Raw genomic sequence first — 125,087 nt, 5'->3', positions numbered from 1 at the left:
TTGTAAATAGATGTTGAAATCAGAGAATTATGTTGGTATTTGCACCAAGACTCGCAAACTCTAAGTTTCTATCTCTTACTGTGCTCACACAGAATGACACTGCTAGAAATGTTAGAAGTAGATTTACTACAACTATTTAAGTAGATTATTAGCTAAAGAAAGAACATACCCTCATTGGGATCCCACCCTTGAGCGGATCTCTTAGTAATCTGGAGTAATCTCTTTAGATGAGATTTTATCCCTTGAGTTCATCTCCTGAAGGAGTGATTTTACCTCTCTTTGTTGATTTGTCAATGTTCAAACCACCTTTGTGTCATCACCCTATGTGATTGCTATATAAACTAAGAATGTAAGCTCGGAAGGGGCAGAGTCAGAAGTGAGAGAGCTTGGGCTCCAGAGATTCAGGGTCAGAGCCAGAAGGAGAAAGGGTTTCAGATTGGGGCCCAGGAGAGGAGGAGGCAGAGGGAGAGACAGGAGTGAAGAGGATTGGAATAAACTACAATTGATATCGACCAGTCTGGCCCTTGTTTCTTCCTTCGTCTGCCCTTGGCCAATAGCCGTCCTGATCCAGGCCACAAACAGCAGCTCAAGAGCACCGAACACAGGCAGCGAGATAGCGCTGTCCAGAGAGCCTGCTAACACACAACCTTCAGCGTGCTGATTTTACACTTGAGCCTGTTTTTGTTTTCTTTTGGTGACACACTGAGCTTACTCCTGGCAGTGTGCAGGAGACAACAGACAGTGCTAGGATCAGTACTGGGGTCGGCTGCATGAGTGGCAAGCTCATCTGCAATACTTCCTCTCTTGCCCTGCTTCAGCCTGCTGGGCTAACTCCCCAGGCACTTATTGTAATTTTTTTTTATAATGTAGGATCTGTGACGTATTTGATATGCAAGAAACAGTACAATGGAGACATTACTGGTGCCCCCTCGAGCAAATTGATGAACAGCAGGAGGACTGTGCTACAGTGCTATAGGATATGTATAACAGAAGATTGTGATACAAATGTCAGTTATTGAAATTACCAGTTTGACATTAAAGTTAATTTTGATTTGAAATTGTAGGTTGAAATCCTAACGGAATACTATTAGATCTTAACCAAAAGCTAATTTCCGAAGCTTAGAAATATGTTAGGGTATTGGAATAGCATTTAAGGGTGATTCTTGGTAGGAAAAATTTATTATTAACACTGAAGAAACTGCAGTTTAACTTCCTAATTGCTAATCAGATTAAATTTAGGTTAAACATGCAGGAAATTCAGCTTTACTTCCTGACAAAACTCAAGGAATTGAGGTAAAATTCATGAAGATAAAATTCATAATTGACACTACTGTTTTAGCAGTAAATAGAAAATAATCATAGATTTTAATAATACCTCTCATTTTTACAATTTGTTTTTGGGCTACACCTCATGGTGCTCAGGGGCTATTCCTTGTTGCTAAGGAATGACCCTTGTAGATACTTGGGAGACCATGTATGGTGCCAGGGATTCTACCCATGGTCATCAAGATGGAAGGCAAGCAAGCACCTCAACCCCTATACTCCCTCTCCAGCCCGTTTTTCCTCCCACAGCTTTTGAAAAGTTTGCTCAATTAAATTTTTTTAAACTTTTTTATTCTTTTTTGCTTTTTGGGTCACACCCGGCAATGCTCAGGGGTTACTTCTGGCTTTGCACTCAAGAATACGCCTGGCAGGGGCTGGAGCAATAGCACAGTGGGTAGGGCATTTGTCTTGCACGCAGCCGACCTAGGTTTGATTCCCAGCATTCCAAATGGTCCCGAGCACCGCCAGGAGTAACCCCTATGCATCGCCAGTGTGACCCAAAAAGAAAAAAAAAATATTTCTGGCAGTGCTTGGGGTACCATATAGGATGCCAGGGATTGAACCCAGGTTGGCTGCGTGCAAGGCAAATTGCCCTACCTGCTGTGCTATAGCTCCATTACCAATTAAATCTTTCTGTAATTCATTTTTTTTTTTTTGCCAACTGTTGTAACACAGTTGATTCTACTTTAGGTTGTACAGAATTAGTGTTTTCTGTTTTTTTTTTTTTTTTGAAAATTTATAACCCAAGTATTCCATGCAGTTAAAAGTTAATTCTCTAAAAATTTAAAACTCAGCATGGTAAAGCCTGGCAAGCTACCTGTGACGTATTCGATAAGCCAAACACAGTAACAACAAGTCTCACAATGTTATTGGGCCCGCTCGAGCAAATCAACGAACAGGAGGACAGTGACAGTGTGACAGTGACTGATGTGTCAAATACGGAAATATTTTCATTTAAATTGGACTTTTTGTTTTGGGTTTTGGGGCTACACTTGATAATACTCAGAGCTTACACCCAGCTCTGCGCTCAGGAATCACTCCTGGCAGTGTGAAGGGGCCCAATAGGATGCTGGGAATTAAAGACCAGGCAGTTGGCCAGTCACATGCAAGACAAGTGCCTTAGCCACTGTACTATCTCCCCAGCCCCTCATTTAAATTGGTTTGACAGTTGGGAATATTGTGTTGAGTGTTTCTTTAAAATTTTTATTATTGTTTAACATGGTTTCAGTATTATTAACCTTATGAATGCTCCTCTTGGTAATGCCAACATATATTGTTTTTATGCTATTATCTAATTCAGTATCTAAATAGCTCACACTTCATTGTGCCTTTAAACCACAACTTCAGAAATCTGCTTTTCTTATTTTGAGAGAATGACTGATATGGTACTTAAAAAGAATTATAACTTGATAATATATAAATGTTATATATTGCTACTCAAAATGCTGTAGATTGTAACTCACTGCTGTGATCAGTGTGAGTTACAGTATAAAAGGATGAGAATCATATCCAGGCTGTGTTGCAACCTGTCAACCCTGCTCTTACACCACGAAAACTGGCACTGAATAAAAAAGGCATGGTGTATTCTATCTTCTAAAGTTTTATTGATGGATACTGAGATTGAAATTTTATGTAATTTTCATGTCACAAAAGACTGCTCTTTTCCAATTATTTAAAAAGTCTAAGAAACTTCTCAGATTACTTCCTATAATACAAAAACAGATAATGGAATAGATTTGGCTGCTGGGGATACTTTGCCTATCAATAACCTAAATAATGTAATTTAAAGATTACTTTCAGAGAGCCAGGGAGATGACTACAGTATGTGCTTTACATTAGGGAAAGCCTGGGTTCAATCGCTAGCAGAGCACAGTCCCTCCCAGTGTGGCCCATAAACAAACAAAAGAAGTAATTTACTTATATAAAAGTGTTGTAGTGGCTATATAGATCATAGCTACAATCTTCAACTAAGGAAAACTGCAGAGTGATATTAGTGCTTTCCTAGGTAGCATGCACTTATCTACCCTCAAAAAAAATTTTCCCTAGAAAGAGACAATAAATATCTATTAAAATATTTATAAAATTATAATTAAAAATTTGGGGTAAAATATATTTAACACTTATTTTGCTTAAATTTTAATCTAACATTGTGTATAAGATAGTAGGGACTAAATATAAAGATTTAATAATAAAATAACTGCTACGATTTTGTTAAATCATACAAATTATATTTATATACTATTATTATAGTGGGGATAGAGAGTACATTTTCAATTAGTGACTGAAGTAGCTTGTGTTTTTTCTTCTGAAAATAATTTCTCTGTCTTCTGGCGCTTAAGAGGTGGGTCTTCATGATTCTCTGTAACAAATCCAGAAAATCTATTAGTTAAAATCTGTAACATTTTAAAATATTAGGTATTTTTTAAAAATAATAAAGGTAATTTAAAGATTTAATCTTTTCAATTTAGACATAAAACAGTAACATTTCTGTAGATTTCTTTAATGAAACAGTCTCAAGAATAAAGCTTATTGCATTAAAATTTGTAAAATTGGGAGAAACTTGTCAAAAGTGAATGGCAAGAGGATCTTAAACTGAAATATCTAAGTAGAATTAATTTAGTTAACCTAATCCAAATGTAGTAAAATATATATGTAGCCATGATACATATGTATGTTTGTACGACATGAAAGGGAAAGGTAGTATAGTTTAATTTCTCACCTTGATTTAAGGTCTGGTTCTTGTACAGTATAGCAGCAGGAATCTGAAAGGTAATGCATAGCATTTCTTTGTTAGGCGCCACATTTCTTACTATATGAACTGAACTGCATGCCTCCAAGGAAATACCCAATACAGTTTCAGCTCGTTGTCGGACATCCTTAGCAGGATCAGCATCTTTAGAAAAGCTGTAACAGTGCACGATGGGAAGGAATTCATTGCTGCACGGCTGCCCATCCAAAAGGGATTTGAAAGCACTGAGAAACTCTATAGCCTTTGCTGGCAAGTTCATGACAATGTGCACAGAGTGTCTGCTTTCTTTCAGTGGTCCCAGCTGCTGCATTAACTCTTCTCTGACTGGTCCTTGAAGGAAGTCTTGTCCATCCAAGTTAAACACCTTTACTTTCTGGTCAACTTTATTTAATTTACAGTTGTGCAATAGCCATTTATGGGACTCAGGATTGAGATCATTGGCAAATACAGTACAGTTTTTCTTTGCTACTGGAATGGCAAAGGGTCCAACCCCAGCGAATACGTCAAATAGGATATCCCCAGGTTTGAGAAGTTCTGTGATACGGCTGTGTTCTGTAGAGAGACGAGGATTCCAATAGACCTTTGAAAAATCAAATTCATAGGTGTAGTTGTTTTCTCGAACCTGAAAAAGGGTATTAAATTTTAGTTAATCTGCTTAGTCTTACATATTGGATGGGTGTACCAATCTACAAACACATATTTATTTACTACTATTAAGAGAAGTAACTGCATTCAAAAGCATTTTAATGAGAATTCTAATTATTTATGCTTGAGGGCTGGCACTGTCATGCCTCATCGAAGCCAAGTGGCTCTTTGATATATTGTAGACCAGAGGTCTAAGCGTAGTGCAGAATGCACTGAATGGCTGTACAATGATTCACAAATCACAGGAGGAACTTTTCAGATCAATGAGCAATCTTAATTACACTTCTATAACCTGATTGGGTGGGCAGTGTAATTTGAAACAAGATAGTACATATTATCTTGACAGTAGAGAGCTGTCAATAATAGCACTTAATATAACAATCTTCCACCTTAATAGTTTTCAGTTTATAGGAGGAAGAAAGCATGAGATGTGTGTTGTGTGTTAAGTTCTGGATATTTGCTATTTGGGGGACAAGGTGGTTGGGTTGTGCCTGGCTGTCCTAAGGCATCACCCCTGGCTCTGCTCAGAGATCACTTCCTGTGATGTTCAGGGACCACATGTAGTGCAAGGGATCAAACCAGAGTCAGTCAGCCATGTGTGAGGCAAGCACCTTTGCCTCTGTACTATCTTTCTGGATGAATTTTCCTGTTTTCAGAGAGATAGACTTTGCAAATTTCATATCTGTAAGTTGTAACCAGTGTACAGAACAAAGTATTCCTTTGACTTTGCTCTTCAAGCTGTTCTTTGAACTGTATCTCACCTGCTTCTCTTATCTCTTTGCTTACTTTTTCTACTGTGCAGAAGTTCATGTTCTCTCTTGAACATGTACTTCTCTCTCCTTCCTTCCTTCCTTCCTTCCTTCCTTCCTTCCTTCCTTCCTTCCTTCCTTCCCTTTCCTTCCTTTTTTTGGCTTTTTGGGTCATACCTGGCGATGCACAGTGGTTATTCCTGGCTCTGCACTCAGGAATTACCCCTGGCGGTGCTCAGGGGATCATATGGGATGCTGGGAATCGAACCCGGGTTGGCCACGTGCAAGGCAAATACCTACCCACTATGCTATTGCTCCAGCCCCCTCATATCTTTCTAAGTAAGTTTAAATATAGCTACCTTATTCACTTAAAAAACAAACAGGGGGCTGGAGCAATAGTACAGTGGGTAGGGAGTTTGCCTTGCACGCAGCCGACCCAGGTTCGATTCCCAGCATTCCTTGTGGTCCCCTGAGCACCGCCAGGAGTAATTTCTGAGTACAGAGCCAGGAGTAAACCCTGTACATCACCAGGTGTGACCCAAAAAGCAAAACAAAACAAAACAAAAAAAAACATGAAAACCAAGTCATTTCCTGTTTTTTTCTTTCCCAAATCTGAGTTTTCATAGATAAGCCAAAAAATTATACAGATAATCCTGAACAAAATCAAAACTTTGTAGCACTTATTTCGGCAGTATCACAAATTAAAAAAAAAACAAAACTAAAAATGGTTATGAACTATGACTTCAGCTACCATCTTAAGCCCCTTATTTCACAGAATCGAAGTTTCCAAGTTCTAGAAGTCTGAGAAGATACATCCATATGCTTCCTTCATGAACTTTAATTCAAAATTTGTACATGCTGTTTCCCTATCAAGCATGTATCAGATACTCTGGTCATATTGGTAAGGTTTCAGAGTTGAAAATGTGTCTTCAAAATTCTGCCAACTAAAATCTCTTTAAGTTTTATAATCAGGTGTTTTTGGATGCTTTTCTTGAAATCTCCTTTACTCCTTTTTTAAAGTTTCTTAATGTGAAATACTAAGATCAAGTTAAACTTGATCTAACTAGATCAAGTTTTTTTTTTTTTTTTAAAGAAATGTTAAGATTCTTGGGCAGGAGCAATAGCACAGCAGGTAGGGCATTTGCCTTGCATGTAGCCAACCCGGGTTAAATTCCCAGCATCCCATATAGTCCCCTGAGCACCGCCAGGGCTGGTTTCTGAGTGCAGAGCCAGGAGCAAACCCTGAGCATCTCTGGGTGTGACCCAAAAAGCTTAAAAAAAAAAAAGTCAAGATTCTTAATGCTTTGATTTTAAGCTCTCTTTGAATCTCACTCCCTTACTCAGCATTGCTTTAACCAGATTCACTTTCAAGAACTTTATGACTCAGGGAAAAAGGAAAAAAAAATATACAGAGTACTTAAAAGATATTTGAGCTCCTAAAGTTAAATGTGATTTTATTTGGAGCGAAGAAATTGGAGGGACCAGAGAGATAGTACAGCAGGCAAGGCGTGCAGCCAATCAGGACCCAGTCCCAAGCATCACCTATGCCCAGAGCCACACCAAGAGTGATCCCTGAGTACTCAACCAGGATCACGCGCTGAACACAGCCAGTGTGGCCCAAATGCAAAACAAAAGCAAGAACACAGACACACTGAAGTTTTACAAGTATAGTATAAATACTGTTTTAAGAACAGACTGTGAATGACTTAGGAAATCCATTACAAGAGTCAGTATCAAGGGATCAAGTGTAGAACATCGACAGTGTTCAGTTGGGGTGTGCCTAAAGAGTCAGCTGAAGTAAACTGAATTTTATTACTAACGAATTTATCTTCAAATCTTACTCTGCCTTAAAAGACCTCGTACATTCTATACAAGCAGTAGGCAGTGAAGGCTTGGTATTACAGGGACAACCAAGCAGCTCTGGAGTCAAAAGTTTCCCTCCAAACACCTGATCATTCCTTGTTACTCATATTAATAAGAAGTATATTAATAACTGGGCTGGAGTGACAGCACAGCGGGTAGGGCATTTGCCTTGCAAGCGGCCAACATGGCCAACCCGAGTTCGATTCCTCTGCCCCTCTCGGAGAGCCCGGCAAGCTACTGAGAGTATCTCGCCTGCACATCAATGCCTGGCAAGCTCCCCGTGACGTATTCAATATGCCAAACACAGTAACAATTGTCACAATGGAGACATTACTGGGCCTGCTTGAGCAAAATCGATGAACAACGGGAGGACAGTGATAGTGATATTAATAACTACCACTGTAGGATGACATTGCTTTGTCCTTTCTCCCTTGCCACAAGGAGCTTAGGTTTATCAGGTTACACCCATCATAGTGCTCCAGAGTCACTCCCATTCCTTCGTTTAGCTGTAACCATTTCTCTATGCTCTCTTCCCCAATCAGTTAATCAGCTTTTCCCCCTAATCAGCATCTGTTAATTTGTAAGGTCAGATCCTTCTAGGACACTGAAATTGTAAGTTAATATTGCCTTTCTCCTCTCCTTATGTCTTTTGAATAGTTTAATGCAATGTCCTTTTTGTATAGATACAGGAAGATAGTTAATATTATGCTTTGTAACTTAGGATTTAATTGACTTTGAATATTATTTATTCCCAGACATCTGCTTTCTCAACTTAAGCCTCAGTTGCCCTCAATTCCTAGCACTCCCAAAAAACAGGGTCCTGACGAGGAACTGGATGGAACCAGGGCAAGCGGTAAGCTATGTGCTACCCTGGCATCGAGATGGGCCAGGCCTAAGTTTCACAGTTCTTAACTATAAGTTAAGAGTTTCATGATCACGATTACAACCATCATGTTGTTTGTCGATTGTCTCGAGCAGGCCCCAGTAAGGTCTCCTTTGTCCTAGCCATGAGATTTTTAAAAAAGTGCCATATTCAAGGCTCTTTCAGGGTTAGGAGAATGAGACCCATCATTATCACTGGTATTTGGCATATTGGGTACGCCACGGGGAGTTTGCCAGACTCTGCTGTGTGGGCAGGTTACATTCAGTAGACTGCCAATTTGTCCAAAGTAAGAATGAGATAAGAAGATGTCGTGCGGCCGCGTGTTTCTGGGAGCTGGGTTTTATAGTCTCTGGGTCTTGGTCGTTGATGGGATTACATGGTGCCAGGAGGCCGGTTGGTGGGTGTGACCTCTGCCTACTGGAATATGGAGGAGCTGGGTGGAGGATGCTTAGCCCTGATCTGAGCAGGCTTGGAGATCTCAGCCCCGGAATCCCGTCAACAGCCAAGACCCAGAGACTATAAAACTCAGCTCCCAGAAGACAATAGCGCAGAGTCTCCTGCCCTCGCGCCTGGCTGTCCTCAATGGGGGCCCCTTGGAGGGGAGCGGGTTGAGTTTCCCTCCCTGCCCCGGCCAGGGCTCCGGCAGCTGAAGACCTCCAGAACCAGCCACCACCATGCTGAGACCACTCTCCACACGCATGAAGGTACCGGCTGAGGAACGAAGGCATGTGGGTCCCGGGGCTGAGATCTCCAAGAGTTTGATCATAGACAAATTCTGTCATGATCCAAAAGTAACGACGAGACTAGGACCCTGCTAGGGATAAGAAAGACTATCTGGCCTGAGCACTGCAGTCTGAGATCGAGATGGTTTTAGGAGAGCAATTCTATAAGCTTAAGGTATTTCTTACTGTATACATACAAAATGATTTATATTATGTATGCTTATATGTTTTTTGGACAAGAAAAGGAGAAACACACCAGGGGATTTCGTTCTAGGGTGGGTCATCCTGCTGAGAGAGTGTCTGTCCTAGAAGTGGCTTTCCCTGAGGGAAAGAACTTTACCCCTTTTGATTATGATCATACCTATGTGTAATTGTTACCCCAACCCCTCATGCTTTGGGATTTAACTAGACTGGAAGAGCGGGCTAGGGGATCAGGATCCAGATTCCAGAGCGAGAAGGAGGATGAAGGGGGATTGAGAAGGAGAATGAAGTAGTATGGGGGAGGAAGAAGGAGGAGAATCAGAGGAGAATGGAGATGGGAATGGAATAAACTGCAACTGACATCAACCGGCCTGACCCTCGTTCCTTCCCTTGCCTGCCCATCACCATCGACCTCCCTGGGGTGGGGGAAACGTCCTGAGACTACCAAACACGGGCGGTGGGAGAGAGAGACCGCTGCAGCTTTTTTGAGTTTGCACATACCACCACCATTACATTATGGTTCTTATGCACAAGGGGGTCAGACTCATTTGGCTGTTGTGCTCACACACTCTGGATGTAATGCTTACTGGAGCTGCACACTTTTTAACTGCAGTCCACTCATCTGGCTGTGCAGTGGAGATCACATTCATAAAAAAAAAAAATCAACTATTTCAAACACCCATTGTATCTTAACACAATTTAATGAAATCTCTATCAATGAATACTTAGGTTAATTTTTGTTCTTTTACTTATTGTTAAAACATTGTCAAAAGAACCAATACATAATTACGATTCTCTTCATCTATATCCTTGGAATAACCTCCTGTAAATGGAATACTGGCTCAAAGCATATATGTAATTAAAGCTGAAAAATAGTACCACACACTTCTTAATGTTGGTATCAAATCTGCACACCTATTAATACATGTAAGTTCTCACAGCCCACATACTCATCAATAGTTTTAATTTATAACACAGCGGGTAGGGCGTTCGCCTTACAAGCGGCCAACATGGCCGACCCGAGTTCGATTCCTCCACCCCTCTCGGAGAGCCCAGCAAGCTACCGAGAGTATTCGATATGCCAGACACAGTAACAACAAAGTCTCCAATGGAGACGTTACTGGGCCCGCTCGAGCAAATCGACAATCAACGGGAGGGCCTTTTATCAGATGGTTAACTAATCTTAATATACAAGTACAAGATAATAAAATACTCCATACCTTGGTCATCATGTTCTCCTCTCCAGATAGGACTTCCATTTGGAAATTTCGGTATGTATTGTCAATATTATTGATTTTATTTACTGCTGAAGTGATTCCTGGATTTTTATCAATCACGACTTGGCCTAAAAGATGAGAACATATAATAAGCATTGTCTGTTGATTGTAAAATAAAAGCTAAAACTGAAACCTGAAGCAGAAATAATCTATTCTCTCTTCACTTACAGAAAACCTTATCTATCATGTGTTAAACAGAATGCAGTTCTAAAACTTCAACATATTAGTAAAGTTATGTCCAATCCCAATGTCCAATACAAGCACAAAATAAGCACAATTTCATTAATATTTTGGTTTGGGGCTACACCCACAGTGCTCAGGGCTTATCTTCTGGCTCAACACTCAAGGATCACTCTTTGTGGGCTTAGAGGAGGATACAGAGTGACAGGGATCAAACCCAAGTTGGCCACATGCAAGGCAAGTGCCCTATCCACAGTACTATTGCTCTGACCCAAAATTGGAACAATTTTAAAGAAAAATTTATAAGAAAGGATTTGAAGCTAAGCTAATTTTTTTTGCAGGTGTTTACAAAATTTCTCAAGTGTGCCAATACAATAAGGAAAATAGTCAAGAGTGGAAAGAAATTAAAATGACTGTGGCAATAAATGGTCTTAGTAAACAGAGCCTGTCAGTCTCCACGTGTTTCAGTGTTTGCTTTACTGCATATATGAACATACACCTCACCTTTTGGAAAAATTTCAGTAAAATAGTATTTTCAAATAAAAGAAACTGAATTTTTAGATTCTTCCCTAAATAAAATATTCATTTACTTGAACTGCTGTCAAATACTTGCCCGAGCAGAAAAAGCTACAAATAAAATATGCCAGACGTGGTATATTGATGCTGTTTAATCACAGTCTACTTTTTTGGTCAGCACTTAAAAGATTTATAAGAATCTATATGCTATCTCATTGCATAAGGGAAGATAATTTGGTGTATAAATTAATAAAAAGCACTTATACTACAAATATACTTAAACAGAACTAAAATTTGTCTTAGTTCTTTTGTTGATTAGGTACTGATTTGAATATAGTAATACCAATGAACTCTAATCAATCGTTGCTTTGATCCAGTTGTCTGCTTCAGGTATTAGTTCATTTCTTATAGGTATACAAATTTAGTTTGGTACCAAAAAGATAATACAGAGGTTAAGGCACTTGAATTACGTGTAGCCATTCCTGTTTATTTATTTATTTATTTTTTGGGTCACACCGGCTATGCACAGGGGTTATTCCCGGCTCTGCACTCAGGAGTTACTCCTGGAGGTGCTCAGGGGACCATATGGGATGCTGGGAATCGAACCCAAGTTGGCTGTGTGCAAGGCAAACACCCTACCTGCTGTGCTATCTCTCCAGCCCCCAGCCATTCCTGTTTAAAATCTGCCACCACATGATCTGAGTAGATCTGGAAACTGCCTTCAAGTTCCTCTGGGTATTGAATTAAAACACCTCCCACCCAAAAAGTTTGAAATAATAAAATGGAAAAAAAAAAAACCACCTATTTTGAAAGTACTCTAGTAAAGGCTAAAAAATAGGCCAGAGTGGTATCACAGCATGTAGGGTGCCTTGTCTTGTGCACAATCGACCTGGGTTCAATCCCCAGCATCCCATATCATATGGTCCCCTGAGGACTGCCTAGAGTAATTCTAGAGTACAGAGCCAGGAGTAACCCCTGAGCACAGCTGAGTGTGACCCAAAACAAAACAAAAAAATTAAATTACCATTCTATTAAATGTTTTAATTTTATGTGTATACCTTAATGAAAGAGGTTTAAAATGCAAAGCCAAGAGAAATCTGAATTAGGACAAGCAACAGAACTGATAGGGCAGTATAGATGTGACATCTGTACCCAGTCATAATTATAATGATCTGCTTAAGTATTATCTATCATATAATTATCAACTGTTCATCAATAAAAACAAAGGAAATGCAGAATAGTGTATTTCTGAAATCCTAACCACACAAAATACTGAGTACTGTATTTTAAATTCCCAGAGGTCCTGAGACTTACAGTTGAAATTAATCTGGAGTGCCTGGTCATCAAACATTTACGTAAGAACATTCTGATGAGTTTATATTCTTTCTTTATCCCAAAGATGAAAGGGTCCAGACTCAAACTTGGGGCTATGGCAGTACCACACACACCAGCATTGTTTCTAAAAGGCTAAGGAGCACTAAAATACTAAAATGCCTAATACGTAGAAGAGGTTCCCTTAGTTGCATCAACTAAAGCATGATAAGTACCAGGCACTTCTGACTGAAAACATTCAAGCGTAGGAAACCTAGATTCAACAAAATCCTGAAAGCCTAATAAACTTTGTGCCCAAGTGACAAGTTACCAGATTTCTGACAAAATGAGTGATTCAAGTTTTATCTATGCTCATGGATTGTGTACACAAAAGCTTGAATTGCTATTTAGAGCTTGCTATGACTTGAAAGGATATTCAAAAATAGCCCTTAAAGGGGAGTATATTGCTCAAAGTTTAGCATAAACTTTGACATAAGCTTTTCTAACTTGGCATTTAAAAAACCCCTACAAATTAGAAATTATTGATTGCTTTCTAGTGTATGAGTATTATTATGGCAAACCTACCAATTAAATGCTTGAAAGGTAGTTGATGATCTCGAAGATTCAGATGGGCAATATGTCCAACTCTGCTAAATCCTGAAGTCACATCTTGACCTTCAGGAAGCACAGCTCTTAAGATTTCTTCTGACTTAAAGTTTTCATAAGATAATTCTAAATCATAGTTCGATATTTGTGGGTTGACATTAAGCTGCTTTAAAATACTGAGTTCAGCTTTCTCAAAGCAATTATCATTTAGCATCTTAAAAGGATCCAACATAATTAGTCTAATTTCTTCATCTTCAGGGTCTTCAATCACACGTTTTATGCCTGGGCGCTGCAGTGCTGCCCTTTTAAGGGATCTCATCAATTTATTGACTACTTCTTTTCTCACTTTAAGCACTGGGATGGTGATGGTCTTTTTAAAAGCTGTTCTATCAAGTTTGGTCATCCCTCGAACATTGGAGGGTGGTGAAAACAATTCAGTGTCTCTCTGATTTGTTTCTACTTCAGGCATGGTTGAGAGTTTTTTCCTTTGATTCAACAAGAAAATACCGGATGCTTTGCTAAGCTTCTGTATCAGTGATGTCCAACCTACTGGGATCAACAGTTCTGATTCAGTTATCCTACAGCTTTGCACTTTAAGTAGTCTTCTTGAGAATCCAAATGACTTCCAGAAGATCCTAAAAAATCATTAATAAAACAGTGTTTAACTTACATGTTCATAATAGATTGAGAATGGGGATCTAAATTGTTTTAAACTGCTAAATGATCAAATGTTGGGTGAGAAGTGTATTTATTATTTTTTTTAGGATAGGACAACTTTTATTAGTGGCAAATCTGCACGGCACCTACCAGCTGTTGGGAGTGTTGAGCAACCCACCAGCTTTTGCATCCTACATGAACTTCTTCACCCTCGGTTTTCCAAACTACAACCGGGAGAAAGGCTGAGAGGCTTGCTCTTCAAGCCCATGTTCTCCCTTGAAGATGTTTCTCGCTTGCAAGTCTGTTTTTTTTTTTGCTTGCTTATTTCCACTCAGGAGAAGCTTGTGTTCTAACAGATACTTCTTTCTTTCTGTTCTCTAAGTTTCAATGAAAGCTATCTTTTTCATCAAAAAAGAAAAAGAAAATAAAGGCAGAGTTCTGTGAAAGAATCATCTCTTAAAAGGTCATTATATTTATTTTATCGGTGGTCATATTACTAGAATATTCTGATGTTTCTTGTGTCGGACGTGTTAAATCATTTAAACACATAACTAGTATTATGTGTTAAATCCTTTAAATACATTACTAGTATTGGGAGATGTGTGCCCTCGTTTTGAAAAAAGTGGACTACAGTTTCGAGGTAGATTAATTCATCCGGAGGATCACCGCGAGTTAGCGGGAGCGAAGAAGGCGGCTCCCAGGTCTGGAGCCTTCCCTTTGGTCCCGTGTTCTTGGCATGCTGCTAAGGGGTTTTGCTTTCGATGGTTTGCTTTCTGCTGCAAATCCTCCCCCCTTGGTACAGATACCGGTTTTTCTGTTTTAAATCAAAACCCAGCTTGAGTGTTCCATGCACGTATCATTAACAGCCATCAGTTATTCAGTCTGCAATCTAATGATTTGTCAAGGGGGTTAAAAAAAAAAAAGGCTCGGCTGTCCCTGCACCCCGTAAATCAACGATCGGCGTTCACAGAATTCCAAATGCATGTAGCGGTTAAGTAGCTGCGAGCTCTTAGGTAAATTAAATCAGAGCGTCAGTCCACAACTGTGAAACGTGTGCTCCGAGGCTAACCGCTTTTAAAAACAGTAACCCGATTCCTCCCTCTGGAGGATTCGAGACCCGAGCCCAGCACCCCGGCTGGAGGGTACCTCCGCGTGCTTTCGCTCCCAGCAGCGCGCGGCGTCGGCGGACTGCCACCGCGGCCTCGGGTCCCTTTGGAAGGCTACCGCGGTCGCCACCCCCAGCAGGGTCCCAGTCTCAATTCCCGCTTCGCCCCGCGGCAGGTTCCAAAACTAGACCCCTCACCTCATGCTTTGGTGCAGCTCAGCAGAGGAGCTGGGGGAATAGGCTGGCGCCTCGACGACGTCATCCCGAGGCGCCGCCGATGTGTCTGCATCATCAGTCAGCGTCGGTTTCTTCCTCTCTTCCCTCCCTGGTGAACTACGGGAACCCGGAGGGGCCGGGTGTTAGCTCCGCCTCTGGCGCGACAGCGGTCGGGAGGGCAGGGATCGGAGCGCGCAGATGGACCTGGTAGTCGGCCAGCAGGCAGCATGGAAGCACCCTGGGGGACCATCAACGCCGAGCCAGCCTGGTTTGTCTCCGATCCACAGCCCGGAGAGGCGGAGGCGGAAGAGTCGAGCCCGTTGCTAGGCAACGTAAGTGGGCTCAGTTCGTTTCCCGGAGCTGCAGGCTTCCCGGCTTCCCTGAAGCTCTGGCCAAGTGAAGGCCCGGAAAAGAAGGGGGATGGCTCCCATTAAGGGGAGAGGCTGGAGCCTGACCTTGCGGGGGCTTGAGACCCAAAGACAGCCGCCGACATCAGATAAGATCAGGCGGTGTTTAGAGAGGTGATGGCAACCTAACCTGCCTAGACAGAAACCCTGAAGATGCAGGCTCAGGTAGAAGTGTGTGACGGCGCTGGGGGGCCCTGTTGCATGAGCCTTCCCCCCCAGGGTATTTCCCCCCCCCACCCCCGACCAGACTTGTGAGATCTTGCAAGTCACAGACTTTCCTTTCTTCCGTTTAGCCTTTGGAAACCGGAGGGAGTGAAGGTGGTCCTGAAGTAAGGCACTTAGCACTGCCCCAACACTTGGCTTCTTTCTTAACCCAAGCCACTGAACTGTCAGTTTCCAGGACCTAAAGCCTCATGGCATTTAAGGGCAGGGCTTTTCATGAAATGGTCCTGGCCAAAACAAAGTGGATCGATTCTTTTAACTGCATCATCATTGCGAAGTATTCCTGACCATCCTCTAAGTTTTTAAATAGAGATTCGTTTTTTTTTTGCTGGTGTAGTTACTTGGGGAGCCAGTGCCTCCAGCAACCCTTGGCTGACTCAGGACTTTGGCAGTCACATGCCCCAGGCCATCTCCCATCTCTCTTTTCCCCACCACGTGGTGGTTCCTGACTATCTTCCTCTTTGCAGTCACTGGGTAGTCCTGGCTTTTACTGAGTCAGCGAGTCTGGCCTCTGTATGAACATATTTTTCTTCGGAAGTTCGATTTTTAGAGCTGCGCTTGCAGGAGATGAAAGAGGAAAAAGAAGATCATTGCTCACTGAGCAATAAGTGTGTCACAGTGCTTGGAGGTGTGCAGGACCTCTCCATAACCTGTCATTCTTGAAGTCAGCTTCACTGTCCCGACATTTAAATGTGTGTTTACAGGACTGTTACCTTTGTTTTCTTACAGGAACCCCGCAGACAGGGATCCCCAGGAGTTTCATTTGGTTTCTCAGTGTTTAATTTGATGAATGCCATCATGGGAAGTGGCATCCTTGCCTTAGCTTATGTTATGGCTAATACTGGTGTCCTTGGTTTTGGGTGAGTTTTTCTTTGTTTTGCTATTATTTTTTATTTTGTTTTTCATTTTGGTAGTATACTGAGAAGCAAGGACTTAGTATTTTCCTATTGTTCTTTTGTTAACTAGTCTGTATCTTGGAGACTATGTAATTGCATTTTTTCAGTCCAAAGGATGTGATGAAATTTTTTTAAAATGGAGGTCTGAGCCACATGCACGTATAACCTTAGGAAAAAGCTGAATTGTTTTTTTCAGGTTGACCAAAGTGTATCAGAGCTTATAAGTCATGTAGATTATTTATAAGTAGAAATCTGTGAGTGTAAATGAAGCACACAGAATACTTTCATTACCCTTCATCTCCTGTTGTTAGGTTGGTTTTATTTTTCCTTTTCTAAGACCAGACCTTCCTGACTTTTCTGTGTTTCTGTAGAACTTTTATTGAGCTGTTACATGATACTTTGTATGCAAGTTAATTTTCCCACTAAATTGTGTTCTGTTTTTGAGTTTTTCGAGCCACCCCTGGACTGTGCTTGGAGAACACTTGGTGCTGAGGATCAAACCTAAGGCTCCCTTATACTCTAGCTTTTTGAGCCATCTCACTGACTCTGCTCAACTTTGAAATCCTTCAGAATTAGACCTTACCCTTAGTGGCTAGGTTAATAGAATAAGTGACCATGGTTAATAGAACAGATGAACAAGTTTGTTATGTCAGTAGAAGCAGACCTGTTTTATTAGGAAATTTAAAACATGTATTCTCCTTAATTTATTACTGCTTCTATTTTCAATTTCTTGATAGGCTAACTAGTTTTTAAGTAACCCAACTTGCTTTTAATTTTACGTAGGTTTATAAGCTTTCACAATTTGAAATTTCAAAGCTGTATATGATACTTTGGACAATATATAAATATGGGATTGTGTTTTGCTTCCTTTTGAAAAATTAGATTTCTACTCAAGGTTATCACCTGACAGATATATAATATGTGCTTAGTGAATAATATCACATTTTGCCATTTGGTGACATCAAACTGTCATTTTGGGAAGACTCTAATGTTAGTTTATCGACGAGTGGATCATCTCTCAGTTTTACTACTACTTATTAAGTGAACTAGAAAGAGAGAAGCTCTTCAACTAATGGGGCACTAGACTGGGGACAGCTTTCTTGAAGCTTAGTGCACTAGCATCTTGAAAATAAGTAGGAGATTATACATATTTCCTTTTGTACTTCTGGTAAGAGGTTCTAGTTAGATTGTTTGCACATCCTTCAAATTGTGCCATTAGAAATGTATTAGCTTCATTTGGCATGTGGGTGGACATTGGTGTGTGTTTAATGTTGCTAGGAAATGCAGTCTAATTGAGTATTATAGACGAATGTGTATTCAGTGGAAGGTACATTTAACTAGAAGAGAAGGTATGGAGAAGACAATAAATTTCACAGCCAAAATCTTGTTCAGGCACGTGAATAGGAAATACTGTTAGATTACTGAATAACTGAATCACCACTCAACCGATAATGGGTGTTAGAGAAGAAGGAAATTTTGGTTTTGTTTTAAAGTTTCTTATTTCCTTTTTGTGTTTTATTTGCTCATTTTGGGGTCATATTCAGTGGTACTCAGTCTTATTCCTGACTACATTCAGAGATCACTCCTGGTGTACTTGAGGGAACTATGTATGGTGCTGGGAATAGAAGTAGGACTGGCTGTGTGTAAGACAAGTGGAAGTGGTGACCCTCTCCTATCCTCCACCACCCCCCATTCCCCCCTCCCTTCCCATCCCCCCGACTCCCACCATCCATCCATCCGCCCCCCCCCCCCCCACACACACACACACACACTCCAGCCCCACTGCATTCCGAAGTCAACCAGTTTAGTCACCCGGACTTTTTAATATAAGAGCAGTATATTTTTATTGAAATATAATTGATAAATATTAAAGAGTATCCTCTTTATTATGTGGCCATAATCCGGTTACTCAAAGACATTCATATGAACAGTTGATGTGAGAAAAAAAATGCTTTGTGATGAGATACCATTAAAGTAAACTTTTGCTATGTTGACCATGTACTCTGTTATATTTTAGTTTCTTGCTGCTGATAGTTGCTCTCCTGGCTTCTTACTCAGTTCATCTCCTTCTTAATATGTGTATTCAAACAGGTGAGTAAAATTTTATTCTGATTCATCTGATGGAGTGGCCCCTAAATTTATATCCATTTATAGATCTGGATGTGTCAAGTTTAATTTCCAGTGACTATACATTATTATTCATAGAATTATTAATATGGAGAATTTCAAAAGGCTGGGGTAGTAGACCCAGGCCTATAAGGGAAGATCCAAAGAGAGTTAGGGAGGAAACTAGCTTTCTTACTGTTGCCTCTCTCTACAGTGTACAGCATCATTTTCTGAGTTCGAATAGACAATGAGAAGCATCTGAAAGGTGTTACAAGGGTTCAAACTTTGTGTTATGGGGTATACATTCTGATTGTATTTCTGCTCTGGTACTTTCTCAAGAAAACACCTTAAAGAAAATACCTTTCCTGGGGCTGGAGTGATAGCACAGCGGGTAGGGCATTTGCCTTGCATGCGGCCAACCCGGGTTTGATTCCCAGCATCCCATATGGTCCCCCAAGCACGACCAGGAGTAATTCCTTAGTGCATGAACCAGGAGTAACCCCTGTGCATCGCTAGGTGTGACCCAAAAAAGCAAAAAAAAAAAAGAAAGATAGAAAATACCTTCCCCAGCCTGTTACTGCTTTCTCTTTCCACTGTTTCCCTGGTCTGTCAGACAGAGAAAAGGTTAGAATCAGGAATGTAAGAGGTTAAGTTACTAAATTTCAGAGTTAGTTGGGTAGTAATTTTGTGCTTTTACTTCAGGTGTGGAATAAGGTGATTTTTCATAAGTGACAAAGATAATTGCAATTATAAATATGAATATATATACATATATGTATGTTTTTCTATATGGAACTTTGTTATATAATTTAACTGTAGTGAATAAATCCTTTTTATGTTAGTAAATAACAACTTGTGAATTGTACAACTGCCTTTAAGGTTTTCTTTTTGGTGTTAACAAATATTCTATGATATTCTATTCTATGATCACCCCTTTTTAAAACTCTGTTAATATCTTCTGGTTTTGGATTAAGGCAGTTGTGATATCAGAATCATGAGTCTAATTCTTTCATTTGTGGGGTACGTGAAGGGGTGCCTCCAAAGTAGTGCTTAGGGGGCCATGGGGTCTTCTGGCACTTCTCAGCCAAGTGACTGGTGGTTCCTGTTGAGCCACTCCAGCCCTATAGGCCTCCAGGACCTCGCCTGGCAGTGAGGGGAGCCGCAGGACTATACCCTTAGATGTCCAGGGCGCCATGAAGTGCCTGGGATAAAATTGGTTTCAGCTGTATGCAAGGCATGTACTTTACCTGCTCCTCCTCCCCATCTTGTACTATCTTTGGTCCTACCTGTTTAATTCATTCCTTTTCATTTTTTTAATTTGTTTTTCTTTGTTTTGGAAGCCCACACTTGGCAGTACTCAGGCCTTACTTCTGCTTCTGCTTGCAAAATAATTCCCGGCAGGGCTTGGGGTACCATACGGAGTGCTGGGGATTGAATCTGGGTCTGCCACATGAAGGCATGACCTACCAGTTGTACTATCACTCCAGCCCTGTACTAGTCTAATCTTTATATGGGTGAATTCATAGTATTCTCTCTGGTCTTATAATTTTCATGCTTTGAAGCAGAATTAATATATGATGGTAAAAATAGGTTTATTTTGGCCGAAATGGCTCAAAGATATCTCTTGAGTATGTTAAAACTGTGCAGAACATAGTTCTAAATTCTAACTCTTCTCTCTATAGTTCCTTAGTTTTATAGGGGTCACATCCAGGCGGCAAGTGCTTGGGAGGCCATGCAGGCTCAGATAGAACTCAGGACCTTGTGTATATATGCTCAGGGTCTAGACACACGCTTCACGCTTCAGACCACCACTTAAAACTATCTTCTCAATTACCTAGGGGTCAGGAATGTGACAGTGATGAAGTACATGCCTTGCATATATACATACATACACACACACACACACACACACACATACACACACACACTCACACATGCGCGCGTGTGTGAGCCCTTCAGTCAATCTGTGGCACAACATGGACATCAGAGAACCACCAGCTATTGCCCTAGTGAGGCAGCTCCTAAATGCCACCAGGATGAAGCAGGCTGGAAGTGGTTTCCCCCTAATTATTTTTATTTTGTTGTGATAGTTTAATACCTTAGTTTAGTAGGTTATTTTTAATAGGTCTTTACTAACCAGGTGCCTGCTCGAACAAATCGATAAAGAACAGGAGGACAGTGCAACAGTGCTACTAACCAGAATTATTTCTTTGTCAACTAAAACATTTTGCTTTATTTCAATTTGGGAGTAATACTTTTGTGAAAATTTACAAGTAATGCTAGTATTTTTCTCTATAATGCATCTGTTTAATTTTAAAATTCTGGTACTGTCTATTACTTCATTCTATAAGCTTGGGATGTTAAAAGTGAAAACTTCTGTTTCTTTCATTTTCTTTGCCTTCGATTTTTGTAGCTTACTTGGTTCATGAGCTAACTTCTTGATGATTCTCCATATACACTGCTGCACCTGTCTTCCATTGATTGCATTCCTTCAATCTATACAATTCTCTGTGGAGGTAGGCTTTTTTATTTACATATCAAATATAAGTATGTATGTATAGAGAATAACATTTTCTCTTCAGTGTACTGATCTGTCATAAAAAGTTTTGCTTTATTGAATTCATTTGGCTGGAGAAGGGGCTATCAAGTCTTTACAGAGTAACATTTGTTTTTCTTGGAGGTAAAGGAAAAGAGAAATTTTACCTTTATGAAAGTAAATAAATTTTACATGAAATTCTGCTATTTTAGATTTTACTTAAGGTTTGGGGTCTATCAAAACTTTCTTAGCAGCTTATTTAACCTGTGAGATATTATAATCTCTATAATCTTAGTTTTTCATCTAAAAATGGTATAGATAATGCCATAAATGTTAATTATTTAATTGATAATTAAATAACATTATTTAAATAATAACTTAATATTAATTGATTGATGGCACTAATTATATAATAATGATCACCTAATCCAGAAATGCTCTTGGGGTTGTTGTGAAGAATAAAATACAACTGTGTATAAAATAACAGTTCCTAATAAGTAGCTTTTATTATTATGAATTCTTACTGGGGAAACTCTTGAAGATTGCAAGATATTTTACACATGATTGTATCAGAAACCATTGGCTCATATCAGTCTTTGGAAGAATTTCTCTGTTCTGAGAATAAATAATCTACACTCCCCTTTGGTCCTGCACATTACTCTCACCCAGAAAAAAAAAGGGAAGGGAGTTCTAGGTCTTTGATTTCTGGTCAGATTTACTCCCTGGTCCTTCATCCCATTACTCACTGCGTTGTCAACATTTTTTGCCTTGAGATCATTTGGATTAATGTTCATATCTACCGAGTTCAATTTTTCTACTACTTCAACAAACCTACTCCAAGAATTATACGGGGTAAATTGTCAGTTCTCAGGCTTATTTTCCATATAATTCTGTCATCTGTTTTTTTACCCTCTCTGTCTGCTCCTAAAACACTTCCCCTTTCTTTACCTTCTAGAAACTTACAGTCAGTCATCAGGAAAGGCACCCCTTGTGTCCACAACTCTCTTTTGGGCACTGGGCATTTATTGCTGTTTTTTTTTTCTTTTTACTTCTCCTAGGACACTGCTTTCCCTATAGTTCTCTCAAGTGGTTAGTGTCTTCTCACCCATGGTACTTATCCTAATCTGGAGATAAGGACATGCCCTATTCACAACTAATTCTACTTCTCAACTATTTCCCTCTTATTTAACCCCTAATTTTGATTCTCATTTTTACATATCATTTACTCCTCTCATTTATGATTATCATTTATTGACTCCTCAGCCATTTCCTGTCATTTTGTGAAAATTTTAGTTATTAACTAAATTTTAGCTCCTACTTTTATTTCTTATGAAATGCCCAGATTATAATTCTAGGTGATTTCAATATCCATGTGTATAAAATCCATTTAATGCTCACATTCTCTACTAAATGATTATATTCCATACCTCCTCAGCTACTTATTTCAGTTTTTCATTACCAAAATTTTGTCTCTGAAGTTTCATTTTCAAGGATTCTGCCTCCAATTTCACCCCCCTTTTTTCTGTCTTACTCTCTTAAGAACTTGTAATTTGGCAATCTTTACCAAGATACCACTGTTGTGCTGCATGTCCGTCACTGTTTTTTTTTTGTTTGTTTTTGTTTTTTGTTTTGGTCTATATTTCCCCTATTCATCCAGTTGAAGTTTTATTGTATGTTTTTATTGTCATTCCTTCACCATTCTTTGTATCATCACACTTCCCTGGCAAGAGTCTTAACCAGTAAATTAAATTGACTTCTTCACACATGCACCAGTGCAGTTGAATATTCCTAAAGAGAAACAGCTGTTAAGACTGATGTCACTATAACTGTTTATACCAGGGGTGGGGTAAAGGGCACAGGGCGGGTGGTTAGGGGAGGTATGGGTCACACCCAGTGGTGCTCAGGATTTACTCCTGGATCTACACTCAGGAGTCACTCCTAGTGGGCCCCAGAGTACATATGGAATGCCAGGAATCAAACCCTGATCTCATACATGCCTAGTGCCCTACCTGCTATACCTACTCCAGCCCCTGAGGTCACTAAAACTTAATGTCTAGGAAATATATGATAATACCCAACAATCTTTCTATGTGTATTCACTTTTAAAATTTTTTTTTTTTTGCTTTTTGGGTCACACCCGGTGATGCACAGGGGCTACTCCTGGCTCTGCGCCCAGGAATTACCCCGGCAGTGCTCAGGGGACCATATGGGATGCTGGGAATTGAACCCCGGTCGGCTGCGTGCAAGGCAAACACCCTACCCGCTGTGCTATTGCTCCAGCCCCCTAAAAATTTTTTTTTTAATTATTTTTGGGTCATACCTGGCGATAATCAGTACTTACTCCTATCTCTGTACTCAGCAATCACTGCTGGTGGTGTTTGGGGAACCATGTAAGGTACCAAGGATCAATCCCAGGTCAGACACATGCAATGCAAGCACCCTAGCTGCTTGTACTGTTGTTCCGACCTCCCTCTCTCAGAACTTTTAATATGTTCTCCCTGATTCTGTTCTTCATAGATATCCTTACTGTTAGTTCACTGAGAATAAAAGAAGCAGTCATAAAACAGCTATAAATTCTTCCTGCCACCTCTACCTAACCATCTTCATCTGTACTCATATAATCTGTTGCTTTTTGATGTTTTTGTTTTGTTTTTATTTTTGGGCCATACTGGACAGTGCTCAGGGCTTACTCCTGAATGATCACTCCTGGCAGTCTTGGGTTCTTATGGGGTGCTGGGAATCAACACCCTGGTAAGTTGAGTGCAAGACAAGTGCTTTACCCTCTGTACTATTGGTCTGCCCCCTTTGTTATTGTTTGTTATCCCTTGAGCTGGACCCAGGGCCTGACTTAGGTGTAACTTCTGTTCTGCCACTGAACCACACATTTCTGACCCAGTAATCTGTTTCTTTGAATGAACTGGTTGTGTTTCTGTGTAAGGTCAGACTCTACTTCTGCAATATTCCTATCCGCTCTCTCCTAAATCACTCCCTCCCCTTCCTTTCTCCACCTACTCTTGCCTCATTCTTGCTCTCTTTTTTAATTTTTTGACATTTTTTGGTCATACCCAGCTATGCTCAGGAATTACTCCTGGCTTTACATGCAGAAATTACTTCTGGTGGTGTTCGGTATGCCAGGGACCAAACCTGGGTCGACTGCATGCAAGGTAAACGCCATACCCGCTGTACTATTGCTCCAGCCCTTCTCTTCTTTTTATATTCATCTATATTCTATTATCTTGCTGTCAATTTACAAGTAGTTTGTGATTTTCATTTTTTAAATAGCTTTTGAGTCAAAGTTCCTCTGCCTCCATAGCAAAACTCAAAAGAGCATCTTTCCTCACCCTCCTCTTTGTGAAATAACTCCAGTCAGGACTTCCACCAAAATGATTTTGCCAGTGACTCCCTGTTGCTAACCTAGTGGTCAATTTTCACTCTGTCTTACATGAGTACTGAGCAGCATTTCACACACTTGATTAAGCCTTAATTAAACACTTTATTTGAATTTTCCTGGTTTTCTTCCTATTTTTTCAATACTCCTCCTTTTTCTTTCTTATTTTCCTGTTGAATTCTTTTTCTCTCTTCTTCCTCTAAACATTGGGATAGCTTGGAAAATTCCTATATCTCTTTTACACTCAATTATGACTCATGGTGCTCGTAAAATTTATGTCCCTAGTTTCAAATTCCCATGAATTTTCAAGTCTCATATTCAACTGCCCTTACGGTATTTCTGTTTGCATATACATAACATTTATCTGAAATTTGGAGGGTGGCCAATGAGGAGATTATCTGGTGACTTCAGGGGCTGGCTTATGGATGTGACCCCTGGGTCACTGGAGACCAGGGGAAACAGGCAGAGGGTCTCTGCTCCTGGGCCCGGACCTGTTGAGCCCAGGGTCTAAGGTCACAAAGTTCCGTATTACCTTCCCCTGGAAGGGAGCATAAAATGAGGCCCTCATAACCATGCCACCAGACTCCGTGCCAGGCTGTTTTCATTCGGGGCGCCTCAGAGGGGGAGCCAGGTGAGAGCCTTCCCTGCCCCAAGGAACCCAGCCCCAGCAGCTGACCTCCACTACTCAACTGACGCCACGCTCCAGGCCTCTTTCCATACACTCGGCCAAGCCTCACGTATGAGTGAACATACTCCTAGACACATCATAAGACACTCCCTACCCATTTTCCATAATTACCACACCATATTTGATGGGGTTCAGACAGTAGGCAACGAATCATAGAGGGAAATATATATATGTACATATATAATAGATACATAATATATATTTTGTATATGATATATACAATATATATATATTGGAGAGTCCAGCAAACTACCAAGAGTATCCTGCCTGCACGGCAGAGCCTGGGAAGCTACCCATGGCATATTCGATATGCCAAAAACAGTAACAATAATGGGTCTCATTCCCCTGACCCTGAAAGAGCCTCCAATATGGCAGCATTGGGAAAGACAAGTAAGGAGTGGCTGCTAAAATCTCAGGGCTGGGACGAATGGAGACATTACTGGTGCCTACTCGAGTAAATTGATGAACAACGGGATGACAGTGATACAGTGATCTGAAATTTGCCAAACTCTTCATATTTATATTCCCAGTCTATAGCGTCACATTTTGATTATATAAGTAGATGATAACTTTATCTTATTAGTTGCTTAAACCAAAGATTTTGAAGTTATTCTGAATTTTTCTACCCTTTTATTTTTCATTTTTACATTCTGTATGTAAGCTCCAAATGTGAGAAAGTATTCTGTAATTTTGAAGACAAACTATGATGAAGAGGTAGAGAGGATACCACTTGATCCAGTAGTTGTGCTACTAGATATATACTTAGTTGAATTGGAGAAAAAAGACAGTCTTGCATGTGGATGTTTATATTAGCTTTATTCATAATTTCCAGAATCTGGAAACAACCAAGATGAACTTTATTAGGAACAGGAATAGTGGCACATCAAGACTGAAATGAAGTGAACTCTCAAGCCAATTTAAAGGTCTGGAGAAATCATAAACATGCATATTCCTAAGAGAAAGGAATAATCCAAAAATGCTATAACCTGTATGGTTCTAACTAGGTGACATAGAAAATGCAAAACTTGGGAGAAAATTGAAAAGGTAGTGTTGCAAGGGGTCAGGCAAATAAAGAACTGACTGGACACAGGACTTTTTGGGTAGTAAAAGTATTGTATAGAATCCTGCTATAATGGAGGATGCATGTAGTTGTACATTTTTCAAAATGCGCAGAGTGTGCAGCACTACTAATGAAGAACTTTATTGTCAACTGTGAACTTTGGAAGGTAATGATGTGTTATTGCAGATTCACTTAATTTTAACAATGAACCTTTCTGGTGAATGGGGGTGTTAGTAGAAATAGTTTTCTAAGTGTTGGGTCAGATGAAATATTAGGAGGACTGTATCTTCTGCTCCATTTTGCTGTGAGCCTACAGCTGTTCTAAATATAAAGTCTATTTAAAAAATAATGGAAAAAAGAGGCCAAACTAAAACGCAGGAAAAGAAGAATCAAAGGTAATTGTAAGTTCCAGATGAAAACTTCAGAAAGAATTCTTTATTTAATAGTTACAAAGAATTAAAGAGGCTATTGATCCTTGACATAAGAACAAGAAATTATAAACGGTAGATTTAGAGAACACAAAACTCTTAGAAGCTAAAAGAGAAAATAGTACCAGGGATATGCTCAGTGGTAGAGCACCTGCCTTTCATGCAAGAAACGATGTGTTCAATTTCCAGCACTGCCCCTCATCACTTGAATGTGACCCCCTCAGCACACCACAATTAACTGTGGCCCCTGGTGCAACACAACCACATGTTCAAGCACCAAAACCAAGTGTGCAATCCTTGGGACATCACAAGGAAAGCAGAGGGAAGGGAAGGAGAAAGGTAAAAAGGTAAAGGCCCTCCCGTTGATCGTCGATTTGCTCGAGCGGGCCCAGTAACGTCTCCATTGGAGACTTTGTTGTTACTGTATTTGGCATATCGAATACTCTCGGTAGCTTGCCGGGCTCTCCGAGGAGGGAAGGAGAAAATTAAAATATAATAATGAATAAAGTATTAAAATGAAATAAAATTTTAGTAGGTTTTAAAGACTAAAGGAAAATTTCTACCAAAATAGACACTTTCTAACTAGACACTTGTGATTTGGGAGAGAAAAGAATAGTAGGGACTCAATGCACATGGTCTTTTGTGCAATTCTTAGAAATTTCAACTAGAAGACAAACTGGTGGTAGAAAATTATCAACAGAACAATACAAGTTTGTAATTTAACGAAATTAGTTGTGAGTTGCAATGTAGTTTTCCTAGTCTCCAGTAATAAAAGAATTTATTCCAACACACTTTATTGTGAAGAATCAGAAAAAATTTTAAAGAGGATATCTTAAAATTTTTCAGAAAAGAAAAACAAAAATATCATGAAGACTCAATAATGCTTCAAAAGAATTCCTATGAGCAGTCTTGTAAACTAGTCTAAAAATAATATTTTTTAAAGTCTTGGAGAAAATTACTTCAGTATTAAATTCTGTGCTTAGTCAAATTGTTGTTGAAGTACAAGGGTAGAATAATGACATCTTTCTGCTTAAAAAGACTCAAAAGATTATCTCCCATGTACCCATAAATAGTTAGTAATGGAAAATACATTTACCAAAGCAGGTAGTAATGAAGAAATAGGGAATCCAGCACCAGTGGAAAACAGAATTCTTAGGAAAACTGAACTGCAGGTCTGTGAGTCACCTTCACTTTGGAGAAGTTCTTACCATAAAGGTACAGTTGGCTTTGCAGGCTCGTCTTTCCACAACACTATTTTCAAGATAGAAATCCTTTTCTGATAGTATAGCAGGTAAAGAACTTGTCTTGCATGCTGCTAACCTGGGTTGATTTCCAGTACACCACATGGACCCTAGTCCCCACCAGGAGTGATCCCGAAGCACAGAGTCAGGAATAAGCCCTGAACACAGCTGGGTGTGGCTTTAAATGCAATAATAATAATAATAATAACAACAACATGGCAGATTGTTCTTCAAGCCTGTGTTCTTGAAGAGCATATATCTCGCTTATATCTTTGCTTGCTTGCTCTTTCAAACTCATCTTCTCTCTTGAACACCATATTCCTTTTCTTTTCCCTCTGTCACATCTTTCAAAGTAAGTTTCATTCAATACAAACTACCTTGCTTTAAAAAAATAACATTGAAGATGTGATTAAGGATGTTGAGGTAGGGTGAAGTCTAGTTTCAGTCACGTGTCACAGAGGGAGATTGGAATCATGAGAGATGGCAGTGTGACCATAGAGGCAGAGGTATGAGGGATATGAAAACAAGTCAGAACATGCTCGCAGCCAACAGGACAGGGAATGAGTTCTAGAGCCCGGGGAAGTGTGGCCCTGCTGACACTTTGAGATGGACTCAGTGGAAGGATTGTGGACTCTTGTTCACCAGAACTGCTGAGAGAGAATTAATTCCTGTTACATTAAACCACTAAGTTTATGATAATTTTTTACAGCAGCCACTGGGGAAAAAAAACACTATGTATAATAAAATGCTGTACAGTACAATAAAGGAAAAAGAAAAAACAGTGACTGTTATTGGTATGTGATCTAGATCAACAATGTTAGCAAAGATCCAAACAAACACATTCCAAGCAAAATGAAAACAAAACATGTGTCTGTATGGCAGATAGTTCTGGAAAATTTTGTGTGTATTTAAACTTTGAATCATTGTTTTCCTGCATCTCTCAAACTATGCTCGTCAAACATAGGCTTTTAAATAAAAGTTCAACACATGGGTGATGGGTGGATGAATTATCAGTACAGAGGATTTTTATTTTAAAGTTCCAAAATCCAGTCTGCAAGGTAAAATTTATATTAATCAAACTTACTATTTAAAATGTCCTAGTTTATAAAATATAATTTTCACTAGTTACATGACGTGCTTATCACTAACTTACCGTGTCTCCAAAGTGATTTTTTTGCCCAGCGCTGGTGTGGGAGGGTACCATATAAGGTTATGGAACTGCTTTAGAAACTATCTCCCATTCATCTTTAGATTTTGTCTCACTGAGTGCATACCAGAACTGAGCATGACTGAGAGACAATAGACTCCTGTATCCTATCTCAAAACTCACTGTGCACATTTCATTATGGTTAGGAATACTAGTAGCCCAAGCTATTTATAGTTTCATCTTTTCCTTCTGGTTAGTGAACATAGTTCAGCAGATCCACAACAATTAATTAGACTGGTTATGTGACTCCGTATTCAGTGGATTGGTATACTTGTCTCATCCTTTTTCTAGTGAATGATTCTCATAGCGCTTGCTTCTCCCGTGGGGGCATTTAGCACTGTCTAGAGACATTTCTGATGATCACAGCCAGGAGAGAGAGGAGATACTCCTGGCATAGAAAGGGTAAGAGGCCAGGGCTACTGCTGGTAAACATCCTGCAGTGTATAAGACAGCCCCTCACTATGATGAATTAGCTAGGCCAGAAATGTAGTGCTGGAAGTAATGACAAGGTTGGGAAACCCTGGATTTGGTTTTTATTTGCTCTGTATTCCTTCAAATTATATCATTTGTCTTTATAGTTAAATGCTTTCAATAGCAGAAGCTTTTTATTATTTGCTAAGTTAAGAGATGATATCTATACAGGATTAAACATTTTAAAATCATTTCTTATATTATTTTTGTTTGGGGGTCACACTTCCAGTGCCCCCTCCCCGCCCCATTGCTCAGGAATTACTCTGTGAGTTGTTGGGGGTTATTCGTGGAAGTGCTCGGGATCAAATCTAGCGTCCAATTCGTGAAGCATATGCACTAACCCTTTGAACTCAGCCGACTTGACCCTAGCTCTACTAATTTCTTTATAGTAAAAGTAATATTTTTAAAAAGTCAAATAGTGATCAGGTTTTTAAAACAAAGTAATATTTCATCACATGCAAATGCATGTGTATATAGTTGTGTGTGTGTGTGTGTGCATCCTCGCACACACACTTATACACAAGGCCTCGGGGCGAGTAGTTTCTCACTCCTTATTATTTCTTATTTCTAGTTCCCAACATTCCGAGCTTTATATTTCATTGTTTTTTTCCCCACCCTTTCCCGTTATTATTATTATTGCTTCTGTGGTGTGCCAGGATCACAGTTGGTTGTGATATTTGTCACTTGATTGTGGTGCACTGGGAATCATACAGCTACAGAAAGGGGGATCATACTTGGGAATCATGTGAGGCAGTTCTAGGGATTAAACTCTCAACGTTATTTATGCAACTGTGCACTCTCCTGAGCCTTAAAATTTTAAAAATTCTTTGGGTGATACCCTTCCTGAGTCTGTATGGCCTTCTACATTATTTATTGGTCTATATTATTTATTAATACTACATCATTAAAGATGGGGATTTGGCTTGCATGTACTAATCCTTTCTTACACCTTCTAAATTTTTATTGCTTTGTATCCAATAGTTCCTTCATGGAAAATTTTGTAATTTTAAAGAAACTTATAGATCTTTGTTTTTCTTCTATGGACTTTAGACAGTCCATCTCCTGACTCTTCTGTGTAATAATATATTAGTGACCTTATCTTTTCTTTCACTTTTCTTTGTATTCTCTTTCTGCTATACCTTTACATTGTCACAGTTGATAATATTTGATATCTGTTTTATAATCATATCTAAGCTATTCATGTTTTATTGAAAAACAGAATCCAAAAGTTAAAAATCTGTGAAGTATTTATGTGATGTAGCTGTCAGTATTCACTGTAGAGTTTATCTGTATATTTGGATTCCAGAACTTTTTCTGTGTAAGCACTGTTATAGTCTGTACAATTTGAGCTGTGAGAAAAAACCCAAAGTATAACCTTCTCTATGCGTTTGAAAGGGGATATAATACTGTTATAGTATTATAGCATTCTATACATAATCCTGTGTTTCTAGTATTATAACATATAAGAGAATATAATACTGTATTTCTTGTATTCTACTTTTTACTACATGGAGTAAAAGAAATTTTGTGACATTTAGTTAATAGAATTCCATTTAGAAACATATTAAGAAAAATCAGGAGCATGGTATAGTTGCATAGTAGACATTCAATACATGAGTGACCAATATAGCCTATTGGGGAAAAACTAAACAAAACAAAAAATGGCAAGAGGAAAATGATAGAAATCATAAGAAAGGAATTTAAAAATAATAATGGTAAATTCCAATGGCTAACTTTCTGAGAGTTGAACTATATTTGAATAACACATGTCCCTCATTCCAGATCCAAACATAATATTGCTGCTGCTGAAACTTGGTCTTTGTACTGTAACTAGAGTTTATTAATTATCCTGTTTCATTGAGGGAAAAAATGCGAAGCAGACAGAACACTGCAGTAACTAACTGGAAATATTCCACCGCTTCATGGGAAGCAGCTTTCCAAATGATTCCTGTGGTGGCTAAACTTCTAGCCAGAATAGCACTAGAGTGTGCCTTGAAGGTACATTAAAGAGTAAATTATACTTGATTTACTTGATTAAGATTTACAGTCTCTCAACCCTCTCAAAGCATACCATTGATTTCTTTAATATCAAAACATAATTTCCTAAAATAGATTACTAATGACTGCATCCAGTTATTTATTTTAAGGAGGTTTATGCTGAATACAGCTTGCATGAATTCCTGTAAAAGACTACATTGATTTAATAGCTTTTGCAATTAATGTTATTGGTATTCTTTAGGAATATGTTTATAACATCATTGGTCATCATGTCTTATTTTTATATCATTCATATTGTTTTACTTTATAAAAAGATTTTAAAACATTGATTATATGAAAGAATTGAAAAGTAGTAACCCTTATTAGTAGACGAAATAATGCTTAAATTACTGAACACCATAGGAATTGAAAAACACAGCTTCAATAAAAACTGCCAGAAGTTTAGTGGAAGAAAGAGAAATATTGAAGTGATTTCTGTTTTTAAATGTAAAGTTCTAGCCCTCCTTATAATTCTTAAAGAGTATTTGAACACCCCAAAATAAAGAGAACTAAAAAGAAAAGCTACAGTTAATGCTATTTGTTTATGATTCATTCTGTTCTTTTATGTTTAACTTTATAGATCATCTTTGAGTACTATTTTTTTCCCCACTGATAGAATTTTTCACATTATCTGTCATAAATATAGTATCCTACCAGGTCAGGTATAAGTATTGTAATTTATATAACCACTTTCTCATTGTTAAGTATTTAAGTAGTTTTTCTTCTTTCAATTAAATAATATTTGAGTAATATCATCACAAAAAGGAACCTACTTCATTTTGTTGTATTTTAGAGTATTATACTTTTTACAAATTGAAGATTATGGAAGTGGCCACAGACTAGCTATGTCGAGCTAGTATTTCCTAGCAGTACGTGGTTAACAGTTTTTAGTAGTTAAGTATTTTAAAATTAATGCACATACACTGCCTTTTTAAACATACTACAACTGTATACTTAATAGAACGTAGTATAGTGCATACACAACTTTTAGATGCATTGGGAAGCCAGAATATCCATGGGGCTTGCTTTATTGTAGTATGTGCTTTATTACAGTAGCCCGAAGTTAACCTGCAATATCCTCAAAGTGTGCCCATAATGATATCTCTGATTTTAGTCTTGATTCTGAAAATGCAGGCTTGTAGAGTTCAGTGATAGAAATACTTTAGAGGTTCATAGTTCAGATTGCATTCAAAAGTCAGTACCAATTTACTGACATTAGCTAGCATTCTTAGCTACCAAAGTGATAATTATGTGTGTGTGTGATAGAAATTTTTTTTTAAAGAATTCACTAGCTTTCAAATTTATATATCAAGATAATCCAGAAAACCATTAAAAATGGACACGTGGAGTTAAAACGTTTGGCTGACCGTGTATATATTTTATTTTAGTAAAATCTAAATGGTAAGCAGAGGTCATTGTTTATATTCATAGTGTCTTAGACATGGAAAAATGCTTCTAATTTTTCCAACATAAAAGTATTTTTTTCAGGGGCTGGAGATAGCAGAGTGGGTAGGGCGTTGTTTGCCTTGCACACGGCCAACCCGAGTTCGGTTCCCAGCATCCCATATGGTCCCCTGAGCCCGCCTTGAGTAACTCCTGAGTGTAGAGCCAGGAGTAACCCCTATGCATCGCCAGGTGTGACCCAAAAAGCAAAAAAAAAAAAAAATTTTTTTTTTTTCGGAGGGCTGGACAATAGCACAGCAGTTAGAGTGTTTGCTTGCACAGCCGACCCAGGTTTGATTCCCAGCATCCCATTTGGTTCCCTGAGCACCGCCAGGAGTAATTCCTGAGTGAATAGCCAGGAGTAACCCTTGTGTATCGCTGGGTGTGACCCCCCAAAAAATGCTTTTTTTTATGAGAAGAGTGACAGAACTGAATGACTGAAAATTCTTCTAATTTTTCCAACATAAAGAATACTTTTTTTATGAAAAGAATGACAGGCTGACTTGAAAGATGGCGTTTGTATTTGAACATTGTATGGGGTGTCCAGTTAATAAGATTTGTTCATTCTGAGTTTGGGAGTTTAATATAGTAAGAGATATTCTTATAAAATTAGAAAATAGTAGAGATCAGTTATTTAGGTTGCTGAAATGTATGCCATTTTGTTTTCTAGTCAGTGAACAAGTCATTAAGATAATATAAAAAAGTTCAACTAGAGTTTATTCCTAAATAACAAAGAAGAAATAAAAATTACATATTTAAGAATTACAAAAATTGGGGCTAGGTGATAGTACAGTAAGTAGGGCCTTTGCCTTGCATACTGTGACTGACCTGGATTCGATCCCCAGAAGTGATACCTGAATACAGAGGTTGGAGTAACCCTGTGCACTGCAGGGGGTGGCCTGTCCACAGATTCCACCCCCAAAATCATGAAAACTGAATTACTTTATACAGGTAGTAGTATCTGAAATGGGCTGGAGCAATAGCACAGCGGTAGGGTGTTTGACTTGCACGTGGCTGACCCAACCGACCTGGGTTCAATTCCTCCACCCCTCTCGGAAAGCCCAGCAAGCTACCAAGAGTATCTCGCCCACAGGGCAAAGCCTGGCAAGCTACCTATGACGTATTTGATATGCCAAACGCAGTAACCGCTCAAGCAAATCAATGAACAACGGGAGGACAGTGACAGTGACAGTAACAGTATCTGAAATAGGCAAAGTAGTAATTTTGAAATATTTTTAAATGGTATTTCAGTGATTTAAATTTAAATAAAAATGTTATTCATAATTTAGTATTATTTCACAATTTAATTAAAAACCAAAATACAAACTTTATTATTTCATCATATTATAGAAAGTGTCTATCATATTAATGTGTTAATGAAGAATTGCTGAAAAGGCATTGTGAAATATTTTGTTTCCTATAGCTGGTTATGAGAATCATATAATGTCACGCGGCCACGATTTTCGATTTCTGCAAAGAGCCAGATAATTACGAGATTGGTTTCTGTGTGTCTGGTGTTATGGCTGTGCTGGAGAGCTGCTCGTGGTGGGTAACTCGTGACCTCAGTAGGATGTGAGGGACGTGCCAGTACTGCCCCCCTTCCCATGAGACTGCAGTTGCCCCATCAACACCGGCTTGTACCTGGCTTTCCAATAAGCTCTGAGGCGGCAGCCACCTTGCTGCCAGGCGGGGAAAAGGTGGAAGGGAGCAACACTCTTTCCCTCCTGGGGAGGCATGGCGCCATAGTTTAATGCATGGTCCATTCACTTTTCTTCTGAAAGCTGTTGGGCTCTGGACTAAGCCCTTATGCCTCTGGAGCCATGGCTGTGCCAGAGAGCCGCTTGTCGGGGGCAACTTGTGACCTCGGTAGGGCATAAAGGACGAGCTGGTACCACCCTTCTTCCCATGAGACTGCAGTTGCCCCGTCACTGCTGGCTCATACCTGGCTTTCTAATAAACTCTGAGGTGGCGGCCACCTTGCAGCCGGGCAGGAAAAAGGCGGAAGGGAGCAACACCCTTCCCCCCTCAGGAGGCATGGCACCATAGTTTAACGCATGGTCCATTCACTTTTCTGCCGCAAGCTGCTGGGCTCTGGATTAAGTCCTTTTGCCTCTGGAGCCATGGCCGTGCCGGAGAGCCACTTGTTGGGGGCAACTCGTGACCTTGGTAGGGCGTGAAGGACGAGCCGGTACAGCCCCCCTTCCCATGAGACTGCAGTTGCCCCGTCACCGCTGGCTCATATCTGGCTTTCCAATAAGCTCTGAGGCGGCGGCCACCTTGTATGCAGTCCAGATGCATTTCTGCCAAAAGCTGCTAGGTTTCGAGATTTGTTTCTGAGTCTCTGGGATCATGACTATTAATTAGCTTGATCAGGAGCCAGAGATGCCATTTGTAGGCAGCAACGCAGGGTCTCGCTGGGATGGGGAGGAAAGGGCTGGTTCCACCCCAGTCTGGTGAGGCCCCACGTGTCTGGTCAAACCTGACTGTCCTGTGTCCTCTGGAGGATGGTGGTCACTGGGCCGCCAAGGAGAACAGGCCAAGGCACGAAACCTCTTTTCACCTCAAGTGGCCCAGCACCAGAAACCTACTGTAGGAACAGGATGCATTTCTGCCAAAAGCTTTTGGGTTCCGAGATTCATTTCTGAGTCTCTGGGATCATGGCCATTAAGCAGTTCGATCAGGAACCAGAGAGGCCATGTCTCCAATTGTATAGCTGTGCCAGAGGTGGTTTGTGGGTGTGTCTCCCACATACATAACTTTTGGCCATTTACTTTCTTGGTAAACTTTGCCCCAAGTTTTTGGGGTCTAGCCAAAGGCACAGCATCAATTTTGAGGTATCTGAAAGTCTGACAGTGCCATCAGGCTGCTGATACACTCTCCTCATAGGTACAGATTGACCTGCTGGCATCACCATACCCCCGACAACTTAGGGTTTTGCTAAGCTCTGCTTAGTCTAAGAAAGAGAACATTGACCTTACGAACTTTTTAAGTCTTCAAAAATTTCCTTCCCAAAATGGACATTTCTACTTTAAATTTACTGAGTAGTCAGCAGCTATTTCTCTTAAATATAATACTTTGCAAAATTAATATTGGGAACATTTGAACTATTTTCAGTATATTAGAATACCTAAGAAAAACCACAAATTTATGCGTGATTCACATGCAGAGATTAACTTAAAAGTGGATAATGATGTCATCTGTGAGAAGCATCAGGCATGTGGATGGGTGATAGTCATCACCTGGTACTGAAAGAGAATTTTACTTAATAAAAATGAAAAACAATTATGAATATGTGCAGTTTGAGGGAGAAAATATTACAGAACATATTTATTAGGGAAATTTGAGACCAGGTATTGCTGGTGCAGAAGAAAAGTTGAAAATTGTCACTACTGAGTAAAAAAGTACTCAAGTTCTACAAAGATATTAGAAGCCTTAGGAGTTAAAATTAGAAGATTTGGTGAAGGCAATTATCAGACCTTCATATGAATAATTTTTTGCGATTGTTTTTATTAAAGACCTTAAAGGAAAAAAAATTGTGTGTCAGTGGGCAGGGGTTGGGGGACACATCTAGCAGTGCTCAGGGATTACTCCTGGCAGGCTCAGGGGACCATTCCGGGTGCCAGGGATCAAACCTGGGTTGGCTATATACAAGATAAGTACCCTACCTGCTCTACTATCTCTCTGAAGAGAAAAACTTTTACATACTTATGCCTAGTTTTGACTGGTCTGCCTGGTAAGAGTTATACTGTACTTTGTGGTAGAAGAATACTTTCCCTTTACTACTTGGCCACAAATAGTTTTGTGTAAAAATGAACATTGTAATTTTTCTTAACAGCTGTAACGACTTATGAAGATCTTGGACTATTTGCATTTGGATTTCCTGGAAAGGTATTCTTTTTCTTTTCTGCTGTATTTAACACGTAAAAAAATTTTTTTCCTTCTGTTTTCAGTTAAAAGAGCAGTATATATAAGGGAAACAAATTAGGGGGATACAAGAAAACTAAAGTGAAGAAAGACAAAATGTTGGAAGCAGAGAGAAAGAAATCTCTCTGTATGCCCTTCCTAAAAGAAAGCAATAAATTTATTTGAACACCTAAATATTTAGTATGTTTAACCCTTTTAAAAAAGAACAATGCTTTGGATAGTTTTAAAAACAGCAACAATTGTCTGGATTTTTTGGGGGAGTCTGGGGTGGGGGTGGGTGGGGTCGTAAATTTTCCTTATTAATTTTGCTTATACCCTGAATAAATCTTCATAGAAACAGGAAAAGAAAAAAGCATAGAATTAAAAAGCATGACTATTAAACTGATAATTAGAAAACCATAATTTAATTAATTTAAATGAACAGTGCTACCAGGTTATCTGTCAATCCTTGTATTTGTGAGGAAATGGAAGTCCATATAAAGGGGCCTAGTTATCCACAGTTAAATTAAAGCCAGTATTACAGTTTAGGACTCCAGAGTCTAAACTTTTCTTCTCAGAATAAGAGAAATAATAGTGTTTATTGGACACTCATTTGTAATGAAAAAAAAAATCAGAATATCTACCTTCAGTGGATCCACATTCCAGCAGTTGGTCATGGTTGAAGCTGGAGCGATAGCACAGCGGGTAGGGCGTTCGCCTTACAAGCGGCCAACATGGCCGACTCGAGTTCGATTCCTCCGCCCCTCTCGGAGAGCCCGGCAAGCTACCGAGAGTATTCGATATGCCAGACACAGTAACAACAAAGTCTCCAATGGAGACGTTACTGGGCCCGCTCGAGCAAATCGACGATCAACGGGAGGGCCTTTACCTTTACCTTTTACTTACACTTAGGTATTTTCATATTAATGAACCTGAAAACTTTTGCTTAAGTTTTTGTTTCTGCCAATGATTGGGCTCTAAAGTATGGAACACTTCACAGATTTGCATGTCATTTTTGCACTGTGGCCATTTAATCTCTGTGTTATTCCCACTTTAGTATATGGGCTGTCAAAGGAGCGCAGCTCTAGACATTTTCAGTCCCTGTGACAAAGATTATATAAAGGCTTGGTATATGACAAACTAATTCAGATAACTATATGATTTTTCTCTTATGCAATTCTGTATTGCATGGCATGCTTCAAGCTCTCTTCAGGAGTATGTACATGCTCTAGTGTGTGTAGCAAAATGGTAAAACTAGCCAAAAAGATAAAGAGTGGGGAAGGGGGCGGAAAGAGAGAGAGATAGGAGAGAGGAGAGAGAGAGGGGTGCGAGAGAGAGAAGAAAGAGAAAGAGAGAGAAAGAAAATGAACTCTTAGGCTGATGCTATGCTTCTAGGGTGTTGTGAGATACCATCTTTTGGATATTGGGTATCAAGACACCCTAAGACAATAGGGGCCACAACCCACATGCCCTTTCAGGCAGGTAAGCTAGCCAATGTCAGATTGACACAGGCAGCTTTAGACAGCCAGACAACAGAGAGAGACACTACTTCACACAGCAGGTGAAGGATGGACGCAGAGCAAAGGCACTCATTGTAAGATTTCTTGTCTTTGTTACAATCAAATGCATTAAATGAAGTTGAAATTTTAAAGAAGAAGGTAGAGAATGAACTCAGATATATTGACTTAATTTTAATTTTTGAGACTTTGATAATCACTGATTACTACTTAAAACTTCTCACTGCTTAGAATGACTACCAAGAAAAATCTCAAAAGTATGTTTTATCATAACAATGAAGCTATTAAAGAATTGTTTTTTTATGTGGTGATAAGTTTTATGTATCATAAATGTCTGACACGTGTCAGTTTCTCTTTAGCATCTGCTTTTAAGTAGTAGTTACTGTATTATAATAAAATATTGATCCTTGTATATTTCCTTTTCATCTTCTGGTTGCCTTTGTTCTTTTATAGATGATAGTAGCAGGCACCATAATAATTCAGAACATTGGAGGTAAGCATTGAAAATGCAATTTATACATAGATATGATAAAAAGCAGTTTCTTTAGTTTCTTGCCATACTACAGGTATAGCTAGGAAAAAAATGAACATTTGTAGATATAGACTTAAGTAACTTCAAAAGTTGTGTGCACTCTCATTTACTTTAATAAGAAAAAAATTTTAATTTTGGATGCTAGGTTTTGAATACAGAGCCTCATAAATGTGAAGCGTGTATTGCACGCTGAGCTACAGCTCTGATCCCTGGTCCCTTTTTCTCTCTAATTTTCAATTTGAAGTATTTATGTCTGTATATGTTGTAGGGGTACAATTTCATGCCTCTTCAAAACATATGTTACCATACCAGAGCTCCCACTAAAATACCGTGTTTCATATTCCATCACAGAGTCTGGGCACGCTTTGTTTTTGTTTTATTTTTTTCTGTTTCCTTTCTCTGTTTCTGTTTCCTGCAGATGAGTGAGGTTACCTGATAATTGTCTTTCTGCTTTTGACGTACTTTGTTTAACATATCTCCTTCCACTTCCATCTGTGTTTCCGTGTATGTCTTTGGTTGCTTTCTTTTCTTGGACCACACCTGGCTGTGCTCGGGGCTTAGTCCTGACTCTATGCTCAGGGATCACTCCTGGTGGGGTTCAGGGGACCATATGAAATGCTGGGGATTGAACCCAAGTCGGCCAGATGCAAGGCAAGTGCCCTACCACTGTACTATCATTCTAGCCATAAACTACATCTTTTTTTTATCAACTCATCTTCATTTTTCTTAGAACAAAGCAAATGATTTAACTGTTTTTATTACAATATTTATTATCACGATCATGATCACGATCTTCCCGTTGTTCATCGATTTGCTCGAGCCGGCCCAGTAACATCTTCATCATGAGACTTGTTGTTACTGTGTTTGGCATATCGAGTACATCACGGGTAGCTTGCCAGGCTCTGCCGTGCGGGCAAGATACTCTCGGTAGCTTGCCGGGCTCTCCAAGAGGGGAGGAGGAATCGAACTCAAGTCGGCCATGTTGACTGCGTGCAAGGCAAATGCCCTACCGCTGTGCTATCGCTCCAGCCCTAATATTTATCATATAGTTAGATATTTTGCAATAATTATAATTATCTTACATTCCTTGAATGTTCATGATTTTTTAAAATTTAAGTCTTTTTAGTTTATAGTGCTATTAAAAAATGGATTCTCAAGGATGTAATTACAGCATCACACCCGTCACCACTGTGCCCATCTTCTTCCCCCAAGGATCTCAGCTCCCACCCTCTCATTCCCCCACCCCAACTCAACTATATGGATCAGTTCTTCCATTATGTTGCCTTTGGACCTTTGTGCTACTTTGCTATGTATCTTTAAGTCCCATATGTGAGAGATATTATTATGAATCTGTTCCTTTTAATTCAGTTGACTTTATTCATTTTCAGTCTTCAACAATTTTCTTTTTTAATCGTTAAGGGAACTTGGTTACAATAGTGTTAGTGCTCACCAAATTTTTGGTTAGGTACAGTTTTCCTATGTTCAGAGTGAAATTTTTTTCATTTGATTCTAAAATATTTCCTTCCCCTCTGTTTTTGCTCTCATCACCCACATCGATGGATTATACTCCTTTAGTAGGAGTAGGTAGTGTTCCTTCAACTTTGGTTTGGTTGGGAACAGGCAGTGTACCATTGTAGCAAATTAAAAGTAATCAATTAATTTTAAAAAGATAAGGTAGCGGCTGGTAAGAACTTTCTCAAATCCTTGACTTTAAGCTGGCCTAGGTAGAAGACTCTAAATTTACCTCCTCCCACAATCACAGTAAATATGCATCAAAATAAGAGTTAATCTATATTGAAGCAACCCCCAAACCTTGGTGAATAGAGATTCTTTAGCAAGGTGAATAGAAGAGATTCCATTTACTGTCTGGAAGGAAGAAGCACTGCTCTGCCACCCACACCTCCTTGTCACTAAGGAGCAGAATTTTTCCTAGGGGCGTGGTTGTGTTTTATACCACACACCCTATTCTACAATCCATCATAGCAGAAACTAGTCCTTGGAACTTTATACACTGAGAGAGTCCAAAGGAAAAGGATGCAGAATGCCAAGGATAAAGAGACTGAGAAATAGTCTTGATGAAATCATGAGCACATAGATCCCCCTGCCCTGGGAACAAAAAACAGTAATGCTGTCTCACCGCAGATACCACACCTACAGCATTTGCTGGAGAGGCAGGCAATTTAAATGTCAGAGACTCCAGGGGAATCATCTTGGTTTGCTGTAAATAGCCCTGATCGGCGCCATATTGGAACACAGCCTCTAGACTAATGCCATTCCTTTATGAGAGCTCCACCTGCCCCTGGGATGCAACCTCTTTAGCTGGTGGTAGAGCTGCAACAGAAACCTTGGTTCTTTGACTCTCAAAAACATAGAAGCTCTTCAGAAGCCAGAAGTAATTTTCCCAGAGTTGAATAGGAAAACAGGCTTCTGAAAGAACGAAGAAGGGGAGGCAGTACAGGGCAGTGTTACAGTTGAATCCACAGAGAGCCTGATCAGGAGTTTAAAGCCCTTCTTGGCAGCATTTGAAAGCATCTTTCCAATCCTGCAACTCCCTTGTTTGTATCTTCCCCTGTCCGTTGCCAGGAGACATTATATTTGATGACAGGAACTGCTCATGGCCTGCTGGTCTGCGTGTGCCTGATTAGGATTTACTGCACAGGCAAGCAAAGATTGGCACCTGGACTTCAGGCAGCACTAGCCCAGTGGAGATCAGTGAATGTCACATTGCCTTACAAGTGGCGGACCTGCTCATTACTGTCACCCCAGGAAGGGTAGGCTACTTACTATGATACTGCAGGGTCAGGGCTAGGAATTTTCCCCCTGCCTTGCTGGAGGGGAAATTTTATAGTTAAACATCCTGATTGGGGAACAGTGATAGTACAGGGGTAAGTCGCTTGCCTTGCATTGCAGCTCCGTCCATTTCACTAGCACTACATGTGGTTACCCAAGCACCTCCAGGAGTGATCCCTGAGCGCAGGAGTAAGCCCCAAGTATGCCCTGGTGCATCCACAAAACAAAACAAAACTCCTGATTAACTTGTCTTGAAGACTGAGTGGTGTGTTGGGGAGGGGAATACATGGGGACTACCCACATAGCTTTAGTAGTTTAAAGGAAAAAATAGAGATGATTGACCATACACTTTGGATTTTACATAATATTATATTGTTAGAGGGAAATTTGATCATATTTCTTACATCAATTATTTTTTTTGCATCAATTCAAAATAATTTAAAGATGACAGCTTTAGTAAAACTCAACTCTGACATTCAAGCAGTTTGGGTAACTTCTCTTTTAAGTATTCATCACCCAAATTCCATCTGTAATTGCTTTATTGGTCAAGAAAAGAATTAACATTCCAACAATAAATTGTACTTCCCACTGTTCTAGAAATACTGAACATTTATGTTTTAATTATTTTCATTTTCATTAAAATGTTGGTGAATGAGCAAAAGTCTTTCTTGGATGCATTCCCAAAATTTCCTTCTTACATACCTTACTCTTCACACTAGATGTCAGGAAAAAGTCTCTTCCTTTTTTTTTTTTTTGTTTCTGTTTTTGGGACATGCCTGATGATGCTCAGGGGTTACTTCTGGCTCTGCATTCAGGAATCACTCCTGGCAATGCTTAGGGAACCAACTGGGATGCCAGGGATTGAATCCCGGTCGGTCACGTGCAAGGCAAGCACTATACTATCACTCCAGCCTCTCTTCCTTTTGGCTCTATACAATACCATTGATTTTGGGCTCTACTTTGGAATAATTTATTTATAATTTTAGCTAGTACTAGTAATGTCTCTGCATTAGTAATGTCTTCGATATCAGTATATGTTCTGATATTTAGCACAGCGGGTACGGCGTTTGCCTTGCACGTAGCCAACGTGGCCAACCCGAGTTCGATTTCTCCACCCCTCTCCGAGGGCCCGGCAAGCTACCGAGAGTATCTCGCCCACACGGCAAAGCTTGGCAAGCTCCCCGTGACGTATTCGATATGCCAAACACAGTAATAACAAAGTCTCACAATGGAAACGTTACTGGGCCCGCTCGAGAAAATCGATGAACAACGGGAGAACAGTGACAGTGACATTAATTCCTTTCTACGTGAGTACTAAGGGTTGTGACATTTTGTTTGGATCAGGTTAAGTATTTAATATTTTTGCTTAGTAATTTGTGTAGTATTTTCTATCTAGGCATTTGGAGCCAAATATGTGAACCTGGCATAAATGCCGGTTATGTATCTTCTATATCCTTCTCCCTAATTCTTTATTCAATCTTGTATGTACCTATTTCAGCATTTATTGATATTAGGCTGAAGATTTATTTTTTAGTACAGCATTTTCTTTATTTTTTTAAAACTTTATATTGAATCCAGGGCTGGAGCGATAGCACAGCGGCAGGGCGTTCGCCTTACAAGCGGCCAACATGGCCGACCCGAGTTCGATTCCTCCGCCCCTCTCGGAGAGCCCGGCAAGCTACCGAGAGTATTCCATATGCCAGACACAGTAACAACAAAGTCTCCAATGGAGACGTTACTGGGCCTGCTCGAGCAAATCGACGATCAACGGGAGGGCCTTTACCTTTTACCTTTACCTTTATATTGAATCACTGTGAGATATATCCTTACAAAGCTGTTCATGATTGGATTTCAGTCATACAGTATTCCAACACCCATCCTTCCACCAGTTTAATTTCCCAGAACTAGTGTCCTCAAGTTTCCCTCCCATCACTCCCTGCCCCCTATCTATCTCTTCATGGCAGGCACACTCTTGCACTCTCTTTCGCTCGCTCTCTCTCTCTCTCTCTCTCTCTCTCTCTCTCTCTCTCTCTCTCTCTCTCTCTCTCTTTCTCTTTCCCTCTCCCTCTCCTTCTCCTTCTCCCTCTCCCTCTCTCTCTGACTCTCCCTCCCTCCCTCCCCCTCCTTTGGGCATTGTGGTTTGCAATATTGATACTGAAAGGTTTTCAAGAATATCCTGTTACCTACTTTTAACCCTCAGATCTTGTTCAGTGTGACCATTCCCACCTATTATTGTCATACTGGTCTTTTTTCTATCTTACCTACAGTCTACAGTCATACTACCCTGAACACACCCAATCTCTTCTGAAGATATTTTTAAATATACCTTTCTCTTCTGTTTTGTAAGCCTTTCCAGAGCAAGGATTGTGTCTGCATTTATCTTGTTACTCAGAATTTACCATAAATACCTGGGAATTGAATGATGGTGAACATGATTTAACTGAGTGATTTCCAAGTGGTCTGGAGCAAAAGCACAGCGGGTAGGGCGTTTGCCTTGCACGAGACCAACCTGGGTTTGATTCCTCTGTCTCTCTCAGAGAGCCCAACAAGCTACCAAGAGTATCCCGCCCACACAGCAGAGCCATATGTTCCCTGTGGCATGTTTTATATGCCAAAACAAGTCTCACAATGGAGACTTTACTGGTGCCCGCTCGAGCAAATCGATGAACAATGGGAGGATAGTGCTACAGTGCTGTTTCCAAGTACTATTTCATGTTCATTTATATGTTTATCAAAAAATAGAGATATCTATGGCAAAAGAGATAGTATAGGGGTTAAAGTTGTTTCCTTGCTTGCAGCTAACCCTAGCACTGCATATGAGTGATCCCTGAGCCCAGAGCCAGGAGTAAGCCATTGACACAGCCAGATGTGGGCTCCCTTTCCTCCAGAAAAAAGTGAACTGCTACACTATTCACTATCTTTAAGTATTTGAATTGTTCAATACGAAATACAAATAAGATACTAGATTAATTCACTATTGTTCCAGAGAGCAGAACTGGTTAAAGTCTGTCGTGAAGCTGTTTTGAATTCATGTGGAATACCTTTGTAACCAAGTGGTACATTTATTTATTTATTTATTTATTTTATTTCGAATGCCCATCCCTCCACCAGTGCCCATTTCCCACCACCATGGATCCCAGTATCCCTCCCTCCCCCCATCCCACCCTACCTCTGTGGCAGGGCATTCCCCTCTGTTCTCTCTCTTTTTGAGTGTTGTGGTTTGCAAAAGAGTTAAGCCTGATTTTCAGGGAGAAACATTGAATGATTTACTTTCCATTGATCACTCTGTATATATAAGGAGATGTTGCGAGGCCACATAAGCAGCCGCGCGATTTGGAAAAAATGTCCTGGTTCCCGCATGCCCGAGCTATGCTTGTAGAGACTCATGGTCACCAGGGTTCCATCTGGAGAAGGCGGGATGCGGCACCTACCCCACCTGGGAACTCCCGGTGAGATTGGCTCTGTTTGGGACCTGGAGCATTCTCTGGGAGCTGTGGTGCCCTCCAACGGTGTTCTTTTTTACTGTGTGCTGTAAAGATGGTGCGGGTGGGGCGGGTTGTGGGCGTGACTTCCGGAATCAGAGGTTGCCTGGGAGCCAGGCAGGCCCCATTGCAGTTTGGAGGAAATGTCCTGGTTCCTGCGTGCCCGAGCTATGCTTGTAGAGACTCATGGTCACTGGTGTTCCATCTGGAGAAGGCGGACAGTGGTACATTCTTTTTAATGTAATTCAAAATGTATTTATCTGAAAACATTCAGAGAGGGATTGGTCAGTTGGAAGAATATTGTAGAAATAATTGCTACATGTTGCAGTATTATGAGTTATCCTGACTTTAAAGTTTGTTGATTTATTTACTTGATTGGTTTAGAAAGTAAGTTAGGGCCTGAGCACATGCTTTACATGTGGGAGGCCTGAGTTTGATCATGGGTTCCACATGGTCTCCCAAACAGTAGGCCAGGAGTAACCCCTGAGCACCACCATGTGTGACCCGAAAATAAAATAAAAAGGTAATTTAGGAGCTAGAGAGATAACCCAGCAATTACGGTGCATGCCTTGTGTGCAGCCAACCCACTTTGACCTCTGACATAACATAGTCCCCTGAGTATTGCTGGTTGTAGCCCCAGAAACCCCCAAATAATGGCAAGGTTATCTGGGTAATCTCTGGTACCACAGGGCCCAAACAGCACCACACCTTTAGGCCCTTACACAGAACTGCTAGGTGTGTGTTGCTCCTAAGCACTTGGGAGATCCAAAAGCAAGACAGTAGAGGTAACTTAGAAGCTGTCATGGCAATTTGTAATATTCCTCAAATTCTGAGGAGTAATGCATGTTAAGTGTCTAGTTTAATCTCCTGATTAAATGTTTTTAAATGTCAACAGTTTATATAGAATCCAGTAATAGGTAACGCATGGCTTCAGAAACTTTTTCTTTTTGTATCAATGCAATAAGCATAAATCATCACTGTCACGGTCCTCCCATTGTTCATCGATTTGCTTGAGCGGGCCCAGTAACGTCTCCTTCGTGAAACTTGTTACTGTCTTTGGCATATTGAATAGGTCACGGGGAGCTTGCCAGACTCTGTTGTGCAGGCGAGATACTCTCGGTAGCTTGCCGGGCTCTCCGAGAGGGGCGGAGGAATCGAACTTGGGTCAGCTATGTTGGCTGCATGCAAGGCAAACGCCCTACCCGCTGTGCTATTGCTCCAGCCCAATCATCACTGTATTATAATAAATATTGGAAGTTCAATCTTAGGAGCAGAGCACTGGGTTGAATGTCCTTCAGGCCTTGCTGTTGAGTAGCAGTGTGTCTTGTGGGGAATTCCTTCCTCACTCTCTTGCCTCCATTTTCCTCTGAAGTTGCTGGGGATAGGATAAGAACCAGGGAACTTAAGGTTCTCTTCTTACTACTAAAATCAAATTTTAACATAGCACATTAGGAGGCATGTTAATTAAGAATATTACTTTAAGAAAGTTCTAAGGGAAAGCTAACAATATGACTTACTTTGTTCAAAAGATGATTTAGGTCTTTTCATAGGTGTCTTTAACAAATCAGAGACTATTACCCTAAAAACTGCCATGTATGCTCTTCTGCCTTTTTTAAAAAAAAACATCTTTTTAAAAAAATTTTTATTATTGAGGGCCTTCAACTTACAATAATGTTACTGATGGTTCCCTGTACACATAACTCCAGCATCACATGCAGGTCCAGTATACCCACCTCCTTCTTCCAAGGATCCCAGCACTCCTTCCTTTCAAACCATCATCCCCCTCCCCAGCCCATCCCTCATATGGTCCTTGTATATTGCCAAGCATGAGCCCACCCAAATAATTTGTGTGGATCAGGTCTCCCATTCTGTTGCCTTTGGCCCTTTGTTGCTCCCTTGCTGTGTATCTTTAAGTCTGACATATGAGAGAGATCATTCTGTATCTATCCCTTTCCTCCTGACTGACTTCACTCAGCTTGATATTCTCTGATTCCATCCATGTTGTGACAAATTGCATGACTTTGCCCTTTATTAGAGCTGTATAGTATTCCTGTGTGTGTGTTTGTGTGTGGGTGTATATATATACACCACAACTTCTTGATCCATTTATCCGTAGTTGGGCATTTATATCTTGGCCATTGTACTAAGTGAGGCAGAGAATATGGTGTGCATATATCTTGGCTATTGTACTATGTGAGTCAGAGAATATGGTGTGCATATATCTTTTCAAATTATTGTTTTTGTGTTTGGGAATAGATCAAGAAGTATTATTACTGGGTTGTGTGGTAGTTCTTTTCTTTCTTCTTTTTCTGGAGAGAACTGCATATCGCTTTTCATAAAGGACAAACTGGACAACATTCCACAAATAGTGGATCAGGGTTCCTTTCTCACCATAATTTTGCCAACACTGGCTATTTACAGACTTCTTGTTATGTGCTATTCTCACTGATGTGAAATGATGTCTCATTGTTTTCATTTGCATTTCTTTAATCATGGTGAGCACTTATTCATATACCTAGTGGTCATCTGTATGTCCTCTTCAGGAAAGTGTTTCTCTTGCCATTTGTGGGCAGGGTTCATTAGATTTTTTGTGTTGAGTTTGGTGAAGCTCTATGGATATTGAATATCAGCCTCTTTATATGTGTTTGGCATATCGAATACGTCACAGGTAGCTTGCCAGGCTTTGCCCTGTGGGCAAGATACTCTCGGTAGCTTGCCCGGCTCTCTGAGAGGGGCAGAGGAATCAACTCTGGTCCACCGGGTCGGCCACGTGCAAGGCAAATGCTCTACCTGCTGTGCTTAAATTCATGTCTTCAAACTGAGGAAAGAAGAGACTCCTTAGAGTATGTGAAATTCTTTTTTCTTTTGTTTTTTGGATCACACTTGGTGAATGCTCCTGGCTGTGCACTCAGGAATTGTTCTTGGCGGTGTTCTGGAAACCATAAGGGATGCCGGGAGTAGAACCCGGGTCAGCCATGTGTAAGGCACACACCCTACCCTCTGTACTGTCTTGTCCCAGAATACTGAAATTTTTACTTCGCTCTTGTAATGCGTGAAGTACCACTAAGATAACATTCCTCGTCCCTGGTTTATTAAAGCCACAATTCTTTTAAGGAGATTAGAGATCAAATTACTGCCACATGCTAGCTAGGAAAGATGAAACCCAAATATTAATAGTCTTATTGAAACCCCCTGAAATTGTTAGAATGGCCCAGATAGTCCAGTATGTCACAGGAAGCACACTCATTACTGTAATTTTGATTAATAGGTCAGTTTTGAGTCGAAGTTTTAGTAGAACTCAACAATCCTCAAAAAATAGCTTCTGAACCTCATAAATAGAAAGGTATAAATTAGATCTTCTCCAGTTGTGAACTATAAGAATTTTTAATTCTTAGTATTTTTTCACTTTTAATATTAAGTAAGTTAGAATTTTTGTTTCTATATAGTTCTTTATATATTTCTCTGGGTGTGGTGTGGTGAAGTTTTGAAATCTTTGTTTCCACTTTCCTGGGAAACGGGGATTGGGCGTGCTGTTACAGCGCCATCTGCTGGTCATGCTAACTGTAGTAAAACAGCAGCTTTTTTTTTTTTTTTTTTTTTTTTTTTTTTTTTTTTTAGTGAGACATATGAGGTACGGTTGTAGACTTACAAATTTTTGTGCTTGGGTTTCAATTACACAATAATCAAACGCCCATCCCTCCACCAGGGCCCACTTCCCACCACCACAGATCCCAGCATCCCTCCCCCCCCACCCCCCCACCCCCCATCCCACCCTGCCTCTGTGGCAGGGCATTCCCTTTTGTTCTCTCTCTCTTATTGGGTGTTGTGGTTTGCAAAAGAGGCAATGGGTGACAATAATGTTTGGTCTATAGTCTACTTTCAGCATGCTTCTCCCATCCTGGGAGATCCTCCCAACACCTTTATTTGGTGTTCCCTTCTCTATCTGGGCTCCCTTTTCCCCTAGCATGTGTGGTTGGCCTCCAAGCCATGGAGTAAGATTCCTGGTACTCTCTCTGGAAAGAAAGATGGCGGCCGCACGGGAGCCTTGTGGAAAGCGGGTTTGAGCCGGTCTCGGGGGAGCGGCGGGGACCTCATGGGAAGGGGGGCTTTGTGGGCCGTCCCCCACGCCCCACCAAGGTCGCCAGCTGCCCCCCACGAGCGGCTCTCCGGCACGGCCACGGCCCCGGAGGCACAAGGACTTAGCACAGAGAACCAGCCGCTTGGAGCAGAAAAGCAAATGGACTTGTGTTGATCCGCGCCACCAAGCCTGCCCGGAGGGGGAAGGGCGTTGACCAGCCCGCCTGCTCCTCTCTGGAAAGAAAGATGGCGGCCGCACGGGAGCCTTGTGGAAAGCGGGTTTGAGCCGGTCTCGGGGGAGCGGCGGGGACCTCATGGGAAGGGGGGCTTTGTGGGCCGTCCCCCACGCCCCACCAAGGTCGCCAGCTGCCCCCCACGAGCGGCTCTCCGGCACGGCCACGGCCCCGGAGGCACAAGGACTTAGCACAGAGAACCAGCCGCTTGGAGCAGAAAAGCAAATGGACTTGTGTTGATCCGCGCCACCAAGCCTGCCCGGAGGGGGAAGGGCGTTGACCAGCCCGCCTGCTCCTCTCTGGAAAGAAAGATGGCGGCCGCACGGGAGCCTTGTGGAAAGCGGGTTTGAGCCGGTCTCGGGGGAGCGGCGGGGACCTCATGGGAAGGGGGGCTTTGTGGGCCGTCCCCCACGCCCCACCAAGGTCGCCAGCTGCCCCCCACGAGCGGCTCTCCGGCACGGCCACGACTCCAGGGCACAGAAACCAATCTCTTAACTAGCTAACTTTTAATAGAAATTCTTCCAGGGTCAATAAGTAAAATAGCAGAAATTCAAAACCGCGCGGCCGCGATAGCGGCCGCGCGACCTCATTTTATTCTTAAACCAAGTTGTAGAAAGCAAATCATTTTACAACGCTGTTTCAGCATGTCTGATTGGGGGTGGGGGGTGGGTCGTAAGCTCTAAACAATAGTTGTGCATCTTCTATCGAAATAATCTATCTAGTCAAAGTAGATAGAGTATTAACTAGAACTCATCTGCCTCACAAGAATTGGGAGGGTTGGGAGGTGGGGGTCTATTGGGGTTCAGGGTTAAAAATGAGTATTGGTAAAGGGAAATGTGTTCGGTATCTACATGACTGAGACCTAAACCCGAAAGCTCTGTAACTTTTCCCACAGTGATTCAATAAATAAATAAATTATATAAAAAAAAAAAAAAAAAAAAAAAAGATTCCTGGTACTAATCTCGGCCATTCTTGAGGACAGCAGCTTTTTTGAGCCTGAACAGTGTTTGCCACAGCACTGCAGCACTGTAGCACTGTCCTCCCGTTGTTCATCAGTTTGCTCTAGCGGGCACCAGTAACGTCTCACAACAAATCGTGAGACTTGTTGTTATTGTTTTGGGCATATTGAATACGTCACGGTAGCTTGCCAGGCTTTTCCAGGCAAGATACTCTCAGTAGCTTGCTTGTCTCTCCGAGAGGGGCAGAGGAATCGAACCCGGGACGGCCATGTTGGCCGCAAGGCAAATGCTTTACCTGCTGTGCTATTAGCCCCAGCCCAGTGTTTGCCATAAATTTTAGAAAGCACTATCTTAGAATAAAAGAGGTAATGAACATTTGCTTTATTTTTTCCTCCCCCCCCCCTTTTTTTATTGAATCGCTGTGAGATACACAGTTAGAAGGTTGTTTATGATTGGGTTTGTTTCCAGTCATACAAGTGTTCCAAATACCCATCCCCTAACTAGTGTACATTTCCCACATCCAGTGGACATTTATTTTAAAGCAGTTTCTTCTTACAGTGAAGACAACTCTTTTTAAATGTCCTAGAGAAATATAGTAGATCTCTGTGTACCCTTTACAAGTAAAAAAGGGTGCATCGTTCCACTACTGACATTTGAAAAAAAGAATAGGAAAGGCATAGGAAATTTAGAGCAAAAGTCTCTTCCACGAACACTTCACCGACAAAATTTACTGGTAATATGTCATTTTTAAATGGTTTTGAAAATAAAATTATTTTTTAAAATTGAAGTTGAATTATGAGATTTCAGAATAGCATATATTCTGGTCACAAATATCACTTTAGTCAAATGTAATATCTTGGTAAATGATTTAAAAAAATACAGCTTCTTAGTGGGGGAACTTCCCCACAAATTTTATTTCTATTTTTGCACATACTAGGGAAAAGACTTTTTTTTTAGGACGTTGGGAGAAAATCCTATTAAAAGAGAGTTCATGGGGCTGGAGTGATAGCACAGCGGGTAGGGTGTTTGCCTTGCACGCGGCCGACCCGGGTTCAATTCCCAGCACAGGCCAGGTGTGACCCAAAAAGCAAAAATAAATAAATAAATAAAATTAAAAAAATAAAAATAAAAGAGAGTTCATGTTATGTGCTTTAGAGGGAATAGACTATGTGGCATTAGGATATTTAGTAGGAACAGCAAGTTAATCAGTCCATTGAATAGAATAAATAAATTGCTATCCATGACTAAAACATGTTTGAAATTAAAGGCGAATCTTTGGGCCAGAAAGATAGTGATCCCTGAGCACAGAGCAAGGAGTGAGCCCCAACCACTTCCAGGTATGGCCCCAAAACAAAAAAGGTGATTCTTTCTCAGTGGAGAGGCAGATTTATTGTTCCTGCTCTAGGGCTATCTAATTAACCCTTTGCAAGTTGCAGAAAATCCCTCATGTGTTGAATACTTAGCTGTTGTTATAATAGCTGCATGTAATCTTACCTGAAATTTTGTAGTTTTGATGTTCATAAAAAGGGTATTGTTTTTTGTGAACTAAAGATTTTTTTAGGCTCAAGCTCTAGCTGAGGTGATTTTTCTTTTTTAAAAGATATTTTAACTAAATAGTCCATTAAAGGTATTTTAACTAGTAAAGTAAAGTAAAGGCCCTCCCGTTGATCATCGATTTGCTCGAGCGGGCCCAGTAACGTCTCCATTGGAGACTTTGTTGTTACTGTGTCTGGCATATCGAATACTCTCAGTAGCTTGCCGGGCTCTCTGAGAGGGGCGGAGGAATCGAACTCGGGTCGGCCATGTTGGCTGCGTGCAAGGCAGACGCCCTACGGTAAGGCGCTTGCCTTGCACGCAGCCAACATGGCCAACCCGAGTTCGATTCCTCCGCCCCTCTCGGAGAGCCTGGCAAGCTGCCAAGAGTATCTCGCCCGCTCGGCAGAGCCTGGCAAGCTCCCCGTGACGTATTCAATATGCCAAACACAGTAACAACAAAGTCTCCAATGGAGACGTTACTGGGCCCGCTCGAGCAAATGCTCGAGCATTTTAACTAAAGTAAAGTAAAGGCCCTCCCGTTCATCGTCGATTTGCTCGAGCGGGCCCAGTAATGTCTCCATTGGAGACTTTGTTGTTACTGTGTCTGGCATATCGAATACTCTCGGTAGCTTGCCGGGCTCTCCGAGAGGGGCGGAGGAATCGAACTCGGGTCGGCCATGTTGGCCGCTTGTAAGGCGAACGCCCTACCCGCTGTGCTATCACTCCAGGGCATCTGCCTTGCACGCAGCCAACATTTTAACTAAATAGTCCATTAAAAATATTAGAGGAATAGGAAGGACTATTGGCTTTTGCTTGGGGACCACACCCAGCAGTACTCCTGGCTCTGCTCAGTGATCACCACTGATATATTGAAACCGAGGCCAGCAAAATATGTAAGGCCTTACTTACCCACTATACTATCATTCTACCCCTCTTTTTATTTATGAATTTTAGTGTAGTGTTAATATCTCAACTATTTGAGAATAGGAAACTCCTTTAAAATGCAGTAATAGATGTTTGTCATTTTTTTGGAGGGGTGGGGATGGACCATGGGGATACACCCAGAAGTGCTCAGGGATTTCTTCTGGCTCTATACTCTGGGATCACTCCTGTTGATGCTCAAAGGACCATATTTAGTGCCTAGGATTAAACCCAGATTGAGTGCATGGAAGGCAAATTCTTTAATAAACTCTGTACTATCTCTTTGTTCCTGATATGCAAAGGTATAAGTGTAGTAGAGTCATAGATAATAGATGAAATAGAGTTTGATCATTAATTGCCTTAGCTTGTCCGAGAAATCTTGGACTAATCAGTATTACTTCACTATACCAGCTACAATCCTGTAGGGAAACATCTTAATGTAAAAATGAATATCAAAAGGGTTTTGAGGACATTTAACTAGTATTCTGTGTTGTAGAGATTCTTAGTTGTCTTTGAACTCAGCCCTTGAACTCAGCATTCGGATTCAGCTTGCTTAAATGCTAATAAAGAGCTGGAGAGACAGTCCAGGGGATTAGGGGCTTTCCATGCATTTAACCTTCCCCAATTTGATCCCCAGCATCCCTGAAAACCACCAACTATGCTCCTTCCCCACCTTTAAAAATGCTGACTAAGAAGCGGGGGAGTTCTGAAAAATGGTATCCTTGCTTGATTTTTCTTATTTTTCTTTGCTGTGAGGATTTCTTCTTTACTTTGCTCTTTCTCTTTTCCATAGCATTAATACTCAGTAGTACAACTTACTTAAGCCAGTCTGGCTGTTTCTGGAGTCTATAGCTTGGGTAAGTTGTTTCTTTGTGCCCATTTCTTCATTTGTGAAATAAGTATCTACTTCCCTGGTTTGTAATGAAGGTTAAATGAGAGGTTAATAGCCTCCATTGCAATTGGGGTGGGTGCTGCTTATCCTTTGTTCTCTTAAAGAAGATAGATTTCCAGGTAAGTTAAATTTTTTTCTGACGAGGCCCTGAGAGGCCAGATCAGGTTGGGAACCTCTGGCAGGTAAGTGGGCATCCGGAAGCCAACAATGCCACCCCATCTCGTGGTGCTTCCTTTAGCCCTTTCTCCTTTTCTCCGATTCTTACTTTTCATTCAGCTCATGTGTTTCTTTATATGATTCGATCAACCAATATCAGTACCTTACTGCTTGCTCTTGCTTAATCAGATTTTACCCTAGTTTAGTTATATCTTAATATAACAGTAGTGACTTCTCCACTTACAAACAGTGGTTTTTAAGGAATACTTTTTAACTTCTGTGTTTTGATTAGGTTGACAGATTTTTACATTTCTTTCTCAGGGCAGTTTCTATTAAATGAGTTCTGTTAATTGTGTTTAAAATAAAAGAGAAAAGAATATGTATTTAGTTAATGCGGTGAAACGAAATGATTTGCAATGGCCAAATACTTGTCATCAAGGTAGGTCTTCTAGCACTGGTTCTAGCTTTAGAGCCTAGAGCCACCTAACTACAATCTTGGCTCTTAAGATTATACATTTTGAGTCAGCATGATATGTCTTTTATTGGGAAATCTATCCTATGTATAGATGTCAGCAAAAATCACTTACAAATTCTTGCTATGATCTGTCTCTAAGATAAGTATTTAAACACTTCCATATGCCATTTGCAGAAGACATGAGACAAAAGGTGTGGGAGGCAGCTCTTTGAGCTAGTGAATATGAGGGTTAGAAGCAATGGCTGTATGAGCTTTCCTGTTGATGACACAGTTTTAAAATGTTTCATTTATTTTATTGAGTTGATTGGGTTTTTTTTTAACGTGAATCCAATTAAGATATGTTTCCTAATTTAAAGTACGTTTGTTCACTTTTTTTTTGCTTCAGCTCTATCATATATACCACAGTATGTTAAGGTACTTTCCTCACAACAGAATTTGTTTGTGGTTAAGGAAAAATGTAGACAGTGAGTTAGGATAATGTCTTTGTTTTACTTGCTTAATCAGTGGGGTTTTTCCATATCATGAACACTGTGGTTTTGTAGATCTTTAAAACAAATACCAGCATTCTCCCAAGAAAGAAACAGTATTGTGTATGTTTTATTATATTTATATCTGTGTGCTGAAATCTTTTTTTGAGACAGAAACATATGTTTGGTGAGTTCTTATTTCTTAAAATATACACGACTCTTCAGACTGGAGTCTAATGAAATAGGACTCCCATTTAAAAAGCAAAGAGTTAAGGCTACAACAGAGGATAAAAGTGATCAAATGATTAGCCAGAGGCTAATAGAAATTCTGGGAAGAATGACAGATTGTATATTAGAAAGAAATATGATCTTATATTCATTGAAGCTTTTTACAACTAAAGATCTAAAAGTAATAATAGAAAATTACTGAAAGAGATGAATGTCTGAAATTTAAGAAATGCATGTGGTGTTGGGTTAATTCAAGCAAGAAAGACTGATGGGCAGATAATAAGTTTCATTGTGTAGGAATTCTGCATTCCTTGTTTTCAAGGTACTTTTGTCTTATTTTCCCCTGCAGGATATATTTAAGAAGTTTGAGACTAGTTGCAGAAAATTCAGTTAATGATTTTCATCGTCATACCATATGTGTATGATTCTTTGGAAAAGATAAAGTAGTATAAACAGAGGCCTCAGATCCTTGAATAGAGGAGGTTAATCTAAACCTTCTTTCTGCTCTGTGCCAGAGTGATAGCGTTTTTCTTTATGAGAATGTGAACAATATACAACATCTTTTCATATAATATCAATTGCAATGCCGCATTACAAAAGAGACTTTGCAGAAATGCACTGTTACTTATGCTAAGGGAAAAGCTGAATTCAACAACTATACTCTGCTGAGAAATCATGAAGTTAGAAATGTACATATGTATATTCTAATTAAAGAGAAGTAACTAAAATGTAATAGTAAAATAACTTAAACAGTAAAATAACTTTAAATTTTCACTTTGCTATAGATACATGTTATTTTACTTTAAAAATGCATGTGAATTGTATATGTTCATTTTTACATAAACTAGTATGTGTCCTTTTCTCTTTGTTTTTTTCTTTTTATATAGGACTATTGCTATTTATTCAGCCATTGATTAAGCTGATTGAATTTGTGTCCTTTTCTCTTTTGCTAGTCACACTATGCAATATAATAATTTGGAAGAATTTGACTACTTTTAAGTATGTTAACTGAGAAATACATGTTTTTCTTCTTAAGTCATTTAAGCCTTCTAATAAATTTCCCCGGTGTTTGCTATTCAGACTTGGCATTCATTTGTGTTCTTAGTTTTTGTAGGTCCAATGAGAAAGTGAAATGTTTCCTGAAATATAAATAATAAAATTAACATGCACATAGAGCACACTCTGTATTCTTTAGGGACATATTCTTATTGACTCTTTTTTATATACATGCCTACTCTCTGGGGTAAAGAGAGATTATTACTTCATTAAATCGAAGTTCTGATTCCAAACCATCTGAGTTTTTATATACTTAAGTATTTGAGTGTAAACTTCAGTACTTATGTATATATAGGCAATTTCTTTTTTTTTATGTTTGTAACCATATTAAAACACTTTTCAGTATATGATGATAGGCTTATAATGTTTTTTAATGGCTTATTAGAAATAGAATCATTATGAAAATGCCATAAAATAGTTATTTTGGGGTCTTATTAGATACAGTGTGACAGTAATTAGCTTTAGGTTTTGATTGCATAATACTCTGTTAATAGAATAAGGGTTACAAGTTTGCCCCTTTAATACATTGAATGGCTTCTATGAAATCTTTTCTAGTCTACTTAAGAAAGCAATTTTAAATACAATTTATTCTGCATTCAGGGTTTTTGTTTTGTTTTGTTTTTTCGATAACATGGCTGTAATGTTGGGAAAGGGAAGCACATGGAAAGATTGAGAGAAGAGAGACTTTTGTGGGGACTTTTCTTTCTAGTTACAAAGAAAAAATATCAGCTGTTTTTATTAAACTGTTTATATCTGTTGTTGCTGAATTAACCTCTGATGCCTTGAGCAAAGTTGAATGATAACAGAAGGGATTCTGCATACCTTCAAACAAAATCTTTCTGAATGACCTATAATCAAAATCACTTTGCTTAACGTAGCAGTTTGCCTTGGACTTAAAATGTAAATGAAGACAACTTAATGAACTTATAGAGTTATTTTTCTTCAATCCTGGTGTATAAACATCTTTAAGGACAGTGCAGCATGAGTTAATTTTCCACATGTTATCATAGCCCTAATGGACATCTGGGTTCCTGGGTAGATTATTCTTTAAATGTTAAAAGTTGGGGAATTCTGATATGAGCTCTTCTTTCCCTTTTGCAGCTATGTCATCTTATCTTTTCATTATTAAAACGGAACTTCCAGCTGCTATTTCAGAATTTTTGTCTGGGGACCATAGTGGGTAAGAAAAAATATTTTACTGTGTCAATTTTGAACTTAATATTTATGAAGCTGTAATGGGAACTAAAACAAATGTAGTCCTTGACCTCAAGAGACTTAGAAATTTGATATAGCGCATAGTAGTCTTGGGGAAGAAAACAGTCTTCAGATATTTATTGGTGGTCCATTACGTACAAAGAACTTTGTTGTGAATCATCTCATGGACCAAGTGTAATTTTCGCTTTCTGTGGGAGGATGATAGAGTAGGGCAGGTGAATATAAGCTACCACTTGGAAAAGAGGGAAGGTGACATTTTGGGGGTATGAAAGATTGAAAAGGGAGACAGGGTAAAACTGAGTAGCACTGATAAGAAATAGAAGAGAATGGATGATTCTGCCATCCCTTCTCAGTAAACCAGAATGATAAAGATAAACCAGAGTGATAAAGTTACAACTGTACTTGTGTGACAATTCCTATTTACCAAGCATGATTTTTAAAAATAAGTCATTTGGGGGCCAGAGAGATAGTATAACAGTAGGGCACTTGCCTTGCATGCGGCCAGCATGGGTTTGTTCACCAGCACCCTATATGGTCTCCTGAGCACTGCCAGATATGATCCCTAAGTACAGAGCCAGGAGTAGCACTGTAGCACTGTATCACTGTCTTCCCATTGTTCATCGATTTGCTCGAGCAGACACCTGTAACATCTCCATTGTGAGACTTGTTTTTATTATTTTTGGCATATCGAATACGCCATGGGGAGCCGGTAGCTTGCTGGACCCTCCGGGGGGGGACAGAGAAATCAAACCCAGGTCGGCCACGTGCAAGGCAAACGCCCTACCTGCTCCAGTCCAGAGCCAGGAGTAAACCCTGAATATTGCTGGATGTGGCCCAACACCCTTCTTCCAAAAGAAAAATAATAATAATTTGTAGGGACTTCATAGTTTTATTCCTTTCTTTTTTTAATTTTTATTACTGAAACACCATGAGGTACAGTTGTAGACTTACAAATTTTTGTGCTTGGGTTTCAGTTATGCAATGATCCAGTACCCATCCTTCCACCTATTCCTATTTTTAGACCATGTTGTTAATAGTACTTAATTATAAAATTCCTTCTTTTTCCTCTCTTATTCAAAAAATACTAAATTATCATATTATCTCATTTTTTAAAAAGGTAAAGAAATACTTCTCAAAAATTCTACTCTCTAAAAGCTGTTAATATCTGTTTTTAAGGGGGAAATTGTACTTTTCCTTTCAGCATGTATAACAAGAAATTTTGATTTTAAAAAAAGTAGGGGTGTGTTGTGGAGGGGGGTTGGCTATACCCAGTGTTGCTCAGAGGTTACTCCTGGCTCTACACTCAGAAATCACTCCTGATGGTGCTTGTGGGACCATATGGGAAGCTGGGATGGAACCCTGGCCACTTGCATGTAAGGCAAGCATGTACAATAAAGGCTATACTATTGCTCCAGCCCAAAATTTTGGGAAAAACTTGAATAGGATAGAAGAAATCATTTTATCTTTGTCTTCAAGTATTTCACATAATTTCCTAACCAGAGCACCTAAGAACTGTCAAACTTCAGACTTAATTTTTTTGTGCTCAAGTATCTGAACTTGTTTGAGATTACAGGGCAAGTTTTATGCTTTTAATTTGATGAATGCTATGTGAAACTTGTTTTAGTATTTGTATAAATACCTTGAGAACAAGTTCTTTTACTCAAAAAATCTTACAAGTTTCTTTCATAATTTACAACTGCGAGCTCAAGGCAATGAAAGTGTTAGACTAGTGCTAGAGAGACAGTAGAGGGGTTAAGTTACTTGTCTTACATTCTTCTTACCCCTGTTCAATCCCGAGCACCACTGAGTATAGCCTTCAAGTCCCCGAGAACATTGGGTGGTCTTGGTGGGTCACCAGCAACTTAGCACTGTAGCAGCACCTATGCCCTTAAGCCCTAGCAATGAGTTATTGGCCTAGTTGGCCAAGAATCATGGAATGGATGGACATCAGGCCCCCTGGGAACTGCTCGGTAGATCCCATCATTTATTATATATAAATTATGTGGTCTGTGTGTGTGTGTGTGTGTTTATATGTGTATATATGTATATTCTATACACATATATAGTGTTAACTAAGAAAATATAGATTAGAATTATGGTCTATACGTTTATGGTCTATAGTCAGCTAAGAAAACTATCTTCTTTTGGCTTTAAAATCTTGTTAGTTTTTTGGTTTTTGTTTATCGTGTACACCTAGAGACGGTACTCAGGAGCTACTTGGGGTCAGTCTCAGTAGCTGACTATTCAGAGTGTTCCATGTGGTGCTAGATATCCAACCTGGGCCTCCTAAATGAAAGCATGAGCTCCAGTCCTTTAAACGAACTCCCTGACCTATAAAACTTAATTTTGAGCTTCACCTGAATGATATAATGGAGATACCAGTAATGCTTTCTTAACCAGTAGTTATTATCACTGTAGCACTGTCCTCCTGTTGTTCGTATAATTAAATAAAATATATAAGCTTTTATAAACATAGAGCTTAGTATTAAGTTTGCAAATTTGTGAAATTCCAATTACTATGACTGGCAAGTTCCCTGTGATGTATTTGATATGCCAAAAACAGTAACAACAAGTCTCTCAATGGAGATGTTACTGGACTCACTTGACCAAATTGATGAACAACAGGAGAACAGTGCTACAGTACAATGACTGTTAACGTTGTTTTTTTTCCTTTTGCTCTGACTCCCTACCAAATTTGAGTCAAATTTGAATGCTTTGAATAAATTTTATTTATTTTAATAATTGTCATACATGTTTTTCTTTTAATTGTCCTAAATTTGGTGACTTTTTATTTTACAATTTTTAATTGTGATATAAATTTGTGTAAAGAGAAATAAATTATTTCTAAGATCATGAGATCTTAGAAAGAATTAAGGTACTCTCTGGTGAAATTCAATTAAACTTAGGTCTTTTTCCCTAAAAGTATTATTTTATCATAGCTTTTTAAAAAATAGTTGCCATTTACATCGTTTTTCCTTTTTTAAAATGAAAACAAAATTAACTCCCATCTCACTCAGTTCATTGAAAATTAATAAAAATCTTACTTTCACATGTCAGAAATGGATTTTCAAAATGGAATATTTCAAAATACTCCAGCCAGCTTGCATCTCTGTTAAGATATTTTTTAATTATACATTTTAATAAACTCATCTTGATATAAATGTTATGTGTATTTGCTTCAGCTGGATTTCAAAGTTTTGAAAAACATTAATAAGTCACTAAATTACTTAGAATACAGATAAATCATTAGGTTTTAAAGATTAATGCTATAAAATAATTAGGAAATAAATGTCATGGTTATTGACTATCTAGGCATTTTGGTTCTAGGGTTACACAGCAATATTTCTTCTGTGAAATCAGTGATATTGAAATGCTTTTATTTTGGAGTTGATTTACAGTATTTTATAGTTAAGGTCTTTTAGGTGTACTTATTTTCTGGGTTACCTGAAAACTTTAGTACATCTTTGTAAAATATAAGCCTTTGTAAAATGTTATAAAGAGGATTTTTGCTCAAACTATTCTAACTTTTAAAGTATTATTGGAAGTCAGCTATAATACTTATAATGGACTTTTGTGAGATATTGATATTTTTTATAGAATAGCTTATATTTAAAAAATCTATGACTGTTAAAAGTTGGAAGCTCTCTGTTAACATTTAATGATCTTGTCAGGGGAATATGATTGACACAATTAAGTTGTCTTGCATTTGAGTTACATAATTGATATGGGATGTGAGTAAGATCCTAATTCAGAACATATGATACTCTTGTTCCATTCCATTCGAGAATGAAATTAAAGCAACTTATAAATAAATCTGGTTTTCATTAGAATATGGAAAAAAACATCTGCATGCCAAAGCATTTGCAATACAGCTAAGGATTTATGCTCCATATTTCATACTGGGAACATTTTTATCATATAGGATTAAATTCACAGATCAAACAAGTTTTCTAGGAAGTATAAAACTTTTTACTCTAATTATTTGGCTTAAAAACAATGTATACTTAGATCACAGTAGGAAAACAGGGATTCTATTAGATAATTCTTTTTTAGCCCCCCACCCCTGCTTAGGAAAAAATTAAGCTTAGTATATATTCTAATGTCTTGATTTTTGTTATTATTTATATTTAGTGGTGCTTGACCCCCTCTTTTTTTCCCTCTTACTGGTTTTATTTTGTAAGTATAGTCCTTTCTATTCTTTGTGAAATGTCTGTTTCCAAACACAATTCAGTTAACTGTGATGTGTACATGAAGTTCAACTAACTTTATTTTCATAGAGTCTTTAGCTTTATTGTTATTACTTCATTGCCTTTAATGCTGATGACTAATAAAGGAAAGCATTTTAATTATAATTGGTTTTATTACCATAGCTTAATAATGATATTAGCCAGTACCACTGCTAGGGATGGAGAAGATATATTTGCAACACAGTTCTTTTTATACTAAGAATTTAAAGTTCGATCCTTCAAGAGGAGTGTATGAAAGCACCATCTTGAAATAAACAAGGCAGTGTCAAAAAATATCATAAACTCACATTGACTTAGACTGAATTCTTCCCCGAAAAGGGAGTTCCTTTTCCTTTCTCTACTGCTTTCCAATAAACTTTTCTATTTTCTAAAACAAAAAACAAAAATAACCCAGTGAAGTTTCAGGAGTAGAAAATATTTCTGTTGCTTTTACCACTTAAGATCATCTTCCTTTTGTTGATTTTACAGGCTAATAAAAAAGAAACTGTTGGCTCAGATGATCTTTACAACATGGTTCCTGTATCTCTAACATTACATTACTCTGCATCTGAGTTGTTGCTCAGAGGGGAGGGGGCAGTGGGATTTATCTTTAGACCCTCCCCAGTTCATTGCATTGGCCACTGTCTTCCATGGACAAGAATGGTGATCTGAACTAGTATAAAGTTACAAGATAGAAGAGCATAAGTTAAGAAGATCATATCTGGGAAATGTTTGTTTATGTTCCTTTATTCTAATGCAAGAGGAAAGAGTGTCTGGTCCTGAGGATTAGTATGCTCACTTTGCACAATTCCACCTTCCGGACAGCCGGGATGGCAGAACTAACAGATGGAATCTGCTTTGGCGCTCCTTTGGGCATTTTTTCTCCTGGCGCTGCAACTGTTGGATCTGATATTGGATCCCAGAAGGAAGGAGATTTCAGGCATGGAGCCCTGGGCTCTTTGCCAACTTAAGAAATTTAGTTGCCAGGTGCTCCTTGATGAGGGACTTTTTTTTTTTTTTAATTCTCATTTTGCTTCTTGTTAGGTGAACATGCTAAGTATTTTTTTTAATGTATGTATTTTCTTTGAAGTTTCTGCATGCTAAGAACTGAAAGACATGTGCAAATGCAGAGTACACAGCTCCAGATCCATAACAGCTAGAAACAGGTTTGATAAAAATCAAATAGAATAGGTGCAAAATGTTTTAGTGTCTTGTCCAGGTACTATGTAAAGACATGAATTAGGGTGGAGGAGAGAGAGGTGAGATCATGTTGCTTTTTCTGCTGCTGCTCCTTCTCTTGTTCTGTTAAAGAAATTGTCAGCACCCAGCAGTATCATTAAAAATGCATTAGAGGGGTAGGAGATAGTTTGAAGGGATGGAGTGTGTGCTTAGCATGCTGGAGCCTGGGTTTCATCCCCAAGCAGCGCATGGTCCCTCAAGCAACCTCAAAGCACTATGCCAAAAACAAAGACAAACAAAAATGATAGTTTCGAGAGAACTTCCTCACAGCCCACAGCGTAAAAGACGTAGTCCTCTCTGGAGAGATCATTTACTGCGCTGAGTGTATGCTTTGCGTGTAGCAGTGCCCCAGATTCAAACCCACACACCCAGAGTGCCTCAAGTAGCCCCAGAAACAACCTCTCTGAGCAGTGAGCCTTGAGCATTTTCCAGGTGTCCATCCCCTTCTAAGGAAACAAAAAGGTACAATGAATTAGGAACTTCATATTAGAAGCCAGGACTTGAAATTGATATACCTTTTTTTTTAATTGAAATATATTCGAGAGGTATCTATGTAGAAGTTGAAGGTATACAGTGTTGAGCTGATATGCTTTAATGTTGCGATACGACTATCACCATAAAATATCTCCATCAAGTTACTTTTTGTGGTAAAAAAAAAAAATTTCAGGTAGGGGCTGGAGCAGTAGTACAGCATGTAGGTCTTTTGCCTTGCGTGCGGCCCAACTGGGTTCAATCTTGGCACCCTATATGGTCCTCCAAGCAATGCCAGGAGTAGAGTGCAGAGCCAGGAGCAACCCCTGAGTGTCACTGGGTGTGGCTCAGATCCCCCACCCCAATCCCAAGAAAGAAACTTTCAAGTATACATAACAGTATTAACACTGATCATGGTTGATGTGCATAAGATCCCCAGGACTTAATTCATCTCCTAACTGCAAACTCGGAGCATTTGATCACCATCTCAGTTTTCCCATCCTTACCTCTAGCCTCTGGCCTCTGGTAACTTGGGCATAAAAATACATTCTGCTCTGCTTTTTCAGATTCCACATAAAAGTGATATATAGTGTTTGTCTTTCTTCTTTTGCTTTATCTCACTTAACATAATGCCCTCTTTTTTATTTTTTTCTCTCTCTTATTTTTTTGATAGTGTTTGAGGGATATGCTGTTTGAAAGTGTTCCCTCTCTTTAATTTTTGGGGAAAGAGTTTAAGGAGACATGGTATTGATTTTTTTTTTAACTGTTACGTAGAATTCAGTAAAACTTTCTCTGGTCCAACCTTACAATCTTTAAATAAATATTTTTAAAGATTTTTTTGTTCTTATTATCCACTGTTTCCTATGTTTAAGTCATTTATAAATGTTAAAACATATAACTATTTCAAAGTTCTCAGAATCTATTGCCAGTTCTTTTTCCAGAAGAATAATATAAACCATTTATGTATTCATCAGTTTTGTTGACACCGTATTCTTTAGCAACAGTGTCTATTATCTTTTATACTTAATATTAATATATTTGCAAACCTGGTGGTTGAAAAATGATAGCTCATGGGATGGATATGTTTCTTTAATATAAATGCATAAATAAGAATAATAGAATCCTACAGGAATAGGATTTTTTTAACAGACAGAAATAGATTTTCCCTAATGAGTGGTTTTAATGAGTGACTCTGTGTGTGTGTGTGTGTGTGTGTGTGTAACTGTGTGTGTAACTTTGTGTGTGTGTGTGTGTGTGTGTGTGAATGCAAACTTTGGAGTTTTGTGTCTAAAATAGGACTAAAACAGGACATCATTTTCCCCAATAGGTCTTGGTATCTTGATGGACAAACACTTCTGATTATCATTTGTGTTGGCATTGTGTTCCCTCTTGCACTTCTTCCTAAAATAGGTAAGTGTTTTTCCAGAAGACAACACTATTTGTTTAGAAGAAAGAGTGTGGGTGTGTATGTGTGTGTGTGTGCCTGTGTGCGTGTGTGTGTGTGTGCGCGCGCGTGTGTGTGTGTATGTGTGTGTGTGTGTGTGTGTGTGTGTGTGTATGGAGGAGCCGGGGGCTGCAAATGAATGACAAGAAATAGCATTTAGGGGCTTTTAAACTTCATGGTATCGAAGGGCGGTGGTTGTGAATAACTTTAATTTGGTCTTATTTTAGGTTGTTCAGCCTTCAGTCCTGCCTAGTTAACCTATTACTTGGTTTGCAGTAGTATTTTGTCTGCCCCACTAAAATAAAATCTTTACAGCAGAACATTAAAGAGCAGCCTTTCCTTACAGTGTACCATTAGTGGTAAGCCAGTTCCAATTGTGCTGTACAGAACTACATAAATGATCTGTGACAGATAGTTGGAATGTTGTTATTCTCAGCCCTAAGCCCCAGATACTAAAGCATTGTAATAGAAAACATGCCCAAGATGGATAGCTTTAGCTGTACATTAGGATCACTTTCCTTATAAATTGCTTTTTATTTTACTGTTATTTTACAGGCTTTCTTGGCTACACGAGTAGCTTATCATTTTTCTTTATGCTGTTCTTTGCTCTTGTGGTAAGTTGAAAATACAGTATATTGCTTATCTCTTCACTAAAATTCAACCCATTATAATAATGTTCTTTAATTCATTTTTGTTGTTATTGGGAATAACTTTTATTTCAATGTGTTATTCAAAGCAGTTTTGTTCCACAAACCTATTTCCTTTATATCTACTTTGAATACTCGACTGCAGCAGCATCTCAAGTTCATTATCTCTTGTTCTTTACTAGGGAATGGAGCAGACTAATTCACTTAAAACCTTAAAGAATAATTCTAGGTGTAAGTTTGTGTATACCATGTTTTTGTTGTTGATGGTGATGATGTTTACAGTATTGTATGTGTGTGTGGTAACTCAAGGATGAGAATCAGGCTGGTTCTAATCTATAAAATCAATTTCATGCTAATCGCAACTTTGAGACTTGGTCTTATTAATGGATCCAGAGCTTCTGGGTTTTAACTGTGAAGGAGCTCTAGTAAGAATTAGATGCCTGAATTCAGTGTGGTTTATTTATTTTACATAAGTAAGTTCTTACAAAAATATTACTAAAATAATTCTTTCACATATGAGATTTTTTCTTTTTTTTTTTGCTTTTTGGGTCACACCCGGCAATGCATAGGGGTCACTCCTGGCTCTGCGCTCAGGAATTACCCCTGGTGGTGCTCAGGGGACCATATGGGATGCTGGGAATCGAACCCGGGTCAGCCACGTGCAAGGCAAACGCCCTACCCGCTGTGCTATCGCTCCAGCCCCTGAGATATTTTTTTACTTCTAAAATTAGCTCACTTTTTTTGTAACAGGAAAAAATATTTCTCATTAAACTTAAACTTAAAATTTTAATACATTTGGAGCAATAGCACAGCGGTAGGGCGTTCGCCTTACAAGCGGCCAACATGGCCGACCCGAGTTCGATTCCTCCGCCCCTCTCGGAGAGCCCGGCAAGCTACCGAGAGTATTCGATATGCCAGACACAGTAACAACAAAGTCTCCAATGGAGACGTTACTGGGCCCGCTCGAGCAAATCGACGATCAACGGGAGGGGCCTTTTTAAGATTAAATACAATTTATTGAAGCAACATAGTTTTGTTTTACAGTAGCATTGACTGTAGCATTATAACATTTTCAGATGTTCATTGTTGAAAAGCACCGTGTGTATATGTACTATATCAAATTCACCAATTAAAGTCTTATTCTATCCTTCACTATATATTTGTCCCCTTTATCCCAATTTATCTACTCTCCTTCCCCCTTTATTTCTGATAACCTTAATTGGCCAAATAGAACAAAAGTTATCTTGGGCTTTATGTAACTTCATCTGTACATTTTCTCTATGTTGCATAAATGTGTGAAAAATCATATGGTGTTTGTCTTTCACAGTTGACTCTTCATTAAACATTATGTCCTCTAGGTTTATACTTATTAATTGCAGGGCTTCGTCTTTTAAGAAAATAACTGACTAATACTCTGTAGTGGACACTGGAATATTATGGACATGGTATCATATCTTTATCCATTCATAAATTAATGAATACTCCACTGCAGCAGCATCTCAAGTTCATTATCTCTTGTTCTTTACTAGGGAATGGAGCAGACTAATTCACTTAAAACCTTAAAGAATAATTCCTTAAGAATTATTATAAATTATTATAAAATTATAATAAAACCTTAAAGAATAATTGGCTTGTCCTCCCCACCCCAACAAGACCCCAAGTCATCTCCCACAAATGGCCTTTCTGGCTCCTGATCAAGCTGCTCAACGGCCATGATCCCAGAGACTCAGGAGCAAATCTCGAAACCCAGTGGCTTTTGGCAGAAATCCCTCCAGATTTAAGTGTTAAAATTTCAGAATTTCAAAATCACATGGCCTTACTGCAGCCACATGACATCATATGTTATTCATAACCAGCAATAGAACACAAATTGTCTACTGTTGCCTTTTCAGCAGATCTGAGTGTTGGGGTAAAATCTCAAATAATAATGGTGGGTCTAGTGTCGAAATATTGAATGTGATCAAAGTAGAGTAATGTGAATATCATCTGCCCCACAGGTAGAGGGAGGGTGTGGGATGGGGGTATACTGGGGTTTTTGGTGGTGGAGAATGGGCACTGGTGAAGGTACGGGTGTTTCATTGTATGACCGAGACTTAAACCCGAAAGCTTTGTAACTGTTCTCACGGTGATTCAATAAATAAAATTATTAAAAAAATGGAAAAAAAAGTAATGTGGAGTTCATGTACAATCCAATCAGCTAATCAGTGGCTGAATAAATAGCAGTACTCCTACATTTAAAAAAAAAAGAAATAATGGCAGTCCAGACATTGCATAGGTAGAAATAATTTGATATTTGGTTTGCTCTTCAAGACTGTGTTCTCCTTTGAACACCTATCTTGCTTGATTATATCGCTGTCTCTCTGCTTTTCAAAGGCCTGTTTTCTCTTGAACATATCTTTATTTGTTCTTATCCCTTCACATCCTTCAAAAGTTGGTTTTGTTCAATAAAAAACTATCTTGTTTCACTGAAAAAAAGAGAGAGAAAAGGAAAAAAGATTTTTATTGCTGATAGCTTGAAGCTGATACATTGATATGCCCCTTGATTGTGGTTGTAATAGTGCTCATTTCTATCACAGCAGATCCTTTTCACTCTCTAATTCAGGTTTCTTGTTTATTTTGATGGGGGGAGGAGTTCCAAGTGGTGCTCACGAGATCAAGGGGTCTCACCAACAATTCTGTTCTGACCCTGAAGTGCCAGGATCACCCAGGCCACCCTGCTGTGATGGGGCTTCCAAGGTCACACCTGGTGGTTCTCAGGGCCTGCTTTGCTGGGGGACCATGTGGTGCCTAGAATCAACCAGATCTGGTGCATGCTAGACATGTGCCTTTGCCTCTGTCCTCTCTCCCAACCTTTTTAATGCAGGTTTTAACTGTGGAAGTCATTTGCAAACAATACTCTTATTCTGCACATATTGTCAGTGCTCTACAAACACCTGTGGGATTTTCCTGTGAGCACAATTTAAATTTGCTCAGTTGGGGACAGTGTCTCCATGTGCTCCAATGAGACAATGAAGACTATACAATTTTTTTAATGCTTCTTTAAATTTTATATCCTCTAAATATTAGACTTTTAAATGCATAATGCATAATGTAATGAATGGTTAGGAAAGGAAATGATATCTGTTAACACAGATTATTTTTGGAAGGATGCCGACTTTGTGCATGACTGTTTTTGTTGGTATGTTTTGTAAGTCAATTAACATTTATATAACATATATATTTTAAAAATTGGCCCAGCGGGTTAGAAGCTTGCTTTGGAGGAGGCTGACTCAGATTTGATCCCTGGAACCCCATTTGGTCTCTTGAGCCCTGCTAAAGTGATCCCTGAGCATAGAGTAAGCCCTGAACATTGCTGATTATGGCCCCAAAACTAAAAAATAAATGAAAATTTATCAATAAAAATGTCATTTTCCTAAAATCTTCAAATTTTGCAGATAAAGACTTATAGTCATTCACAGTCCTAGACAGGACTGGAGCGTTAGTGCAGCAGGTAGGACATTTGCCTTGCACGCAGCTGACCCGGTTCCTCCACCCCGCTCAGAGAGCCCGGAAAGCTACCGAGAGCATCCCGCCCCCCCCATGGCAAAGCCTGGCAAGCTACCTGTGACATAGTCAACATGCCAGAAAACAATAACAAAAAGTCTCACAATGGAGACATTACTGGTGCCCACTCAAGAAAATCGATTAACAACGGGAGGACAGTGCTACAGTGCTATTGTCCTAGACACTTTTTTTGCATAAAAAATTTAACATAAGTGTTTGTCCCCTCTGAAATATCTAAAATTTCCCATTAAATTTTACTTAACAGTGGCGCAGAATGACTGCAATAACATGGCTTTCCCCAATTTGTTTATTTTATTTTATTTTTGGCTTTTTGGGTCACACCCGGCGATGCACAGGGATTACTACTGGCGCGTGCGCTCAGGAATCACTCCTGGTAGTGCTCAGGGGACCATATGGGATGCTGGGAATCTAACCTGGGTCGGCCATGTGCAAGGCAAACGTCCTACCATCTCTGCTATCGCTCCAGCCCCGGCTTTCCCTAATTTGGTGAATTTAACTTTTGGTAAGTTCATTGTGGAACACAAATGTATTTATTGTCATCCTTTCCAAATATTCTGTCATGATCACAGATTAGTGATATAGAAATAAATCAGTAACCAGAATAGAGAATTATTTCAGTCCATTTTAATCAGATGCTTTTCTTCTGCTGAGCACTGTTAGGCATTATAGAGTTTGGGAGAATTTAATCTGTACCTTACTCTGTTTTGGTTTGGGTGCTGTACTTGGCAATCTTCCTTCTACAAAGTGTTCAGAGGCTCATGTATTTTGCAAGGAGTTAGACTTTTGCATGTGAAGCAGGTACTCTGGCCCTTTGTGCCATCTCCTTGGTCTGCTTAGGGATCTCTCAATCTGTTAGAAGAAACAAACTAAATGTATTACAGAAAAAAAACAATACAGGCACTATGTAATTGAGAAAAAAAAGTGTTTGCTTTAGAATAAGGACTGTAAGACTTGAGAGAAAAGAAAGATCACTGTGACTAAAGTAAAGAAAGGTGTGAAAGAAAGAAAGCAAAACTTGAACTGAGTCTTAGGAACTTGGAAAGACATAGAACAGAGAGAGGGAAGAACCTTTTGTGCAAGTGAGCAGGTATTTTAATGTTTTGTTTGTTTGTTTGCTTGTTTGTTTTTTGGAAGTCCAAAACCAGCAGTGCTCAGAGTTACTCCCAACTCTGCTCAGGGATTATTCCCGGCAGGGCTAAGGGGACCATAGAGGTTGCTGGACAATTGATCCCAGGTTGGCTGCATGCAAAGCAAATGCTCTACTCACTATACTATCACTTGGCCCCATAATGTTTTTAATCAAATATTATTATTATTATTATTATTTGCTTTGGGGGACTTCACCCGGTGATAATTAGGAAATCATGCTATGCCTAGGATTGAACCTGGGCCTTTTGAATGCTCTCCATCCCTTTGAGTTATCTCCCTAGGCCTGAACAGTTATTTAAGAGGCGGGGTTGGAGGGTTTGGGATAAACCACACTTAGTAGTCCTAAGGGTTCACTCTGTGCTCAGCGGTCCCTTCTGGAAGTGCTCAGTGGACTGTATTGCTGGGGAGCAAATCCACATGCAAGATAGGAGCTTTACCTCATGTACTATCTCTAACCCACAAGCAAGTTTTTTTTTTCTTTTAGTTTTTTTTATTGAGCAGATGTTTTTAATATGTATATTTCATTTCTCTATTTCTTTCTATGCCCTAGAATTATCTTCTTACTATGTCTGTCTTCAACCTGAGACTGTTACTCTTTGTTATTTTACATATCCATTTCTGTTATCTGGTTTTTGCTTTCTAGGACATTATCTCTGTTCTTCCTGTTCTACCGTGCAGGCTTAGTATTCAGTTTGAATTTTTTTTTTAAATTTGTATTTTTGCAGTCTGATAAGAATAGTTGATGAGATAAATGAGGTAACTCACATAGAGTTGATCAAAGCACATGGTGCGAATCAAGGACTCCCTAAGTGGTTAAGTCTGTGACCACTTGGACTGGAAGGAAGGAAGATGAGAGAAACTTCATTTGGCAGGAAGGAAAGAGATAAAACTAACAGCCTTGATTCTCTAGCTTCTACCCTACCTTGAGTTAAAAAATTAGCAGAGAAAAAAGGGCAGTGATATTATTGGGGTTTTTTTTTCCCCTCATAAACTGGCCTTTTCATTCCATATTGTAAAAGTAGCTAGAAATGTCAAAGCAACTTCTTTAACTTCGAATTATTGGGAGGAGGGTGGCAATGGGGGGGGAGAGGAGGGGTTAAGGATTTTAATTAATGGTAATTCTTTAGCTCACACCTTAATTTAATCCTAAAAGTATTTATTTTCCTTAGATTTGTTTAATCGGTACATAAAATTTTGAATAACATAGTTAAAATTCAAAACTAGATAAGTACCAAATAGGAATACTGTTTACTTATTGGTCTCCTGCAAAGGACAAATGTTTCCTTTATTATCCCTTGCCCTTGTGTGCTGGGTTTCAGCCCAGAGCAAACATTTACAGAGTGATTATGTGCCTAAAACAACTGTGCCCATGGTAATGCTAACACAGTAACTCCCTAGGTCTAGGAACAGGAAGCTGCAAAAAAGTAAGGAAGAGTGAAATCCTGAAATGTTTTCATTGATTGTTCTGTGAATTAGCATCGCTCTGGATTTCTTCTAATGTTTTTTAAAATCCATTTTTTATCTTGTTTCTGTCCAGCTTTATTCACATTTACCAAAAGCAATACTGAAAAAAGCTAAGAGGGCCAGCAGTCTGTAGCAGAAATGCTTGAGCCTCCTCTTTGCATGAAGGCTCTACTCATTTCTTCATGTGGCTGTTTCCAAAACCGCTATTAATATTTTACTGTTTGTTACTGGTGCCAGGTCCACAAATAACTGTATTCTTGTTCCATTGTCACTAATACCACTGTGTTCCCATTTTGAGTTGCACTGTATTGATACTCAGCAGAGTTTTGAGAGTTGCTACAAGCATATTTTTAGACTTCAATGAGGCAATCTCCCAAAACTGGATTGCAGCATTTCTATATTCTATATTCTATATTCTGACCCACATCCCCAGCGATAGGTAACCATGTTAAATGATGATCTCTTTGAATGATGACCCCGCTCTAACTAGAAAAACACATATGCTCAGAGAACTTTCTGTTTGCTAGCATCTTATTTGGTGTGGTGGTAGATTTATTGAAGTAATTCTAACCTATTTAAAATTGATTTTGTGTCATAAATTTATAAAAATAATTTGAATGCTGATTTTATTTGTTTTTACAGATAATAATTAAAAAGTGGTCCATTCCTTGTCCTCTGTCATTAAATTTTATAGAACAGTACTTTCAGGTAATTATTTACATTCTCAGTTTCTTCCTTTTTAACCTAAAAGAAAAATAAAAGATGAGTGACAATTTTTTTCAAATGAATAAAAGTAACACTGTGTTGTATTTTGAAACTTTGTTTTGAAATATTTTTATTTGAAAGCCTAGTAGTAATAAGTTCATTATTTTTGTTGATGTAGTTTGACTTTTAATGACTGTTCGTTTCCCTCTTTCCCTTCAATCCTCTTAAACAGATTTCAAATGCTACAGATGATTGTAAACCAAAGCTCTTTCATTTTTCCAAAGAGGTGTGTAAGTTATTAACAGATACTTTTGGTCGATTTTTCACATTTCAAGTTTTAAGAGATTTGTGTAATAGAGTCTCGTAGGTCTTTGTACCTGTACCTAATTAATTTTCATGAAAGTGCTAAGTATAGAGTTGCCTACCAGAAGAGTAATATTATTTAACACAGGGTGGCCCATTATGAAACAGCCACTTTTTTTTTTTCTGGCATGCTTTTAAATGGAGCCTGTTTTAAATGGGCCACTGCCTAAAAGAACAGATTTACCGAATGTCTGGTCTGGCCAATAAGGTCCTCTGTGGATACAGACTTCCTGCTGCCCTCTGGACTTGTTAAGCTAAATAGCCAATTATATCAAAACTCCTCCCATGTGAGTAGAACCGTAGTCTGTAGCTCAAGAGCCTCATCATTGGTCCAACAATTGAGTGCTGCCAATAGATCTCTTCGCCAACATTCCAAAGTTGAAGTTTATGAAGCTGGGGTAGAAACTCAAAGACCAAGTCTCCTTGCCTTCTCTTAGAACCTTAAGATCCATCTCTGATATCCTAGAAATGCCTACTGGAGCCTCTAAGCAGCTGCAGAGGAGACAGGAACTGTGACCTGAATAATTTCTGTTTTGCCATTCTAGAAGAGCTCAAAATCTTTCCTGTTGTTGCAAATTTCTTCATCAGTACTTTTAAAATGCTGTCAAAGTGCAAGCCCCAGATATTAGAATCCCCTCTGCTCATGTACAGTTAACTCTGTCAGTGCAGCATGTTATGTGTGATAACTTCTTTATGCAGAATTATCTGTTTTTATCCTCATATTTTAGATGAGAAATCATTCTCTGGCCCTGCAGGAAGTACCATATCTTTTACATGGCAGAGCCGTCCGTGTGCCTTACGATCTTGGTAGGGTAATTGACAAGTCAGGAAATTAAGCAATATATGAAGGAGAATTTGTGATTTAAACTCTCATTCCCCTAATCCAGCATCAGGAAACACTATTGCCCCTCACAAATATTTCAGGAGGCATTATGTCCCAAGATAGGTCTTTGGTCATCTGGAACTTCTTTTGCTAAAGAGCCTAATGATTAAGGGGAACTTTTTTTCCAAAGTAGGAAAGAGAAATTTAAATCATCATCATTCATTTTGTAGAGAGAGTTTTCACTTAGATCGTAACTTTTTTTGCTTTGTAACTTCCTTGTTCTCTTAAGTATTCTTACCAAAAGAGACAAAAAGAAAAGAAAACAATGTATGCTAACATTTCTGTGGTTCTCTAAAATTTTGTCAGTCTATAATAAATTATGTTTATCCCCATTGAAAGATTCAGTAGTCAAAAATGTTGATAATTTTTTTAAATTTTATTGAATCACCATGAGATATTTATAAGCTTTCATGTTTGGGTTACAGTCACACACACAATGATCAAACACCCATCCCTCCACCAGTGCACATTCCCCACCACCAATATCCCTGGTATACCCCCCCTTTCCCACTCTCCCTCTGCCTCCATGGCAGACATGATTCCCCATAATCTCTCTCTAATTTTGGGCATTATGGTTTGCAATACAGACCCTAAGAGGTTATCACATGTTTGGTCCTTTACCTACTTTCTGCACACAAAATGTTGATTCTTAAGAGGTGATTATTTTCAGTCTTTTCTTGAGTGAGTTGAGGAAAGCAGGTTCAAATATTAATTATTATGCTGCTTAAAGTAATAATATATGTATACATTAGGAACTACTGAGAATTTCATATAGTAATATCATTTCTAGAATGTTATGATTTTTAAAATGATAATACAAATATCTCTAAAGATATGTTGTTTACCAAATTTTTAATGGAAAACTACTATATTGCCAAATATAGTATTTTTCAAGCAGCATTTAATAATTTCCTCTTTTTACATTTTTTTCAGAGTGCTTATGCCATACCAACCATGGCTTTTTCATTTCTCTGCCATACATCAATATTGCCCATATACTGTGAACTTGAAAGGTATTATAGAGTCCGGGAGTACTTTAAATGTATTTAAAATGTCTTTCTACTTCTGGAATTTTCTGAATGAATGATATTTTCTTTTATTAATACTTTCTTCCTATTACTGGGTCCTGAGTGTTGTTATTTTAAGAAAAAACAACCAAGAATTAGTTCTGTCAAGTTAAGAACATTTTCTAAATTTGTAATCTTTGTGAAACAATTTCAAATCATAAATTCCATTGCATAGTTATTAATGTATCATGTCTTTTTAATTTATTTTTTTAAAGCTCTGGGTCTTAATTATTAAGTTACCCTCTTTCTTAGCTTGAGGAGTTTTTGTTGCTTTAGATAGACTTATTTAGATGATAAAAATGATTATTTTTGTCATTTTTTACTTTTATTAGGCCTTCAAAGAAAAGAATGCAGAATGTAACCAATACAGCAATTGCTTTAAGTTTTCTCATTTATTTTATATCTGCACTTTTTGGGTACCTCACTTTTTATGGTAAGTGTTTTTTCTAAATATTTTTGCCAAAATAAATTATTCTATTGTAGATCTCAGACCTGAAATTCAACTCTTGTTTCGGAACTCAGTAAATTTCCTTTGCTCAGGTAGGTACCTAGAATTTGTTGTAAAACTGTGTCAACTCTCCAGATAAAGAATTGATTTTCTGAGACCAGAGAGATAGTATAGCAGGTAAGATACTTGCCTTGCATGTGGCTACCCCCAGTTTGGTCCCCAGCACCACACAGGCACCCCCCCCTTCTCGCCCCCAAGCATAACCAGGAATGATTCCTGTGCACAGAACCAGGAGTAAATCCCAAATCAAATATTTTTTTTTCCCTTTCTGTCCCTGTCACTGTCCTTTCCGTTGTTCATCGATTTGCTCGAGCAGCCCAGTAACGTCTCCATTGTGACAATTGGTTACTGTTTGGCATATTGAATATGTCACAGGTAGCTTGCCAGGCTTTGCCGTGTGGGCAGGATACTCTCGGTAGCTTTCATGGCTCTCCATGAAAGATTCAAACTCAGGTCAGCCATGTTGGCTACTTGCAAGGCAAACGCCCTACCCGCTGTACTATCGCTCCAGCCCTTTTTCCCTTTAAAGTTTAGCAACAATATGAAAATTTACTTAAACATTTGGGCTAGAGCGATAGCACAGCAGGTAGGGTGTTTTGCTCGAGTGGGCCCAGTAATATTGTGAGACTTGTTGTTAATGTGTTTGGCATATCGAATATGTCACACGGGTAGCTTGCCATCGATCAAGCAAATCGATGAACAATGGGAGGAGTGCTACGGTGCTACTTAAACATTTAAATAATACCTCAAACTTAGGGATATTGATGTCTTTCTATATGTGTGACTGTGATTTTATTTTTTCATTGAGAATTTGATATACTAGGTCAGAAGTTTGTATGGTTGGGAACACCATTTATCTTGATTGCAAAATAGCTAGTTGAGAAACAAGGAGTATCATAGGGACTGAAGCAATAGTACAGGGGTAAGACTCTTGCCTTCTGCGTGGCTGACCTGGATTTGATCTTCAGAACTCCATATGGTCCCCCAAGCCTCTAAGAGTGATCTCTGAGAGCAAGACCAGAGAGTAAGCCCTGAGCACCTTCAGGTATGGCCTCCTGCAAAAAACAGAAAGTACTGGACTATGGCATACATTTAGCTATCAGAGAGGTCTGCCATCGAACTTAATTCCCATGATACTAGTAAGAGATCAGTAAGTGGTGAAAGACAACAGAACTGGCATTGGTCTATAGAACTGAACTTCCCAATTGGGAAGGTATAGATGGGAGAGGTCTTTGGGACATTGGTGGAGGGAAGTGGACACTCTGGTGATGGGTGTGGTATTGGAAGGATGTATGCATGAAAACTCATTAACAGTACTATAAATCATGCTACCTCAATAAAAATGGGGTGGAATTCACATAATACAACAGATATGTATTCTATGGTGCACTGTGACCTCTCAATTGCTCAAAGTTTTCTTTTAAATCCCTAAAATAAATTTGTTCTTTTATTTACTCTTGATTCATGCTTGAAAAATTTTGGGTTTGGTATGTGGTGTTCTTTCTTCTGATGCGAATCCCCTTAAAGAAAACCATTCACCGAAGGGATCACTAAGAAAATGATGACTTGAGGAATCGGTCGGGATGGGAGATGTGTGCTGAAAGTAGATAAAGGACCAAACATGATATCCTCTCAGTGTCTGTATTGCAAACCATAATGCCCAAAAGTAGAGGAGTGTATGGGGGAAATTGTCTGCTATGGAGGCAGGGGGAGGTTAGGAAAGGGGGCGTATACCGGGGACATTGGTGGTGGGAAATGTGCACTGGTGGAGGGATGGGTGTTTGATCATTGTGTGATTGTAACCCAAAGATGAAAGCTTGTAATTATCTCACGGTGATTCAATAAAAATTGAAAGAAAGAAAGAGAGAGAGAGAGAGAGAGAGAGAGAGAGAAAGGAAGGAAGGAAGGAAGGAAGGAAGGAAGGAAGGAAGGAAGGAAGGAAGAAAGAAAGAAAGAAAACCATTCAAAGTCTCAAACAAGGACTGCAGAGAGAGGTCAAAAGGATGGAGCACATGCCTTGCTGCATGAGGCCCCAAGTTTGATTCTTGGCATTGTACAGCCCCAGTGGCCCCTAAGCTCCATGGAGATGCCATTCTGGCCCACAGCACTGCTGGTCCTGATCACCGAATCATCTGGCTTAGTTGAAATGGTTCCCGGCCTCCTTAGCACCACACCCCCCCAAAAAAAAGATCAGAACAAGGGGCTGGAGCGATATAGTACAGTGGGGAGGGCGTTTGCCTTGCATGTGACTGACCCGGGTTCGATTCCCAGCATCCCATATGGTCCCCCGAGCACCTCCAGGAGTAATTCCTGTGTGCAGAGCCAGGAGTAACCCCTGTGCATCGCCGAGTGTGACCCAAAAAGAAAAAAAAATCAGAACAAGAAAAATATAAACTATCATTTAATTTGCAAACACATTATAACATATTGTACTCAATTTGTCAAATAATTGAATATGCTTTTCATTTGATAAATGCTTTTATAGCAACTCTCCAAGTGAAGGGCTTCTATAACTTGGGTGTTATTTTGTTGTTCTGACTCTGATTTCATCTTATGCACATGTTTCGGGTTTTGCCTAAAACTTAATAGTGATAGCTTTTAATGGTGTTTCACTTATCTTCCAGAGTGTTTTCAGGTGGGACAAGTTTACTTGCATAGCTTTCCAAAACCTGGTTGAGAGATTTTTAAATTCCAATAAATGTGGTTCAGGTAGCTTTCTTTTGAAATTTAGATTTGTATGCTGGAGCGATAGCACAGCGGGTAGGGCGTTCGCCTTACAAGCGGCCAACATGGCCGACCCGAGTTCGATTCCTCCGCCCCTCTCGGAGAGCCCGGCAAGCTACCGAGAGTATTCGATATGCCAGACACAGTAACAACAAAGTCTCCAATGGAGACGTTACTGGGCCCGCTCGAGCAAATCGACGATCAACGGGAGGGCCTTTACCTTTACCTTTTAACCTTGAAAAGTACACTTCACTTTGCAATATTTCTATTCTAATCTGTATCGTGGGATTAAATGCACAAATTTAGGGAGGATATTAGTTCTGGTAAAAATCTTACTCATAATATCTGTTTTTTCTTTCACTAATGAGAGCTACTTCTGGTGGTGTATTGTTGTTATAACTACATTATTTATTTTATATTTTGTGTGCTAATAATTTTTTAGCATAACCGAGCTTAATAAATTAAAGGTAAACTTAAATCACAAGGGATGGATTCTAATAATGTATAGAGCTGTCGTGTATTTATATGTGCCATGTATTTTACACACATTGCTTAACCTAATTATTATAGCCCTGCAGTGTAGGTACAGGTTTGTGTAGAGTGAGTCATTTGACCAGAAAATCACAACTAGTAAATAAAGTTGGGGTTTGAGTCCAAATCTGTCTCCAAAGTCACTGCTTCTGTTGCTCTTCTGCCTTTTCACCGATTATGCTGTTTCCCAAAAGCATAATTTCCTTCATTCCAAGTTGTTGTCAAAGTGCGCCTTTGGAAAAACTTGGCTCATTTAAGCTCCAAGCATACCTGTAGATCCATCCATTTCTTTCTCTACCTGTCTCTTCTTGAACTCAGAGTCTAAATATTTTTATTATGCAGATGAAATGTTTCCTAGAAGAAATTTTCCTAAGTATTAATTTTCTGTTCACAATGGTTCTTTTTTTTCAATTTGTGTCCCAAGATATCCTCTCCATCCCTACCCCCACAGCATCTCCACCTGTCAACTTGGCAGGCACATTACAAGGTTTCAGTGGTTGCTGCTGAATCTCTTTATTTTCAGTTCTGCTGAACCTGTGTTTTGGGTACAAGACTATACCCTTCACTCTTGTCACTGATACAACTCAAGGCCTGGTTCCTGTGTTATCAGGAAGGATTTCTTTCCTTCTCTGTCTCTAAACACTGGGTCAAGGATGATCTAAGCATCCCCATTTTACTACAGTGCACTTCCTCATTCTATATTCCACAGATGAGTGAGGTCATCCTGTGTTTGTCTTTCTTCTTCTGGCTTACTTCATTCAACATGCTATCATCCAGTTCCAACCAGGTTTCAGCAGATTGCATGATTTCATCCTTCCTTGAAGAATAGTATTCCATTGTTACACTGGTTCTTTTTACAGTTGTTGGGAATCATAACTAAGGACTTTTAGTGTATGTCTGTCAGCTTCTTCTTGATCATAGAATGAAATTGGTCATTGATCTTAAGGTTATGATCAGTGAAAAGAATGGGCATGAGTTAAGTTTAGCTTTTAATTTTAGATTAAAACCTAGCAACTGAAATCCAGCAAGGTGAAGAATGCTCTCACATAATAAGTGACAGGTCTCCTCAATAACCCAGTAATCTCTCTGCTACTCTGTATAATCTTTATAACCTTCCTACCTTGTTTGACAATGTGATTTGAACAGGATAACCTCCAGGCTTCAATAGTATTATATATATATGTGTGTGTGTGTGTGTGTGTGTGTGTGTGTGTGTGTATAGTTCATAAGATTTTAAAGTTCACCATTAGATTTATAGAGATCTCTAAATTCAGAGAAACATATTATACTCTATTCCTTACATATATTAAAGCTCAAATAAAAACAGAATTGATTTAGAAGAAAGGTTTCATTATTGAAGAGTATAAACTGGACATTTAATGTATTTGGAATTCATGAGAAGTCTAGTTGTCCAGGCTTGTAGAACTACTTTGTATCTTTTTATTCAGGATTTTTCCAAAATTTAATTACTATCTAAGCTTTGTCAGATTGAAGGAACCTATAAATACATACCTAGATTAGTAATATTGTCTCTGGCTACAGAAGTTAAAGCATTACAAGGTAGTAAGGAAAAGTGTCCCCCAGGTGAGCCATGCAAAGCCTAACTAAATGGTACATATTAAAAAGCCTACAAAATTGTTAGGTAGTAAGTGTTAATAGCTCATTTTTATGATTCATAAAATGGAAATAAAATACTTTGCCATATTTCTCCAGACTCACAAGTATCTCACATATTTGAAAACAGAATCCAGATTTCAGGGTCTGAACAGTAGTACAGTGGGTAAGGCACTTGTCTTGCACACGACCAACCCAGGTTTGATTCCCCAGCATCACATATAGTCTCTGAGCTCCACTAAGAGTGATACCTGAGCCACTTGGGTGTGACTCAGAAACCAAACCAAAAAATGGAATACGGATTTCTTGGATTTCTTTAATTTCATACTTAATCTACTAGTGCCACATTGTGTAAAATTGTCTTTGGTGCTTACTCCACTGGTTTCTTTTCTATTTTAATTATCATCATCAATCCTTAACATTACTCTAGTTTAGATTCTTATCCCTCCATAGTTATGATAGTAGCTTTCTAACTGCTAACTTTTCTATAGGATCTCTTTTTCTTCCAGTCTGTTTTCCTGATTACTTCAAATTATTTTATTATTTTCTTCTTCAGGCTGGAGCGATAGCACAGCGGGTAGGGCGTTCGCCTTACAAGCGGCCAACATGGCCGACCCGAGTTCGATTCCTCCGCCCCTCTCGGAGAGCCCGGCAAGCTACCGAGAGTATTGGATATGCCAGACACAGTAACAACAAAGTCTCCAATGGAGACGTTACTGGGCCCGCTCGAGCAAATCGACGATCAACGGGAGGGCCTTTACCTTTACCTTTACCTTCTTCAGTCATTGATTACATCTGTTTGGCTTACCAGATTGAGTCCAATCCTATGGAAGAACTTGATTACTAAGTCTCAATTGCATTCTTACTGCCCAATGCTGTCTTTGCTCTACAGCATGTTGTTTGAGCCTCTGTGGTGTTACTGAATAGTTTTCTCAAATTTACATTTCCTTTGCTTCTTCTTAGGGTCTGCTTTTTCTGGTTCTTACTCCTAAGAGAACCTCTTCTCCTACATCTTCGAATGTCCATTCACAAACACAAACTCTCAATGCTCTCAATAAATCTATAGGTATATATATATTATTTTCTCCACTTTATAGATGTAAGACAAAAGTCTTAGAAGAGTTGCTAGTAGATAATGGAATTTGAACATAGATCTGTGTGGTCCTGGAATTCAAGCCCTTCTGCCATTCTGCTGCTCACTATATCATGATGGTTCTCCCAAAGACTTACGTGTATGTCCTCCTTGTAGACCCAAACCCATCATTGTTTTTCCCCGGTCAGAACTGGCAATACACACATACTCTTTTATGTAAAAGTGTTCATCTTATCTCCCCTTTAAAATTTAAGATCCTTAAAAAACAAAGGTGTATTTGGTGTGTTTGTTTTTTATTCACCCCAGAGCAAGTTTTCCAAAATTTGCAGTCTTTACGGAGTGGGGCGGGGACAAACACATAGGGAAAAAAAAAAGCTTTTTTAAGTACAAGCTTACCTTTCCATTATGGATTGTTCTTGTGAACCCTTTTCATACATAACCCTTGTCTGGCTTGGGGTAAAGACATTGTAAGATTGGAAGAACATTCTGGAGCACGTACCACTTAGATTGGCAACCATACAAGGTTGCCAACGAAGCAATTTCCCTGAAAATGCATTCTTTTTGTATAAAAGATGAATCTACAAGAAGAAATATAGGAGAAACAGTTAACATATATCAAAACTCCCCAAGATTCTCAAAAAATACCACTGAGGAAAGGCTACTGACATGGCCACAGAAATTTAAGAGTGTGGCATTGTCAGCTCTGGATCTTGTGTAATGTGGTCTGGAGCAAGTGAGATAATATTTTTCAGCCTACTTTGTGTTGTTACCGTTAGAACCAAATTCAGTAGTACATGTGGAAGCTTTTAACAAAACAGCATAAATACTATTCAAAACCTTCAGATTATGAGAAAGTTCTCTGTATCTTTATAATTGTAGAGGTGCTGCCTCTACTGGTTTCTGGTTTTATTGAAAAAAAAGGACTTTGGGTTTCAAGAAGATAGTTACTGAAGTAATCTATTTCTATCAGATAGGGGGAAAAAAAAGACCAGAAGTAGATTTGGTACAGGGATTCCAAAATCTGTTAAAATCCTTTGTGCAAAGAAAAATAAATTTGCAATTCATCTTACTAGTTTAAACGTAATCTTTATTATTCTTTTTTTAAATTTATAGACAAAGTGGCATCAGAATTACTACAAGGCTATAGTAAATACTTGCCGCATGATGTTGTTGTTATGACTGTGAAGTTATGCATACTGTTTGCTGTGCTTTTGACAGTCCCTCTAATCCACTTCCCTGTAAGTACTCTTAAAGGTTTTGTTGCTTGGTATCGTGGCTCCCTAATATGGCAAGGCTAATTCTTTGCAGACTAGAATGTTTGAATCACATCTCATCTTGTATATCGTATTCATTTGTCAAGTAATTGATCAAAGACCCCTCATACTTGCATATGGCCCCATGAAAGCACAAAAATAACAGTGAGCCACTAAGCTAATTTGTGCTTTTGGAGATTTCGTTTAGATTTACGCTCTTCCAGAGCATTGTTTCCAATTTAGAGACTATGGTTCTTCTAAAGTTTTGGATGTTTTTCCCCCTTCAATTCTGTATTCTGTTTTCGAAAGAATGTGCATGAAGAGGAAAAAAGTCAGGTCAGCAAAAATAAGCTGCTTTATAAATATAGCTTATTTGGGTGTCTTATAAATTTATTTTCACATGAATGGTCTAGTTTAATCGTAGTCAAAATATTTTATTTGCTCTAGAATTTTAATTTAAGGAGCAGAACAGATTTTTGTTTTTCATTTAATTGCTATATATCCGGATCTTAAGAATTTTTGAGATGGAAACAAAAGCTTTGGGTTTAACGCTTCTGTGTGGGTGCCTTGAATCTCTAACCAGTGCCTTTCCTTAAAATTGAAACTTTAAGAATTTTTTTGCCTCCCTTGTATGCAGCGGCAGGAGTGCAGTAGGGGCAAGTAAACTATCTGTGTCTCTGACTGCTTGCTGCCCACGTTAATGTGGGAGCTGGGTCATGAACTGTCATTTTCATTGCATGAAAAGATAATAGCAAATAAAATAGTAAGTGGCGTGATTTCTTTTTCCAGTTTAAGTCTTTTGTTCTTTCACCTGTTGAATTTAATGAAAACAGTTTTCTAAAGTTTTATCACAGTTATTATTGATAATTTTAAAAGCCTTTTAACCTACAGCTATTTACAAAGTTTTTCTAGAATTAAAATATTTGAGGAAAGGGTTTAACCAGCATTATCAAGGCTTACTGCTGACTCTGGGCTGGAGCCATAGCACAGCGGGTAGGGCGTTTGCCTTACATGTGGCGGCCACCCTGGGTTCGATTCCTCCATCCCTCTCGGAGAGCCTGGCAAGCTACCGAGAGAAACCCACCCACACGGCAGAGCCTGGCAAGCTCCCTGTGGCATATTCGATATGCCAAAATCAGTAACAAGAAGTCTCACAATGGAGACATTACTGATGCCCACTCGAGCAAATCAGTGAACAACGGGAGGACAGTGCTACAGTGCTACTCCTGACACTGCTGAGAGATCACTCCTGTTGGCGATTTGAGGGCTCTGTGTAGTGCCTGGAGTTTATCCAGAGTCCTTCATGTGCAGGGCACAGCCTTATCTTTCTGGCCCAGATTAAATTAATTTAAATTAATTTCCACAAATTCCATATAGAAAAGCATGTATGTTTTTGTGTTTATGAGTAATAAATACTTTATAATAGGTTATGCTCTGGTTTTGGAGCATGTCTCTATGCAAGTATTTTGGCTTTGACAGTCTCCCTCTTGTGATTTGGTTTTGGTTAGGGAGGGGCACACCACAGTTGGGAGACTATGCAGTTCTGGGCCTCCAGTATGCAAAGCATGCACTGCAGTTCTTTGAGCCATCACTTTGACCCTAAAAAAATTCATTTTGATTAAATCTGTTTTTTTTTTCTTTTAGGCAAGGAAAGCCTTAATGATGATGTTTTTCTCCAATTTTCCATTTTCATGGATTCGCCATTCTTTGGTCACTCTAGCACTCAATATCATCATTGTTTTACTTGCAATATATGTTCCTGATATTAGGAATGTATTTGGGGTAGTTGGTAAGTTTTTCTATATTGATAAAACGCACATAATAAAATAGATAAAATTTAGCCTTACACCTAAATCTAACAATATTCCTTTTATCTCCCCCTCCCACTTAAAGGCTCTAGTACATCAACCTGCTTGATCTTTGTATTCCCAGGACTTTTTTATCTTAAACTGAGCACAGAAGATTTTCTATCATGGAAGAAACTTGGGGTAGGTTGGTTTTTAATTTGGGGCAGGTTGTATTTTGTTTGTTTCTTTTAAGAAATAATTTGTCATTTTATAATTTTATCTACATCAAGGCGGTTCATTTATGGTATTGTTTTTGTTTGTTTGGGGGCCAAACCCGGCAATGCTCGGGTTATTCCTGGCTTTGCAATCAGGAATTATTTCTGGCAACCATATGGGATACCAGGGATGGACCTGGGTAAGCCATGTGTAAAGCAAGCATCACTTCTGCCCAACAGTTTATTTATTTTAAATTATTATTTTTTTAAATTGACAGTCTAGAGGTTTAAAAGTACCTTCAATTATTCTTTTTCTTTTCCCTTATTTCTGCAGGCTTTTGTTTTGCTCGTCTTTGGAATTTTGGTTGGGAGTCTTAGCTTAGCACTCATCATTTTTAATTGGATTAATAAATGAAATATATTTTATCATGTCCTGTGAAGAATAATATACCTCCATGTACAAATTAAGTCTGGAACAATTCTGGAAGGCATGTTAGATGAATCCTTTATGTGGATGAACATATTTGAACACATTTAGAAAATGAGTGGATGGAGGAAAGTGGACATAGCAGTTTTAATAAAAAAAAAACTCACATTTTTTAAAAGAATATTTGGTAAATATTTCATCTGTGTGGTTTTTTAAATTATCACCCTGCTATTTTAGGGTAGTTTTAATGTTTACAGAAATATGGAACAGAAGAGTCAGAGTTCTCATAGTATTCATCCCAACACACCCCTAGATCCCCATATCATTAATATCTTGCATTTGTGTGGTACATTTGTTGTACTTCATAGTGATTTGTTGTTATTATTAAAATCCATAGTTTACAATAGGATTCACTTGATGGATGTATTAGTAAATTTTGAACTTTTTAGGGTCTCTATAAACTGTGAACCTTGTTCTATATGCTGTATAGTTGAAATCATAATATGCTGACCTTTCAGACAGATTCTGTCACTTAGTGAAATAGGGGACAGCAGGGCTTGGAGTGAATTCAGGTGTATATAGTAAAACCCAAACCAGCTCAAGCTCATCAAGTATTCATCAGAGACCCATCGAGGAGCAAAGCAACGAATTCCCGCCTGACACACCCTAAAGCAAGCAAGACAACTTGATCAATTCGTCAATGCAGCTTTGAAGAGACAAACCGCGTGCCTCTCCCTGCATCTTGCCTCGAACCCCTCCATTCCTAACAGCTTCCACTGTACAACGTTCATTCCTTTAATCTTATGGGGTGCACTCTCTTCCTGGGAGTCTTCTGCATCCCAGCGTGGGGAATGTAACTTCTCCATCTCTGGAGAAACCCACGTTCATCAAGGAAGATGCATTCTCCCACTTTTATTTTCAAAATAAAGCTTTTTTGCTTCACTATTGGCCTTCTCCTGCGGTGCTTTTCTATGAGGCTTGAGACAGGACCTGTCTCGGGTACAGGGCAAGGCTTTGTTGTTTGCGTGGTGCAAGAGCAACTTCCGGCTTCTGTGTGTCCTCACCTCCCTCAAGGATGGGCCATTGCCATGTGCAGCGCAGGAGGCCAGGAGTAGCACAGTCACCTGAGATGGTGGCTTCCCGCCCAGCCCCCACCACAGCAGTGTGTAGTCAGGTTTCTTCCTTGTCTTTCTCAGTCCTTCATTGTGTATTTCTTGTTAGCACTGAACGGTAATCCGTTGTAAGGGTGGGCCAAGGTGTGTCCTCTCCTGGTTCTAGTTTGGGCAGTTATGAGGTAAGCTGCTTTAAATGTTTGTGTGCAGGTTTTTGTGTGGTTATCAGTTTTCAATTTGTTTGGGTTAATACCAAAAAGCAGAATTGTGTGTCATGTGGTTAAGAGTTTAGTTTTGTAAGAAACTGACACAAGCTCTTCCAAAGTGACAGTAACATTTGCATTCCCAGTAGCAGTGAATGAAAGCTCCTGTTGTACCACATCCTCCTCAGCAGTTCATATTGTTTTGAATTTTCACCATTCTTTATATAAGTGGTAGCTCATTGTTTAATTTGTGATTTCCTAATGGAATCTGGTGTTGCTTAAAAAAAATGCCTTTCCTGTCAGTATTTGCCTCTGTTCTCTTTGCGATCTTATTCAGATCTTGTAACCATCTTGTAACCATTTCAGTTCAGATCTTGTAACCATTCCTGAGTTGGTTTCTCAATGTTGAGTTTTAAGCATTCTTTCTATATTTTAGATTTTTTTTAATTGCATATGTATTTTGCAATTACTTTCCCCACTCTGGTCTGTGGCTTGCCTTATTCTTCGAGAATACTTTCTTTGACAGAATCAAATGTTGGCAAATATGTTGACTCAGTCTTTTATTTTTAAAGAAAGCAATATATTGTGTTTACGTGTAAAATTGAATATTAACTTGAGCTAATGTTGTCTAGTCAATCACTAATAACAAAACTTCATATTCTGCCCTGTTTGCAAATCCCATCTTAAAAACCTTCCTGATTTTTCTCTGTGATTCATCATGAGAGAAAGCTGTGGTGACTATGGGCTTGAAAATTCTCTGAACAGCTTTGTAATGGTCTGTCTCACAGTGATCCAATAAAAAATAAAAATAAAATGGAAGAAAAAATTCTCAGAGCTTTTTGGACTTTGTCATTAAAACATGTAACTCTCAACTTGGCAAATGGACATATATTAATAGTTTACATCATATTTTTCTTGGAGGTTTTAAATCATGCTAGTCTTCCCACTGATTCTGGGTAATTTCTGATTGGGAACCCAAAACTCCATGCTCTACTTCATCTGTATTTTATGTAAACGGCACCTAGTTAGCAGCCTTCCACAGCCAGGATATATCAGTAAAATGTAGCCCTACCCCAGTACCCATGTAAAGCAGGGAACTGCACGTGAAGCCCTGCTTTGCATGTATGGAAAGACGCTTGCAGGTGCTCCCTCCTTGCTTCTCAGTTAGGAAATGGGCTGAAATTTGAAAATTGTGCTTCTTTTTTGAGTTTAAGATATTTCTTTGGCAGCGTGAGGCCAGCATGATATAGTAGGAAAAGTCCAGATCTGGAGGTTAGAAAGACTTAGATTCAGATCTTCGTTTAGGCAAACTGTACAACCCTTCTAAGCCTTCACTTTCAGATAGGTATTAAATGGAGTTAATGCCAACTATATGAAGTTGTGTTGAGAGGATTAAATGACCTTGTATAAATGAGGTGCAGGCCAAAACAGGCTCTCTTTAATAGCTCAGATCTTTATCCCTTTTCTCCCATCCCTTCATCTGGACCAGTAAAATGAATTTGCTTTTAATCACAGACGCAGAACCACAGCTTGAATGTCTTCAGCCTCCATCTTGTACAGCTAATATATTTAAAATATTTCTGTAGACCTCTTTCAGAGAAAAACTGCCCCCCTGTGCACTGCTTTTAGTGCTTTCCCATGGTTCCACCCCAGCTATATTCCCTCTCCCTCCCTCTAACACACACACACACACACACACACACACACACACACACACACACAGCCGGGCAGGGCCTTGGGGCTATAGGTCAACCAGAGTCCATCAATCTCAGAAAGGATTCTTGTCCCCTCTTTTGCCATTTATGAAATTATGGATCCAAAATACAAATAGTTGTTCAGCTGCTTAAATAAATCTAACTCTAGTAATACCAGAATACACTAAATCTGCAACAGATGCAAAGGTCCCCCCTCCCCAGAGAAGGGGTGGCAAATGTAAGTGTGATGACAGCTGGGCATCAATTAATACATTTGTCACCTGCTCATGGCAGAGGATCATGGAGATTTGAAAAGGGACAAGTAACCCAGTCAACACTGCACAAAACTTGCTAAATATTGAGAGAAATCACTTGTGAAGGTGTTTATTTTCATTTTATGTTCATGTTATCTAGTTCTTTCTTTGGAGTCACAACCTTCTGAGTCTGAAGGAAGGTTAAAAATGACTGGTAAGAGCAGTTCCTCCTTCACCAGGATTACCAAAAACTTGGTGCAAGTAGCCTTCACCATAATGGGCTTAATGTTCATAATTTATTAGGTAAGAACTATTTAAAATAAAGCTAAGTAAAGGACAAAATGTTTAGTTTTTAATACTTGGTGACTTACTGGCTAATCTAAAAGGCAAAATGCTAAGAATATAAATTACTTTCATATGTAGTGGGTGAATGTTCAACTTGTACTTTTTTTTTTTTTGAACACAATGTTTACTCATGAGCTTAGCATTTAAATAGTTAAAACAAGCCTTTGAAGTTAACACTCCATTAAGATGAATGGGGGTAATTCACACCTCTGCCGGTGCTGTATTATTTCAGTCTGGCTGCCCAGAAAACAAGAGAGCAGTAAGGTGATTTACTGTGTGAAGGCCCTTTAAACACCCTTGGTCTGAAAATCTTTCTTGTCCTTCTTTTTACCTTTAGAAGCCGAATCAGAAATACAGTGTGATTTAGGTTTAGAATTCCTATCAGGCCTCAGATGAGTCACAAACTGCCACGTTTACCTCGATTCTGACTGTATTCTCCAGTGCTCTCAGCGGTTCTTTTCACCATGGCGTCTTTGTCTTTCAGATTTAAGTTTAGTGCCCTGGTGAATTCACCAGTTGAAAAAAAGCAGAAGCAAACCATTTATTTTCAGGCAAACTTTAGATGTACCTTCAAGTGGGTTGTGAACCACTCATTGGCCTTCATGTGCTCTTACAAACATTTTCGGCTTTACAACATCTTGTTCTTAATATTTGCCTACTTGCAGAATGGGGCTGGAGCAATAATAGCACAGCGGGTAGAACGTTTGCCTTGCACGAGGCCGACCCGGGTTCCATTCCACCCACCCCTCTCAGAGAACCCAGCAGGCTACTGAGAGTATGAGAGTATCCCGCCTGCACAGCAGCGCCAGGCAAGCTCCCCGTGGCATACTCGATATGCCAAAAACAGTAACAAGTCTCACAATGGAGAGGTTACTGGTGCCCCGCTTGAGCAAATCGATGAACAATGGGAGGACAGTGCTACTTATAGAACATCTACCTCTAAGAATTTTTTTTTCCCTTTCTCATATAACTGGGCAATGGAATGGTGAGGGTGAAGTGAGTAAAAGTCACCTGGGAGAGCGTCATTTCTTTCTCTTTATGTTCTTTACACTATCTTGTGTTTGAAATGTATAGAATTCTCAGTGAAAAGTGCTACAACTGTTTCCCTGAAAGGATTCTTTTTTGAGACTATGGAGAGCTCATGTGAGCACAAATTAAATAGTGAGCACTTGGGGGCCAGAGAGCTAGTTTGGGAGGGTGGCAGCCCTGGCGGCCCCCTAGCCTGGCTGTTGTAATCCTGGATAGAGCACAGCAGAGCTGGAACTGCACCACATCTTTGCCCCACCCCCCACCCCATCAACCCCCCACCCCCACATTTATCCAGCCAGCCCTTTGTCTGAAAATCTCCAGGAGAATCTTCCTTCCCCCACCCCCAAGTGGTGAGCTGGTATATAGTAGGAGATGTTAATGAATGTGGACGATGTGTTTTTGAGGTAAACAGGTTTTTCTTTTTTCCACTCTGCCCTGTGTGTTTGCAGGATCAGGTTACTAGATAATCTTTGGGTAGCTGGGTGTGGAGAGTATTTCCTTTTGGGCCTCTCCTGTGCTTACATTGCAGTATGGTATATACACATGGAAAATAGATGCTCCACAAAGGGGCTCAATTCATTTCAACCTGTTTTTCTTCTTGGTGTGTTGACAGTACTCCGTGGCTGTGTTAGAATCACCCCTGTTGGGAACATACTTGTCTTCCTGCAGATTTGTCTGCCTACAGCCTCAGTTTCTTAGTTTTGAGCCTGAGAATATCTCAGAACCTTTTGTGATTCCAAGAAATTTGTTTTTCTAATTTCAACACTAATTTCTCTACCATAATCTTTCTAGGGTCTTTCTGTAATGAAGTAGGAAAACAAACTTTTGGTCAAGGGTGAATAAAGATAATGTGGATGTGGTTTCCTTGTTGTAATTAGAACTTTTTTCTCTTTTCCTGAACAATCAGATGGTAGTATGTTTCGCTCTCAGGATCTGCTGTCCTTCTTTGTAGCCTTTCTGTGAAGTTGAGCATTTATTAGGAGGAGGAAGTCTCAGCTTGGCTGGTGGCCAGGCAGACAGGTGGGGGTTTATTCACCTATGGGAAAGGTAATTGGTAGTGGGGGAGGGAATTTAATAGACAAGGGGAGAAAGACAGATTAAAAAGTATTTTTATCTATTCATATTTGGTTTTGTTCCCTTTCAGGTACAACACTTATCTATAGAATTGCTGGGTCATATGACAGATCAATTTTCAATAGCACTGTAGCACTGTCCTCCCATTGCTCATGAATTTGCTCAAGTGGGCACAAGTAACGTCTTCATTGTGAGACTTGTTACTGTTTTTGGCATATTGAACATGCCATGGGGAGCTTGCCAGGCTCTGCTGTGCAGGCGGGATACTCTCTGTAGCTTGCCAGGTTCTCCGAGAGAGGCAGAGGAATTGAACCCAACTCGGCCACTTACAAGGCAAACGCCTTACCTGCTGTGAGAAATTTTCATACTGTTCTTTATAAAGGTTGAACCAATTGACATTCATGCCTACAGTGTACAAGCATTCCCTTTTCTCCACACCCAGCCAGCACTTGTTTCTGGCCCTTTTGACACAGACCATTCATAGTATCTTGATTTGCATTTCCTGATAGTAAGTGATAATGAGCATTTTTCTATGTGTTAGTTGACTACCTGTATGTATTATTTAGTGAATTACAATAGCTAAGACACAGGAACAACCCAAATACTCATGAACAAATGAGTGAATAAGGAAAATAAAATATTTATAAAAAAAAGAATGGAGTCTTACCATTTGTAGTTATGTAGGTAGAGTTGGAGGGTATCTTGGTAAGCAAATCAGAAAGAGACAAATACCAATTGATCTGTTGTAGGTTATAAAGAAATAATGGAAACGGGCAAATTCAAAAAACAAAACCGTTGAACTATGACCACAAAAAAAAACCCTTAAACTATGACCACAAAAAAAAAAAAAAACACCCTTGAATAAGACCACAAAACTATGACCAAAAGGGGAAAGCGAGGTTCAGGCTGTAAGGAAGGTTCTAGTAGACAGTGGGAGTGGCAGGGGGGGACATTGCTACTTAGGTGTAGATATTACCTAGTAACAGACATGTTGGCTTTGTTTTGGTTTTGTTTTTCTTCCCCCCTCCCCCAAGACACCCCTCTCCACTTTCCTTTGCTATTGTGGCCAGAGCTCATACGCACACCTGATGTTGGTGCTCATACTCTTGCGGTGCTCTAAGACTTGTATTCTTCTAGTTGTGCTCACACACCTTCTGGTGGTTATTGCAGTGCTTGTCACACGTGTGCTTGTCAGAGGGTGCTTCCTGCCTGTGGTGCCTGCATAACTTTTGTGAGCAGTTCAGAGGGCAGAGCTGCCAGGCTCACACAAGCAGGGCTAATTGCACAGGCAGCAGCACAAGCCTTTGAACTCTGGACCTCTACTTGAAGGGCAGCATTCTAGACCACTGCACTAGCCCCTGCCACCTCGTAACGTACATCTAAGAAGTGGTGGGAGTGTGTACCTCTGAAACATATAATCTTACAAACCAACACTACCTCAAGTTAAAAAAATTAAAGTCGTTGTGATACGGGATGCTATAAAGTAAAATAGCTTGATGTTTCAATGTATATATGTCTATGCCACTCAGTAAACTGCTACACACTTGAAGGTGCTGGCTAATTAACTGAGCAAGTACTTATCCTGAGAACATATGAAGTGCTAGAAATCATGCTAATCTTAATTACGTGAAAGTTGATGTGAATTGGTCACGTTTCTTACATTAAAAAAAGGAGATAGACCCTTGATTTTTTGAATGAACCTTTTCAGACAGACTAATGAAAATCATTCACACAAAGGAAATATTGCTGTTTGTAGCACTGTAGCACTGTCCTCCCATTGTTCATCGAGTTATTTGCTGGAGCAGGCCCAGTAACGTCTCCATCATGAGACTTGTTGTTACTGTGTTTGGCATATCGAATACGTCACGGGGAGCTCGCCAGGCTCTGCCATGCAGGCGAGATACTCTCTGTAGCTTGCTGGGCTCTCCGAGAGGGGCAGAAGAATAGAACATAATTATATTTTATCCATTGTAGTATACAGATTTAATTATAGAACATTCATTATTCATATGTCTAGAGTCAAATTTACCTGTGTTTATATCCTTATTCTAATTTAGTGCAAGATATTTTTTTATTAAATTATGTGAAGACTTTAAACATTCAATGAATGAGTTTCTATGTAAATACACCTTGGGTTTTTTTTTTTTTTTGCGTCACACCCAGCATTGCACAGGGATTACTCCTGGCTCATGCACTCAGGAATTACTCCTGGCAGTGCTCAGGGGACCATATGGGATGCTGGGAATCAAACCCAGGTCGACCACGTGCAAAGCAAACACCCTACCTGGTGAGCTATCGCTCCAGCGCCCTATACCATGTTTCTTCAAGTTGTATCACACGAAATTTGGGGAAAGCTCAAATAAGCTGTTAAACACTGAATTGGAGCATATGTATGATTTTATCCCTTGACTGTTGCTTAAATTATATAATTTCCAAATGTTGTATCTTTCTCTGCCTTCTTTAGTCTCTAGTCAATCGCCTAGTCAGCAAATAGTATTATAACAGTATCCTGATCATTTTTTACTATTTCCCCAGAAAATTCATTTTTGTAGTTGGGTAATAAATATTTTCAACATACTCTGATCTTACACCATATTTTTTTTCTCAATGACACTACCTTAGACTCATAAACATGTGGTCAATAAAAGCTCCAGGTCCTTTTCAAGTGAACTGCCAATTTCTAGGCTATTTATTTTAATTTTTTTAAATACTCAAATGTACTAGTGCACACATGTATTCATATGTTTAGATTTATGTGCTCGCACACACTGATTTGTTATATGTCTGTATGCTTGTTAGAGTTCATCTTATTTCCTTCAGATTCCAGCAGCTGAGATCTTTTTTGAATCTTGAATTTTTTTTTAGTTTTTCCCCTACTTTCCCCTCTGTTGCTTCTCATGTCATGATCACTGCACACTCTTGGTTGCAGTGCTCACACATTTTTAGTTGTGCTCCCCAACGCAGCACTCCTGAGCCCAGTGCTCATGTCTTTTAACTGCTGTAGTTGCCGAGGGTCACACCCTCTAGTTGTGGTATGCACGCACTCCTAGTGGGTACCAGGACTCCCAGAGAGCGGAGCTGCTAGAGCCGTGCGGCTCCTGGGGAGCAAACTCACAGCCTCATGCTTGCAAAAGCAGGTGTTTGTTGGCATCCTTCGTGCTCTTGCCTTTTCTTTGTCTCAGACATAATGAGATGACCAACCACAGAGCCTCCCAGGCCAGAGAAGCATTTCTCCTGTTATTAGAAACAGTTCCACAAGTTATTAATCTTTTCAGGTGATGTTGCGATGCTTCTGGAATCCGTTATTTAATTTATTGGAGAGGGTACTCCCCAAATAGTGTTCTGGAGGGTTTCTTCATGGTGATTCTCAGCCAGTTACCAGTTGTTCAATGCAAAGACCTGAGGATGGAGTTCTGTGAGGGCCCTGCCATGCTAGGGATATCCAGGCCACGCTGGTAGTATTCAGAGGACTCCAGGGGGACTCAGGAGGACTACAGGGTGCTGAGGATCAAGGCATGTCCCTAACCTCTATACTGTTTCTCTGGTCCCAGTAACATTCATACCATTCCCTGAGAAGTGTCTCTCAAACCAGTAGGTATAACCTAAGTTCTCACCTATTTCTGTATTTTTTAATTTTTTTTGGCTGCTCTGGGTCATTTTTGCTCAATTACCACACTGTTAGCTCAAACTCGACAGGGCTAGAAAGATAGTACAGCATGTAGGACTCTTGCCTTGCGTGCACCAGACCCAGGTTTGATTGCCAGCACCACATGTGGTCCCATTATGCATGGCTGGGTCACACACACACACACACCACACACACACACACACCACACACACACACACACACACACACACACACACCCTCACACCCCCAACATAGTGAAATTTGTTACTCTCCACACTTCCCTGTTGTTTTATCCAGCTGTTTCTCTCATCTCCATTCCTGCCACCTGAAACCTATATTCCACTGCAGCCAAAGCAGTTGTTCAAAAGTGTAAGTTAGATCACTGCCCTGCTTAATTTCCTCCTGGGGTTCCATATCACGGACAGTGAACTCTGTCATGGCCAACAGGCCCAGTCATGTTTCTCCAACTGCTCTCCTGCCCTCCACACTTCTCCAGCCATGCAGGCCTGCCTTTTTTGCCCTTGAGCAAGCTTGCTCCCTGTCTCACTGTTCTGCCTCAGAACGTTCTCTTCTAAGACCTTTGTAGGCCTGGCTCTGCCTCCCTCACATTTCAACCCAACTCTCACCCGTTTCCAGAGGTCCTTCCTCTGCCCCCTCTTTTGTAGCAGCAGCTCCCAACTTTACTCATGCTTGACTTTGACCCTATTAGGTGGGTGACTATTGAAAGGCTTCGTTGTCTGTGTCCACTAGATAGCAAGGGTTCCAAGAACCGGGAGTTCTTGGTCCTCACATTACCAACTCCTTAACTGCTCGAATGGTACTTGGATGGTGTATTAGTTGAATGGAGTGCATAAAGGAAGTTCACTGTGTCTCTTCATTCTGTCTCCAGTGTTTTTAACATCAGATCTTTTGAAATCCCAGATTTATGTTTTCTGTCCCCAACTTTCTGCCAGCACCTAAATCTTAGCCTTTTCTTGTGTCTGGCTACACTGGGGAGCTTTCAGAAACTCTACCAGGAGCCAGAGGAAGAAATAGTACAGAAGTTAAGGTGCTTTCCTTAACTTGCATGTGGTCAGTAGGGTTTCATCCTTGGCACCACATATGATTTGCTGAGCACTGCCAGGAGTGACCTAAAGTACTTCAAAATGTTACCCACCCCTCCCCCAAATAAAAACAACCGACAATGTTCAGACTTTACCCCAAACTAATTAAATTAAAAATATCTTGACCAAGGACCAGGTATATATATATATATATATATATACACACACACATATATACATACACATATATGTATACATGCACATACATTCATGTTTTATTTTTGTTTGGGAGCCAAACCCAGCAATGCTCAGGAATTACTCTCCACTCAGAGCTCTGGGATTGTTCCTGGCAGTACTCAGGGGACCAGTCCTCTTGCATGCAGAGCATGAACTTGAGTGCTTTGAACCATCTCCCCACTCTGATTTATAGTTTTTAAAGCTTCTCAGATTATATTATGGGGAAGTCACTGGGTTAAAGCCTTCTAAAAGTCTTCCAGTGTATTTGTCTGCTACTGCATTGATCTTGAAATCCTGTTTTCATAATGTGAGTCTTGTTCAACCTACAGTGAACTTTTAATGCTCCCTATTCCAATATGAATCCCACATTCCCATCTCAGCTAAACTACATTTACCTTTCTTACCTGCCTTCTACAATACACTGATATTTGATATTTTTGAGAGTTTGCTTTTCATTATTCTGATTCTGTTTATACCTCCATAACATAGGAGGAATGAGAGAAGAAAGAAATGACATCCTTCTCTTCCCACTGTGACTTTCATGTAAACATCCAAAATGTCCTTATTGATTATTCTTATCTACCTATCCCATTTTTCAAGCCCCAACTTGTAAATACTTAATTTTCTTACTCTAGTGGGTTTCTTAGCTATGATTCATAGGGTATATATTGTTAGTCTCATTCTAATATGTTTTTCCACTTTTTAAAAAATTTCTGTTGTATTTCTCCCCCCACCCCCGGTTTGGGGGCCATACTCAGGGGTACTCAGGTCTTACTTCTGGCTCTCTGCTCAGGAATTATTTCTGGCAATGCTGAGAGGCCCACATGGGGTGCCAGATATGGAAACTGGGTTGGCTGCATGCAAGGCAAATGCATGCAAGGCAAAGCCCTATCTGCTACACTATCGCTTTGGCTTCCGGTATTTCATTTTTAATGGCAATCTGTTCATAGTCAAATTAAATTTTACAGAAAAACACCTAACAACACATCTGCTCTCTTAAACAGACTGAAATGTACAATACTAATGGTAATTATGTGTAAATTGTTGGACAGCATGAAGCACTGCACTGTCCTCCCATTGTTCATCGATTTGCTCAAGCAGGCCCAGTAACGTCTCCATTGTGAGACTTGTTGTTCTTGTGTTTGGCATATTGAATATGTCACAAGGAGCTTGCCAGGCTTTGCCATGTGGACAAGATAGTCTCGGTAGCTTGCCGGGCTCTCCGAGAGGGGCAGAGAAATTAAACCCGGCTTGGCCGGGCCAGCTGCATGCAAGTACCACAGCTGTACCACTGTGCTATCGCTCCAGCCGATTGCATATCACTAGAAAATTTTCATTTGCATGATCTAAACTCTAACCTTTGAACAGAACTCCTAACCCGCTCTATTCTGAGCCCTGGCAGCTTCCATTTCTCTTCCTCCTTCTGTGAGGTTGAGAGTTCCAGCTGCCCCCAACTGGAGTCCCGCAGGATCTGTGCATCTCTGACTGGTTCTTTTCTAAGCATAAAGTCTTCAGGTTCATCTGTGTTGCAGCATATGGCAGATTTTTTTTTTGAAGGTAGAACAATATTTCATTGTATGCATATACCACAATTCCTTTATCTGTGGCCAGTAAACTTTTCAAAATTCTACCTTGTGGCTATTGTGGATAATGATGTAATAAATGTGGTGGTACAACTATCTCATTTATTTGGGGTATATGCCCAGAAGTGTGATTTACTATATCCAATGGAATTTCCTTACTTCCTCTTCCTTTCTTTCTTAACCTCCAAACTGTATTCCAGAATGGTTGCACCATTTTACATGCATGAAAATTCCAATTTCTCCACATTTTTGCCACTAATTCTTTTTTCTGTTTAGTTTTTTTTTTCAAATCATGACCTATACTATAGGTGTGTAAGGATATCTCATTATGGTTATGTTTGCATTACTCTGATTTTTGATGATTATGGAGAATCTTTTCATTTGTATGTTATAAAATTGTGTATCTCCTTTGAAGAAATGTCTTCTTTATCCACCTTTATATGGGGGTGATTTCTATTGTAATTAAGCTATAGGCATTCTCATATAGTTTGGATATTGATGATATTTTCTCTCATTGTGTAGGTTGCCTTTCTATTCTGTTGTTTTCTTTGTTATGCAAAAAATGAAGCTTAATATTGCCTCACTTGTCTTTTTTCACTTTAATATATGAAGATTATTCTATATTCATATGCACAAAGTTTTCCTAATTCTGTTTACCAGTAGTATAGTATTCCATTAATATAGATAATGTAATTAATCCATTTCCTCTCAAAGCATTTTTTTTTAATTTTGATGTTTTATTCTCTTATTTCCTTTATGTATTATATAAATTAGCACATACATGAATATATTTTTAAGACAAATTCTACCCATTCAATTGGAATTCTGACAAAGGGTTCATTTCTAATTTTGATAGATTATTATTAAATTGCCTTCCATAAGAGATTTACTGATTTGCATTTCCACCAACATGTACTAATTGCAGTTTAATTTTTGTGATATTATTTAACTGTTCACATCCCGGACACAGTTGTAATTAGCTCCAGAAGAACCATTTTCTGTATTTGCATCTCCCCTGGGCATTAGTCTTAATGTTAGATTCTCTTCATTGGTGTTCAGTAATGACTTGTTAATAAGCTGTCAGAATGTTAATAAGCCCCTCCAGAAATGATCCCTGAATGCAGACCTTGTCTTAATCCTTGAGTGTGCCTGGTATGACCCCCTCCCCCCCAAAAAAAAAGTTATAGCTGATACTAAAACACAGGACCAATGTGCTTTCTAACTTAAAATTTAGTGGGTAATACATCATACCATTTGCTGTAAAGTACCTGAACTTGGCTCTTGTCCCAATAACTGCTGAGCCTGAACTTTGAAAAGGGAAAGGTATCTAAATAATTAGCACCTAGTGTATCACTTGATCACTTGACATCCTGTTACTCATCAATTTGCTTGAGCGGGCGCCAGTAACATCTCCATTCATCCCTGTCACTTGCTAGTGTAGCCCAATGGCTTCTGCTTTTTCTAGAAACATGAAGAGCCTCAAACCGATCATTCAGGGTCTTGACAAAGAAGTCTGACAATCTTGTAGGTGGGCAACCAGCAGTCTTTTGACGTCCTGTGGAATCCAGTCAGTAATGGCTCTAGTCCAGCAGTTGTCTCCAAATTTCATTATGTGTCCAGCCCATCTGATTTTCAATGCCTTGGCAAACAAGAGAGTCTCCCAGATTCTTAATCATCGATGGAGGTTGGAATTCCAGATTATTTCTCTCACTTGAGTGAAGCATGATACTCCAAGCATAGCTCTTTTGATTCCTCTTTGGGAGACCCGACTAGCGTTCTCATCCTGTTTTCATAGGGCCCAGCTCTCTGAGGCATATGTTAATGCAGGAAGAACAGTGGAATCAAAGAGATGTACCCAGAGCTGGAGGTTATTCATCCTCTTAGCTATTTCTTTGATGCTCTTGAAGGCGTTCTAAGCCACTCTCTTCCTCCTGCACAACTTGGGTGCCAGGTCATTCGTCATGTTGACTTCTCGACCTAGGTACACATAACTGTTGCATTTGGAGATGTTCATTCCATTGAGCGTGAATGGAACGTCAGGAACGAGACCGTTTCTCATAAACATTGTCTTCATGAGATTCAGCTGTAGTCTGACCTTTCCACACTCATGGTCGAAGTTGGCCTGCATTTGTGTCACTTGGCTAATGTTCGGTGTTATTAGAACGATGTCATCAGCAAAGCGAAGGTGGTGTAGTTGTCGATCGTCTATCTTCACTCCCATTCCTTCCCATTCCCATCGTCGCATGACATTCTCAAGGGTGGCACTAAAGAGTTTCAGTGAAATAGTGTCATCCTGCTGAACCCTTCTCTTGACACGGATGATAACTTCCTTGTAGAATGGTGAGATCCTGGTAGTTAATCTATAATACAGCTCATGGAGGATCCTGATGTATTGAGTTTGAACATCCTGTTTGGCTAGGGCTTCGATGACCACTTCTGTCTCAACAGAATCAAAGGCCTTCTTTAAATCAATGAATGTTAGACAGGGCGGCATCTTGAACTCCCGAGAAACCTCAATGAGCTTGATTATTGTGTGGATATGGTCGATGATGCTGAATCCTTTTTGGAACCCGGCTTGCTCGCATGGTTGTCCTTCAACTAGTGTTCTGCCAATACTATTCAGGATGACTCGAGTGAACAGCTTGTAGATGAAAGACAACAGGCAGATCGGGTGATAATTGCCAATGTCGTGGACGTCTCCCTTCTTGTACAGTAGAACAGTCCTGCTGGTTTTCCATTGGGATGGAACCTTGCATTCAGACAGGTAGCAAACACCAGTATAAACCAGTAAGTACAAGGTATAAATTCACAATACTTTGGCAAATATTTTAGGATTAAAGAAACAACAACAGGACCTTGATTGTAGCTCTGTGGTAGAGCACTTGCACCTTGCACACGTGAGGTCTTGGGTTTGATATCCAGCATTGCAGAAAAGCATAAAAAAATAAATAAGAGAAGCATTTTTGCTTTAAACTTGATATACATGTTATAGCTAAAGTCAATCAGTAATGATTACACCGTGATAATATTTACATTTCACAGGGAAGCAAAATACTTGAAAACTCCCCATGTCTCATGTCTAAAGATTTGTTATTCATTTGCATTTAAATGCATTCTTTGCTTTCACTCACTCAAAATAGTTCTCAATTTATGAGCTAGCCAGACTTGCTAAATAGACTTGCATTCATGCATTTTAATGTCAGTGTGAAATGATTTTCCCATTTTTTTCTCTTCAGTCACATCCCCTGAAAGATGTCTAATCACTCTCAAACTCAGTTACTCAAACATCTCCCTATGTTACTGTTTTCTATAGATGAGCATAACGAAGTTGGCTATCAGTCAATCAGAGAGTTCTGTCTTTCATGAATAAACCACTCTTCAAACTTGTAATCCAGTAGAGGCAACTGTCTACTGTCCAGTAGAAATGTAATATCCCGAGGGACAGGATTTGGCCTGTGAGTGCCATGTGCAAACTAGTGGGTATTTACTGAAAGACTGTTACAGTGCTGGGGAGGAATGTAACCCTGTAGCACTGTCCTCCCATTGTTCATCGATTTGCTCGAGTGGGCACCAGTAGCATCTGTATTGTGAGACTTGTTACTGTTTTTGGCATATCGAATACATCACGGGTAGCTTACCAGACTCTGCCGTGCGGGCGAGATACTCTGGATAGCTTGCCGGGCTCTCCTAGAGGGACAGAGGAATTGTACTCAGGTTGACCGCGTGCAAGGCAAATGGTGCTTAGGGGGCCTGGGGAACTATATGGGGTGCCAGGATTAAGCCTAGGTTGGCTGTATCAAGTCAATCACATTACCCACTGCAGTCTCTTCAGCTCCACCCAGGCTTTGCTTCTTTGACCTTCCAAGTAGTGCTCAGAGGCCAGGGGCCACTCCCAGCAGTACTTGGCTAGCAGAACCCAGCAGTGTTCAGGGTGTGTGTAGTTTGGCTACAGTACTTAAGTCCTGGCCCCTAAATGATCTCACCAGCATTAAAGGCTTAATTTCTTTTATTTATCTACTTATTTATTTATTTTGCTGTTTGGAGGCCACATCCAGTGGTTCTCAGGACTTACTCCTGACTGTGCTCAGGGATCACTCCTGGCTGACTTAGGGGACTATAGGGGGTGCCAGGGATCCAACCCGCATTTGTCACATGCAAGGCAAACAAACACCCTCCCCCCTGTACTAATCACTCTTTGTAAGAGCTATTTCTTCTAATTCACTTCCATCTTCTTCATCATGCTGACAGTTGACAGGGTCACACCGCTCCCTGGAAACCGCCTACTCTGTTCCTCTAAGTTTTGCGTACTGTTCTCTGTCATGTGACCTGATTTGGAGCAAGACTTAGTTAACCTGGCGAATCTGTCACACTGGACAGTCACAGGCATACCTTTATGTGCTGATGTCACCTTGGTGCAAATCACAGGGCATGTGTAAAGAGAGCTGCCATCATCCTTGGAAACTGTGGCATCCAACAACACCCTTAGATTGCCTGTCCCTGCCTAAATCCAGTAACAGCGCTGATGCCACCAACTTCTGTTTCAGGCTGAGCAGCAGAGTCCTGCCTCAAGGATGCAAATCAGATCAGAGCTTGGCAGCAACAGATTTGCATGGACGAGCTTTTGTCACAGCCAGTGAAAGCAGCCAAATCCCCTGAGCTTCACAGCCCTCCGGAAATACACCATGCAGAGCCTGGGGGCCTGGACTCCACAGGGTGGGCAGGATTTGAATGCTCAGAGCCACAGCTGCCCGAGCTGGTCACTGCCATTGGCTTCACTCCATGTTACTGCCGTAGACCCCCCTCCCCCACGCATGTTAGTGGTTAATACAGCAGCCAGGAGACGCCAGACAGCTCTCTGCACCTGGTTCAAATTTAAGGTTCATTTACACATGATGTCACACACGCATTGTCAGCTCAAGGGAGGTCAGGATGGTGCATTTGGGGAAGGTTCGCATTGTTGAGTCTTTACAACACTCACTGCTATTAATGCCTTAACCATCTGAGTTGGATTTCGGTTTTCTGGCATGAGGTAATCCCAGGCACTAGATTTATATGCTGAATGGGCAGCCAGCAGTGGTGGCTAATCATGCTGGTTTGCAGATCTGCACCTCTGGAGCCTGGGGATGGAATTAGAGGGCCACATGGCATGTAGCAAATCATGGAGGTTTTGAGCAGGAGGGGAATTAGCCAGATCTGGAAACAAGGGCCCAGGCAGGAGCTTGATTGAAGAATAGAAATCAAAATAAGTCAGACCAAGTCTGGAGTGCACAGACTTCATTCTAATTTGGCATCATTTCTTGATGCATTCTTTTGCTCACCATCCTTGGAAATATTAAGCCTGTCCCCTTGGGCCCAATTCAAGTCTCTTTCATTCCATGAAGACTTTCCTGACATCCCAGCCCTTTGTGATGTCTCTCCTGATTCCCTATGTACTGTTGTCAATAAGACATTCCCTGTATACTTAATATGGGCTGCTAGTTCCTTTGAGCCTCACAGCAGCCCTATGTGGAAGGTGCTGTTGTTGCCATTATACAGGTGTGGAGGCAGTTTCAGACAGTATCAGAGCAGGAGTACACAGCCTGCTCAGCCAGGGCCACTGGGATCGGCTTCATTCTCTGTGGCAGTGCTGCGATGCCTGTGGTACTTAGCTCAGGAGGCGTGAGCTTGCCCCACAGGAAAGTGCCCAAGAGGAAGGCACCACAGGTAGGGCCTCCATGCATAGTTTTCTCAGCCATTTAACTGCAGTGCAGCGATCATCACTTTTGCTTTGCTGTACCTCCCACTCCTTGACCTAAAACAGTGTCCCCCAGGGTCAGGGACAGCAGCTCCTCTACCCTCACCCGCACTATTTTCTTGCCCAGAACATTTAAACTTGAGAACACTGGATCACCACCCCTATGATTTGCTATTTCTTCTGACATTGCTAAAGCAGTGAAACTGGCCTGCCTGTTCTATCTCCAGCCACAGCACCCCTGCCTAACAGAGAACATCCTTTGAGCTTGCTGACTTACCTGACTTTTTTTTTCCTTTTATATTTTGTTTTACATTTATTGGGGAAGTTAGTGCTGAGGGGGGTTGGGCTGCTCCTGGCTCTGTTTAGCGGTGCTCAGCAGATCATGCAGTGTGAGGGATCAAAGCAGGGTTGGCTGCAGACTAGGCAAGTGCCTTACCCGCTGTCCTATCTCTCTGGGCCACCTGATTTTGATTTTTTAATTTGAAGCCAAGACCTAGTTCTACACTGGGTTCCCCAAAATGGGATTTTTTGTTCATTCTCTGAGTCTGCTTCTGTCAAGCAGCACTGTAGCACTGTCCACTGTCCTCCCGTTCATCGATTTGCTCCAGTAACGTCTCCATTGTGAGACTTTGTTGTTACTGTGTTTGGCATATCGAATATGTCACGGGGAGCTTTCCAGGCTTTGGCGTGTGGGTGAGACACTCTCGGTAGCTTGCTGGGCTGTCCGAGAGGGGCGGAGGAATCGAACCTGGGTTGGCCGTGTTGGCCGCGTGCAAGGCAAACGCCCTGGCCGCTGTGCTATCACTCCAGTCAATCAGAAGGGCAGATAATGAGGGTCACATTGACTAACTGGGCAGTGCACCGAGGGGACCCCTAACCTACCTTAGACATCAGGTCAGAGTCTGGGAGAAGCATACCTCTTGAAGAACAAGTGAAAGCCAGGGAAAGAGTGTGGGGGGCTTTCCAGGCTGGGGTTGGGTGGGGAGGGGGTGTCATGGACAGAAGTTGGAGGCTTCAGGTCATGAGTCACACAGAGTTATATCTGGCCACAGTATTTTATTGTGGTGGTCCAGCTTTTTGCGAGTCCCCTGACGTGTGCAGTCATAGACAGTGCCAAGAGGACTTAGTGCCATGGAGTAAGATAGACTGCTGAGAGAAGCTCCCACTTCAGGTACCCCCACCCCACCCCCATTACCCTCCAATTCTCTCTCTCTCTCTCTCTCTCTCTCCTTCCCCTCAAGTGAGCCCACCAGCTTTTGCTGCTCTTACATAGTTATTTCCTCACAGGGACACCAGGGCAATCTGGTCAGTCATTCTCAGCGAGATTTAACTTTCCTCTGTCAAGTTTGGACAACAAAAGCCACCTCTATGGGAGTACGCTGAAGGAACATATTGGAGACAAATGTGGATTAACTGAAAACAGTTCTTGGGCAGCGAATCTGTAAGCAGTGTCAGTGATAAATACATAGAAAACACTGAGAACTTTGAAGCAAGGGTTGCTGTTTCTCCTCTGAGACATGGCCCCGAGTATAGCCTAGGGAAACTCTGTGCTAGCAGCTCCCTAGCAGAGCATTTTAAAAAATGAAGAAAAAAAACCCAAAAAACCTTCATTCCCAGTGGGTGCGGCCCATCATGATAGTAGCCAAGTGGATGTAAGGCTCAGCCTCCACTCCGCTCCTCTGTTCTGAGAGTGAAATCGGAACAGCTGGGGGTACCTGGAAGGGTGCTGGAGACACAGATGAGTCTTGTGAATCCTGTTTTCTACTTCTAGCAAATGAGGCATCTCAGCCTTGTCATTTCTACCTGCAGATTCTGAGACACCATCTTCACTGTTTCCCACAACTACCAAGAGGTGGGCCAGGATATTCCACATGAAGGTGCTGCTAGAATGGGGCAGATCTGCGGCTCTCAGAGTGCAGTTGTGCAGGTCACACTCTGGAGAGCCAAGAGGGTTGCGCGACTCTTCACATCTTCCTCTGCAGGCTGATGAGTTCCCTACTGGTCTCTCCAGCAACTGGAGGGTACTCCAGTCTCCACAGAGGGCACAGGGGGCTGCACCAGCAATAATGTCAGTGCATTAGGCCTCCCTCAGTTCCCTTTAGAAGGCCTGACCCTGAGACCTTGTGGGTTAACCAGGACAAAGAATTAAAACATCGAAATGTAGAGATCTGGAAGGAGTTTCACCTTCACTCTAATTTTAAAACCTCCAGGCCAGGGAGGATCGATAGTACAGAGGGGTAGGGAGTTTGCCTTGCCTGCAGCCAACTCGTGTTCAGTCCTCTACATTCCCATATGGTCCCCTGAGCATGTCCATGAGTGATCCCTGAGCATCACCTGGTGTGGTCCATAAACAAAACAACAACAACAACAGCAACAATAACAAAACCTCCAGGCAAAACTGCAAGTTTATTACTTTGGCAGGGGAGACTTACTGGAGAGCTGAAGTCACAGGCAACCAAGCGGCCTAAACTCAAAGGGTAAAGGAGGGTTAATGGAGAGCAGCGGACAGGTGCCGTTAGCTGGATGCAGCTGGGGTCAGTAAACACCCTCACTCTGGAGCCCATGAATTGCCAGAGAAGGAGTATGGGCTGCTGAGGGAGCAGAGCCTGGGGTGGGCAGACATGAATTTGCCTCTCTCTGCTGCAGTTTCTCTGAGCACCCAGCAGGCACAGAAGTCACTGGCTGAAGTCCTGAGAAGAAAAACCTACTGTGCAGGTTTGGGGGCCGGCAAAAGTAACTACTGCACTCACTGCCCAGGAGCCTGAACTCAGGGGAGCCCTTCCCTGCCCGCTGCCCAGGGAATTCAGAATCCCCATGCCCCCTAGGAAGGGGCAAGAACACAGAACAGCACAACTGAGACTTGTTGCCAGCAATGATCTCTGTGAAAAATGTTCAAGTTCTACAGGAAAAGAAACACTTGCGGAAACAGACCAGTGAAGAGTACTGAAAACAGAATAAAGGGAGGTAAGATACATTGAAGTGTTCAAAATTCTTCTGGTAACTGGAGGGAGCAAAAATTGTAGCAATGTGTTTAAAGTGTATGGGGTGTGTCAAGTTAAATGGAAGCCTGCACAAATATTGGGGGGAATTGGCAATACTATTGTAAAAGCGCCATTACTCAGCCTGAAGAGCAGTTTGGCTGAGTAAACGTTCAAGACATATTGGCGTTTTTACTGAGATTCAGGAATGGGGCAGCATCTGATCAAGGAGATATGAAGAAATGCAGACAGTGAAAACACTGTTTCTGCTTCTAACTTTTAGGAGGGTGGCAAAGGTCTCTCAAGTAGATGATCTAACGAGTGCTGATCAGGCAGTTCTTGGTGAATAGAGTCAAGATTTCATTTCTGGGAAAGCCAAAACTGTAATTAACTTATCTCAGTGTAGAGACATGGGGCTTAGCATAAGCAACTCCATTATAGGCCAGTTGTATTTTTTTTTCAGACACATGAATCAGTTTCTATTATTTAAATAATAATGATTTAATTAAAGATGCATACTATAAGCTCTAAAGCAATTGCTAATTGTTTTTTTAAAGATATAAATAAGTCAAATAGCAGAGACAATATTCAATCTTTTTGAAAACAAATCCAAGAGATGACAGGAAAAAAATCAGATAGGTAGAACCAATAAAAAATCATGAGTAAGATGGTGAATTTTAATTTGAGTCATATCAGCAAGCACATTTAACGTGAATGGTCTAAACATACCAATTGAACAATATAGATTGACTTTATTTTTTTTAAATCTGGCTGACAATTATGCAGTCTATAAGAATTTCACTTTAAACATAAGAGGCAGAGATAAGTTAAAAATAAAAGGTACACCATGCAAATAATAACCCAAATGCATCTAGAGTGACTATATTAATATCACAAAATGGATTTCAAAACATGGAATATTGCCAGGCAAAAAGAAAGACATTATTTAATAATGAAGGCATAAATTATGCTAGATAACATAACAATTCTAAATGCATATGTGCCTAGGAAGTTTTATATTGCATTAAAATACATTACTAACTCCTAATATACTAACCATCATTATTTTATTTCTCTCTCCCCTCTTTTTTCTTTTTGTTGTTGTTGAGTCACCATGAGATATACAGTTACAAAACTGTTTATGATCTGGTTTCAGTCAAACAATGTTCCAACACCCATCCCTCCACCAGTGTCCATTTTCTATCACCAATGATCCCAGGTTTCCCTCCCACCATCATTATTTTAAACTCCCTACTTGATGGTAGTTCTATCACCAGAATCATCCCTGAGTCTGATTATGCTGATTGCTCCATCTCTTGACAGAAAATTCTCTTCTTGTTTAGTGTCTACTTTTGTTTGTTTCTCTTAATTTTAAAAACTTGAATGCCAGACATTGTGTGTAGAATAGATAAATAATATAAATAGAGGAAAAGCTGTATTTGTGCCATGAACACTGGGTATTCATCTTTTGCTAAACTGAGTGAATATAGATAGGAACTGCATTTGTGATTTATGGCTGCTGTCTTTCTATTTAGTGCATTACCAGAGTCAAATTCTTTTAGTTTTGTCTCGTGCATATAATTGTGACTGAGGTGCCACAGGAGTTTTCCCCTTTCTTCTTTCTTCACCTGTATTTTTCAAGCTTAATTCTGTGTCAATGCCTCAGATTGCATCAACAGTCCCCCAACCCGCAGCATTGCTTGTTATTGGTGTCTGGAATGTGGGGTATGTGTGGTCTTAGTACAATCTCAGGTTTAGGCAGGCTCTGTGTATCTGAGTCTCAGGAGTGAACTTTCTCAGTATTTCTGAGAGATAATGATCTTGTGCCTTCCCCCACCTCTTAGAGGATCCTGGGACAGGATAGAAGAAGTTTTGTCTCTTACTCTTCCCCAGCTGCTGTGGTCCCCACCTGTGCCCCAGCTGCATCAGAATTGAATGACCTTCCCAGCATCAATGGAGAAGGGTCAGGTGTATTTCTGTGCCTTTCCCCCTCAGCACGGTTGTTTTCCTTCCCAGTCCAGCACCAGAAGGACCCCCTTCTGCTTTCAGTTCTTCCTCAAGCACTGGATGGGGAAGTCTATGGAGAAAAAACTGCAGGTGGGTGGGATTCCTTTTTGATCTGTAACCTCTGGGTTGCTGGACTCTTGTAAGAGTCCACTTTTAGACAATGGAAGTTTATTTCCGTTTTCCGCTGACTTATTTTTTTCCTACGGTATCCAGTGTCTCTTCTGCCTTTCTGCCTTTACCCAAAGACAAGTCCTTGCTATATTTCATCTTTCTTGGGAAGGATGTCTTTCTTTACAGTTCAGATTTTTAATTCTTTTCTTTTTCTTTTGCTTTTTGGGTCACACCTGGCAATGCACAGGGGTTACTCCTGGCTCATGCACTCAGTAGTTAATTCTGGCGGGGACCATATGGGGTGCTGGGAGTCGAACCCGGTTGGCTTCGTGCAAGGCAAATGCCCAACCCGCTGTGCTATTGCTCCAGCCCCCGGTTTAATTCTTGACTTTATAATAGACTCCAGAATTTATGTGGAGGTGTCAGGGGGCACTGAATGCTAGGGCCTCCTCTGCAGTCAACACTCTCTAGTCTGATCACCAGAGAAAAGGCCACAGTAGGCAGGTGAGGCTCCTTAGAGCTACAGGGCATGTTGGGTGGCAAGAGAAGGGAGGCAGGAGTGTGTGGTGTAGAGGAAAGTTCCCCAAAAGGAACCAGCAATTATCACACCTCTTGCTTTGTACTCCTGAGGCCCTCGCACTCTGAATCTCCTGGAATCGCGGGGAAACTAACCATTCATTGCTTCAGAAAGGATTTTTTTTTCCAGTGGGGGAAGTAGGGAAAGAAAAAAAGTTCTGAAAATGAAGAAAAATAATAATGCTTTCCACAGACTGCTTTAAAAGAGAAGAATGAGGCAATGCAATAAAAGATGGCGGTCCTTGGTTGACCCCGGACATTTCCCAGACCCACAGCCCAGGGATCAAGCCAGTCCAGGCTCTCACACACACGCCTCCATTTAGATTTTTAAGATGCAATATTTTTTGGTAAATTAATATTTAATTTTCAACCAACTCCAGCACCTCATTATGGAGGGGGCCTGTTCTCTGCCAAATTTGTCCAAGGGAACCTGGTGGGTTTGAGTGTAGGTGTCAGCAAACATTTCCCAGTATGCTCTAATAGGGAAATGTTTATTTTGTAACACTCCGCCTTGACCAAAAATACAATTATGTGACATATTTTATGTGACCAAGGGGATTTGAGCTAAGGTTTCATATTCATAATGTACCCTACTATTGAGAAACCTGGTTTCCAATGTGTTTTCCTCTGGCATAGACAGGGTGCTGCCTCCTGAGGAAAAGGGACTTCATGGGAATTTCTTTTCAGCCCTGACTGGGGGAAAAAATTGTTCAGCAACACATAAAGACTGATATGGAGTCTTGGGACTGGAGCAATAGTAGATTGGGCAGGGCACTTGGCTTGCACATGGCCAAGCCAGGTTTGATCCCTGGCATCTCATATGGTCCCTTGAGCACTGCCAGGAGTGATTCCTGAGTACAGAGCTAGGAATAAGCCCTGTGCATCGCTGGGTGGGGCCCAAAAATCAAAATAAGAAAATTTAAATAAAGTTTTTTAAAAAGACTGATTTGGAATCTTGAATCCTGGGAGGTGTCTGAAGTGCATGGGTGTGTGAAGTAATGGTTAACTGAAAATTCTTTTCATAATGGTCTATAAAAATGTACATTTTCAACTCCAGAGTGTTATGCCTTTACTGAAACTATTAAAAAAAAAGGCAAAAGTTTCCACGAAGTCATTTTCTACTTTTGAAAGGGTAACATTTAGAGTAAGGTTAAAAGGACCTTTGCCAGAATAATTACCCTTTAAAGCAAAGATTGCCAAAATTTTACTTGGAGCTGAAGACGCTGGCAGTGCCTTGCTCTGGACACATACCATTTCTTCCAGCAACCATGGGAAAGTACCCTGTCCTGCTAGGCAGCGCCCTAGCATTAATATAAATCACATGTCTAACGGGTGAAATGTGATTATCTGCTATGTGAAGGCTCTGTCAGGAGAAGCAACAGTATACCAAACCCAACCCTATGAGGGGTCCCAACCTTTTCCCATCACTCCCATTTATATGTCAGAACAGTGTCTGTGGATGGCTCCATGGCATGAACACCAGGACTCATTGTCCCCGGGCCAAAGCAAGTTTATGAACAGAGGGAACATTTATGTGACTGTTGAATCTGCGTTATGTAGTGATTCAACTTGGAATCACTGGAAAGGAGGGTATAGATGGATGATGTTTAAAATCAGCTATTAGGATAATGTTGAGTCCAGCCAAGTAGCCTGTGCATTAATTAGCATTCTCTTAGTAGTTCTGCTACCAAGGAAAAGCATTCATCTCTAAAATAAGAACTTTAAAATAAAATAAATAAAAATAAAACAAGAACTTTTACTTGAAGGTTAAGTAGAAAACTCAAAATTAGAAATGATTAGTTTTTGTTCTTTTGGGATCACACTTGGTGGTGCTTAGAGCTTACTCCTGGCTTTATGCTCTGGGATCACTCTTGCAACTCAGGGGACCATAAGGGGTTCTGAGGATAGAACTGGGGTTAGCTGGACAAGCACATTATCCCCTGTATTATCGTTTCAGCTCCCCAAAATAGAAGAAAAATTAAATAGAAGATTAAAATTATTAAAGATGATTGTTTTTACATAATGGTAAAATGAAATAGGCCTGAGGCGGTTAACTTACACATGACAACTGAAAATAGAATTCACCGTCAAATGCAAATACAACAGGAAGTATAGAAATGAGTTCAAATGTTTATGTATTGATTCATAAATTCTGTATAATTGATTTATAATTGATGGTCTATTCTGTATCATTGATTTCAGGCACAACTGGTAAAAGACAGCTAATGACTGCGATGTAAGCTTCATCAGCTTAGGAAATATTTTTCTCCCTTCATGACCTATTTTCTCTTCAAAATTTCTTATGATTTGTTAATTTTATGACTCTATCCCTGAGTCAATGATTCGCTTCTAGTTGTCACTATAGAAATAGTACTGCCTTTTCTCCTCCTCCCCAATGTGTAAACAGTAATAGCTCCTTTTATGTACCTAAATTTACCTTGATCTCTAAAGTAGGAAGGAATAGTAATTCTGTTATTTGAAATTTGGAACTAACTCTCTATGTTTATCTTCTTTGGACTTTTCACAATTTCATAGCTCTTAATCACATTGCTTTCATCCTTCGTCTTTCCAGGAAAAAGAGTTTTTTTTTTTTTTTGGCTGCGTAAGAACCATTCCTCTTTTCCCCCACCATATTATTGCATTTCTCTGGACCTTTTCCAGCTTCATTTTTCCTTCCAAACAAAGAGATGTTTTTTAAAAAAGCAGTTATTTGGGGAATAACATCAGTATAGTTTATTATTTTTCCTGCTTCATTAAACACCAGTTTGCAGTACTAACAGCTGTTAGTGAAGCCAAAAGTTAGTTAAGTCAGTAAATAGTTTCATTTAAAAATAGAAGTGTCGACACAGACATAATGTACTAATTTGCTAATCCTTTGGGACACCCACGCATACATAATAAAAACTAATTTTGCATACACCCACTCCAGAATGTCTATCATGGCAATTGAATTACCCACCCACTATAGCTTCCAATCACTAATCAATAAATTGAGTGCATTGATACATTTATATGAACATTCATGTGCTGTTGAGAGAGCAAGTTAATTATGAGTTCCCACAAATGAGTAGCTGGAGAAAGCTCACAGACATCATTTAGACCATTCCTGCAAGCCTAATTAGTAATGCCTCAAATATCCAAACTGTCTTTCTTCTAAACTCAAAGTTCTTTTGTTCCAGTGCCTGTGGTCACCCCTTTGTCAGCAGCAGAGGCAGAAATATCAATGAGCTCTGGTTTGGGCTAGGAAAGTAGGGTGGTGCTTGGTTTGAGGTACAAGCTTTGGGTTAAGGAGGAGATCTAGGGGGTTTCTATCTGGAAACCAGGAAGAGGCAGAAGGAGTTTTATTTCTGTTTATTATTGTTATTCCAGAGTTTCAACAGTGCAACTCTTATTTTCTAATCAGAGAAAGGCCTCTCTGATTACGAGTGCTGTAGCAGAAGCAGGACCACACCCCTGAGGTTAGAGAAAGTGAGGCCTGGGTCTGCTGGTGCTACTGGCCTGGGAGTCAGGAAGAGACCTAATTTGGCCTAAAAGATGGAGATGCTGTAGGAAGAACTTTCCAAGCTGGGGAAGAGCAAGCACTAACCAGGCCCATTCTTGCTCTATTTTGAAGTTATTTCCTCTAGTTCAGGACTTTGAAGAGAGGGGGGTGGTTGATAATAATGTATCTTCATTGAAGGATAGTAAACCGTCCAGAATAAACTTTCCTTCCAGACTAGAATCTTTTTTTGTGTTTTAAGTTTTCTAAAAAATTTTATCTTCCAGACTCTTTTTGTTGTTATTCTTTCAGCCCACACCCACTCTTAGTGGTGCTTAGGGCTTACTTGTACCTCTGTGCTCAGGGAGCACTCCTGTATTCAGTGCTTGGGATGCTCCAGTGCTCTGGGGGGGCCTAATAGGATGCCCAGGATCAGCTCTGTGCAAAGTAAGTGCCTTATCCCTATAGAATCTGTCCATTCCTTAAAATGGAACTTTAGCAGTTCCCTTTTTCTTTCCTCTGGGGATTGTTTTCATCTTTTCATTTGTTTGTTTTTTTGGTAGAGACACAGCTAGAATGAGCCTCAGTAGAACTGGAACCACAGTGCACCGTTACCCGCCCCCCCCCCCGCCCTTTTTGTCTGAATTCCCCCTCCCATATCACCTTCCCCTGTGCTTTTCTAACGTGGGCTTGAACCTTTTAAAGAAAAAGATCCTGTGAACCATTCTCAGGGGGCTTTTCTGATTTAATCCTCCAGTGTTTGCATCCTAACTGCAAACTTTTCTGGGTGTGATGATTTTAAATGCAGAGGTTCCAAGGCTGGAAATTTCCAAAAATGTTGGCAATCCCTGGTAAAGCGTTAACTTGGCTTTTTTTTTTCATGTTGCTGAGTGAGAATATTAGAAAGACAGTGAATTCCCACCCAATATGCCAGTACTGCCAAGAAAAAATATATTTTAAATTAAGATGTATTTCAGAAAATAAACTATGTCCCTCCTCTTAGGGTACAGTCCTGCAAGATTTAACAAATCCAGTCATGACTTTGACCACCACAGCAATCAAGATTTTTCCATCACTTCAACATATTTGTTCATCAATTTATGACATAAGGTGTGGCTGTGTTTTTGCCACGGTGTATCTCACTGCTTGATTGTACCATGATTCGTTTATTCAACACATCAAAGGACATTTGGATTGTTTCTGAAATGAGGCAACTATGAATAAATATGAGCATTTAGTTTAAAAAGTGAATCTTAACCCGAACCACCACAAGTAGAGCAAAGAGTGGAGTCCCCGATATGGCATATAATTGCTTTATGAAATATCCATTCACTGGGCAGCAGGGGTGAGGGGATAAGGGTGGGGTGAAGATTGGCTTGCTGGCAGAGCACTGGCTTGCTGGCAGAGCACTGGCTTTGCATGTGTGAGGCCCTGGGTTGGATTTCCATCACTTCCTCGGCCCAGGTTCGATTCCTCCGCCCCTCTTGGAGAGCCCGGCAAGCTACCAAGAGTATCTCACCCACACGGCAAAGCCTGGCAAGCTACCCATGATGTATTTGATATGCCAAACACAGTAACAACAACTCTCACAATGGAGACATTACTAGGCCCGCTTGAGCAAATTGATGAACAATGGGAGGACAGTGCTACAGTGCTACAAGTTTCCCCAAGCACCACTAGAAGCAATCCTTAAGAACAGCCTGCTGTGCTCCTTCACCCCTCAAACAAATCAAGTCTATTTGTATTTTTCTGCTAAGCTGTGGTGTTTATTTAGAAAGCACCACACTAAATAAGCAAGTTGGACATCCTGCCACCACTTCCCTCCAACCCCAGGGACTGAAGAGAGAAAGACTGACAATGTCCCAGAGGTTTTTTCTTGTTTGTTTTTATTTTTTGCTGCTTCTGCTTTTATTTCCTTCCCTGGGTCTGTGCAAGTCTTAGTAGCTCTTAGTAGTTTTCTTGCCTTCAGCACGTTCATCATGGGTGTTCTCCAGTACAGAGTGTGTACCTAGAGTGCTTGGGTCAGGAATTCATCCAGATGGATCTATCATGCACTAAAGCCCCATCAGATCTTCTTAGTCATCCTCACCATTGCAAAATATTAAGTCAAAAACCCATGCATGACCCAAATCTTGAAGAGCACAAGTGAATACTAAACACTTCCTGACATTTAGAAACTTTGCATCAAGGAAGGCAACTATGCAGAAAATATTTACTATCCACAAGCACACCTTTTTTTTTTTTTTTTTTAGGTAACCATCACCCCCCGAGGCACCTGGCATTTCAAACCAACCTGAGATGCATCAAGTATCAGGAAAGCTCAATTAATCACTGCGGTTCACAGTGAACCCAGGCAAAGCCCTGGCATCAGGGATGAAATATGTGGACTCCACATTTCTATTTTTGGTCACGCTCTGCAGTATGGCTCCTAGAATAAATTGCCCCTGCACACACAGCAGGATGCAAGGAAACAGTGCTGACGGCCTTCTCCCCTCACTCCTCGCCATCCGGAGAAGGATGGGCCGCTGCTGACTCGTGTCCTGAATGAGAAACAGATTCCAGGTACAATGGGACTGAACTGCTCCTTCCAATGCACTGGATCTTGCTCAAGAGAAATATGCGCGAGTATTTATAGCTGCTCAACTCCCTTTCAGACACACTCCAAATTTATTATTCTTGACATTGAATTGTTGTAATCACTGATTATGGAAACATTGAGCCATTTCAAGGCAGACTGGGAGGAAACCTTTGTCATTGACTTTCTTGCCTGAAATCCTGCCTCTAGCTGGGGGCCCTTAGCAGTGACTCCTTTCATTTTATTTTCACATCTGTGAAATGGGGGTTTCCATGGGGTTTGCAGAATTATCATGAAGATTAGAAAGAATGTTCCTCGCACACAGCAGCCCATCAAGGTGAGGGCGGTGCAATGGGCGAAGATGGGATCTTCCATCACATTCATTTTTAAAAGGATTTTTCCCTTCGTTGCACGCCACCCTTACACAAAATTCATCCCTAGAGCTGCATATGGCCGCAGGCACCACAGGACCTGAGCAATGCCAGATGTTGCCCAGACTCCAAGCCTCAAAAATGTTTTTTTCCCTTCAGGCATCAAACAGGGTCAAGGGCAGGTGCCCACTTAAGTGGGCTTGAGAAAGTGGGTGAGAAACCCCCAGTCTTCACCTGCAGCACTTGTGCCCTTCCTGCGGGTCTGTCCTATCCATGTTCCCAGGTACCCTCTGTGGAGTAGGACCACACCTGCAGATGTGCACCAGCCTGGCCTGCGCATGGCCCACAGCAAGGGCTGCGTGGCTGCTGTCAGAAACTGGATAAACACAAAAGAATAATAATATAGATGAGCTGACGGCTGAAGCAGTTAGACTGAGACTCTTCCTCGCGACCATTCCTGATTTGGCTTTCTCCTTCACGGAGAACAGAGAGGAGGGTGTAAGATGTTGCTGCTCTAGACCAAGTTCAAGTTCAAAAACGGGGACACTAGAGAATGCGCCGCACCTTTTTTAAAAAAGAAGTTTCTCTTCTGCTGTTAGCTTTGCACTTGGCAAACACTTGGCACTGAATAAATGCTGGCGGCAGATGGAAGCAGCAGTGCCCACCGCTGCCCCAAAGGCAGCCCGCCTGGCCCCTGAGCCCTGGCTGCTGGGAGGAGAGGTTCTCTGGGTTGCAAAATCTTGGTGTGTGGCACAGCCCTGGCGAAGCCTCAAACCCCCCACTTAGCACCTGTCAATCTCCTGTCCCTATGTAAAAGGCTGTTTTTCTCCCTGCTGGGCCCCCATTTCTCCAGGATTTCCTCCACACCGTCTGTCCAAATCTTTCTATTGCCGCAGGCTTTGCTCAGGCCCAGGAACTCTGGGAAGGGAGACCTTGGTTGGCTCTGGACATGGCCACAAATTCTCCACTTTCCTGGAGGTTGGGGTTGATCTCACCCAGACAACAGCGAGTGTCCAAACTCCCTGCCTTTCTCCCCCAGGCCAGTGGGGAGTTCTGATGGCACCCCACCCCACTAAGAAGAGAAGACCTCTATGAAATTTCAGCAGAGTAAGTGGTGAAACAGAAGGTTGAAGCCCTTTTCTGATAAAGTTCAAGGGCTTCCTGCCCTGGATACAGGCCAAGGTGCCCACACGTGCCCAGCCTGAATGCCCCATGCTTGGGGCCTCCTCATTTTGCCTATGCACCAAGGCCTGGCAGCTGTGGTAGCAAATAGGATCAGACCATACAGGCTTTAATTCTGTGTAATGCGGCCGTGAAAATGGGCTTAAGTGCTTTTCAGTATGGTCATTAGGACTCTCAACTTCCCTTCCCCATGAAACCTTGCATGAGTCATGGCTGGAGAATGCCCCTCCACCCCACTCCCCCCTCTCCATCCCAAGAAGCAAAAAGGCTGACATCCTGGGGTTTCTCTTCCTGGCAGTAAAACCCCTTGTCCCTGCAGGATTGTTACAACTGATGCAAGGCCAGAGCCCCAGGGAACCCATAACAAGGCAAGAGCTGGGGGAATCTCATGATCAGCTCGTTCTGTCATGGAGGGAAGATGGGTGTCCGCAGCAGATTTTCCGGGGTGAGGCCAGGAATAAAGGTGAACCATAAGGCCAAGAGGGCTCAAAGGAAGTTGCCTGTAAAAGTCCCCAGGCCCTAGCAAGATCTTCCCAGGTCAGTGGGACACTTGATCATCTAAGACAGAAACTCACTGAGACCTGTGTTCACTTCCTGGAGCTAACACAGACCAGGGACTTCAACAACAGGCTGGATGTGCAGAACCAAAATGTCAGGGCTGCTTTCTTCCCATGCCTGTGAAGGTCCTTCTGGGCCCTCATCATGGCTTATAGAGTGGGCTGGTCTCTCTTGTCTCCCTAACCTGTCTCCTTTCTCATGTCTCTTCATGCATGTTTCTCCTGCCTCCTGTCTCTGTTCCGTTCTCTCCTGGCCTCTGATCCAGTTTGCTCATGCTCAGGAAGCCTCGTTCTCTTCTCCATTTTGAACATTCTGTTAATTACACAATGATTGTCCTAATGTTTGTTCTCCTTAAAATAATTCACAATTTTTTATAAAAGCAAATTTATTATAAAGAAAACATTGTATCATGGAATACTTACATGTTTAAGTGAATGGATATGATTAAACATTAAATATTAGAATACTGGTGTCATGGTTAATGTCATTTCCTGTCCTGCTCAGGTTGTGGAGGAAAGTGACCTATTGGACTTAACTGGTTATCTTGTAGGTTATATCAAGTAATAGAAATTCCACTGGAGCAGACTTAATAACAAGAACACAAATTTTCTAATGCAACTAGGATATCGAATGTAACCTGCCCACACAGCAGAGTCTGGCAAACTCCCCGTGGCGTACCCAATATGCCAAATACCAGTAACAATGATGGGTCTCATTCTCCTAAAGAGCCTTGGATATGGCACTTTCTTCAAAATCTCAGGGCTGGGATGAAGGAGACATTACTGGGGCCTGCTCGAGGCAATCGACGAATAACAGGATGGTCGTGATTGTGATCGTGAACTAGGATATCAGAATAGCGTGATTTCAAGATTTTACTATTTCAAGACTGATTGATCTGTGGCTAGAGAGATAGTGCAGCAGGTAAAGTACCTGCCTTGTATGCAGCTGACCCATGTTTGATCCCTGGCATCCCATATGGTCCCCCAAGCTCTGCCAGGTGTAATTTCTGAGTACAGAGCCAGGAATAACCCCTGAGCATCTCCAGGTATAACCCAAAAATCAAACAAAAGACTGAATGATCATAAACCACAATTCTCTCTCCTTTCTGTTCTTGTAGCCTCGGTTTAATCTTCACAGGTGCAAGGTGCAATGGTGGTTCCGGCATTCCATCAAGAGGAAACCTTCAGAGGGAAGGAAGATGTGAACTGGAGCCAAAGTACATGGATTAAAGTGCTTACATTGATTTTGGCCTGGTTCAATTCCCAGCACCACAGACTGTCCCCCAAGCACTTCCAAGATTGACCTCTAAGTACTATGGGGTGTGGCCAGAAAAAAAAAAGGTAGACATTCTTTGTTATTCCTTTCCTAGAAGCAACCAGCCTACTTCTGGAGTCAAACAATGCTCACTGCAGAATCAATCCTCGGAAAGGGAAGCGAATCAACCAGGGTGAAGAGGATGTTATGAAAAGAGCACACATAGGAAGGGGACAGGTTGGCAATGAAGCACATACCCAGTGGTGGCACAGCTGGTGCCACACCCGCTGAGGATAAAGGACATGGACATGTAGGTCTCTCCCTTTAGGCAACACCGTTGTCTCCTCCAGCTCCGCCTGAACCTCCAGCTGAGCCATCAGCTTCCCAAAGAGCCCTGCTCTGAAACCCCCTCTCTGGCTCTCAGCAGACCTGAGCAAACGGAGCCAGCCCCCTCAACCTTGGCCCCCAAATCTGGAAGAGAGTCTCTTCCTTGAGTCTGCTTTTGATGGGGCTGGGCCAGACCCGCAGGGCTCATTTTCTGTCTCCCGCTAAATTCCCTGGCCGCTCCTCAGCTGTCAGCTTGCCAAGCCCCGAGTGTCTCCTGGCTCTGTCTGCAACAGGAAATGGGCCTGACAATTGTTCCTCCAGAGTCGGTGATTTTTCAATATGTATTTGCACAAGATCCCACCCACGCTTCATCTCCCAAACCCCAGTTGGTATTCAGCTCTGATTTACTGAGCACTTACTACAAGCCTGGCTCTGTACATACTGTGGGGAGGGGCTTAGGAATTGCAGAAACGGGGGACAGACGGGTAGGGGGGTGGTTTCAGAAAGGGCATATTCTCTGTGTTTGGGCTTATATTTGAGCTATAGCCACACCTTTGGAAAATGAGCACTAGCTGGGCTTGGGTCTATTTGGCTAAAGATGAAAAATACCTTGTCAGCTCAGAGGAGAGCAAGGCATGTATGTACGGACAGCATGAATGTGGATGACTCCATCCACTCACCAATCACCCTTCAGAACCCTCTCCCCTTTGGGTGCCCTGAGATTCACCACCATGCACTGTGGCAGCTGGGCCCTGGCTTCCTGTGGCCAGTGAGCTTTGCCAATGGAGTAGAGGCATGGGCTAGGAAGGCAGAAAGGAAATGAAGGGAGATAATTTCTCTTTCCCCAATCTCCCCATCATTGCCACTGCCATGGTTCTGGCTCTGACTGGTTTTTGTGATGCCACAGTATTGGGGGGCACATGGCTTCCCGCTCTCACTGATCCTGAGTCCTTCTGGATTTCCCTTGGTGTCCTACACCTCTGCAAAGAGCTCCTTTATCCTTTAGAGTTCCCCGCCATGTGCCGACAGACAGACCATGGTATCCCACTGTGAGCACAGAGACTGGGGTGAAGGGATCCAGAGGGTGACGAGTTGGATCAGCAGAGAAAAGAGGAGAGGGATCTTCAGGAGGATCTCAGTCCAAGCAGGGGTGCCAAGGAGAGGTTGAGCAAAGTTGGAGACTTGGTCTCAGCAGGACATCATAACCAAGGCCTGCTATAAGCCTTCAGTACCTTGGCCAGCCTGAGTTTTCATACTTGGGCTATGGGGAACAATTGGAAGATTTTAAGTTAATGAAGACAAAGTATCCACTTAATTAGTCCTGGTTTTGTTAAGACAAAGTATCCACTTAATTAATCCTGATTTTTTTCAGACTTTTATTTCTGATCTTTCCCAGTGATTAATTTTAACTTCTTTGATAATAGCTAGTAGTTGTTAAACACCAGTTGAATCACGTCCAACCACCAGTATGTGTGAGGTCGAAACTCCATAACCTCAGTCTGTGACTTAATTTGGAGAGAAGTGCTTAACAGAGATCAAGAAGAGAAAAATGAATTTTTAATGGACCTTAACCCAAGATAACTGTCCTCCATAGAAGAAGGAGAGATTTGGACCTTGAGATACATGACTGGGAGAAGGTGGCTTGGGAGGGAACCCTGAAATGACCAATTGTGTGGCCCCCTGAGAATGTGATCATACTCACCCTTGAGCTTCAGATCTCTCATCTCCAGAACTTGGAGAAAACACATTTCCTTGGAGAGCCCCTAGTGTAGGATATGTCCATACAGTGGCCCTAGCAATGAACATTCCAGAGCACTGTGGCCAGCTAAGCATAACTGGCCAGGTTAGCCCTTCTAGCTGTTCCACGCAGCTTCTGGCTATCCCAGCATCTCTTTTGGCTGGCCACAGACACAGTGCTCTGGCACTTTCCCAGGGGTATTCACAGGATCCTTTATTGAGCACCTAGTATGTTTGCTGAGTCCTATGTTAAACTGGATTAAACTGCACCTAATCCCAGCTGTCCTCAACGGGACCTCTGAGACGTCTGTCTGTCTTTGTTTCTTATCTGTCTTCACTGGGAGGGGAGCAACTTCACAAGAACAGGACCACGTCTGTTGTGTTCACTCTGAGAGCCAAAGGATGGTGAGTGGATTGTGGTCCCTTGCCCATGATCAGTGAGCAATGGGGTCAAGCCCTGTGGCTACTGTGTGTGAAGCCGCGTGTGGTGAAGGCAAACGTGTGTGTGGTGTATGACAAGAGAAGACATGACATGTATCACTAAGAGACATAGGTCTGCTGTATTTTCTGTCAGAAGGGAGCCGAATGGCAAGCTTCCTGATGACCCAGGAGCTTGAACAAAGAAAGAAAAATCTGGAGGTAGGAGACTCCTTCCTTTTCGCTCCCTGAGAATTCTCACAGCCACTGTTCCTCTCTGATTCTCCCCTAAAGTCACAAGGCCCTTGATGCCAGTCATCCCACCCCTAGTTCCCCAACCTCTATTCAAGGACCTGGGACCTACAGGGACCTCTCTGCCAGGTTTCAGGCCTTCTTTGGGATTTTGTGCCCATAAGCAACATCATCTTGACAATGTAAGGACACCATCAAATTTAGATATCACAACCCCTGATGAACGGAAACTGTCAGTCCACACCAATGGGAATGCAGGAACCTGACATGCTCCCAGTTTCAGGCCACCCCTTCTGAAAGGCAAGGGGGACTCTGGCCTGCAGTTGTCAGCTGCCCTCCTACCTTAAGCATCAGACCCTGAAGTGTGGCCAGTCTTATTCCCCAGGAGTCAAACATGGATCATCACGAAGCTCAGAGGGGGAACTCAGTCTCCTCAGTCACATCTCAGGAGGTGACACCTGGACAACAGTCATCGTTCCCATCTCTAAAGTGTCAAAGTTTGGGAATGAATTTTTACAACTGAAGTTTCAATGACCCGATAATAAAGCCTCTCATCTCTTGCACCCTGGTCTGCTTTCATGGGTGGGACCCAATACGGGAAGCCAGTGTTCCAGGAATTGGGCACTGGGGTGGGCTGGTGAGCAAGAGTGTCGCCCCGGCAAGCTACAACATCTTGTCTGTCTGGGCAGAAAAAAGGTGAGAATGAAACATCTTTCAGGTTGTTCAGAGATGGGCTTCTGGAAGAGCCATTAACAACACTTTGGAAACCAGCTTGGAAAATCTGACACGTTGTCACTTTCATCTGCTAAGCAGCTTACACACATTCCCCAGTTCCTTCCCATGCCTCCCTCCAACTCCTTCGCTTCAGCCCGACCCTCTGGATTTTCCAAGTGAGATCACAGCCCAAAGTGGGCTGAGTCCAGACTCGGGAAGGGTTGTCGGGGCCCATGTGAGGTTTGGGAACAAGAGCCATCAATCCTCAGAGACACTATTGGACTCTTGCTCTTGTAGATCAAAACCCTGCCCATCCTGAGCTCACTGGTCCCGAAGCTTCTCCAAGCTCCGACCTTGTGTGTCAGAGCAAGCACAGACATGGGTCAAGGGCTGAGCACAAGCCCTAGAGGCCTACTGGCTCGTGGGTTGTGGTGGGGGAAGCTTCCCGAACTGATTCCCATCCCTCAGGGATGTTGATAAGCTCCATCAACTTTGCCAGGATAAAATGGGCCTTGGGAGCCAGGGTGACTTCGCTGACATTTTGGAACGTGCCACAGTGACAAGCAAATTCCAGTACAAAGGATCATTCTCTTTTCTAGGAAATTCCTCTGCCTCTCCTCCCCTCAGACTTCTGTTCAGTGGCCCAGAATAGTGTGGGCCTGCCCCGCTCCGCCCCATGGAGCAGACTCTGGGCTAGGGAGGTAGCTGGGGAGTGAACTGTCTCCCCTTTTTATTTGTGTCTCTGTGCCTGCCCAGCAAGAGGCATGATGGATTCCCTGGGAGCCCCGGGAGGCAGCCTGAGGTGGGAAAGAAAAGCAGGCTTGTAAATAAACACGGGCAGTGTGGAGCCCCAGCCTGCGCAGCTTTCCTGGCTTCTGACACGGAGCGCTCCCGAGGCGCCCTCCCGAGCGGCTGGGGAGCTGGTTATTGTTTTTGGATTTCGCTGAGATGAACTCCAGATGATTTTCCAGGGCTGATTTCACAGCACATTTGCTCCATCTGAGCAATCACTCTCTGCAGCAGTTGGATTTCCATTCGGCATTTACCTTGAGTGCCCGGAATCGGGACCGTCTGCCTCCTTGGGGTTGCATCGCTCTGTTTTCTTTGGGGTTCGGCCAAACCCTTTCTGTCGGCCTTGGTTCCATCTAGGCATTTCCAGTTGCTGTCAGGCCAGGCCAAGTTCACAGAGGTTTCCAGAGCGCAAAGACAATGCCCACAATTTGGGGAGTATGAGCAGGAGGTGGAGAGAGAATCCACCCTATCTCACTGCACAGAACCCGACATTTAGCTGCAGTAAAGACAGCACATGTAGAGTGAGAGCCACATAGAGCAGGCCAACAACGTCTTGTCAGGGCCTTTCCAGGGGCCTTGTGAGAACAGCCCTGTGGGGCTGGGGCAGGGGTGCTGCAGAGAGACAGCTGCTTTGGGGATTGTTTGTTTGGCATACCTGGAGGAGGCTGGTGTGATGTCCTGGTGTGATCTTTGCTTGTTGATATAATTACTGTCTGTTTTTTTTTTTCCCCTTGGAGTCGGGGTTTGAACACAGGACCTCATACACATGAGATGTGTACTCTACCTGAGTCACATTCCTGTTTCAATTTTCTATCTTCAGCTGTTTCTGATAGTGACATTGTTTGAGTGTAGGGACTTGAGCCACATCTGACGGTGCTCAGAGCTTATTCCCAGCACAGAGCTTGTGGGAGTTTGGGGGTGCCATATGGTGCCTAAGTATCAAACTTGGACTTTCTGCACACAATGCATGCACTTCAACCCTTTGAGCTACCACCCACATGTGTACAGTTTTGCGGTACATATAAAAGCAAGCCCCGAAGGACATTCCCAGGCCATTTTGTTTCACTCAGGAAATTTACATCCAGCTCTGGAGGCTTATTTAATGTCTGGGTGACTTAAGTGCAGTGCATCGTGTTTATGGGACCACAGTACAGCCCACATTCACCCTACCCACTCCAGGCCACCCCACTCCTGGAGCAGAGCTTGGAGGTTCTTGGGATCGGCCCCACAGTAGGTTCAGACATCACTTTGGCAGCTCTCTGACCATGCTATGGGGGCAGAGGGTGTCTCTCCGCAGACTGTCCCCAGTATGTGACTCAGGGACTGGCATGGAGGTGATTGTTCTTCTCTCACCAACTCTTCACCAGTCTTTGCGGTGGCTCACAGCCGCCTCGTCCAGCTTCTTCCTCCACCCCCTCCACTTCAGTCTGGTGCCCTACTTTTCAGGAGCCCAAGGAGGCCTGAGAAATGCAGTGAACACCTCAGCTGCAGGCATCCACCCTGCAGAGGCCAGACTCTACACCCCTAAACCACCCTCAGGCTCAGATTCCCCTGGCTGCTATGATCCAGGAGAGATCAGACATTCTTCAACAGTTCTCAGGGAAGCAGAACAAAGGAGCCCCTCTCTGTGGGGGTTATGGTAAAGTTACTGTGACTCAGTGAGTTTTCTCTCAAACTTGATTGCTCAGAGGCCTGAGATTTCCATGGACTCCAGGAGGTATTTCCATCCGGACAATTCCAGAAGGAAAAGGAAAGAAAGGAGTAGTCCTTCACCAGCTCCTTCATAAGTAAAGCTCTTCCTTGCTGGGCTCCTTTTGCTCTTCTTTATTATCTCTGGGCTGGGGATTGTGGAAGGGTCATCATCTCAACAGTGGCCTTTGTCCCGATGGGAGGTTCTTGTGCTGAGAGATGACCTACAAGTGTGCACTGTGACTTTTATTCATCTTTAAAAAAAAAAACACTTTAATGAAGAAAAAAGCCACAACTGATGATTCGATTCTAAAATTAAAATTGATTAGATAATAAAGCTGTGATATTAAAATCAATAAATATAGAAAATCAATTTATGTGAAAATTATTATAACTGGCCACAGGTTTGATGAGTCGTTGTCTAAGAATTTACTAAGATGTCTGTTGCTTTAGGAGGTGCCAAAACTTCAGCATCTATGGTCTGGGCCAATGAGTGGCTACTGAGGCTTTTGGTAGTATGAGGAGTTGGGGGAAGGGTACCCACCCCGACTGAAAAAAAAACCAAAAACCCGAGTCTTCAGCCTGGGCACTGGGTACCTGAAATTATTTGCAGATTGGCTTCCCTGCAGAGAATAATCGTGAAATGGTGGAGTTGATCCCTGGGCGTGGCTCTAGTGATGAGGTGGGGGTGCCCTGTCGGAGCTTCGGCTGGGTGGATATTCGTACTTTCACTCATCTTGATTCTTCCTCCACTCGGGAAGAATCCACTTTGATCCTTCTTCAACCTCCTCCTCCACTTCCCTTCCTTTGTAATCACTCTGCAAGACCCCTTCTCCCAACAACTCTGCTCCCCACCCCCCCAAGGGAAGAGCATACCTCCATCTGGGGGGATGGGAGGATATGAGCAGGCACAGGGCCTTGAGGCCATTCCTGGTGTTGCTCAGGAACCCTCTGCAGTCCCCAAATGCCTCTTATTTTCACTGCCTACATTCTCCATTGTGTTTTCTGTACCACACCAAGATCCTGGGTTGGAGAAATACTTTTGAAGGTGTAGAAATAATCTAATTTCACTGAAGTTAAAGAGAGAAAAACTGTCATGAGGACAAGTCTGTTCTAGTAACACTGTGAGCATGGCTGTGGTAGAGAGCTTGGACTCCTAATGTCTGCCCACTGTCTTCCACAAAGGA

At 40.7% G+C, this 125,087-nt stretch overlaps 2 protein-coding genes and 1 non-coding gene across 3 annotated transcripts; 2 read left to right on the top strand and 1 right to left on the bottom strand.

Annotated features, from left to right (window-relative positions):
* Positions 1-3,536: 3,536 nt before the first annotated feature.
* TRMT5 (tRNA methyltransferase 5) lies at positions 3,537-15,074 on the bottom strand. Its single transcript, XM_056134075.1, has 5 exons — positions 14,986-15,074; positions 13,005-13,660; positions 10,356-10,480; positions 4,043-4,694; positions 3,537-3,682 (listed from the first exon to the last, which is right to left on the bottom strand). Exons 1-5 carry the CDS (start codon positions 14,988-14,990, stop codon positions 3,594-3,596), a joined length of 1,527 nt encoding a protein of 508 aa, XP_055990050.1. The 5' UTR covers positions 14,991-15,074; the 3' UTR covers positions 3,537-3,593.
* A 70-nt stretch (positions 15,075-15,144) lies between these two features.
* On the top strand, positions 15,145-87,012 carry SLC38A6 (solute carrier family 38 member 6). Its single transcript, XM_056134077.1, has 16 exons — positions 15,145-15,335; positions 16,362-16,492; positions 18,546-18,619; positions 36,969-37,021; positions 39,007-39,046; positions 57,459-57,537; positions 64,836-64,918; positions 65,508-65,566; positions 72,419-72,484; positions 72,714-72,767; positions 74,661-74,740; positions 75,127-75,227; positions 82,378-82,502; positions 84,162-84,306; positions 84,411-84,505; positions 84,854-87,012. The coding sequence occupies exons 1-16, from the start codon at positions 15,231-15,233 to the stop codon at positions 84,932-84,934; spliced, it is 1,371 nt and encodes a 456-aa protein (XP_055990052.1). The 5' UTR covers positions 15,145-15,230; the 3' UTR covers positions 84,935-87,012.
* Positions 51,151-51,281, top strand: LOC130042229 (small Cajal body-specific RNA 24). The gene has a single exon (XR_008795177.1). It is a non-coding gene; the product is annotated as a small Cajal body-specific RNA 24 (non-coding RNA).
* Positions 87,013-125,087: the final 38,075 nt, after the last annotated feature.

The sequence above is a fragment of the Sorex fumeus genome, unplaced genomic scaffold, assembly GCF_029834395.1.
Source record: "Sorex fumeus unplaced genomic scaffold, SorFum_2.1 ptg000098l, whole genome shotgun sequence".
NCBI lineage: Eukaryota > Metazoa > Chordata > Mammalia > Eulipotyphla > Soricidae > Sorex > Sorex fumeus.
The sequence above is the reverse complement of the archived record's forward strand: the minus strand, read 5'-3'. Positions and strand labels throughout refer to the sequence as shown.

Excerpts from the sequence above, each read along its gene's own strand:
- SLC38A6 (XM_056134077.1), top strand. The coding sequence starts at position 15,231 with ATGGAAGCACCCTGGGGGACCATCAACGCCGAGCCAGCCTGGTTTGTC. Across the intron at positions 16,493-18,545 it reads ACTGGTGTCCTTGGTTTTGG|TTTCTTGCTGCTGATAGTTG; the intron begins GTGAGTTTTTCT and ends GTTATATTTTAG. Across the intron at positions 57,538-64,835 it reads TTGTCTGGGGACCATAGTGG|GTCTTGGTATCTTGATGGAC; the intron begins GTAAGAAAAAAT and ends TTTCCCCAATAG.
- TRMT5 (XM_056134075.1), bottom strand. Across the intron at positions 4,695-10,355 it reads AGGAGAACATGATGACCAAG|GTTCGAGAAAACAACTACAC; the intron begins GTATGGAGTATT and ends ACCCTTTTTCAG. Across the intron at positions 3,683-4,042 it reads GAACCAGACCTTAAATCAAG|AGAATCATGAAGACCCACCT; the intron begins GTGAGAAATTAA and ends GATTTGTTACAG.